General features: G+C 46.6%; 8 protein-coding genes and 1 pseudogene across 11 annotated transcripts in view; 4 read left to right on the forward strand and 5 right to left on the reverse strand.

Annotated features, from left to right (window-relative positions):
- PUSL1 (pseudouridine synthase like 1) overlaps positions 1-7446 on the forward strand; it is a gene marked incomplete at both ends in the record, with an annotated part of 22232 nt that extends 14786 nt beyond the window's left edge. Inside the window, 2 exons of the mRNA XM_079545560.1 lie at positions 4820-4874; positions 7165-7446. Of these exons, the coding sequence (XP_079401686.1) occupies positions 4820-4874; positions 7165-7446 (337 nt within the window). The remainder of the gene's footprint in view (positions 1-4819; positions 4875-7164) is intronic.
- Positions 7447-12397: 4951 nt separating this feature from the next.
- LOC306954295 (lysophosphatidic acid receptor 6 pseudogene) lies at positions 12398-13441 on the forward strand (annotated as a pseudogene). The gene has a single exon. The product of its transcript is annotated as a lysophosphatidic acid receptor 6 pseudogene (transcript).
- Positions 13442-15160: 1719 nt separating this feature from the next.
- On the reverse strand, positions 15161-22301 carry INTS11 (integrator complex subunit 11; the record flags this gene model as incomplete). 2 transcript variants are annotated; one of them, XM_079545482.1, is made up of 17 exons in its annotated part: positions 15161-15226; positions 15772-15901; positions 16163-16305; positions 16393-16454; positions 17052-17159; positions 17650-17812; positions 18456-18545; positions 18665-18748; positions 18916-19105; positions 19659-19723; positions 19846-19984; positions 20580-20614; positions 20713-20811; positions 20922-21150; positions 21327-21400; positions 22089-22186; positions 22274-22301. In XM_079545482.1, 17 exons carry the CDS (start codon positions 22299-22301, stop codon positions 15161-15163), a joined length of 1803 nt encoding a protein of 600 aa, XP_079401608.1. The 2 variants fall into 2 exon arrangements, with proteins under 2 accessions (XP_079401608.1, XP_079401609.1); XM_079545483.1 differs by lacking the exons at positions 20922-21150; positions 21327-21400.
- A 269-nt stretch (positions 22302-22570) lies between these two features.
- Positions 22571-23983, forward strand: CPTP (ceramide-1-phosphate transfer protein; the record flags this gene model as incomplete). Its single annotated transcript, XM_079545674.1, has 2 exons — positions 22571-22692; positions 23389-23983. 2 exons carry the CDS (start codon positions 22571-22573, stop codon positions 23909-23911), a joined length of 645 nt encoding a protein of 214 aa, XP_079401800.1. The 3' UTR covers positions 23912-23983.
- Positions 23984-26857: 2874 nt separating this feature from the next.
- Positions 26858-31095, forward strand: TAS1R3 (taste 1 receptor member 3; the record flags this gene model as incomplete). The annotated part of the gene is made up of 6 exons (XM_079545424.1): positions 26858-27036; positions 27189-27489; positions 27914-28693; positions 28968-29171; positions 29453-29573; positions 30170-31095. The coding sequence occupies 6 exons, from the start codon at positions 26858-26860 to the stop codon at positions 31093-31095; spliced, it is 2511 nt and encodes an 836-aa protein (XP_079401550.1).
- A 6078-nt stretch (positions 31096-37173) lies between these two features.
- On the reverse strand, positions 37174-90796 carry DVL1 (dishevelled segment polarity protein 1; the record flags this gene model as incomplete). Of its 2 annotated transcripts, none has more annotated exons than XM_079545445.1 (15): positions 37174-37589; positions 40177-40383; positions 40883-41050; positions 41131-41262; positions 44565-44642; positions 45464-45531; positions 46009-46085; positions 46360-46499; positions 47291-47360; positions 47576-47669; positions 51667-51805; positions 57279-57391; positions 61405-61526; positions 66642-66711; positions 90627-90796. In XM_079545445.1, the coding sequence occupies 15 exons, from the start codon at positions 90794-90796 to the stop codon at positions 37174-37176; spliced, it is 2064 nt and encodes a 687-aa protein (XP_079401571.1). The 2 variants fall into 2 exon arrangements, with proteins under 2 accessions (XP_079401571.1, XP_079401570.1); XM_079545444.1 differs by having other exon boundaries at positions 44493-44642.
- Positions 90797-100403: 9607 nt separating this feature from the next.
- On the reverse strand, positions 100404-123568 carry MXRA8 (matrix remodeling associated 8; the record flags this gene model as incomplete). Its single annotated transcript, XM_079545607.1, has 10 exons — positions 100404-100429; positions 101312-101389; positions 101951-102027; positions 103003-103033; positions 103238-103396; positions 107119-107577; positions 108827-108928; positions 109078-109386; positions 109810-109833; positions 123508-123568. 10 exons carry the CDS (start codon positions 123566-123568, stop codon positions 100404-100406), a joined length of 1326 nt encoding a protein of 441 aa, XP_079401733.1.
- A 4104-nt stretch (positions 123569-127672) lies between these two features.
- Positions 127673-129499, reverse strand: AURKAIP1 (aurora kinase A interacting protein 1; the record flags this gene model as incomplete). Its single annotated transcript, XM_079545561.1, has 3 exons — positions 127673-127780; positions 128580-129028; positions 129448-129499. 3 exons carry the CDS (start codon positions 129497-129499, stop codon positions 127673-127675), a joined length of 609 nt encoding a protein of 202 aa, XP_079401687.1.
- Positions 129500-131392: 1893 nt separating this feature from the next.
- LOC306954343 (C-signal-like) lies at positions 131393-138746 on the reverse strand (the record flags this gene model as incomplete). The annotated part of the gene is made up of 6 exons (XM_079545422.1): positions 131393-131506; positions 131699-131809; positions 132363-132518; positions 132914-133101; positions 133404-133455; positions 138606-138746. The coding sequence occupies 6 exons, from the start codon at positions 138744-138746 to the stop codon at positions 131393-131395; spliced, it is 762 nt and encodes a 253-aa protein (XP_079401548.1).
- Between the last annotated feature and the right edge of the window lie 3978 nt (positions 138747-142724).

Raw genomic sequence — 142724 nt, forward strand, 5'->3', positions numbered from 1 at the left:
GTTGATTGCCCCACAGAGATTCGATACAGATCAGCTTTTTTCTATCCTTAATTTTATTTAAAAAAAAAAAAAAAAGGAATTTACCATTCCTTGCATAACTTGCTGCATAAACCCATCCCACACAAGGCCAAAAACAGCTCACAGGAGAGAGCAAACCGAAAAATGGGATGAAAGGCATCAAGCTTGTTGCTGATAGCATGTTTTTGCTTGGTGACGCATGCAGCCCCAAGTTGTGTTTTGTAACAAGTCATTTTTTTAATGTGCCAATATCGATTGATTTCCAGAACATCTAGGTTGAAGGGGGTGGCATTGAGAAGCCTTGTTTTGATGCATTTAAACAGCACCTAACTCCCCTACAGTCCTTCCTTAGTTATTAAAGCCTTAACCGAAACCATGAGCTTTCTGATCTAAAGAAAAATAAAGTCCTGGAGTGAGTGTGTTTGTGACAGGCTGAGGGGGTGTTTTGCTTTGCCTGATTTTGGTTTGTTGCAGTGTCCTAGTTCTAATCTGCAATACACCCTATGGGGACAGCTGCAGTCATGGAGCTTGGTGTTTGCTTTTGCCCGTACTGCAAGTAAGACAGCAAGTGCCTGAAATGCATGTGTGTTTCTTCCCTGCAGTGGCAGGATTAACTGTCCTGCAATGAAAGGGCTGTGATAGCAAGAAAAAAAAATAATCTATTTATAAGCTTGTAATAAGTCTAAGGAGCTTTATTTTCTGCTTCAGAGGGAGGAATCTGCAGAATGATAAACCAAGGTTTCTTAGTGAAATAATGCAGCTTTTCATTCGCGTGCTTCCCTTCCTTTCTGAACTTAAACCAATCTTCTGAATTGACTGCTTGTCTTTTGAAATGATTCCTTCCGTCAAACTCCAGTGTTGCTCAGCAACACTGGAAGTGGAGTTAGTGTCCTATCCATCCAAAATGCTTTTTAATGCCAAGGATGTGCTTAGAGCCTCAGCCCCATTCCCAGGGAGTGATTGCTCTGTCACCTGTTTTCTAGCTGAATATGTATTATTCATTGCAATTGCACTGCCTGCTGCTGCTAAGTGGAAAAGACAGACAGAGTTTGTGCTGGTAAGCAGAATTCCTTGTGAGATTGACAAGAAAAAGAAAGTTTCCCACTCTAAGAAAAATATTTTGTTCTCTACAAGATATTTTCCTGAAGTATCTCAAGCTATCTTTTGTAGCTTAGTGTGTCTGCTTGAGACACCCAAGGCAGGAGGACCCTGGCTAGAGATAACACATGCAAACCATCTCTTACCATTGCTGAAGAGCTGAGCAGACTCCTGGCTGTAATGTGGTGGTATTTGTGCACGTGCCCAGCACTGCACATGTCTATGTGCCACATCCTCCTTGCTGTAGGGAGAGCAAACCGTATGTAAGTGATGGAAGGAGTGTCATTGCTTGACACAAAGAGGAATCTGGGGGCAGGAGCTGCCTTTGCATTTACCAACATTCACAACAGGGAGAACTAAAAGCAGTAACTTATCTGTGAATCCTGTGAGAAAACAGCTTGCAGCTGCTCCCCGGGGTGATAATTTCACAGTCTCTCTTCCTGCTCACCCTGCCCTGACGCCCCATGCAGGCTGTGAATCATGTTGTCCCTGCTTCATCTTTTTCTACCACTTACAAGAGCTTTCTTCTAGGCCCCCCCCTTTATGCTCAGGTGCTTCCAGCAAACCCAGCCTGTCCTGATTCCCCCAAATATGTTGCAGCTGTGCTTTTCCCACCGCTGATTCAAGTCTTCAGAGCCCCACACGACTGGGCTCATGGCAAGAGAAAGGAAAAGAGGTTTTGTGTGTGGGTATCTATAGATTTTTAGTACTGTTTGACAGTCTTGTCCTTGTAGGGAACACTGCTTATCACCATAAAACTTTCTGAATAATGGTATCTGTGTCAGCAGATTTGGAGAGGGGGAAAAAGATGTGTTTTCATGCAGTGGTATCTATCCATCCGTCCCCAAATATTGCTGTGCTTCTTCCTGCTCTGCTTACTCTTAGCCTCCAGCTACCCCAGAACTGCTGCCCAGAGCAGGCTGTGGGGTGGTTTACATTCTGAATTCTTTGCAAGGCAGCTGGCTTCCTCAAAAGTCTGGATTTGAGTTCCTGAGCCTGCTGTGGGCAGTGGTGAAGGAAGGGGCAGTGTGGGAAGAGAGGTGGAAAAGGAGACCGACCTGTTGTGAAATGCAGATCAGAGGCAATCAATGCAGCCTTTTTGCAGGCATCCCTGATGTGGAATGATGGACGTTGCTGCAGTTGGTTACAAGAGCCTTGTTTTGTCTGCACTATTTCCCCCTGCCACAAGATACCCGCTGCTCAGTCTCAATCCTAATGGTTTTGAATTCTCTTCTCTTTGTTGCCTTCATCCGAGCAACGCACAAAATTCAGTCTTTTCTCACTATGAACCCTTAATGTAACATCCCCAAAGCACTCCCCACAACCCCTGTTGTTCCATGCTTGCTCCCCATCCTGGCTCTGAATTACACATCCTGCAGACCTTGCTTTTGCAGCCCTCTGTGTGTCTGCTGCTAGAAGAGCTGCAGGGTGGAGAGATGCTCATAGCAGTGCTGAGCACTTCCTGTGCCTCAGTGCTCTCCTCTTCTCTCCTTGAAGGATGCTGTTCTCAGCGTGCAAAGGTTTTGGTCTGAACAAGTGCTATGGGAAAAGGCTGAGGGTCTTTGTTAGGCTGTGCACATGGTGGAATTAGAGCTTCTATAAGTGTTGTTTGTGATTTGACAAGTGAAAAGCTTTTATCAGAGCTAGAAATGTTCAGTCACGTCCAGAATGATTTATGGGATGGCAGAAATGCTGTTGAGGGCGAATCATTTAGTTCAGCCTGACACGACGTAAGCGCTTCTCTTGGGTGAGATGCAGTGCTGACATTGCAGAGCTCCACTTTGGCAGCAGGTTTTTAAACGTTTGCTGCTCTGCTGTCTGCATCAGGATTTGATCTTTCCTGGAATTCTACCAACTGTTGTTCTGGGGAAAACATCTGGCAGAGGAGAGTTTGTTGCAAAGAAAAGGAGAAAGCGGTTTTCAGGTTGGAATTTGCCAACTTACCAGAACTTTGAGTGCCTGTTTTGCCCCTGACACGGGTCAGATTTACCCAGCACTCATCAGAAGGCCCTCTGCCATCCTTCCCTCACCATGCCTTCATCTCTTTCCTTTTGGTTCGTTCCATCCTCTCCTCCTGGAGAGCAGCAGAGCGCATGGATGTCGGTGCAGCTGTCACCTTGCTTTCTGTTTGCTAAGTAAAACCATCTCCTGACCAGAACAGAGACTGGTGTTTGAGCTCTGGGAGCTGGCCTGGCTTTGTGGTAGCATTCTCAGCCACAATAAGTGTTTTCATTTCACTTCCTTCTTAAAAATGTCTAGAGAAAGACCATTCTTAAGCACTGAAACCTCTGCTGTTAAAAAATAATGCTGCCATTAAGGGCTATTTTGTCTCGTAAGGAATCTTGCAGTTTGTACCTCCTCCTTGGAGCTACCTCCTCCGATCAGGTCAGACAGGCTGCAGGTATTTCAAGTCTTTGCTTTCCTTTAGCACAGCAGGCATGTCCTCTGCCTAAACAGAGGTGGTGTTTGGAGCACTTCAGTGGTGCCCAGGAAAAAGGCTAATTCTCTGTGTTCTCTCTGCAGTTTGCACTTCTAAAAGAGCAGCTTGTTGGCTTTGAGGCAGTCAGTGACTCAAAGTAGCTTACATCTCAGCAAGCATCTGCCCCTGCTGTTGAACCAGCAGCCCTCATATAGGCTCTAACTGCAGGGTGGTGTTTTGCAACAGCCCGAAGATCCATCTGGCAGGCTGGGCCTTGAAGCGGTGAAGCAGAACTTGTGCTTACCAACGTCTTCTTCATCCAAAGGCTTCAGAAGATTTGTAGCTGAATTGTTGCTCCTTAATCTCCTTTAGCTGTCCTGGAGGTGTTCTTACTGATAACTCTTTTTTTGTTCCAAATCCTGTTAGTTTAAACTGATTATTTTTTATCACAGGGAGGTTTAGGGGAAGGCTGATGCTCCAGCACTGCTTAGCGGTGGCACTAAGCCACCAGATACTGCTGTAAAATTTCCCTTCAAAACGCTTGAAATTTGGGTGAAGAAAACGTTATTTGTGCCCAGAATGAATGGCAAAGCAACTGAGAGCCCAAATCTGTTGCCATGCTTCTGTCAGAGCTTTTCTTCCCATGTAGAACAGCATTTACCCAAAGCTCACCTACACAGTCTCTGCCACAGCGTTGGTGTTTTCACAGCCAGCTGCCCTGCCACCCTGCCTCAGAGCAAAGATGCACCCCTGTTTTATGCAGGACTCTGTGGGAATTGAAGCTTTGGGGCATTATGGTGTGGGCCATGGTGTCCTCTTGCCTGCCTTGGGACACACTTGTCCTCAGACAGCTCTGCTTCCAGCAGCTCACTCCAGTGCCATCCCAGCAGTAAATAAATGATTGCCTCTGGCTTTGTGCACTGTGTGCTTCATGTGGCTCTGTTCACTCTTAAGACAACAAATCTGCTTTTCTCATACACTTGCATTGTTCCCTTTCTGACAAAGGTTTCTTTATTTCTCATTCATGTTGATTCTCCCTTATAGATGTATGAATTACTTCAATGTAGCCATAACTGACCTGTGCAGTTGTTCCCAACAAAGGTAAAGAGCAGCATTTGAGCTAAAATTGTTGGCTATTTATGGTTCTAATTAGTGATCTTTAGTGCAGACGTAGATCTCAGCTACTTGTTCATTCTGCTCGTGTTCACCTGTGGCTTTTGCTGTTCTTGTAAGAAGTTCTCATGTTTGAGATGTGATTTTGAAACACTTTTTTTTTGTTTGTAGGGGACTGCAGTTTTGGGAGCTGAAGTTCAAGAGCAGATCGTTTCTTTACCGACAGGTACTGCTCTGCTCTGTGCACCCTTTGTCTCCAAGAACCCAGATATCACTCTCACTGTAACACGATTGATTTGGCAGTGTTGCATCCATGTGTAGTGCCATCTCTGTTGCAGAGCTGGTGCTACAGCTTCATGATACACACAAGAACCCTGTCAAGCGAGGCTCCATGTTCACTGTTTGATCCACTAGAACCAGACCATCTTTGGTTTGTGTCTGAAATCAATGACCAAAGTCACAGAATCATGTGGGAGGATGGAAAGTTTTGTTTTCCTCAGTCTTTGTCCTTGCAGTCCGACTGGTGAAAACCAAGAGACATATGTTCTTGCTCTGCTGAATGGCACTGGGCCCAGTGAAGGCTGCCTGGAATTTTACTTTCTGGCTTTGGAGCGTGAGGTAATTCTCAGTGTTGCATGAAGGAGAGATGGGAAGACCTGATTCAGCTATGCAGGCACGACTGCAGGATCGTTCCCGCTGTCGTGCTGCTGGGTTTTCTTTGAAATAACTCCAGTGAGGTTTTTGCTGCTGTCCTCAAGGGAGACGGCTCTCTCCACAACTTAATGGATCACCTCATTAGGAAACAATTGGCTGTTCTGTCTGCCTACTCCGGGCACAGTCACACTCTGGAGACAGAATAGGCATGGGAAGGCTTGTTTTGGAAGAGAGAGGGGGTGTTTTGTGGGAACAGTTATTTTTTGTTCTGTTTTGACAAACTAGATTTGTTTTTATCCTGTGCCAAGCAATGCTCCGTAAGCTCTCTGACAGTGGGTGTCTGGATGTGAGCAGGGGAAGGACGATAGCATGCTTGAGAAGGCTTGATACATAGCAGGGATCTGCTTCACAAGATGCTCTTGTGACAAGGAGAAAATGCTGGTAACCCATTTAACACTTTAGTCTGGATGTGACTTAGTGACATTGGTAGCTCTCTCTTTCTGCACAGTGATGCTGAGCCCGGTGCCCTCTGTGAGTGGGGCTTTCAGCAGCAGCCTCAGAGCTAGCTAGCAAGCCAGGGGAGCAGGAACAGACTGTACATGGTGAACCTGCACTCTCAGACCTGAGCATCTGCTTCTGCACTCTGTAACAGAGAGCTTACTGTGCTAGATGGACCTTTGATTTCATCTCGTATGGCTGCTATGTTAAGTTTCACCATCTGGATGTTTTTTATTAGAGAATAGGGTTAAACAGCCTCAGAAACCGTATGTGTATCTTCTCCCTGAAGGAGGTGGAGCAGCGGGGAGGCACCGAGCACGAGGCTGTTTCAGATGCCTCCCATCCAGCTAACTCCAAGTGTGGAGACATCAAAGCTAAAGTCACAGCATGCAATGACCCCTAGCGAGGGACACATAACATAACATACACTGATCTGTGCTGCTTCTCCACGACACCAGAATGGCTACAAAGCAGGCTCTGGGCACCATGTAGTGCAGCTTAGGCTCCAAGCAAGTAGGTGAAAATAGTGCCTACCTTTGGATAAATATATCTTTGCTCTTTAACGGGGATAAACTTGATGAGGTTGTTTAGTTTAGGCTTTGGTTTAATCTTTTGTAAATGTTATTTTAAGCACTGTACTTGGTTTAAGTTTCCCATCTCTGCTTGCCATGACTCCTCCACAAGGATCTGCTTGTGCACTTGAGACTGGGGGACAGTTTGGTGGGCATGGAAAGGCCACAAGGATGTGGTGAGAGCACCATGGCTTGAGGGCAGCCCAGGGAAGGGTGGCTTTGAGCCAGGAGGATGCTGCAGTGCGAGGGTGTGATAGTAGGTGAGCACCGGGAGTGAAATCTGTGCCAACCCAGTAGGTTTGGAATTGCTTAGTGTGGAGGGGAGGGGAGCTGTGAGGTGCGGGGGTGTTCAAAATGCCAATTTGACAAGTTGGTTAGCTGGTGGGCTTTCTCACTTGGGTGTGTTGTTGCTTTTTCTCCTATTGCTTTTGGCCCCCACATAGCCCCCACCTGGAAATTGTTGCTTGTGCATTGAGGTTGTGTGAGCCCAGCTCGCCCAGCAGCAAGTGAGCTTCCTGCCACAGGCAGCGTGTGGCTGCTGCTGCTTCAGAAATAGAAACCATGTCTGCTCAGCTCTCTTCTGTGATGAGAACAAGCCTGCTCCAAGCCAGCGGAACTGGAGATTGTTGTGTTACATTGTGTTACAGGTCTCCATTTTCATAGTGCCCACAGTTGTAGGGAGGGAAGGGGCTGTTCCACCACACAGAACACTGCTGATACAAAGAAGTGCAGGACTCTTAACCTCTTACATGTTACAGGGGGCAGTTCCTAAGCTGTATGCTGTCCTTGCAGGTCCGAAGAATGGTTGGGGCTTTAGTTGCAGTTGGCCAGGGAAAGTTGGCACCTCATCATATAAAGGAGCTGCTGGAGATGAAGGATGCAAGGGCTCTTCCACCATTTGCCATGGCTCCATCGTCCGGACTCTTCCTAAAATCAGTGGAATATAATGAAGCAGGTAAGGGAATGCCAGGCAGTGACTTTATGTCTGTGGGAGTCAGGCCTCATACCGAAAGGAACAGAAGCCCCCACAGTCCTCCTTTTTGTGCCATTTACAGCAGTTGCTATGGAAAATGAGTGTTAGTTTTTTCCTGGTAGATTTCTTCCTCTTACTTGCAAGGTAGTGAAAGAGAAATCATGCTCACATATTAGCTTTCTTAATTTAACAGTGTCTAAATCATAAGCGGTGAAGATTTTTAGCTTAGAAAATAAGAATAAAAAGGCAAACTTGCAGAAGATATCGGCAAAGTTTGGTATTCTTGTTAGGGATGGAAGGTATTAAATATTGCAAGGAATTTAATGCAGGCAGAATTTGGTAAAACGATGTTGAGAGCAAAGATATCTTTGATTGTAAATCAAACTCTGTGTTACTGTCTTACTAAAAATGAAAATTATAGCAATAAACATGTTCACTTGCTTTTGATGAGATCACTGAGAATCTCCAGAAGGCAGAGGCATCGAGTTATTTCCTGGCTCCCTTATTGCTACAGGAGGTGCTAATATTAAAACCACGGTCCCTTCTCTTGTTGCTGAGATGAATGTGCTGCCCACCATGGGGCTAACACCACATTTCTCCTGCTGCAGTGCTGAGGGAGAGGTGCTCTCAGCTTTCAGTTGTGCTCTTGCTGCCTGCTTTGTTTCAGCAGTAAACCTTCCCGCAGCCACAAATGCTTCTTCTCCCTTTTAGTCCTCAGTTACTCCAGTGCATAAAAAGGACTTCCCAGCACACTGCAGGCCTCTTCCAGGCTGCCTCGTCCCAGGCAGAGCACAGCCCTCCTGCAGTGGGATTTGGGAATGCTGTCTCCTGCTGCAGCTGTGCACACACTGGGGCTTAAAGACCGAAGGGAAAGGGAAGCGACAGTGAGCGGAGCAGGGAGCTTGAGCATAACACTTGGCCTGGCCATGGAGAGGCAGCTGCTGCTTGTGGCTTTGGGCCTTTCTCCCTGGTGGTGCATTTCCTATTCATGCTGGCTGTGGAGCTGCCTGTGCCAGTGGGGAGGGAGCCCAGGCAGGAAATGAAGACCACAGACTTTAAGAGCTTTCAGTGGCATCTTTTTCCCTAAATCAATGTTTTCTTTTTTTTTCCCCCTCTCAGATTTGCAAACAACAGCGGCCCCGGGAGAATAGCAGCTCTGTCAGCCATGTCTGAAAGGACTGTTGTTGTGGATATGGGATGGAGGTTTGCAGAGCTCTTTATGCAATACGTGGTCTTGTCTCAATAAACATCACTGACTGTAGGCATCTTCCCATCGTTTGTTTGCTAAGGGGAAATGAAGAATCATGCTGCTTTCAGATTACTGTTTTTTTTTCCTTTTTCCCTGATGTGTTTTCTCATGTTTTTGTTTTGTTTCAATCTTGCCTGCTTGCCCAAGCAACAGCACATGCGTTGGGTAATGCGTGTGGGTTGCTGTATTGTTTTTTCTTTAATCACGAATGACACCAGAATCACTGGGTTATAAAACGGTTCTTGGAATGCTGAGTTACAGGAAAGTGGATGAAAGTTGTGACTTCTGAAGAAACAGCGCCCAATTTAAACACTTTCCTGTAGTGGAAGCCACGTGCAGCTCAAATGCCTGGTACCATCATTATTAGTCTCTCCTTTGTCTGTGGGAGGAGAAGAATTAGAGAGCTGAGAATTCATCGTAGCTCATCTGGTGAGGGGATGTCCTTTGTTACGTGGCAATTCAAAGCATGCAGGTAATGAAGGAGGAATATTAATAACCCTGAAGGATTAAGGAGCTTCCACGCACTGGGTGGGTGGTGAAGGTGCAGGTGGGACACAGCACCTCCCTGATCTCTCTCAAGGCCCTCAGCAGGGAGACTGAGCTTAGTGGTTGGTGCTGCAGAGGACAGGCCAGCCCATCTCTGAGTGCTCCCCAACGTGAAGTGATGCATATCCCCTCACTCTGCTTCCAGAGACCAACATATGACAGCATGAGAAGGAGAGGGAGGAAACTTCTGCTTACTCTTACTTGCTTGGGGACCAATTTCCAAAGACAGAACTTTGGAGGAGTTTTAACAGAAGAGAACTGAAGCCACTGTGGTGCCAGTATGGTACGTGTTTGTGTTTCTCCTGGCAGGGCCTTGCTGCCTAAGTACCTGGAGGTATGGATGCTGTGCTTTCAGGGCAAGCAATGGCACTTGTCCATTTGTGATCCAAACCTGAACGCGTGCCCATGTTTCAGACAGGGAACAGCAGTTAAGTCTTGCTTTTCCTTCCCTTGAAGGGAAGGGAAGTGAGAGCGTTGGGCTAGAACACTGGCACAGAGGTGGGCTGTGCTCTCCTGGGGCTGACAAGCAGGCTGAAGGTGGCTGTGTGTGGGAGCAGGGCACCTGCAAATACGTGCAGGGAAGCACAGCACGCACTGCTGCTGGTCACAGGCTGCATCCTCACCTTGGTCCTGTAAGGGAAAGTCTTGCTGGTGGGGCAAACGCTGCGCCTGCATGGCAGTGACAGCTTTTCTTTCTTCTTTATTTCCTGTGGTTTCTCTGCAGTGCAGTGTGGGTGAGCTCAGCTGTGGGTCTATCAGCACAGCTTGTTCTGGTGTTCACAGCGTGCAGTGACCTTGTAGCTGAGTGGAGACCCCGAGAAGGCAGCTTTTGTGTGAGGCAATGGCCTGAGGTCTGGTAAGTCACCTTTCTGATTGATTTGCTACGCAGCTTTATTGGGCAGAAAGCTGAACCAAAGAGAAACGCTCCTCAGACAAGCTAGCTCCTACTGCAGGCTCAGGTATTGCAGCAGGTTTTTAATGAACGCAGTACAAAAATACCTGCTTTCTGCAAATGCTTCCTAAGTTCTGGTTACAGTCAAAAAACCAATTGTGCTTATGGGCTTGCTAGCTGAGCAACCCAAATTCAGCTATCCACAGTGCGCTGGAGGTGGCTGGCTCTGCGCTTAGCAGAGAGAACTGTACTTTTTGTCACTAATACTTGAGTGTTAGCTTTCAGCAGGAGGGGGCTTGGTTTTCTTTTCCTTCTGTTGTTGCATTACCAGTTCCTTTCAATTGGAGCAGTTTGGGCATCCAACACAGGCCTGTTCTGTTGTTCTGAGTGCTTGACAGCGACGCTGTGAAGCCAAAACCAGAAAAACCTCATGCTTGACTTAGGATTCAAAGAAAAAACTTGGTTTTATATGAAGATAATCCTATTAATTTAATGAATTCAAAGTCTGGTGTAAACTTTGATGTATGATTTGCTGTAGTTTTGTACATCAAGTAATTTGCACAGTACAATGGTGTTTTCCAGTTGTTCATAGGAAATATTTGAAGGTAAATAGGGATATCCCCTGCCCTTCCCCACTCCTCCTTGGAGAAAATTACCTCTGGGGAAGCAAAGCTGGATGTGGAATTTGGTCAGACTCCTTGCTTTAAAGTGGTAGGTAAGGAAATCATACATTATTGTAAGAGATGAATTTGGCTACATGCCTAGCCTGCATCACTTCTATTACCTCTCTCATTGAGAATGAAAACATTTTCAAGCAGATCAATACATGGTGGAGTCACACACAGCATATCTAACTGTTTTGAAATGGCTGAAAGACCAACATGTGAAATATTGGATGTCTGATTTTTTTAAGGTTTTTTCCCCCTCTCTTTTCCTTCCTTTGCTTCCTCTGCTGTAGTTCAGCTTCAGTGGGTTTGAATACATGACAGGCTGCACCAAGGTACAGTCAGTGTTTTTACACAAGCTTCACCTGTTACTGCCTGGCTGAGGCCTCAAGAGTTGCCCAGTTTCCACTCTCAGCACACAAGACGTAATGTGAGCTCCTACTCCAGATGAGGACGGATTTAAGGGATCAAGTGAGCCTACAGCTAACAATATTAGCGTAGTGTCATGGTGCAGACAACTTCTGTGCCTTTGTAAGGCCATGTAGCCATCCTGCAGGGAGCTGAGGGGCATCGGTTTTAGGCAGTCTGTCAGCAGTCTGATCGAGCTTGAAGCACACAAACGTTTTGGTGCAGCTCTTGGAGAACCTTGGGATGCTTTTCTCCATAACATAAGCAAGTGCTATTTGGAAAAAAATGCTGTTGTTTTGAAGCTGTTGCCTGGTAATATCTAGAGATGTCTTGATTGTGCTTGTGAGAAGCAGAAGCTAATCTCTCCCCTCTCTGCTTTGCTCCTTCAGTGATTTTACCTTTTTTTCCCTTATCTTTCCCCAGCTGCAACACGTTGAACTGTAGAACAGAGATGTTCAGTGGCAAAACTGAGATAAAGGCTGTTTCAAATTCAGTGAGCCTGACGTAGCACACACCTGGCTTTGTTCTAATTAATTTTCCTCTGTTTGTGTGCATGCAAATACTGTGCTGTTTGGTGAAAGACCTGTGTGAGCAGATACGTACCTCTGCCTACCTAAAGTGAAACTGTTTTGTTCCCTACAACTTCCAGTTGTAATCTTCAGTGCTTTTGACTGCAGTAGGTAAATAACTATTGGGAGGAAGTGCAGTTTCAGCATTTCCTTTGGAAAGTACCGAACAACCTTTGTGTTTTCGTGCTTTCAATGGCTTGAGACACTTCATTAAAATGAGGATTCATTTTTTCCACTCTGTTTAAGGACTTCTTCAGTTAAGGCGTCTCTCTTTTGATCAGTTACTCAGATTCATGTAAGCAGTGTTCTCTTCTCCAGCAGGTTTATGTGAGTGAGTGACCTAGATGAGGGGCATCCTACTTGTGTAGTGCCTCTTTCTCCCTATTTCAAACACAAACTCCTCTAAAAGCTCTAAGAGCTCCCTTCTGTTAACTCAGTACTGCTATCTTGTGTTGAAACGCCAGCAAATAATTGGGCTGTTGTGTAACCTCCAAATGCTCATGTTTTAAATGATTTATCCTCTTATAGCAACACCACTTTCCACCTAACTTGACCAAGCACAGCTGCCTGAAACGTGCCATCAGATCTAACATCACTGATAAGCACAGCTTTAGTTCTTAACCACGTGAGAAGGAATCACACTTCAAACTCAAGAACCTCATGAGGTAAGGAATGGCTTATAACTTCTATCCTGCTGGATATCCCTACACCTCAACAGAAATCATGGCAAACGTTTCCTGGACTGAAGGTGTCTCCAACAGGACAGCTGTCAGGTTGGAAGCAGACTTCCAGTATTCCTTGTTTACCGTTATTTACAGCATTGTGTTCGTGCTGGGACTGATAGAAAACGTCTCAGCTCTGTACCTCCTGTCTAACAAAGCAAGGCATACTTCTCCTTCCTACATCTACATGATAAATCTAGCTCTGGCAGACACCTTGTTTGTTTGCATGTTGCCTTTTAAAATTCATTACCACCTGAATCGCAACAACTGGATCTTTGGTGACATGGCTTGTAGGATAACTGGGACTCTGTACTACATCAACATCTATCTAAGCATTGTCTTTTTCACCTGTATCTGTGTCGATCGTTACGTTGCAGTGCTGCACCCCTTCACGTACATCCAGATCAGAGTCACTCACTACGTGGTGGTGGCCACACTCCTTTGGGTGGTTGCCCTGAGCATCATGGTTGCGCTCATTCTTGGTGGTCCCCTCCACAACAGAGGGCCCAGGAACAACACCATGTGTTTTGAGAACTTTGCAAGGAGCAGCTGGATTTCTCGCATGGCCCTTTACAACGTCCTGGCTTTGGTTTTTGGTTTTGTCATCCCGTTTGCCATCATTCTGATCTGCTACCCTCTCATTGCGAGGAGGATCTCCCAGATCAAACACAGCATTCGCAAGAGGAAAGCTCTGACGACCATCTACATCATCTTGCTCATTTGTACTTTCTGCTTTCTCCCATACCACCTCACCCATTTCCTCCACTTCTTAATGAGAATCCAGGTCATCCAGAACGAGTCGTTTACTAACCTGATCTACAAAATGCGACGGGTCACCTTAGCCCTGGTGAGTTTCAACTGTTGCCTCAACCCTTTCCTGTACTACTTCACCTCTTCTAGCAGGATGTGGCACTTCAACTTCAGGTTCAGATTCAGGTCTAAAATGGTGTACACCATCTGTGATCAGAAACTCGGAGAGCACTCCTATATTTATAAACTACACCAGAGATGTGAAAATAAAAAACAGAGAGATGGAATCAACTGACCTCCTCCAAGTAAGTACACTAGCCATCTTTCTAACTGTTGCTTGAAATCAAACCTGTGATACCTATCATTCTTGCATACAGTGGTTATTACATCCAGGCAGCTCTGGACAAAAGTGTCTGATGGTTATATATTTTTGTTAGCCAACTACAACAGCACTTGAGGGAGCCTGTAGTCCAGATCAAATATGCTGAGACACCATATTCATGTACATTGATGTTCTTGCCTGCTTGGGACTTAAGGCTTGGTTCTGGAATGCAGCACAGGAAAGGGTTACTTAAAACAAACCAGCCTCTTTATTGATGCTAACCCTGAAAGCTGAGTGGATCCCTACAGTCCTGCTTGGCTTTGCCCTTTTTTGGAGGGATCCTGTGTTTTCTCCCTGGGTGTACGCCGTAGTCAGCTGTGTTCTCAAACTGCCTACATTCCACAGCCAAATAAGGGCTGCTTCTTCCCTTCTTATGAATCAGTTAATTGGCTTCCTGAGGAGTACTTGGGCACAGGCACTGTAGAATCACATGCCTGTAGAGTCAAGCTGGCCATCTCTTAAAAACAATATTAGAAGATAACAGATGACAGCATTTATCAGTTAACCCTGTGCAGTGGTAAACAAGCTCCAATCCATAAAGTCACTGGGGAAAGTCACTGTTCCTACACAACTTGCACAACTTACACTGTGCTGTACTGCTCAAACGTCAAAGCTTTTTAATGACTGATGAAGTGATGGTGATGTGTCTGACCCGTTTCACCCTTTCTCCTGTATTAACAGAATCACACAGCTTCAGGGAACTGCTGAGTTTTCTACCCACAGAGTGGGACCACTCCATCATGAGAGGAAAGAATTTATCATTCATGAGTTACCAAACACCAGAAAGCCACGACTGACTCAACCTGCTTAAAAGCCAGCAACTTTACAGGATGAGATTTTGGTAACAGCTGAACATCTTGCCATCTTCCTATGCCATCTCCCTTAACAAACAGTGGAAGGACTTCCATCACTGCAGGGACTTCTCTGCAACCAACCACAAATGTTATGCTGTGGACAAAAGAGGATTTTTTTTTAAAATATATTTTACTAGAACCTACATCAAGAAGGTGCAGGTTTCTTTAAGGCTTGTCAGCTGTTATTCATGCTTCCCTCAATGAAAGTGAAGCTGCTGGGTAAACAACGTGTTTAAAGCTTCTTACTTGTGCCTACGTTATATTTCTGCTTTGCATTTTAATTTTGAAGCTTTGAAAGCTTCTTGTTTTGGCCCTTCAGCAAGAAGACTCCCTGATAATAACTTTTCATGACACCCTTAATGGCTAAAGCCCAGAAAGCTGTTCTGCCCCATGCACAGAACGCAGGCCTTCAGGTCAGTGCAGGGCTCACTGCGTGGCTGTTGCTTCTAGTTACATTTGTGAACAAAAAGCTGGAATGGCATTGCTGAGGCTTTAAAGAAAATGAGCTGTGGGAGTAAAAGAATGCTGAATCTCTCTTACCTTACTGTGTAAGTGATGGGAAGTTTGTTCTTCAGGACTTCTTAAAAACAGGCTGCAGTGCCAACCTAGCCCTGTTTCCAAATAGAGGAAGACTGGTACTGCTGAACACTCTCACTGTGGCTAATGAACAGACACTGAAGTTCCTTTTTCAAATGTTTCTCTAGTTCTGTTTTAATAACGTAAACAAAATAAGATCTGTACTTTTCTGAAGCCCCAACTGTGCCTGCTGCTCTGTGGCTCAAGATGTGCTCTGGGGCAGTCCCTTTTTCAGCAGGGATGTGAGATAGCTGCCTAATTCTTCATCCTATAGAAAAGAAAATCAGGTTGAGAGCGATTGTCCACTTGACTCCCATTTCTGCTATCTAGAATTAGGCTAAAATAACTCTTGGATGCAACAGCAGCAGTGTTCAAATATGGGAATGAATGCAGTTAGCACAAATGTATTCCTAGGTGTTCTTTCAAAATACCAACCTAAAACTTGTGGTTGTCAAATGAGGTGTCTGGATCTCCAAGTTCTCTCTTTTAGAATAAATGATTATTTTTCTTGAAAGCAAAGAATGAAGATCTGTTGAATTTACTTTTTTTTTTTGCTCTGCTCTCAAGAAGGCACTTCCTCTCTATTAAAAAAAAGCACTCAAAATGCAGCTATAAGGAATATATTCTTGAGGAAAACAGCTATCTAATCTGAGCACAACTTTGTCTTAATGAACTTTCTGGTTCCAGGGTGAAGTTTTATTCCTACTTCATAAAATGCCCACCCTCTGTTGCTACCCTGCAGGCCTGTTTTGGACTGAAAGATGTTAAGACCAATTAGAATTGGTTGAAATGTATGTTTTCAAGTATTCCTACCTGGTAAGTCCAGGATACGAGCAGAACTTTGGTTCCTTGATCCTCTGAGTGTGCTGTGGCTTGGATAAGAATGGATTCAACTGTTATAGAACCATCAGGGAGATGCTGCACTGAGTAATCCTTCAGGACCCTGGTGAGACACAGAAGGTATTAAATTTATTTTGGAGGGGACTGCATTAGCTTGGCCAAGACCATGAGTGCATCTGCTGATTAGCAGCCCCTGCTACTGAAGTGTAACTGCTCCTCTGGTTACAGTAGCTAAACAGATTGAGGTCTGGAGCAGTTACTGTCTTTGGGGATGCAGGAAATTTTCTTCCATCAGTCTGGAAGGGCTGCCCCTATGAAGAATGATGCAATCATTCAGCCCAAGGGGAAAAACCAGCCAAGTTACCCTTTGAGGTGGTTGTACACACGGAGCACGGTCTCGTGTTCTTTCCGCGGGTCCTGAATGTGAACGCGGCAGGTGAAGCGCAGCTGGTGCTCTGCAAGGCCCAGCTCCTTCAGGGCCTGCTCAGGAGAAACCAGGCGGAAGCTCTGCAGAGGAAGAGTGCAAACTCATTCCAAACTATTTCCTTGTGCATGCTTTTATTTCCCCCTCTGCAGCCCCCAAGCGTTACTTACGTTATCCTTCATAATCAGCGTGCCATGCATAAGCTTTGGCTTCTTGGCATCTGGTAAGAGACCTAAGCCAAGGGAAGAGAAAGACAACAGGGTTAATGATACCATGTTTAACACATCTAAGACAACTGCTCTGGACTCCATGGATTTCCAAGTCTCAGCTGAGGCCTGCAGACTATGACATCTTTGTTCATCTATGCCTTAAAACAAAGCTCACGGCGTTTAAGTCATTGCTGGGGCTCAGACATGTAAGAAACAATGTCCAGAACTACACCTCAGCTGCCTCTCTCTTCCCATATCATTTCCTGATATGAGAAGCTTTAAGATTACATTGAATTTATTAAAGTAATTGCAGTCCTCAGCAGCAAAAGCACACAAGCTTCATTTTCATAGCAAATGGGCAATGAGAAGCAAGCAAGGTAACTTTGGGCCTATTTGGTTGTTGTTTTTAAGCACTGTTGAACACCCATCCCCAGCACAGCAGCTACCTCACTTCACAGAAGCCCCTCTCACCCACTCAAACACTGTACAACCTGCTCTGACACAGGAAGGACTGCTACAAATAGCCCTGCAATGCTCTTTCCACCTAATTCACGTGCCAGAATTGCATTCGAGGGGCAGGACCCCAAATATCTGATTCTTGGTTGAAAAAAATGTGTCACCTATTGCTGTTTCTCTCTTCAGGAGTCCCAGGGAGATGTCCACTGGAATGCTGGGGTTGGTAAATATAGTCGTGGTCTCTCCATTTGCAGGCATGTAACAGCTGACATCTGCAGTGTAAAGAAACAATGTTAGGATGGTGCAGCACAAACAAAGTACTGAAAAGTAAACAGCCACCCAGCGTGCATTCTCTGCTTTTTCTGCTCATCTTTTAAGTCAGGAATTATTTTTTCCCACCCCATCTGGACTTCATTCCCCATAATTAATGTTGCTAAATTAACATTTCTGATACATGCCTGCCTCTGCTGTTTTTAAGTCTGAAGAAATACAAATGCAGTAAATGCTGAACCATAGCAATGCAAACAGAACATCACAGTGTAACACCACAATCACAACGTTCCACCACTTGAAGCCTAATGGCCATCAAAATTGAATGGTCTTCATGTGTCAGTATACACTACAGATAGTGATTTCTTGAGGCTGACAGGTCCTGTAAATCACGCTATTCCTAACTCTAAGCTGATTACCAGTAAATTAATTATGTAAACATAAAGCTTTCCTTCTTCTTTCTACTGTTTTCAGTACCAAAAGTCTACGTACGAAATTCCTGCTCTATTTTCTGCTTCAGAAACTCCATTTTCTTTGCTTCCCCGTGGACCAGCAGGACATTGCGTGGCTCAGCCTGGCGAATCAGCTGCATGATTCCCTTGGCATCAGCGTGGGCACTGAAGGACATGTACTCCACCTGCATCTTTACTTCCAGCTGCAAGAGGAGGGGTGGGAAGCAGAGGTGCAGTGAATCAGGAGCCACTTTGCCTTGTATACCATGGGCAAACTGACTGAGACCTCTCCACGTTTCCTTTAAAGAAGAACATTTAGATTGGGAACATCTCTCCAACCTAATTTCCCAATCCAAGTGTTCCATGCCCTTGGACTGGGAAATTCAGGTGAGGAAGAAAGCTGCTCGACAGCAGAAGTGAAACACATCGATATTCAGAAAAGCTCCCAGTAACTCAGAGTCAAATTGCATTTTCAGAGCACAGTTCCTTCCACACATCTGCCAAAACACATCAACACTCCACTAGGCTCAGGATCAGCTTCAATAGCCCCTTCAGTGTGAAACTGTATCACTGCTACCAGACTGACAGGGTCTGCTTACCAAACAAAGTCATTAATACTCCTCTAATAAAGACCATGGGCAACAGAATGGCTGAGAAGGCACACTATTGCCAAAGCAATGACAAAACAGCCCAGTTCCATTCTGATTGAAATGTTACTCAGTTATTTCCCATGTTACATGCAGCATATTCCCCTATAGATATATATCTATAACACATGGTGTCTAACTGCCACCTAAAGTCCCAAAAAGCTTCCCCAAAACAATCCTCATTGAAAATAAAACTTACTATTTGCCTTCCCTCCATTTCCAGCTTGCGTTGTCCACTCAGAATCTTATGGCCCACCGTTCCCTGCACACAATAGCCTGGCATGATGACCTGAGAAAGAAACCAGGATCGTTTAGCCCCACACCTTAGGAAAACCTTTGTTCTTACAATGCTATCTGCAACAGTATCACATTAATACAAAACACCACTTAGAAAACAGAATTTCTTACCATATTCTTTTCATTCCCTGCCCATTTCCTGAAGATCTGCAGGGACTGCCCTGCATGGAGCATACCAGGTGTTGCAAACACAACCTAGAATCCAAAGACGTGTCAAAAACAAGCAGAAAAAATACGTGTTTATCTAAAATATCATTACATATAAATTTCCTAAAACTGTGGAGAGGATCTACTAAGTACACATTACAGCACACTTACTACAACAAGGCTGTAATGGGCCTCAATTGTTAATGCCAACCTACCATTGGTCCTGGATTATCTGCAAAGGCTCTATCAAATGCTTTGATGTGTTTGAACTCAAACATGTTTCTCTGCACAAATGTCTTCCGGATTTTCTGATTAGTCCATGTGATGAAGAGCTTGTAATAGTGATTAGCCTTCTCTGTCAGTCCAGTGGAAAAATAAATTGGAGCTTTCAAGTTCATTCTTTCCCTGGAGAAAGAAGAGATCCAGACACAGGTGAGGACCAAATTAGTATCTTAGCTCTCTGTGCTCAAAGTCCACGAACCTCTGTAGTCTCCAAAGATTTCTGGGCACAACACACTCTCAGGAAACCACCAGTCAATATTTTGGCAATCCTGGATCGTTATGCATTTACTTTGGTACTACCAGAAACATTTCCATATGATGCTTATAAGAAAGTTGAATGCTTTTTTTTTTTATCCTTCTTTCTTCCCTTCCACGTAAAAACAGTTTCACAATGTGGCAAAGATGCCATCAAACTATTTAATGGTCCCAAGTGCTTGGGGAAGGAGGAGAGAGTGATCCTGGAGAGGAACACGTTCAGTTTACTGCTTAGAGTCAGAAACACTGATAAAGAAGTGACACATGGAAAGAAGCACTTCTCACATGGCACTATGGGCCAACGTGCAGAGAAAAACTAAGGAGGGTATTTTACCAAACAGAAAAGAATCATAGAAACCTTGAGGACATCAACGTGAAGAGGACAAGGAGGAAGAATGTGCACCGAAGAGACTGCACTCACCAGAACGTTTCCAATAAAATACAAAGTTCCTGGGCACGACCGAGGGCAAAAACTGGGATAAGAACCTGCAACAGAGACGTGATTTAGTCTATGAATCCTGAAGAGCACACAGATAGCACTGCAGCATTACCAGTGCTGAACAAGAGCTTCACAGGGAGCAGAAAACACATCACTCAGAGCGCTCTACCTTTCCCCCTCGTTCCACAGTCTCATGAACTTTCTTCAGGAAGTCTCTTTCTCTGCAGCGTTTGGAGTCTCTGATAGTTGTGGCATAGGTGGATTCTGTTATTAATAAATCGGGGCGACACTTATCAATCCAGGCAGCACTGAAACAAAAGGGTTTTTTAATGAGTCATCAAATTAAGAGCCAGCATCCATCACTTCTGTGCAGGTCTCGGCTGCAGAACATCACTATCTCCATGCGGAGGTAGAATTTAACCCAGCTCAGAATAGAGACCAACTCCATGGATTTTGAAAAGCAATTCTTCAGTCTGTTATTTGTTTAATTTTTTTTATGCTTCCTAAGCTTTGTGAATGTTAAAAAACCCTCACAGCCAGTAAAAAGAAAAGCAGTGTTAAAGGTGGTGACTGGCACTCTCTTAAAAAGCAAATGCTTGTGGAAGATACCACAACAATAAAGCATTTCAAACATTAAATCCAATTACCACACAGCCTTAAAAATGGATTAATATGAGTACAGAGAAAAAGATTATATTAAGGTCTGTCCTGGGGACTCAATTTAACTCTGATCCTCGTAATTCACACTTGCATTTATCTTTGCTGGAAAGACATCATTAAGCATCCCAGTCTCCCAAAGACAAAGAATCAATGCTGGTAAGCCCCCATGTATTAACAGAAGCTGTGGTAAAATTGCCCTGCTTGAAATACATACAATTCACAGAAACTCAGCTTCCTACTTACCCTAGATGCCTGTCTGGTGTCATGTTATAATCACCCTAAGAGAGGAAAGGAAATCCATTTATTTTCTCAAGCTAATGGAACAGCCTATTAAAAGGAAACGTAGGCATCTGTAACTCCTGCTGTGCATACTTACAGTGTACACAACCGACTCACATCCGACCTTGATCTGGAACATGGCTGCTCCCAGCACGTGGCCTGCATAGTACGCCTTGATCTCCAGCTCCTCATCCACCTGCAACACGTGCAAACACCGTGGTAAGCACTTCACAAACAGAAAACTGCTCTGCCTTCCACAGCAGTTCAGTAGGTCCAATCCAAGCCTATGCAGAAATAACCGTTTACCTGAACTGTCTGATGAAGATGCACAGCGACCACTTTTTTCATGCAGTCCTTAATCATCTGGGACGTAAAGAAGTTGGTTTCCCCTTTCTTATCTACAGTTATTTTCCTGTAGTCCTCCAGGAGGATAGGACAGATGGCCTTGGTAGGATGTGTCATATAAATGGGCCCATCGTAGCCAACCATCTCACTGAAATAGGGGAGAGCTCCACAATGGTCCAAGTGGAAGTGGCTGCAAAAGAGACAGAAAGGATAAGGACATCACATAGCAACTTAGATTGGTTCTCACGGCTTGCTTCACCTCTTCAAAGCGCTCCACGAAATAAAAGAACTTTTCTTTTTTTCCCTTTAGAAACAAAACTTGCCTACTTCCCATTTCAGCTGTGATCAGGAAGGAAGCTTTCTCACCTGATGATCACGCAGTCTAGAAAGTCAGTCAGCCTCCCGTTCTGAGTAATGTAGGAAAAGTCAGGAAAGCGCCTCTGCAAAGAGGTGAAGAGCAGGTTACCAACCCAAAACAAAGCCTCAGTGCTACATCATTAACTGCAGGGACCACCAGCAGGAACCACCTGCTACACTGGATGCTGTAACCCATCTCAAGGCAAGACTGAGCTGCTCTCAGCAACACAGTAAGAGCTGCAGGCAACGCCACGGATACTCACTCACATGCAGGAAGAGTCAGAAGGAAAAAGGATGAGCTCCTCTACAGGCTGAGGGAGCAGGGCTTGTTCAGCCTGGAGAAGAGAAAGCTGCACGGAGACCCTATTGAGCCTTTCAGTGTTTAGAAGGGGATTATAAAAAGGAGAAGAATCAACTTTATACAATGGCAGATAACAATAAGACAGGAGAAATGATTTTAAGCTCAAGGAGGGAAGGTTTAGATTGGATGTCAGGGGGAAGTTCTTCACAGAGAGAGTGCTGAGGTGCTGGAACAGGCTGCCCAGAGAGGCAGGGGATGCTCTGGAGGTGTTAAGACCAGGCTGGATGGGGCTCTGGGCAACCTGGTCTAGTATTAAATGTGGAGGTTGGTGGCCCTGTCTGTGGCAGGGGGTTGGAACGAGATGATCCTTAGGGTCCCTTCCAATCCAAGCCGTGCTACGATCCTACAAGAGTGACAACCAGCGCCGCCTACAAACAGATAAACCGTGCGCTCCTCCCTGCCGTACTCACGTCATCGTTGTAGCCCATGTGCATCCCGCAGTCCAGCATCACGTTCTTCCCCGCGATGGACACCAGGATGCAGCTGCGCCCCACGTCCTGCCCGGCGCCTGCAGCGAATCAAGGGGGCGCCATAACGCGGCTGCTCCGCAACGCTCGGCGCGGATCCACGGCGGCGGCCCGAAGGCGGCACTTACCGAGCGGCGTCACCTTGATTTCGGGCATTTTAACCCCCCTCAAAGCGCGGCCGGGTTCTTCTGGAAACGGCCTACGAGGCGGCGCGGCCCGGAGGCGCGGTTTCTTTTACGGCCACATTTCAAGGGCTGCTCAAATAGAAGGGGGTTTAGCTTCGATCTGGATAGAAAGCGTTCCGAAAGCAGCGCTCAAAACACCGAGGCCCGCAGCCGCAGGCAGACGCCGCTCCGTCGGTGCCGCCCCGCTCCCGCCCTTCTCCTCAACGTCCCGCGCACGCGCGGTTCCTCCCGCCCGGCAAGATGGCGGCGGCGCCGGGCGCCTTCAGCCTGCGGGAGGTGCTGGCCGCCTTCCAGGCGTGCGTGACGGAGCAGCGCGAGGTGCTGCTGGGCCCGTACCTCCAAGGCTGGCGGGGACTCGTGCGGTGAGTGCGGGGCCGGGCGGGGAGGACGTTGCGAACGTGAGGCAGATGACCAAGAGGGCCAACGGCGTCCTGGGCTGCGTTACAAAGAGCGCGGGCAGCAGGAGCGGGGAGGCGATCGTCCCGCTGTACTCGGCAGTGGTGAGGACGCGCCTCAAGTATTGCCTTCAGTTTTGGGCCCCTCGCTACAAAAAAGACATTGAGGAGCGTGTCCAGAGAAGGGCAACGAAAGTGGTGAGGGGTCTGGAGCACAAATCTTATAGGGAGAGGCTGAGGGAGCTGGGATTGTTGGGTCTGGAGAAGAGGCGGCTCAGGGCAGACCTCACTGCGTTCTATGATTACCTGAAGGGAGGCCGTGGTGAGGAGGGGTTTGGCCTCTTCTCCCAGGCAACAAACAGGACCTGAGGAAATGGCCGCACGTTGTGCCAGACGTTTAGGTTAGACATGAGGAAGAATGTTTTCTCTCAGAGTGGTCAGGCGCTGGAATGGCTGCACAGGGAGGCGGTGGAGTCGCCGTCCTTGGCAGTGTTCAAGAGGAGCCCGGATGAGGAGCTGCGAGATGTGGTTTAGTGCTTGTGGTCGCAATGGTGATGGGAGGATGGTTGGACTAGATGATCTTGCAGTTCATTTCCAACCTTGTGATTCTATGATACACGCTTGGCAGCTGCTGCTTTCTATACACTCCATTTATCCTTTCAGCTTCCTGAACGGCTTGGGCGCCATCTTCTCCTTCATCTCCAAGGACGCGGTGACCAAAATTCAGATCATGGAGAGCTACTGCGGCGGGGAGCAGCGGGAGGAGTACCGCACTCTGCAGTCCATGGTGAGCTACGAGCTGAGCAGAGGGCTGGTCGACCTGCAACGGCGATCGTCCCACCCTGACTCAGGTTGCAGGACCATTCTGCGGCTGCACCGCGCCCTGCGTTGGCTGCAGCTGTTCCTCGAGGGGCTGCGCACTGCCCGGCAGGATGCCAGCACGTCAGCCATCTGCACGGACAGTTACAACGCCTCGCTGGCTGCCTATCACCCCTGGGTCGTCCGCAAGGCCGCCGTCGTGGCATTCTGTGCGCTGCCGTCACGCGACGCCTTCCTGGAGGTGATGAACGTGGGAGGCCCCGAGGAGGCTGTGGAGATGCTGGGCGATGCTCTGCCCCACATCCGTGATGTGTACGGCATCACGCAGGAGCTGTATGAGCAGCACCGCCTGCTGAACCTGCCCTGAGCACATCCCCATCCCCTTTTTGTACCCACACAGAGCTGATGGTGCTCAGCTGTGGTCTGATGACAAAAAGGAAATGCACTAAAATACATACAGTTCTATATATATACATATATATACATACATATATATATACATATATATATATGTATCATCACCTCAGCTCTACAGGGAGGAAAAGTGTCCACAAGCACAGTCAAGGGAATGCTTCTCTCCCCCAGGCTCCAATGCGAGGCTTTGGGGTCTTGCTAAGCCAAACTGCACCTTCAGCACTTGTACCACTAAATGGTGACAGCACCAAAGGCTGTAGGTAACTCCCTTACACCGGATATCTCAACACCTGCACCTTAAGCTCACTTGGCCACTTTGTTTACAAGCTGTTCCCTTGGAACTGCTGCTTTCCTCCCCACACTCTGCTTTAGCACTCAAAATAGAATTCTGGGTAACATGTCTGAAAAGAACCTGCTTTAGCACTCAGAATAGAATCCTTCTCCAGTCTGAAAAGAACTGCCTTCCCTTGTGGTCACCAACAGACTGTTCCTTTCCATATGGATCCATCCTGCAGGGCTTTGCTCATTGTTTCTTCTGTCCTTTGTGTGTCTTGGGGCGTGGACCAGTTCTTCCCGTGTCCTACATAGCACTACATACCCAGCTAAGGCAGCTGACTGTATTTCTTCCCTTAGCCTTGCTTCTAAATGGTCATTTGTTATTTATTTTTAATGAATGTGTCAAATGCCTACAAAAGTAACTTCTCTAACTACAATCACTGCATATAATAGCCAGTATCTATATATGAAGTATGTAAAATTGAGTTTACTTAGCTACTTCAGAGCTGAAAAAGCACAACTCTTTTACTTCAGGAAGACATGAGTGGCTGGGGGAGAATCCCACAGACCATCAGGTTTTGGTTTCCTTTCAACTAAGAGCCACTTTGGCTTGAAGTAACACTGCATGATTCAGGAAATCACTATTACCTCACTGGGGTCAGCTGGGCACTACATTACATGATTAACAAGCTGCTAGAGAGTATCCCTTACAGGAATGCTTTCCTTTCTTGAGGTGTTGGAAGAAAGATGAGTTACAGTGTTATCTGTTCATCTCTGTCTTTCACCAGCAGTCTCATTCACTGATCAGGTGTGAAACCAACATCAGAAGTAACCCAGATGGGAGTACTGAGAACTTGCCTGTCCATCCTAAATGGGGGAATGGCTGCTATGCTGTAAAGACAAATACTCTCTTTCTGCCAAAGCCACTTCAAAAATAACACAGTTCAATAGAATAAGTCCACAGATTAAAATGGAGCAGTTCCACCATACACAAAATACTTCCTGCTGCGCTCTGTGATTACAGATGGTGCTGGTATTTCAGCTGGTAAAGTGTATTAAATGCCTTAAATTATATCACATAATCTGTGTCAAATGAAGGTATATCTGATCTCTTGTAGATTTAATGCAGGAATGGCATTGTCACATTTAGTCTCAGCCGTTCCTTGTAGGAGGCAAGCATTACTGTTGAAAATGAAGTTCTGCAATTAAAGAATCAAAGTTTCTCTGCAGGGAAAAGCTCTGATGTGCATTCATTACCAAAAATTCTGTGCAATGTGTGCTTCAAGTGAAAGGCAGTTTTCTATCAGCCTGCATTTTCTCATTTGAACAAGGTAGCCCCTAATGCAAACGGCGTTTTCTTGGGGTCCCTAGGAAATGTCCCTGCTTCTAAATGACAGGAGCCTTTTGAGCAGCCCCAGCTCACTGACACACAGTATAACTCAGGTCCCGAGCTCTGACCCGCTTCAGAGGTTCTGCTGTCACTGATACAGCTGCATCCAGAAGCAAAAGAACCCTTCATCTACAGCGAGTTCTATCCTTGAAAGCTGCAACGACACGCAGGTTCACTAGAGGGAGCCTGAATGTTTTGCACAAAGTCCGTCACACAAACCATCTCCCACCCTGAAGCGAGCCGCCTGGATTTCACCTGGAAGAACAACTGCTTACCAGCACCTCCCATCCTATTCAGAGCTCCGTGCAGCTACGTTTCCATTAAAGGCATTTAAAGTGACATCTGATAATTAAAACTTAATTTTAAGGCTTAAACACTCCACTAAAAGGTTAGGGAAATCTGTAAGGCTATCTTCAAGGAGATGTTGATGTATTATCTGTACAATGGGACCGACTTTCTAAGATGCAGAACAGAGATCAGCCTTGTGTCACTTTGGAGGTATAGGAGCAATGTCTGTGATATGGTACAAATGTGAGTCAGAGAAATACAGTGAAATGAATTTTTTCAGTTCAGAGCCATCCTGCTTTCCCTTAGACTTGACAGAAAGGCACACAAACCATGAAGGAACTTAAACCACTGTCTTGGGCAACTGGTACCTATGTCATTAAGCTGAAGTTAACGTCAAAGCTCAGTGGGAGAAATAATTAGATTGGCTAATAAGGACTTGGAGGAAATCTTGGTACAGTTACAATTAACAGCTCACCAACCTCCAGCCCGGATGGGGTCTGCACTGCTGCATCCTTATGATGTCCTGAGGAGGATTTGGGAATCTCTGTGACGAGGTGACCTTCAATTAAAATAAAACAATAAATGACATCAAGCACCCCCAGCTGTTCTGGGATAACTCAATAACTCACAGCCCCAGCAAGGAGGGGGGCAGAGGGAAGCAATACAGCCCTTAAGTCACTGCCTGCGTGCAGCACAGCAGGATGAGGCAGTGGTTTGCAAACAAGCACACCCAGAGTCCTGCTGCCTATTTGACTGTTGCCACTCAACATCGAGTTACACATTCAGTGCAGTTTGCTAAACAAATTCCTCTGTGTTATTTCCATCTCCCTGGGTTCTATTTAAACTGATTTCACGGAAACTGTTGACACTGCATCCCCTGCCCCCATTTGCTCTCCTGCATTTTAATGCTTTCATGAAATGTTTTTACCCCCAAATAGGGAGATTATGATCCCTGAGCTGCTGCTGTGCATGAGCTTTGGTTGCGCAGCAGCCCTCAAGCCCAGCTGCCTCTCGGCTCAATTTAGGAGGCCTGGTGACTACATCATTGGAGGCCTGTTCCCTTTTGGGATGGACACCATCAACCTGACAGCACGATCAGAGCCCACCTTAATTGTGTGTGAAAGGTAAGATGGCTGTTTGTTTCATTAGCACGTGTTACATTTGGTCACTTGGGCGCAGCTGAAGGCAGCAGACGGGATGCTGAGATGTCAAACAACACGCACTGAGCACCACAGCACCCGTGGATCACGTCATTCCCTGCCCCCTCTTCCTGCAGGCTATTTGTAGATGGGCTGATATGGGCCCTTGGGATGAAGTTTGCTATTGATGAGATCAACAACTCCACGTCACTTCTCCCAGGAGTGGAGCTGGGCTATGACATCTGCGACACCTGCTTCGAGCCACTGGCAGCCCTACAGCCCAGCTTGCTGTTCGTGACCCAAAATGGCACAACAGACATTGGCATAGCATGCAACTACACCGACTACCAGCCTCGTGTCACTGCTGTGATTGGACCACATCAGTCAGATCTCTGCCTGCTGACAGCCAAACTATTCAGCTTCTTCCTGATTCCACAGGTAAAGAGATTCCCAGGAAAAGTGAGAATTGTCCTTTTTGGTGGGGGGGGGGGAGGGTTTGAATGGCTTAGTTCAGTTGGAAGGGACCTCTAATCCAGCAACCGTGTGCGCTCCATGTCTTTGCAATGCTGTTATTTAATTGCTGTTGTTTAATGGCACCATTAGAAGCATAGCTTTCAATCCTTGCCATGGATGTCCTGTGTGATCCTGAGTAGGTGGTTAAATTCCCTGGAACACACATCAGTGTTTAACTTCCCAGAGAGGAGAGGGCTAACGCACACCGCCCTGCAACCCACGTGAAATGGGAATTCACAGTGGAAACTGGGAGAGAATTTCAATTGTGACTGTAAGCACTCAGTTATCTCAACAAAGAGAGCTGTCACAGTCAGGTGAACGTAGCTCTAAGGTATTTCTGAATCTGCAGGTCAGCTACGGGGCCAGCAGTGAGAAGCTCAGCAACAAGGAGCTGTACCCATCCTTTTACCGAACTGTTCCCAGTGACAAGAACTTGGTGGAAGCTGTGGTCCTTCTGCTGAACGAGTTTGGATGGAACTGGATCGCCACCATTGGAAGCGATGATGAATACGGCCGAGGAGCCCAGGAGCTGTTCTTAAGCACAATTGGAAATGGTAGCATCTGCATTGCTTACGAAGGCCTAATTCCTTCAGACCTCACAGACCCCAAGGCTGAGAAACAACTGGAAGAGACCATTCAGAACATTAACAAGACCAACGTCAACATTATTATCCTTTTTGCCTTTCAACAGCCAGCCCAGGCCCTGCTGGAACAGAGCATCAAGATGGGACTAAGCAAGAAGGTCTGGATTGGCACTGAAGCTTGGTTGCTGTCTGACATAGCTGCCTCCATCCCCAACATTCAGAGCATCGGGACAGTCTTAGGCTTCATTATGAAAGCAAGCAGCGTCCCTGGCTTCCAGAAATACGTTGCCAAGTTACTCAGCTCTGTTCAGCAGGATGAATTTTGCCAGAAGTCCAGAGAATCCTACCGCCACGTGAGCTCTGACATGCTGGGCACACAGTGCAAACAGTGCGACCACATCTCCCTGCACGACATCTCCTCCACCCTAAGCTACTCCCAAGTACAACCGGTGTACATCGCAGTCTACAGCGTGGCTTACGCGCTGCACAGAGCGCTGGGCTGCACCCACCAAGGGTGTCCCAAAGCATCCATCAGATCTTGGCAGGTAAGGAAAGGTCTGAGGGACCAACAGCCATTTTCCATTCATCCCCTATGCCAGCATGCCAAATTCCCCTCTCCAGGGCTGCATTCAGGCTCCCACCACCTGGGCCTGGAACAACAAACAGAGCAGCTGATAATACAGCAAGGAGGCTGATAGCTGCAACCTTAGCCCACATCAGGGGGATCTGATTTCATCAGTCAGCTTACTGCATTAGCAACCTCCAAGGAAGAACATGAGCTGCACTGATACCTACTGTTAATTCTCATTCTCTCCTCAGCTGCTGCACTTCATGAATACCGCTCCATTCATGGTGAATGGCCAAAGTTTCAGGTTTGATGAATCCCATGGCACAAACACTGGCTACAAGCTTATATTCTGGCACTGGGAAAATGGCAGCCTCACATATCTGCCTGTGGGAGACTACCAAGAGTCCTTGTACCTCAATAAGTCCCTGATTCAATTTCACACTACACACCAAAAGGTAAAGAGGGTGGGCAATCTCACATTGCTTTTAAGTACCTGTTTTGCCACTTCATCATCAGAACTGTCCATGAAGAGCTGCCAGCCTACATGCTGCTCCTACAGGATTTGTGTGAGACCCAGCTTGTGCTCTCCTCCAAACAAGTAATCCATCTCCACTGTACAAAACCAGAATTAAGTAAAATTAGGTATTCTCAGCACTGACACGGATGTGATGCCAGCAAAGCACAGCCAGTCTTTTTGTTGGGTACCCAGCTGACACTTCTTTCCCCTTTTGTTCAGGAGCCCACATCAGAATGCTTCAGAGAGTGTGAACCAGGGCAAATCAGACAGAACAAAGGGTTCCACTTCTGCTGCTACGACTGCACAGACTGCCCAGAAAACACCTTCTGCAGTTCTAAAGGTGAGGTTTGAGAAAGGCAATGGCTTTACCTGCTTGTACTGTGTCTATCTACCCCTTAAAGTCACACAGGTTCACAGAGCTGATAAGGATCTGCTGCAGGTCCTCCTCTAGGAAGCACTGAGAGGGCGGGAAGTTTCTCTCCATTCTGTTCTGCTGCAAAACGCCCAGTCTTGCTGTACAGATATTCAGTGCTGGACCTTCCTCTGATGATCCCTCATAGAATGTGCAAGGACAAGGTGTATGCTCTATCTCTGAGGCAGGAGAGAGGAGAACTGATGGAAGTCTGAGGTCTTAGCTAGAAGAGAAGCCTATGATGGAGTTCTGGGATTTGGTGGATGCTGGTGATCCTTCCTGGGATGAGAAATAAAACCAAGAAACAACGTGGCAACTTTTGAAAGGAAGGTAGTGAAGTAGAGAGGAAAAAAAAAAAAATTAAAAAAATCCAAAGCTATGGAGGTCCAATATGCTTGGGAAGGGGGGGGAAGGCAGCCAAACCAGCACCCAGACAAGTTCACAACTGATCCTTCCCCACAGGCTGCACGAAGCAGGGCAGCAGCACGCTCCTGCAACGTGCTTTTCTCACTGGTACTTTGCAGACTGCTCCACCTGCACTCCCTGCATGGAGCACCAGTGGTCCCCTGCCCAGAGCACGCAGTGCTACGACCGCAGCGAGAGATTCCTCCGCTGGGACGAGCCGCTCACGGTTGGCTTGCTGATATCCATGTCCATCATCGCATCCCTGATCTGCCTGACAGCCGTGCTCTTCGTTAAGAACCTCAACACCCCCCTCGTGCAGGCTTCTGGAGGCAGCCTGAACCTCTTTGCCTTGTTTGCACTCGTGCTGATGTGCCTCAGCTCCTGTCTCTTCATAGGGAAGCCCAGTAACAACCTCTGCGTGATGCAGCAGGTTCTCTATGCCCTGTGCCTCAACGCCTGCTTCTCCACCTTCCTCACCAAGTCCCTGGAGATCGCCCTGCTGACAGAATTCCCCCGCTGTGCCCGCGCTGCCCTGCGCTGGGTGACGCCGAGCAGAGCCTGGCTCCTTGTAGCCCTGTGCCTCCTCACCGAGTGCCTCTTCTGTTTCTGCTGCCTGCACCTGGGCCCTGACTACGTGCTGCCTGACTACAGCTCGCTGCCCACGGAGGTTCTGCTCACGTGTAGCACCGCGTCCTGGCTTGCCTTCGCCTTGATGCATGGCTACAACGGGTGCTTGGCCTTCGTCTGCTTCCTGTGCACGTTCATGGTGCAGACCTCTGGGAAGAAGTACAACATGGCCAGGGGCATCACATTCGCCACCCTCATCTACTTCATCATCTGGATCTTCTTCGTTGCCGTCTTTGCCACTCTGAGGACAGTCCTTAGGCCTGTGATTCAGATTGGTGCCATTCTGATGGTCAGCCTGGGTATTGTGGGGACCTACTACATCCCCAAATGCTACATCCTCTTGCTGAAGCCTGATTTGAACAGAGAGGATTATTTCCAGTACTCCACCAAAGAGGAGCCAGAAGGAGACCCTCAATAAACAGGCAACAAACCAGATCTATTGAAGCCTCATTAGAAGCTGGCTGTATCTTATATCATATCATAGAATGGCCTGGGATGAAAAGGATCACAATGATCATCCTGTTTCAACCCCCCTGCTACGTGCAGGGTCGCCAACCACCAGACCAGGCTGCCTAGAGCCACATTTTAGCAAGAATACTCTGTTCAGAATGACTCTATAAGGTATGATGCAGACTCGATCACCAATTTAATGTAACTGATGTGAAACAAAAAGCTAAGCCTTCCAAAGCCAATGTTTAAATTTGTATTTTACATGGGGGGAAAAAATAAATAAGTAAATTCTTGATTTGGACACAAAACTACAGAAAGCATTTTGAGGCATAAGGGCAGCTGTATGTGTGACATGAGAAGTGCACGACCCATTCAAATATCAACTCACTCATTTGTATTTCATCAACGTGTGAGCAAACATGGAAATGAGGACAAGGCACCCAGAAACAAAGTGCAAATCACCCCATCGCAGTCGCTCCAAGAAATCCCTTCCATCTCAAATCACATGCAAAGATCAATGGGGAGGAACGCCTCTTACCCACAGGGACATTCTGCAAAGGGGACAGAATGAATCAAACACTGTAAGCACCAGGAAGCATCCTTCATCTCTGCAGCACACCCGTTGTTCACTGCACAGGAGGAGAATTCTCAGCTCCAAGAAGGGCAGTGCTTTGCTCCATTCAATATCAGTTACAAAATGGGTAACTGATAGTTTCAGAAGGCATGACAGATCCTCGTAAAGGAAAAAAACACACTGACCCTGACAAAAGCTGCTTGCTAACCATCCCCAGTCAATATCTAGCTAATATTACGAATGTTCTACATCAGTTACTGAATAAATGATCATCTTTGAAAGCGCTGAGTGTGGGGTTCAATGGAAGAAGGTATGAGTGTAACCCTCTGCAAACCCCACAACTCTTTGCCACAAGGCAGCATTACCTATTACTGCATACCAACTTTCCCAAACCTATTTTTCTGTGTGTCAAAGCCACCTCTAATTACCAGCCTGCCTGCTTACAACACCCAAAAGACAGCAGAACTCTCACCTGAAGCCTGGAAGACCTCGTGACTGGAAATAGCAGCAAGTCTTCACGAGCACTCTGTGGTACCTGCAGGTCTAAGAAATATTCCTTGCTGCAGTGCTGTGTTTTCAAAGCAGAACAGCAGAAAGGGAAAAGCACCTGATTGTGTTGCTCAGCTCCTTCCAGCCACCTGCAGACAATTCAAACCAGCTCACGGGCAATTCAAACTGGTTCACAGCTGGAATCCATCAGGCCCCTGCACTAACAGGCTGCACAGTCCAAATTTTCGACCATTTTCACCTGACCAGAACTGGCCAGATAATTTTCTGCCCTGCATAAGCTAACGTGGTTTGAAAAGGCACATAGGGCAACTGTGCAGGACTGTCTCATAGGCTCCCACGTATCTCTGCTGTACAACTGTGCCGTTTGTAACGGGTGCTCCCACAATAACTGCTGCTTTGCCTTTTCCCCTTTCTGCTGCATCTCTACCAGCTGCAAAATCTGCCTCCTGAAGCCTCCAAGGTTGCTGCTTGTAGGTGAACCACTGAGCTTGCATCTGCTGCAGTTTGGATGCAGCATCTGGCAGAAAGGGAATGTCCACGTGAACCAGCTGGATACACAGACAGGTTCTACCAGCAGATCCATCTCCTGCGTTTGCAGGCAGGACAACTTGCTCCATCCCATGTCTTTATAACAGGACGCTTTTACTTCCAGAAATGTTCCAGCCTTTCCTTTATACTTACACCTGCCAAACCATGACAGGGGAAAGGCTGCTAATTAAGAGCTTGGGGGATTTATATTACCATCTTTGCACCAATTTATTCATCGCTAGCTCAAAGCTGCAGCACTTCTGGTGAGTGTCAGGGCCTCGTGTTTCCAATCAGACACCATTTACCTGCACAGCTTTTCAGCCACCTGTGACCCAGTTCAGCTGTGTACACATACAGGGCTCCTGTCTCACTCTGAGCTGTGATCATTTACAAGCACCATTAAAACAGGGCTCCTGGCTGCCTACCATCAGCTCCTGAACGTTTCTTCTGTTGCAGAGATGGCAGAGAGAAACAGAAGTAACTAAAAAAAAAAAAAAAAAGAGGCTAAGATTCTTTTTCATTCTTCTTGAATTATAGACAGTGCAGTAGTGCAAAGAACTGAAGACATACACTGCAGTTATCACATAAAATTAAAAGCTTTTTAGTGTTTAAAATAGCATTTACACATAAGCAGCTATATATTAACTATACAGACACTTGGGTTTTAATACAATATCTACAAAAAAGAATTCAATTATGCAATAGACATTTAACAGGAACAGTGCAGTCCATGCCATTAAGAGGTCACTCTTCGAGTAGAACCAAATCTAGAAGAGGTGATAGTCTGGGTTTTCATTATTTAAAATCATGTAACTTTGTTCCTCTACTGTACATAAAATTCTTTACAGGTATTTCTAATCACTGATTAGAATTAATAATTTTAAATCAATCTTATTACAATCCAGTTAAATGCAGAACAAAACAAAAGAAAACAATTACATCGACTCATGAGCTGTCAAGTCTCAGGATGGGACTGCCCACTTAGAACAAAAATTATATCAAAAGTCAACGTCTGTGCATCATTGCTCACCATCCAATAGACCTTTGGATAAAGTGTCCAGGGGACTGTTACCTTTGAAAAGTAAATTTATTAATGGGAGGTAAAAGACAATAGCAGTGCTTTTAAGACTATTTGCCAAACCACGGTACTCCTCAGAGTTAAAATATCGGGTGGGTTCACTGCCCACCCCCCAGATTCTGCCTCCTTTGGATAGGAGACGTCATCCCAAACTGTTCTCTCCAAGTTTCCAAACATACCTCTTAGTCCTCGTCCCAAGCTGCCGCCAGGTTTGTGTGAGCGCTAAGCCCAGCTGCAGGGCAGGCGATGAAGATCTCAATTCCAGAAATGAGAAAAAAAAACATCAACTATTTAAGGCTCCTGTTGTGGGGTTGTTTCAGTGCCCCGTACAGCAAAACCCACCGCTTCTCACTGTGGGCCATACATTCTACAGCTCGGCCAGTGCCAGGTATTTAACATCAATTTCGTGCCCTGATAAAAGACGGTTCTGCAGGACTCCAGCCTTCCAACTTCCCTCCGCCTGGCACAGCACCTCTATCACAAGTAGCTTCGCTGGCATCAGCAGCACTTCCTTCTGCGCCTTGCGCTGCACCCAACAGGAGAAACTTGCACAGTTAGGCCCCAGCCCCCTCTATTGCAAAGATAAATGCACATGCATTGAAAGCCAAGGGTTTGGGAAATCTTCTGTCTTCAATCACTTCTGAAAATCAAGCGCTGGCAATGTTTCAGGCCAACCCTCCCCTCATCTCCAAGCAGCCGTATGCTACAAGGGGAGGAACGTCAGCTGTTGTTTCCACATGCAGTGGCCATTATGTATTGCACTGCTGACAAAATGGTCAGTGACATTTCCCAGCTGCTCTCGCAGGCTCTGCGTGCTGCCAACCAGCCAGCAAACCCATCGGTGCGCTCAGAGCCATTCCGATCCACGGGTGAAGCTTTCAGGCCAGGTTCCTCAGCAGAGAAATGCTCTCCCACACCTCTGCATGCACTGCCAGCCTCGTTCCAGAGCGACCCACAGACACAGAAGTATAAAACACAGTCATTTCAACACTGCAGCAAAGACCAGCATGACACAGAACAGCTTCTGCCAACAGCACAACGACGAGACGAAAAAAGAAACCGAAAGCCAGCAAAGTGTGTAAGCTGCAGCTCCTGAAAAAACGTGAGGAAATTAAATACAATTCTTCCATCGGCGAAAGCTCAGCCCCCGGGCTCTGTCCATTTTGGCAGTATTACAATGACAGTCTCTTCCTCCAGCCCTGCATGTTCTGCCTTTAAACAAAGTGGGCCAGAAAAATCCTAGGATGTAAGAGCCCAGAAAAGTTGCACTCGATTTAAAAGCAGAACCACCAGTGATTGTCAGGAAAGTCGCAGACTCCTTAACAGTGTTCTCCTGGAGACACAGGACAAGTATTCTTTTGTTGTTTTTTTAAACCCTGATTTATCTCATTGCTTTCAATGTCAATCTCTCACAATGGTTTACTTGGTTTAATTAGTGCCTTTGCTGCGTTTGTGGGAGGAGAAAAGGGAAAAAAAGTGTTAGCAAGTGCCATTCTTCTGAATGAGCCACCAGCAAGTCTGCCACCAAGAGCAGCCCATCAGATGGATTATGAAGAAAGCACAACTGCGAAGATGCTGTCCACCTTTAGGGAGATTTTCTGAAAGAAGCAGTCCAAAACCACTCAGCTGGTTCCAATGTAATCTGGGTTCCTAGCCTGAGTGATTGCTTCCTAAAAACCTCGCTTCCTTTGAAGTGAGACTTCATCATCTGCTTCACACAGACGTTTGAAATCTGGACTTGGCTCCTTGGATAAAGGATGGATGTTTGCACACAACTCTGCCATAAGAAGTAATAAAAGTCCATCAGGACGAACATGTACAAAATGGAAAGCTTGAGGAGCAGTTTTCCAGGGTGACAAAGGAACACAAACTGCATGTTTTAGTGAGAAAGACGTGTTCGCTTTTGATGCTCGTACTGGATAGTCACACCACCCATAAAGCATGGAAGATACCAAAAAGAAGCTTCTCATCAGTTAAAAAAATAAACAAAAACAGGCTTATATACAGCAAAGACTGATTTTAAAGCTCCTGTCCTAAAACCTGCTGGAAACAGCTGCTTAAGTGAAAGCTCCCAGCAGAGTTTTAGCACAGGCTGTGCTCAGTGTCCGGCACAAGGTCTCACTCACTGTACCACTCATGGACTGCTCTCACCTCTCTGCTAACAGCTAGTTCCCACTGGTGTTCAGGACATGCTCCTGTGGGTAACTCAGCAATTGGGGTTAGGTATCTCCAGGTTTCTATTTCAGGGGAGGAAAAAAAGGGGAAGATACTGCTCAGAAGCCAAGAACAGAAGGAGAGGTGGTCAAAATGAAAAGCCACGTGCCAGTGGGAGCCAGGATTTCTCTGTCTCTGCTTGAATGGGGAATATGTCCCTTCCAGAGGGAAAAGCTGCAGCTACGCCAACAGAATCACGCTGCAGCAATCATTCTATTTCCGTGGAGACAACCTTTAAAACTAGTAAGCAAGTGCAAATCATAGCCAGAAAAAAAATAGACATCTGTCAGCAGCGATGTGACCGAAATGCCCAGGAAAAGACTGCAGCTACAAAGTCCCTATCATGAAACTGAATGAACTAACATCACAAGTTCTGCACAAGGAGCACATACAGCAGCAAGGTTCCACCATTTCCTTCACAGAATAATGGACATCTGAAGAAAAAGGAAGATGGATTTACACTCTCTAGGCAGTAGAAGGCAGTCACAACTTGGCTTTCTGCTGGGAACTGGTCTGTGCCTGCTCCTTTCCAAGCATGTATGGTCTGTACTCACAGGTGCTGCATCTGCTTAGTGCTGACTGATGCATCCAAGCACCAGCATTACGAGGCAGTATCACAGATACCAGCCAACAATCCTTTGTTTTTCCTTGCAGGAGAAAAAGCACAGGAAAATAAAAGTGCCGTTATGCATTACTGGAAATTCAGAAGTCACGTGAAATAATAAGTCCTCGGATCAGCCCAAAAGATACACTAATTGCACTGAAAGTAGGTGCCACAATTACCAAAGCTCATTAAGATGTGAATATACACCAGCCAACCACAATCAAAAACAAGAGGGGAAGAAAGAAAAACGGGAGGATAAAGAGAAGACGCCATCGACTTGCTGATATTTAACAATCCTAGGCGTTGCTGGGGGTTTTTTTGTGTTTGTTTTGTGGGGGGGTTTTGTGTTTTTTGTTGTTGTTGTTGTTGCTTTGTGTTGTTGGTTTTTCTGCAACACACCATTGCAAACCGGGAAGGCGTGACATGCAAAACAGACAAACTTCTTCCCTTCAGCATCCGACAACGACCACATTTCCCACCCGGCCCCAAAACAATCCGCCCCGGCCCTCCCCAAAGCAGAGTCTGAAGGCACTTCCTCTCACATGATGTCGACAAAGAATTCACAAGGGTTGCCCATGGCCTTCTGGAAGGACTGCCGGCTCCCCGTCAGCTCCGGAGGAACGGAGCTCAGTTCTCTCACCGGAGGCCCTCCAGGGGGTCCGCTCGTCCCGTAGACTTTCGAGCCCAGTTTGGGGAGGTTGTAGAGGGGTGGGACACCCGGCGGCCCGTAAGAATGATGGCTGTGGTGGCTCCTCTCGCTGTGGGTGGCAGAGACGTGGCTGCGGTGGCTGAGCTGGCTGACGGGCCTCTCGCGGCGCGCCGTGCCGGTGCCACCACTGCAGGCAGTGTGCTCAGATTCACTGCCACTGCCCGCCGACTTGCGGTCCTTCTCTCTGCCAAGAGCCCTCCTGCTGTTCTCGCTGTTGCTTCGGTTCGAGCCGCTGCTTTTGCTTCCTAAAGCCCGCGGGGAAAAAAAAAAAGGGACATGCAGAAAAGCTGGGTTAGCTCGGTTCCGTTGCTGGCTCCAACACCAGCACCTACCAAACCCACAGATCCACCTGTGACTTGGTGTGATGGCAATCGTGATGACAAGGCCTGAGCGTGCTGATGGGATTGAGCGGTGACAGATGGCAGAATGAAGCGGACGAGGCTGTGCCATGCACAGGCACACGGAGACACCTACAGAGCTCGCACAGTGAAAGCAGCAGCTAGCTCATAAGCAGGGCTGGAGGCCTTCAGCTCCTCCGCCGCCTCGCTGCCTAGATGGGAGCAGCAGAAACCAAAGGAAGAAGCAGGCGTTTGGCTTTTAACCCACAAGCAAATGAGGTTCAACTGAATCCTGAGCGTGCCTTTGGCCAACGTTGTTCAAAAGGAAACTCATTTGACTTCTGTATCAACTGGGCAGATTGCTGCTCGAGGCTGAACCTCCTGAGGTTCACTGAAGTCCTTCTGTTGCATTCGCTATGTAGGCTCTTCTAAAATTCATCACTGCAGCGTTTTGTTGTTGGAGTTATTTATTGAGCTGCTCTATAAGGAATCAGGAACACGAAGGATGTTCCCAGCAGAGGCCACTAAACCAGCTCAGGAAAGCAAGGGCTGCTGCTAGGATGTAAGCTGAGCTGTTGCTACATACAAGCTTTGCTAAGCTTTGGAGCTCATTCAAAAGGGAAGCTGAAGGTTGTGCTCTATTACCATCAGAGATGGGATAGATGTCAGGAGACATTTCTAAATTAATTAGCCTTAAAAAAAAACAACAAAAGCAAACAAACAATAACAAGAAACCCACATGGCATTTCATTGAGTTCCTGCAGTTTAGAGAGTGTTATGACTTAAGCCAAAGCCCTGAGTGCAAGACTGTCTTCCTGCTAGGAAGGATCCCAACCAGCAGAATAAGGACCAGCTTGTCATTCTGAATGATATCTCCTTTGGTCTCCTGATGCAAAGCAACATTTACCAGCTATGAACTAACAGGATACATAACTAGAAAACACAGAAAACCCAATTTTTAATCTGTATATAGAGAGTGACCGGCACAACCCTGTGGCCCAACACTCTCAGTACCTTCCCAAAACTTCTGCTCAAATGTTTTTCAGCCAGTCAGCTCCTGAAGGGCACTGGTAGATATATAAAATCCTGATGGACAACATCAGGCTCGTGAATTAAAAGCTGGGATTTCTTTATTTTTACGAAGGGTGGTGAAGAGACTGGTGGCAGGGTTTTCCCATTTGAGCTGGCAGCAAGCTACCTGATGCCTTTCTCTCGTGGCTGCTGCAGCACAATCACGTGGGGGGCAAACAGCTTGGTATGCTCATGTCACACTGTTGGACTGTCGTGCGTTGAGACAAAAAAGGAAGAACACAGCTAAACATTTGGGTCACAGGAGTCTAAATGATCATGCTGTGAAGTCATTATTATCATGGAGGCATTTGAAGCTTACCAATCCCCTAGAGTCAGCCATTCCTCTATGAATCCTTCAGTCTAATGCTTGCTCAGAACAAAACAAGGGAATAACAGTTATAAAGTAAGAAACAACACAGCAGTGTAGTTTCCAAATGAAGAACAAGGAAAGAGTACAAACTCTTAATTTAAACACTCTTGGTGCCTTCCACAGGGCTCTCTTAGCCACTAACACAGGTGCATGGATGAAATACCATACCTTTCCTGTTCCAGCAGCAGAGATCTAACCAGCTGCCAAAAAAAAAACCAAAACCCAATTTGGAAGTGATTTATAAAGCATCCCAACAGTGGGACCCTGTTGGTACAGCCACAAAATGCAACTTTCACTTACTAAGATTGAAAAATGAATGGCAAAACGATCCTACAGCAGAAAAGGAAGAGGTCAGGTTTTTAATCCATGCAGCACTATCCTTTTTTCCCCTGTCTCATATCACCATACAGACTCTCCTCCCTGTGAGCAGTATTTCAGCCCTGTAACCTCTTTGCTGCTCACCTCACACTTGTCTCACCCAAGCAAAAAGAGTGATTGCACTCTCAGTTCCCTTGGTCCTAATCCCTGTTCCACCAGCAACCAGCAACCCTCATTTCCAGCAATATCAAGAGACTGCAGCCCCCACTGTTGGTAATGGCTCTGACCTCTGAAAAGGGTCAATACTTTAAATCTGTTTTAACAGGGGGGGACAACTGATGTTAACGTTGGCCTGATTCACATTATTCAAGCAGCAGTTTACTGTGTGGTGCTGTTTGGTAGGTAAAGTACAGATGCCCATGCCACAGACAGCTTGGCTCTAGTTTCCCACTGGCGTTCTGCATTTGGAACAGAACTGCAGCACAACCAGAAACAGTCCATAGCACTGATAGCACTGACTCAGATCAAACATTGCTGGCAGTTTCAATACAGAGCTGAAAGGCTAACCCACTCCATCACACACAAGAACAGTTTTGATTGCATGCAGTCACACCAAATCCATGCAAGTAAGCACAGGAAACCACGAGACAGGAGCACAAACAGTACTAAGGAACTCAAGCAAATGGTCAGGGGTAATGGTAGCTGTAGGAATACATACCAGATTAACCAGCTTACCTTCGCTTTGCTGGCTCCCTGCACTGCCACTGCCATAGCTAAAGCCTGGGTCTTGGTATGCTGGTGGAAAACACGGAGGGGGCAGAGGATACTGATAGGGGTATCCTTGGCCTAAAGGCCAGGGAGCAGCAGGATGTGGAAGTGGAGCAAGGGTATCTTGATCAGAGGCTCCGCTAGAACCATTGTTGAGGTTCAGTGCAGCCATATCTGGAAAAGAAAGAAAAGATGAGGATTGTACTCTTCCCTTGTAGAGCTGACTCTTGAGTACCAGTAATGGCTTACAAAGCACTTGGTGTGCCTGTGAGGGACTCAGTCTTGACAGCTTACTCTAAATATCACACACGGCAGGGCAGATAGGAATATTCACCACTGGGCACCAAGGTACCTTTGCAGCGTTTCTCCAAGTCAAGGGGAAATAATTCTCATTTTACAGACTAGAAACAGCTTGACTGACAAGCAGGAAGTTTTTGGCATCTCCAGACATTAATCCTGCTTCCTTGAGCCCCAGTGCCACGAGTCCATTCTTTTTCAAAGGGTCTAATTGCTGCTCTAACAGGAAATGTTAACCACTTGTCATGCAACTTCAGCCTAACGATCTGTTCTGAAATGCTCACTTGTCAAACTCTGCAGGGCTCTCCTCTGTGCACCCTGTGAGCACAGCAGAGAACACACGTGCAGCTCTGCCCTTCACAGATGTGGAACTTACTGCCACAGAGGTCTCCAAAGACATAATAGCACTGCTCTGAGAAGGTGATTTTGTTCACAGTGTGCCTGAGGTAGCCGTGTTTTAACATGCTGCTGGCATACTTCCTAGCCTCCCGTCGGTCTTTGAAGCCTTCCACGTGTGTGTAAAGCCAGTCAACAACATCTGCTCCTAAAACGAGAACAGGAATGGGAGACTTAGGAACATCCAAATCAATTTACAGGCAGTGGTTAAGGACCAGTTGTGCTCACCTATTACTGCATTGGAGATGGTAATTTTTAACCACATCCTGTCCCGGATTTCAAGGCCTGAGTCTGGCAGCTGCATGACCTTGACAATAGTAGCCATGTCGCTCTTCACAGTTAAGGGAGATTCTTCTAATTCTAAAAGCAAAAGAAGGTTACATGCTTCTTTGGAATGAACACAGTCTGAAAAGGATTGGATGAAACATTTCAAGATACAGCTCCACCAACAGATGCAAAACCAGACAGAAAAGTTCCCCTTTTCACCCCAGCAGTGGCATAAATTACAGCCTTCAGGGCAGTTATGGAGAGATTGTGCTCAGTGCAACCAGTTCAGCCACTGAGATGCCAAGTCCCCACGTCTTCAGTTCACCCATCAGCTACAGATCAGCACTGCACTGTTTCAATCCACATCTCAGTGAGATTTGTCCAAGATAAAACACGAGGAGTTCTACGGTCACAGTTTTCATTTCGACTTGCCACAAACAGCACCCACCCAACAGCTCAGTGCAAACCTCTGTAGAGGTTTTCCAGCTTACTCTTTGACTTTTGCCTTGCCCTAACTGCACAGAACTCAGTCAACCTATCCATATACAACAGGACTATTTTCTTAGGACACGGCACCCAATTCTACTTTCTGCCCCTGTCTTCTCAGTCCTAGAAAACTCACTTCCAGCACATTTGTTCTGTGCTTGCAGTTCAAACCCTCCTCCAAGAGGAATTCAGAACACTCCTCCCCTCCCATCTCCCAGCCCCCACATCACCCACCTTTCCAAAGCACATGGGAACCAAGTTTCCTCTTTTCCAGCAACTCAAAATGTTGATATAAGGTACAACGAGCATGAAACAATGAAAACTGAGAATGCTTCTTTCAGTGCACTGCTAATACTCATGAAAATATCCAAGGCCATCCATGCATGCAATTCCAATACTTATCGAGCGAACAAACACTAACATTTGCTTTTGCTTGAAGTTAGTTTGGTTAGTGGCAAAAAGCAACATCTTCACTTGGAAAAAAACAAAAGCATATAAAAATCAATATTCAATATCAATGAGGGGAGCAACAAATCATTTCTTCTTGGAGGCCTGCAACCTGCCTGCAAAGAACAACACTAGCCAAACCATCAGCAGTATTTCCTGCTATGCAGACATGCACATTTCTCAGGTGCATCTTAAAATGCACCCACACTGGTCTGAACTTTGTCAGCTGTGGGCATGACCTCCTCCACAGCAATGGGAAAACCTGAGGCACAGCACAGTGTAACCCCATGGGGGGCCCACAAAACTCTGCCTCAGGACTTTGGTGTTGTGTCTCTAAGTGGCATTTTTTCCCTTTGGCAAATCCTGGTAAGAAAAAAAAAGGTGTGCGCCCTGGGGCAATGAAGTCCTGTCACATACAAATACCCAGCCCTGGTTGTGTTGCATTGCCTCCTACATGGTCCTACTTGAGTGAGGAAGTACATTTGCCCAAACAAAAAGGTTGCCTTCAGCCAGCTTTGGCTTGGATACTCTTGTTTTGGAAGGAATCTGCCTGAAAAAGTAAGACAGCTGATGGAACAATCCCTGCTGTGTTGTAATTTGCAAGGCCCCAGAATCTCTGATACTTTAACCACTAACACTGATATGGCAGTGGCTGTGAAACTATTTCAGATACACAAATTCCATTTTGATCCAGAGGTCAGAGAACAAAGGAAAGCTAACCAGAAGAAAATCTGAATTACTCAATTCACTTAGAATTATTTCATCCTGGTCTTGCTGTATGAACACAGCAAAACATACATCCACAATGCTCAAAACAAGGAAGCATGAAACAGACTTGTTTTACGTGACTCCATTAATTCACTGCTTCCCCTTTTACAGCCAGATTCTGTAGAACAGGTACCACATGCACTTCAAATACTGGCAGTTGTGTCCTCAGGGGGACTGAAATAAAGCATCTTGGACTGGGACATGAAAAGTGAGGAAGCCCCATCGTGTGCGAGTCTGTTTCAGATATAAATGCACTGTTTCTCTCCTGTTTTGCCTCTCATCTTCCCTTCCTCCCCAGCTTTGTCTCTCCTGGCATGGAGGCCCACAGGACAGGTGCTCTCTGCCCTTGGGACCCTGCAGTGCTGCCTGCTGCGCTCAGTGAGGTTCACAGGACTGACCTGAGGGAAGCAGTGCTAAACAGAAGGTCACAGGGAAGCCCTTCTTGCATCCAGGAAAGCACAGAAATGAGAAGCTGTCTCCTGAAACGTGGTTCTGCTCCCAAATAACCTTTATTTTAAAAGTAGGATTGAAAGGATGTCTGCATTCCACATTTCCCAGTCACATTACTGTACGTCAAGGCACGATACACGAGTATTTCAAGAGGAAAAAAAGAAGAGTAACAGACTCTCATCGGACAGCAATCAGATACATTGATTCCAGCAATCTTTAGCACCTGGAAGGCTGAAAACACATCTCAAGATTAAGCATCATGTAAATGATCCACTTGCTTTCTACTGCAGATGTCCCTTCAGTGCTGCTGCCCACTGTCTAAAGAGGCACTGAGCTACACCTACAAAAAAAACAACCTCCTTTTCAATACAAGGTGAGGTGTAACTCTGGGAACAACCCACTTGTAAAACCAGAGAAAGGGAATGAGAAAGAGAGGCAGACATCTATGCAGTCTGATAGAACTGAGCTGGGCCCTGTAAAAGCAACTTCTGTGCTTCAGCCTTTGCCCAGGAAAGTCTGTCACTAATCACTGATCTCACGTTGATCTTTTAACTCCTCAAAGGGTTGGTTTGTATGTTTGGGCTTTTTTCCTTTTAAATATGACAACTTGTTGGTTACACGGATGAGATGAGATTGGAGACTGCCCAGGACAGACAAACCAGGAAAGAAGACTGAACTCTAACAAGAACTTCACATGGGACATCTGCTCTGTTTTTTTTTCCCAGTTCAATAAATTCTAAGAGGATAAAAAGGTATAAAAGAAGGCTATGTAACCATCGGTGAAGACTTTCCAAATGATTCTTTGGTACCCAGTGACATTCATTTGAAGGTAATGATTGCAGTTTCTAAAGAAAGCCAGCAGAATTCAAGGAGGAAGCCTCACATTCACCTGCAGGGATAAAGCTGGGGGCCTGCCTTGTGACTTTAGAAGGGAAGCCACTTCTTCCTTCTTGCACGCGAACCCTGGCAGAACAGGGCTGCATTAACTTCTGACCTTAAGAAAGAGGCTTTATGCTCCCCTTAGGAATTACAAACTTCAGAAAACACTCAAGAGCTCTGTGATGGCTGTCGTTTTCATGGTGCTTGTGGCTGGGGTCGGCTTTGCACACAGCTCTGCACTGCTGGCCCCGAGCAGAAGATGCCTGCCCTGTGCTGGCCGCAGTGTGACTTACTTTCCGAATCGGGAATTGAGCTTGTTAGTGAGGAGCTGGTAGATGTGGTGATGCTCATGGAGGGGCTCATACCGTAACGGGGGTACGCTCCCGTCATGGCTGTGGTATGAGAGATCCACGCTGCAGGGTCAATTGGCCTCACTGGTTCAGCTGCAAAGCAACCAGAAAGGGAAAAAAATACACATGAGTCAATGGAATCCAATTTGCAGTGAACAGCAGGATCTAATTAAGTCCTTCCGTTCTGTTGTCACAACTGAGACAGCCCCAACAGAAGGGAACAGAAAGCACCTGGCCAGCAGTATTTGCTTTAATCTAGGAGCTGCTACATCAGTCTCACAGGCCATAACCATGCCAGGACATAGCCCTGCTCCTGCAGCTGTGGTATTTTTCCATCTGGGAAACGTTCTCATTTGTTGGGAAGAAGTTATCAAGCTTAGGACGACTGGTAACACGCTGGCTTCTTAAGCACAGCTCTCACCAGCAGGAGGCAGCTGTGCTTGTCAGATGAACACAGACCCTTTATAGCCACTGAACTATTTATTAAATCAAAACTCTTAAACTGCATCATTTTCAACAGTGTTTGTGTATATTTTACTATGTGGCTTGCCTCAAATTTTAAAAACAATCCATTTAAATTCTTTCTAAACACATAAGTGGTAAAAAATATGTGGTAAAATATGTGGTAGGCTTTTCAATACTTAAGCCTATTTTTCCCCCAGACCTTCTATCAATTAAAAGGTTAAGCTCAGAGGATGTAGCCAGCAAAAGGCCCAAATCACGTAAATGAAAAGAAAAACTCCCATGAATTCAGTGGGCACTGCAGTCTCAAAAAAAGCATCTTAAACCTATAAAACAATACATCCAAACTTGAAATTAGAACTTGCAGGGAAAGGAAATCAGAAGATAGCTGAAAATGTTCTGGACCTTGATGGCTCCAAAGGAACTCAGCAAGGAGCACCAACTGTACTCACCCCTGGGGATGGTGAAATAACTCCTGGGAGTGGGGTCCCAGCACTTGGCTACCGTTAGGCTAATAGGTCTAGGAAGAGAGAAAACAGGTAAGGGAGACTCTCAGCTTCCCCCACAGAAGTCATAACTACCACAGTCAACTCTCTGAAACAAGCTTATCAAGTACGTTCTGAGAAGGTTCCTGAGATGCTTGTCAAACCATTTTCAGCACAGACAGCATCAGCTGAGTTTCTGTTTCCCATTTATCGTAGCGCTACTGGTGAAATCTGTGGAGTGATCAGATTCTGAGACATTCAAACTCACTTTCCATAAACAAACACTGCTACTGAAACCAGGCAACTCCCAGTTTGTGTTGGCTTTGGCTGGTGCACTGAAACCAGTCTCATCACTCACACTGAGAAGCTCCGAGTTGAAATCAGCAGTCATGCCAGCTGCTTATTCAGATCAAAATGCTGATTTCTGTTTGTGCTGTTTCTGTTGATTTGAGGTTTGCTCAACACCAATAAGGAGTGCAGAGGATAAGCAGCAGATTTGGTAAGATGCTTACCCTGGCTTGGAGACTATTTCCCTTAACACCCGTACTGCATCATCATTGCTCATGTTCTCAAAATTGACATCATTCACCTGAAATGATACAAAGAGCTGCCATCAGGCTTAGCAATGGGAACAATAAAGACATTTTAGTTACTCAGAGAGAAATACTGTTTCTCAGAGCACGCTGACTATCCATCCAGCAGAGCTCACAAAGATTTAAGCGACAACAGTTTTTGTGCCATATTTCTCTGAGCATGGATGAGTTCTGCTGATTATTCACTACCTCCATGGGATCTGCTGGGATGGCTGAGCTGAAACCATCGATGTGAAAGAGAGCAGTGCATCTTTCTGCACGCGGACCAACCTGCAGAAGCATGTCTCCTGGTTCAATTCGTCCATCTGCTGCCACAGCCCCTCCTTTCATAATAGAGCCAATGTATATGCCACCATCACCCCGGTCATTGCTTTGTCCTACAATGCTGATTCCCAGGAAGTTATACTTTTCTATACAGGGACAAAGTGGAGGGTAGGGAGGGAAAAAAACAAAAAAGAAAGCAAACAAAGTGATTGAAATGATAGTGAAGAGCTAAGAGCTGGTCACTCCAGCCCTGAAAGTTCAGTTCACTGCTTACTTACACAGCTGGGATGCATTTGATTCACAACTACCCCAATATCTCAGTTTACCCTGCTGGGGTAAGTTTGCCTGGCATGTTCAGAGACAGACAGCAGGGAAAAGCTGCTAAATGCATCACTGCTTCATACAAGACACTAAAAAAGTTACGTTAAAAAATCATCAAGGGAAATAACATAGAAAAGACATGTCTATACCTAGAAAACAGGCAGCTGATCAGCACTAGGCAATGCTTTTCCACACCACTTAAAGAGGAAAAACAGGCTGCTGCTGAAAGGCACTGAAGTGACAGTTCTGCCCATTTCCATCTGGCTAAACAATGAAACACGTGAACTCCAGAAATGCAAACTTTCAGTGTTAGGAACAAGAACAGGACAACCTCTGGCTCCTTACCACTCCTAGAAATATGAGCACAACTCCATCCTCTGGATTCAGAGCTCCAGCTCCTTCCCCAGGCTTCTCAGGAAGAACACTGAGCTGCTGCTGCAAATGGCTCCAATTATCCAGTGCTGGACTAGGAACCCAGGCACTGTCAGAGCTGCCTCCCAGCTGCCTTCCCTTCAGTCCAAAAGGAGTTCTTTCAAACCAAGGAACTTCCTATTGACTCCAAAGGCCTCTATGCCATAACAAAGCACATCATAACAAACATTGCTCATCCTCTTACCCATGTTGAGTGTGACAGTGATGATATTTAGGGACATGGTGGAATCTGTGATGCTGCTGAACGAGGATGACTGCAAAACATAACAGAAAATTCTCAAGCTTGTCAGTGGCTCCAAATAAGACATGACAAATAACTAATGAGCACTAATTCATCAGTAACTCATTAATAGGTTTCTGTTTGGGAGGCATCCATGAACCTCTTATAGCCTCCAAATCCCTTTCTGATTTGCATGCTACACTCAGAATCACAGTTCACCTTCTTGGGAAATGATGATGCCAGCCTTACCCTGTCAATCTGCCGCATCCTCTGTTTCCTCCTCCTGCGCTTATGCTTCCGTATGAGCCGTGAGGAAGTGCTTTGCTCAGTGGAACTGCTCAACCTGAGGGAAATCCAGAGCAAATGTCAGCTCCATTAAGCTGAGCCATTCGCAGTTCTCTGCACCCTGCCAAAATCAAGGCTGAGTCCCACAAACACCAAGGAGTCGCCATTCAGACACCAGCAGCGAGCTGACAAAGCACTGCTCTCAAGTGCTGCTCAATCCCAGCACTTGCTGCATCTTCACCTCCCCCTGTGAGCACAGAGAAGTTACCAGCTCCTCTACAGCATGGATTAGAGAGTACATTTTACCAGCTTGCTTCGTTCTTGGAGCAACACTGAAAGCAACATGCCTTGCAACAGGCGTGTATCAGCCTGCTTTAAGCACCCCAAGGTTGCAGGCAGCTGCTTTCTGCTCCCTGAGCAGTGGGCCTGACTCCATGCCCAAGGAAAAATGCATGCTGTAAGAACAGCTGCATGTTAAACAATGACTTCATATCATTTTATGTGGGCCTTGCCATGGTGCTCTCACTTTCTTCTGCTGCTTAGCACTCTGTAAACAGAGACTGCAACTCACTGAAATAAAGCAGCTCTTGATAATAGCTACTACCAACTGGCGGCGGAGGAATGGTGAACATCATTTACTTCTGCATGTTCTGTTCTTTTTCTTAAGGTCTTTCAAACTTGTACACCCTAAATGCATCACATCCTACACATCTATCCTTTAGGCTCTCCTACATTAGGAAAGTTAATTATTCCCATTTTACAGAGAGTGGACTGAGGCACAGCAAAAGATACGTGGATTGGCCCAAATTCGTTTCAGAAGCCTGGAACAAAGTCTGGATTTCAGAGATACCACTGCAACACCACAGGGATCTCTCTCTTCTCTATTTATGATGTTCAGAACGGCAAAAGAGACAAAGTAATGCTTCACTATTAACTAAGATCAAAACTAATCCAACCCAATACAACACAAGTAACTGGACTGGCACTGGCACAAAGAAAACTGTGCCAGTTTTTTTTCCCCCTCATTGCCACGTCCCTATCTTCAAAGTCCTTGCTGCACACAGGCATGCCAGTATACCTCATGCAAAATCTGATAGCGGCAATCCCAAAACAGAGCTTGCTGCCATGAGGTTACAACCCACCACACTGGGAAACCCAGGTTTGTTTGAGTCAAGGACGCCCAGCTGAGCATTACCAATGCTGGGGCTGCTCCGAGGGCGTGAAGCTCTTCGTGTTCTCTTTAAGCTCACATAACTATTTCAGGTATGTTAACACTCCTTTTTCCCCTCCCAACAAAGCATATTAATTTAAAGAGCCAAGAGGTGGTGTTTTCTAAGGAGATCAAAGATCTGATAGCTCTCCATCTGTGGAAGCAGCTCACAGCACCTGGTTTTCTGAGCTTGTTCCCTTTTCCACAGGGAAAATAAAGAGGTCTTTCAAAAGCTGGGCTCCCCAAAATTGAGCCCGTTCAACATTTACTGCTGTTTTTGCAAGTACTGGCAAAGACTGACACAAAACCCCCTTGCATTTTACATCAGTGTTCTCATCCTTTCTATCCCCTCTCTGATTTCATTCTGCTCCTCTTCTCCCCCACGTTGCCTCATTCGCAGGATTCAGCTCAAACCTTCCAGCATGCAGCAGTAAGGGAGAACCTGCAGAAAGGCAAGGCACGCTGCTCCCATCACAGTGAACCTGCCTGCTCTCCCCAAAAGGCACCAAAAAGAACAGAAGAGACTGGGGGAGCTCTACTGCCTGAACATGAGCTGAGTAACAAGATGCCTTCACATGCTGTAAGAGAGCGGTGAGCTGCCCTCCACCAATTACAGCATAAATTCAGCGTTCCAATCTGCACACAAATGCTCTGCCTTCAGACTCTGCTCCCAGTCAGAGTCACAGTGAATTGTATCAGTTACATTAAATCAAGAACAGCATTTGCAAGTTGCTGACAATAACCTTCCTGCTGCATACTTCACATTTGCTAGATATTTATTTGCTTAAGAAAAGACAGAAACAGAACAGAAACGTCTACCACAAGCTCCCTACATCAGTGTGTATCCAAAATACCACCTACTGCCTGCAAACAAGACTAGCATTCAATTGTATCACATACTGAAAACAAAGGAAACAAACACCCTCAAGCTCTCCACTGGGAAGCCAGCTGTAAGGGATGCTGCTGCCTTACTTGTTGACCTCCCCTACAAAGAGCCCCCCCATAAGGCAAGCTCTGACCCTACAGCTGTAATTAACCAACTTACCCCCTTCAACCTCGTCTTCCCCAGGCCTCCATCCACAGCAGATCTGCAGCATGCTCCATTTGCTATTTGGCTGTTTTTGCCTCTAAAGGAAACTTCTCCCTGCCAGCACGATCTCTCATCCGCTTGAGAGCATCATCGCTGTAACACAACAGCATACCTCAGAGCATTCCATTTAGTTGTTCTTCCTGACTAGCTGGCCTGGCAGCTATCTTGTGTGCCAACAGCTTCTGCCCCAGCCTAGAAAGGAAAAGGCCTCGGCTGCAGCTTCGAAGAGTCACTTTCTTTGCAGGTCAGACACAGGAAGCTTTACGTTATTAATATATACAGAAAGACTGAGCTGGGTTGAGAATGATGTGCTTCAGAGGCCACCCTGACTGTGCTAATCCTGCCCTACTGCATTTCTTCCTGCCCCGGAAATGATTAAGTTATGTCCAAGAAACACAATCAGCTGCAGGGTTGTTGATGTTTGTGGGTTTTTGGTGTCGGTTTCCTCTCATTGTTGGTTTTGGTTTTTGATTTTGAAATGGGGGAAGGAAGGGTTGGAAGCCCTACAGACTTCGGGAAGGCTCTGATCTGCCAGCCCTGATGCATATGAATACCAATGTGAAACACAAAAGCATGCAGGTAATTTTCTGGGTCTTCAAGTGTCGGCAACTTCACTGTAACTGCAAAAGAAGCTCTCCAACCTAATTCAGAACCCAGCCTGAAACATTCATTTAGCCACCCTTCCAGCCCTTTGGGAACACCCAGCCTTGAAACAGAATTTGAAGCTATTGCTCTTCAACATGTATACAAGCTGTGATCAACTCTCCGATCAACACAGTTCAATCAACTAAGATCTCCAATAGCAGAGGATCTTTGCTGCTCCTCTTCTACCTAAGATTTAAGAACACCACGCTGCCATCACCTTTCCTTCTTCACAGACATCTGCAGTTACAATCACAGGATCTGTAATTTGTTCTCTGCCAGCTCTCACAGATCTCTAATGGGTTTTCATGGCCCATTTGGCTGAATGCTTTAAACAGCTCTAGGGACGGTGTTTAGAGAACGCTGGCACTGAAGGCAGGAAAATGAACCACACAGGCTTTGATTGATTTTGCCTATTTAAAAATGGATATTTTAAATCCGAGAAGTGTATTGGCTTGCAAACATTTTAAGAACACAAGTATCCTCTAGGGATGAAGAAGGATGCCTTGAAATGATTTTTGGAAAAAGCAAGGAATAATTCATCACATTCCTTCTGTCCACGTATAAAGAAAAAAAAATAATTAAGAAGTCATAAATACGTGGCACCACAGCCTGCCTGTGCAATAATACTCACCCTGATGAGTTCTCCTGCTGCCCACAGGCCTCAGACCATGCAATTACATAGGAATTCTTTCACTGTTCTCTTTAGTTAGGTGCATGCTCCATAGGAATGGACCGTGGCTGTATTTTGTTCCAATAACCACACGACTGCTTCACCAATAAGGAGACAGTTGCACACTGCCTGGATTTTAAAATGTAACCATTCCTGCCATTAAAAGGACGGAGCAGGAACAGAACCTTCTCTTAACTGGAGCTGTGCCTGATGGCACTTTGGGTAGGGATCCCATTAAGCTGGCTCTTCTCTCAGAGCAGCGATTTTATACGTTACTGATGGATTACCTGCCCTCAAATCATATCAAGCAGGGAAAAGAGGAAAAAGTACATAATAAACCTTTTTGTCAGCACGTTTCAGGACAGCTCAGATACACGGACCAGCAGCTGGGAAACACAGAAATGGGATTTAACAGCTCAGTCACTACAGCAGTGCCCGACCTGCTGGTGTTGTCATCGTCATCCGAGTCGATGAAGCTGCTGGATTCCAGCTCGCTGCTCATCATGGTAGAAGAGCTGTCGTAGCCAGGAGGGTGCTCACGATGTCTGTCCAGTTTGGGATGGCCATTGATTCGAGGGACTACAAAAAGAAAAGAAATGGGGTATTACTACTGGGCAAAGAGGAAAAGGAAGGAAGAAATGGCGACACTGAGCAGCACTGCTTCCACACCGTGACATGCAGCCAACTTTGCAGGAGGATCCACATGCAGAAACCAAGCTCTTTGCACAACCTGGCTTCATCCAACAGCTGGAAATCCCAGCGCCCTGGCCTGCCCACTTATCTTTTCCCTAACATTCCCACTTGCCTACGTATCAGTTCACAGGCAGGCTGTAAAGGAGATAAAGCCAGAAGCAGCAGGCATAAATGAGTACCCTAATGGTGTTAGAAAAATGAATGCTGCCTCTCCTGCTGCAGTTGGCTCCTGTCAAAACACTTCAGAACCGTGGCAGTGACCCTGTTCCCACCCACACTGTGCCCACAGAGGGAAATCCCCAGCGTGCTCTGGGACTATTGCTCCATCCAAGTCCCACAAACACAACCAGAGGTACAAGAGCTTCCCACAAGTTGTTCTTTGGCACGTGCTGTAAGAAATGAAAGAAGTCAGTTCAGGGCTCCTGCTGGGACGCTGAAAAATTCCAGTCCTGAAGACTCAAGGATTATGAAAAACATATATGTACATATTTGCATCTTCCTCCATGCTATGATCCCAAAGAAGCCTGTACCCAAGAGGCAGCCCATCTGCTGAGCAATGTATTTTGAAGGACTGGGGAGACAGAACAAAAACTATTTGCACTGACTTTGCTGCTTTTATCACACTGCTATCTCTCTGTAACACACACTGCAATCACACCTGATAGATGAGCCACTCTCACATGAAATCTTGTTTCACGTGTCTCAAACTCTCTCAAACCACCCTTATCACCAACGTTCTCCAACGGAGCAGCACTGCTTGTTGAATTATTAATATTATTAATAAATTAATAAATGGATAACCAGAGTAAATTAGAGCCTGCTTTCAGTGTCATTAACAGCAGTGAGCTTTAGCACTGCAACAGTCTCAGCATCCTCGTGTGGAGTTCCCATTCAGCACCTGGGATAATAAATTTAGAACAGTTACAGTATTATCCCAAGATTTTGACCTGAGACCCTCAGAAAGCACAGGTTGACACGGCCTGGGCCCTGTGCCCCACCACCAGACCCTCCCACATCACTTCCACACTTGAGGAAGAAGGAAGCAGTGCTTCTCAACAACTCTCAGTGAAGTTTAAGCACCTCACAGCAAAAGCCACCTGCAAAGCATACCTCCACTCCTGGGAAAAACCACTGCTTCATGTTGAAGTCATCTTCCTTCTGTGCTTTTCCTGCAGCCCGTGAGCAGCTCCAAAGGCCCCCATCTCCCCTGCCATCGTCCTGGCAGCAGCAGCCCCGCTTTGCCCCGCAGCACCCACACTTCTCCGCCCCATCACAGCCCGGGGCAGGAACTGAGGCAGCTCCTCTCTTTCCTAAGATTTTTCCAATTAAGCCACGATGGTAATGCCATTCACAAAGCACAGACAGGTATTCCACCCTCAGTGTAACCCAGACTCTGCTCTGGTTCAATGCCTGTCCCACTAATAACCAGGGACTTCCTGCCCCATTGACCCTTTGCTCCTGTTTCTTCATTAGGGGATGATAGAGCCCATTGAGACTGTCTGACAAAGGCTTTTCAATGTGTCACAGAGATTGGAATAAAGTATAGCCTCAGAGGTTAAAGTATGTCTTCCTTGGCTTTTATCAACAGCAGAGCTGGTCCTGCCTGAGGGACAAAGGCACATCAAAGTGCAAAATCAAACAGGCCTTGAAAGCAGAAAGCAGCATCTGCTCGAAGAGGATGTAAAGAGTACTCCGTAACCCTGCAAAGAATAAAGGTGAGAGTGGTGTGGGAAGAAGGCATAGCTGAGCTTCCATCCTCAGAAAGTCCTGACCAATTATTGACATGAAATTGTTACCTCCTTATTAACAAAGACTTGCAACTCCATCTGTGCAGCTCACAGCTGCATGCAGAGGCTACAGTCGGTGCTGTACTGTCCCACTGCAATCATTTTGTAGTTGCAGTCCTTCACCACGCTATGGTAAAGCACACAGATGCTTGTAGGGATGACTGGACATCTGGAACTGCTCTTTGCAAACATTTGGGGATCACAGTTACGTTCACCGCACCGCCAACTCCGTGCTGAAGCCCCAGCATCCACACATGGCATCTGCAGATGTGCCAAGAAAGCAAGCAGTAGCTACAAAAACTCCTCCAGCGCCAAAGAAAACTTGTCTCTTAATTACCTCCCTAATTAGAACTTGCACAGTCCTGTTTCCCAAAAGGGACATGGAGTTTTGTTCCAGTCACCAGAGGGGTCCGGAGAACATGTGCCAAGCAGACCTCCCACCCTCCTAATTAAGATCCTCGCTCTACTTTCACTTAATAGGACTTTGTCAACTTTCCAAAGCAACGTGAACTTTTGTTGCATGAAGAGAGAAAGTGGAGCCCTGACATCTTGACAGCTCAGCCCTTTTGCACTAATTTTATTTGAAGCTAATGCCAATAATTGTTTTCCTACTAATTGATGTGAAAGGTGTTCAGGAAGAGACATATTCCCAACTTGGACAAAAGCCCCTTTGGATAAAAAGCCTCTCCAAAATAAAAATCACTTCACTGCATGTGTAGCCTCCACAGTTTTACCACCATGATGTCTTAAAACATATACATCTATAAATGCACACACATACACAGGTAACCTGGGGAGCTGAGCAGTGAGCAGCTGGGGAGAACTCAGTGCAATCCAGTGGCAAACTCAAAAGGAAGCTCTTGCCACGCACTGAAAACTGGTTCCTAAACATCAGGCTGACAGGATGGATTATTCTGCACAGCACACAACAGAATTCTGCTGCCCTGCTTGCATTGCTTTCAGGTGATTTTTATTTTGCTACATCTGCAGCAGGTCTTCGTTATGCTTCCCTTTTCTCTTCCCTGCCCCGTGGGTTCTCCAAGTCTGAACAGGAATCTCATCCTCTTGAACTCGACTGCACTGTGGTCAGGGATCAGTGCAGCAAGTTCCCCTGACCTGCACAGGTTCTAGTTCAAAGTGCCCACGCCTAAGCAGATCCCAAAAGGCTCAGCAGCACCTTTTCTCACCTTCTTCACCTTTGAAATGAAGTCTATAATGAACTACTGAATTCTTCCTGTGAAACAGGTACTTCTTTGTGCAATAGCCAGGTTTAGCCTCGTGGTTAGGGTGGGTAACTCTCTGCCATTCACTTCACACCAGTGATGAGCTCCACCAGTTGCAAACACTGCGTGGTATGTGTTACTGTATGCCTCAGTGAGCTGACAGTACTGCACACACATCTTGGCTGCTTGCATGACTAATACCTGCGAAACAACCTGTGGGCAACGCAGGGCTCCAGTGAGGAACGCACATCCTGCCTCTCTATGAATTACTAGAGCTGTAATTTTGGTATTCAACAAGCCTCTGCAGGACAAGATGAAACAGAGCAGCAGCGTTTCCTTCTTTCTGTAAGGAGAAGAGGATTTACCACTCCTTTCCAATGCCCCCAGAACTGACTGTGAACCAGGAGTCACGACCCTGCTGCCCCCTCCCCATCCCATCCCTCTTCTTCTACGGCTCTTCCCCCATTTAATATCCATTTAACTAATACTTCTCAGCTTGCCCTCCTCAAGCTGAAGCCAGTTTCAGCTGAAATGATACAGACCCATTTACTGAAGCCAAAGGCAGCCTGCAACATGTGCTCTGGCCACATTAAGCAAGCCAGGAAGGGAGGGACACATACAAAGGATAACACGCACTTAAGACAGGCAGGCAAATGTGAAGATGGTATTTTTAGCTCTTTGGTGCATTAACCCTGAGGGCTTAATGTTGCCATACAGTAAACGAGCAAAGAGGAGACACAGCAGGAATGAAGGGCACTCAGCAATGTCAAGTGTAACTCAGCACCTTAAAGCATTAAGCCTCTAACGAAAAGAAAACCCATTCAGAGAGCTTGTAATGCACAAGAAATTATCTGGCAGCCTAAGTAAAAGCAGCCAATACCCCTCAGGTAAACTGGCACAATCTGATTCTACAAGGGAACTGCATTTCGTGGAAGCTTTGACATATTTTGCCTGTGAAGATTCCAGGCTTGAACTGAGTGCGACACGAAGGAATCATAATGTGCTAGAGGTCAAGACAACAACATCTCTGCACAGGGACACTTTGCTGAGCAGCTTTCTTTACAACCTAATGAGTTACAGGAGGAGCCCCGAGAGATCAGAGTGTAAAAGAACATAACCAGAAATCATACAAAGGACCTGGCATTTCCAGCCAGTAGGGGGACAAAAAAGGAGGCAGACAACTTAGGGAGAATCCCAGCACTTCTCTTCTTCTTGAATGCAACACGAAGCAGAGCAAAAGCAGGGGCAGAGGGAATTAAAAATGAGACCAAGAAGTCTGCCTGCCTATGCTTCCCTTTCATCAGGCTCACTAAGCTTCTAAGGAGAGGAGGACGAAGCAACAAAGGAGGCAGGCAATAAACTAACGTGAAAAACAAATCACCTTTCAACATTCTTCCAGCACCAAGATTTTTTCACAACACTTCTTAAAAGATTCTCCCTGTTTCTGTGATTTCCCACAGGGATCTGCAATATCATGCAAAGACAGCTCTCTGCTCCACCCACTGAGTAATTTTCATTCACTCTGAGTCACTGACAAATTGGAAAGGTAAAATGAACAGAAGACACCTGCTTTTAACACACAGTGTATGTGACTTCTGCTTTTCTAATACTTCACTGGGTGGAGCTGTGAATAAAGCCTGTGATGGCACCTCTTGGGTCCAACTATTCCATATTCTGCACCATTTTAGACTCAATGGGTGGCATCTATTAATTCTTAATTAGGCCTGGAAATTCTTGTCTGGCAACAAATGAAAAAACAAGCTCACTTTGATGTACAGACTAGAGGCAAGAGATTATGTTCTGTAGCTTATATGTGTGCTGCAGTTATACCAGCATGCAAGACTACTGCTGGTCCAAGCCAGGAGAAATCAGCAGAAATCATTTCAGAAGATCCTGGCTCAGACCTTGCAATGCTAAAATACTAAAGCTTTCCAACTGTCTGCATTGCAAACTCCCAACACTTCATACAGATAATGTGCTCTACCTTGAAGCGAGCACAGTTGAACAAGGCAGTCTAGCTGTGATGGTATGGAGCTCAGTGCTGGCTACATCCTTATCCTCTGCCAGGCTGTCTCCTAATACTACAGAAATCCTGTATATCATCCACAAGTATCTCCCTGCCACTTTGCTGTAGGTTACCCAGAACTCTTCAAAAACACTGAGCTTCAAAGTGTCTCAAAGCAATTACCAAATTCCTCTATTAAAGTAATAACAGCCCCTCAAAGCACGCAGGAATGCAGACACACTCCTCTCCAGCGCTCGTGCAAAACTAGTTGCTGCTGTGAAATAACAAGAATCTTTTATTTTCTAGATGAAAAAGGGGAAAGATGATCCATATCATCCACTCACCATCCTCGTGCCCTTCTCTATTCCTCCGCCGATGTCTGTCTCGACGGTGGCTGATAACTGACTCTGTTCCTGTTTCATTGTCCAGTCCATCCCGACTGCTGGCAGCATTTGGGCTGTTAGAAAACACATAACAGTGAAACAGTGGAGTCAGTTTTTCTTCTTCTTTTTTTTTTTTTTTAATAAGAACCGTTGCATTTGTGAGGTATTTGGTTTAGAATCCAGCAAACCACTACACAGATTTGGCAGCTGCAGAGCTAGCTCCTCCAGGCTGCTCTGCTCACCTTAAAGCTACCTGAAGAGTGAAAAGACAATTCAACAGCCATGCCCTGAGACACAGGAAAGGGATTGTTTTAGATTATGATCCAAGATACAGACAGATGCATGCATGAGCTCCTCCTCTAAAACCAGCACAGCACACGCTCTACCAGGGGCTTATTCTCAAGGACGTACTCAGACAGGGAACCAAACTGCCTTTCCCACAATTTCTCCAAATATATATAAACCAAGCTGTGTTTTGGCATGCTTCCTCAAGTGCTTGTTCCTCTCCAGACAGGCTTGTTTCCCTGACAACAACCTGAGCTGCACACGCAGCATGCTGTCATCAGCCAAAGGGGCAGAAGCTGTAGTTCACTGCAGCCACTTGTAAAGCAAAGTGCTGACCTTAAAGGCTGAAGTCCTTCAAGTCACAGCAAAGCTTGAAATAATTAAGTGCACGTCTGCAAAACACTCAGGCAGACCCCAGGTCCTTTCCTCATCTTCTCAACCATCCAAAAGCTACGCAGCTATGCCAGTGCAGCACGGCACTTCATCTAATGAGTCCCTGTGAAGGGCCATTATGAGCCAGCAAGCTTTGGGCAAAAAGCAGAAAGATCCTGATGACCACCTCAGCGGCCACATTTCTTCCATTATGCTCTTGTGAAGGCTCTGCTGAGAGCCAGTTTCTTGTTCCTACAACTAATTAATCAGAACAAAAGGTTTCAAAGAGGCAGCAGAGAATTCCGCCCTGTGGCTTAGGGCCACTTTCTGGGACCAATCTAAACAAACAACTCCAGCTCCTTATTCTTGAACTTCAAGCACTGAGAAAGGGCCATTTCTCAATTCACATAAACCACACTGCTTTTTTTCCTTCTAATTCCAGCAGACATGTCTGCAAACCGAGAGCAGTAGCTGTAGTGCAGCACCCTGAATACATAAGAGCACCTCTTTGCAACCATGTGTTCCAAAAGCTCACTGCTGAGGAAAGACATCAGTCACTAAAGAAGGCTGGAGCAAGGGAGATGATGGAGAAGCTCTTTTCTCTACGACTGATGGTGAACCTGGGCATCTTCTCAGCTGCACAGTCCGATGGACAGGCACTCATTGCTGTGCATCAGTGGGACCTTGAGCAAACAGCTGGCACAAGCAAGCACATCTGTATGGCTCCATTTAAGAGGGCTGCTGAAAGCTTTCTACAACTGCACACCCACACACTTTCTCAGCACGAATGAAATGTACTGACATGCCCACCACACCAATTAGGAAACAGCCTCTTATTCAAGAAAATATCTGAATGCACTGGCCAAGCCCTAAGGAAGCTACCAGCATGTAAGCACGTATTTATGTGCTGACACAACTGTGTTTGCATTGCTCAGGTCAGCCCAATACAACTGAAAGGGGGGTAACACTTTTCTGAGGCAGCATCTTCTGCCTTCATCACACATGAAGAGCAGCACAGAGCTCTGCCTGCCCTGCAGGCACCCAGACATCTCAGCAGCACCATCTCGTGACTACTGCTATTACTACTCAGTCCTAAGCCTTTTCCAGGCTAAACTAGCTTATAAAAGGTGTTTGACAGCAGAATTCAATGCATGGGAGGAACCTCACAGCTGGCCTGTTTCCTCTCCCATTGCTGAGCAAATCCAGCTTCCAGCACACGCACCCAAGGGCTGTGAGCAAATGTCAGCAAGGAAGAGCAGAGGTCACTCATGCACTGACCCAGGAGCAGCCTCACCCATTCAGGTGGACGTGGATTTGGCAACCAGTGAGCTGAAGCAGTAGAGCATGAAATGCAGGCTGAGCTTCAGCACCTTCAGCAGGGAGGGAGGAAGGAAATTTTCTTTGGATTGAAATCAGTGACGGAGCAAAATATCAATACTGTCAGACAGCTCAGTTGAGATTATCACCTCTCTGCTGATAATTATCTCATTCTCTTGGAAGGTATTGCTTGCCTGTCTGCTCCATCCATTTCTTGTATTCTCTGTAGACCAGGAAACATTTCTGTTTGCATAATTACACAACGCCCAGCTTGGCTGGGGCTTCTTGGATAAATAAGGCCTCTATCAGCAGTGCAGAAAGAAGATGACAGATCTCTGTTAGTTTTAATAGCATGCATATAGCATCAGGGATTTAGGAGTCGAGAAGACAAGACAAGGCCACAGAAAGGGACATGATAGATGAGCACACAGAGGTAGTGAAGTTAGGTCTGTGCAAGTCACAGGATTGCAGTAATCATCTCTTAGAAGGAAACACCATTAAAGACACAGTGTGCAGAAACAGCACCAAGCACACTACTGCAAATCATCACACCAAAATCTGAAGATCTGTCCTTACAAAGAAGGATAAGAACTACAGCTCACAATTCAAGCTCTGGAAGCCATGCTTTATAATTAGAGATTGGGCAACTCAACTTATTTCGTTTATCCAAGAGAAACAAACTATTCCAAAATACAGTAAACTATCACCTGGAATCTTCAAACCTAGAATGGATGTTGTTGTTTTCTTAAGCGAAATGCAAACAGCTAAACAGAAGGGCTTCATGCCAAGTAACCAAGTGAGACATTCTGACACAGGCAGGATTTTTGGGACACCAGAGTGCAGCAGGTGCACGAGCAGATCAAAGATTTAATCTGAATGCATACAGTTACCAGCAACACTGTTCCACAAACACAGCGCTGTGCCTAACTTGCCATGGAATTACTTCTTGGAAAAGAATCTTGCAGTTATTACAATTAGCTATAAGGCAGGGAGACAAAGAACTACTTATGCTTGCAAGCCGTGTGACTGTATTCATGCTAACCTTCCCTGGTCAACACAAAGCAATTCACGGACACACGAGGGCAGTAAAATCCTTGCAAAAAATCACAGTGTCAGGGAGGGTTCGTATTTCTTAAGATTTCTTGTCCCCTCTAGAACACATCTGCCTGTAAAAGGCTTATGCAGAACACCCGGGGCTCTTCCAGGCAACAGATATTGCAGACAACAGAGGAAACGTGACAACAGGCACATCAAGGCTGGGTTTCCCTTTCAAAACACACGAATCACTGCCTTCCTAGCCCATCCTTCTGGCTATTTGTTCATGTCAGCAATTCAGAGCACAACACAAGGTGCCAGTCAAGAGCAGAAAATGAAACAACTGTTAACCCCCTGCATCCAAGGGCTGCTTGACACTGCAGCAAAAAGGGCCTCAAATGAGAGCATCAACACTCACAGATGTGATGAGCAGGAGAAACTCTGCCAAACTGCAGACATGAGAGGCCCTGACAGTTCAGCTTCGTTAGCAAATGACACTTGTCACGCCTCAAGACAGATGGGGCAGATTTCCCACACATACAGAAAAAGGACTTCTGGACTTTAACACCAAATGTACAACAGATGCACGAAAGGCTTGGAGAATACCACCATCTGGTTACCCAGAGAGAAAAGAAAAAGCAGAGTATTCTGGCAGCTAGTGCAGGAGAAGGCAGGAACACAGGCTTCAGCTCAGTTGTGGGTGCTCCAGCACTGCTCTAGCCCTCGTGAAAGCTCATCTGCCAATTGCTCCTGTTCACCGTGCAGCAACTGGAGTGAATTCACTGCTTCTTGATTTACAGTGCACAGTTTCAATGCACAGACACCACATTTATAATAATGGAAAGTGATAAAATTCACCACTTCAACTCTCCAAAGTTTAGCATAGTTCAGGCTTAATGTAAGCAACATTCAAGAGCACAGCAGTACCAGCCTTCCTTAGCTCTAACAAGCATATTGCTTTTTAACAGTACCAACAAACAGCCAGCTTGCAGCACCAGCAGGGAGAAACGTGTGGAATAGACACCAAGGAACCACGTTTTTGGTTTAAAGAAGTAATATAAAGCCAACTTGCTCTTACTGGAATGACGGAGGCCGGGAGTCTCCAATGCCACCCGTCCTCTCGATGGGAGGTGGAAGGTCTGCGTGGCTCTCGGTGCACTGTGAGCCTGTGTCAGAATGGGAGCCTTCAGCCAGGACCAGCTGCCAAGAAAAAGAAGAGAATTACAGCATATCTGCACAGGTTCCTCCACCCTGACACGTGCTTGGTCGCTGCTCTGCTACACACTCTGTGAGTATCTATGAGAGACAAGAAGAGAAGAAGTGCTCAGTGTCCACTTGCACAAATTCCTGCCAACCCTTCATAAAATCATATTACATTCAACCTCAAAGTGAAAACATTATCACTAGGATGCACAAAGCTCCTGTGAGCCCCACAGAAGGCTCTAAATTCTCCCCATAAAGACCAGTGCTGGAAATATAGTTTTTATTTCCTACCAACATCCCCAATTACTACAAGGAAGGCTGTGGAATAATGAGTCACAGAGATGGACATGTCACACTAGACACTTTCTATACTCAACCTCGCTTGCAGTAAATTCAGGACAGAAAGACCATCTCCATCCAGCATGCCTGTTTGGTTCATCTATCAAAGATTAGTTCTAGAACAATCAGGTTCTTATTATTCTCCACTAACAAAGGGAATGCTCCTTAGATTGTTTAGGATCCTATGAGCTTCACGATAAACTTTCATTTGGGATGCTATGGAAGGAATAAAATGCTCCCATACTGTACTATTTAAAACAGAGAAGATGTGCTGTGGGACACATAGACTTCTCCCTGTGCTTCCACGAGAACTCAAACGATTCTATGACTCAATCAAACACATGTGGAAGCTCACCTGTAATTCTAGATGATGCTTTTTGATTTGACTTGCTCCCCACCATTTTGGAAGGTGCATTCTTCCTAAGCAGTGCATGGTGCAGTGGATGTGGTGGTGGGCTGATGGTTGGACTGGATGATCTTAAAGATCTTTTCCAGCCTTAACGACTCTATGATTCCATGATCATGAAATAAAGCAGTGCAAACCCCAGCCTCACAGCCAGGATCCAGCCCTGATAAATGGATTTCACCCTGCAGCTCTGACTGGCAGCAGCATTTTATTCCACTTCTTTGCTTACACTGTGCTGCTGCTGCTCAGGCTGTGCAACAGCTGCTGGGCTGCACCCCAAAGGGCTGCATTTCAATGGGAAACGTGGATGACTTCTGTGTGGTTCACATGGAGGAAGTTAATAAAGCAGTGTGGAACTAATTGCAACTGTTGATTCAGTTCATTCCATCACACTGAGTGCTGTTTGCTCTGCAGCCAATGCCATCCCACCACAGCACTTGCAGGAAGGCACCCGGACTCTGAAATGCAAACAAAGCTGACGCTCCCAAGCAGTGCCACCAAGCCAGGGAGCTCACAGTGTCAGGTTCCTCTCATCACTGCTACCACCGTGCTGCAGTGAGTCCTTGAACCCATTGCTTCACCTCTCTCCACTTCCCTTTTTCTCCTCCACACCGTATTTGCTTATGCTTTTAGCTTAATTATGGAGAAGGCTGCCTTTTATAGCAGCCTGCACTCCGCAGCCACCCAGCACAACAAACCTGCTCAGACACGAAGGCAGCTCAAGGAACCAGCCCAGCCAACACTCATGGCTGAATATGTCAAAAGAGAACCAGTCTGGGAAGGGGAAGGAGTGAACAGTGGTGAGCCCTGCTCTCACATCTCATCTGCCTAAACACCAAGCAGTACGTGAGCATGGAAATTACATTATTTGAACTGCCTCTGCTACTGGGAGCAGCAGCAGCTCTCAGTACCCCTCTTACCATAGAGGGGAGTGAGGGACTGAAAGCAGCTGCTGAATACACAAGAAGAGCCACTGGTATTTGCGACAGTAAGTTCACAGTGCTGTGCTCAGCTACAGGTTGAGAGCATTTCCTGTAAAATCACAGACACCTGCACCTAATTTCAGAGTTCCCATGCACAGCGGAGCAGAACCATCCAGCCTTACTTTTGCGAAGAGAAGACCCTCACATCCCAGAGATTTGCAGCCTCCCCTCATCTGCCACATTCTTTCCACTGTCCTTCAAGTTCCCCTCTCTTCCTGCCCAACTGTCTGCTCCTTTCCCACCTCCTCTTTCCCATAGAAGCCCTAGCACTCCATTCCAGTCCCTGAGCAGATGAATGTGGGCACGAACGACCTGTGAAGAAAAAGGCCCTGAAATCCCTTCATTTTAAACATCAGAAACCAACCAGAATCTGTTCACACTGATCTTCAATCATGGCCTCAATTACATGTCAAAAGGCAACAATGCACTTTGCTGAGCATCACTTAGTGCTTCTACTGCTCCTGAGTTCTTAGCATGGGAGAAGGCATAATGTTTCTATCCCCCAGCTCTAACTGCAAACACAGTGCCTAAAAGCTTACATACACACAGGACAAGCATTATCTGTTGGCACCTAGCTAATAGAGGGAAAAAAGAAGAGGAAGAAGGCTCTGACATCACTGCCAGCCAATAGATGGTGCACATCCCCAGCAGCCAGCCAGGGAACTGCTCCCAGATGTCACAAAGCCTTCCTAAAGAAGGGCTGGCAGGGGCAGGCAGCTGGCTCAGACCCGGCTGTGGCCACCAGCCAACTCCTTCCTCATTCCCAGCTTCCACCACGAGCTGGCCCTGCCCTCAGCAAGGAGAATGGAAAAACATTTTATGCTTGAATTTTACCTTCTCGCCTCTTTCTCCCCAAACCTGATTCCATCTCCAGCTATAAGTCACACAAGCCCACGCTGGTGCCAAGCAGCATCTGCACGCATGCCAGTAATTACAAAGAATGAGAGGAAGCAGCTCCTAATAGCCACAGACAATTCCAACACTTGTACTCCATCAAACACACAGTTTGGTTTTGGTTTCCATGTTCTTTCACTTTGCCTTGAATCTTCAAACACTCTTTACAGCCTTTCTGTAACATCTGATCAGATGCACTGAATGAAAAGCAATGTTGTTTGCAAGTCAGTTGCAATTGGAACTGAAAGTTTGGGATCATTCCTGCATCTCGTGTTCACAGAGTGCAGAACCCAAACCACACAGGCTGCACAGCAGCGCAGAGCTGAAACCCAATTTAGATCCATACTGTCAGACAGCGTTCATTTGCATGTGACAAATTATGTCGTGGTTCTTGCATGAACACTAATGAAAGGCAGAACACATACCCTGTCCCAGGGCTCCAGCAGAGCTCCAGAGAGCTGCTTAGTGAGGGCTCTGCAGCTCACATCTGTTGTCTCTGCAGAGCAGCCACATCTGAGCACACGCTGCCTGTCCAAAGAGGCCTGGAGCACCTGAGTGCACATCACACAGCCCTAAAATCACTGCATTTTGCTCAGGTGGCCTAAAGATGGACTGCTCACTGCCCTGTACAAAGTGAAATCTGCTTCTGTGGAAATACACAAACGTCTTGTTCAGTGCTTCTACGAAGCAAGGAGAACCACAGCCACTGTTAGAGCAGGAGTGCACTGAAAGGCTCTGGAGATAAAGTTCATCAGGAGGGCAGGCTGTGGCAAGGAAACGAGGAAAAGGGCAGGAGGGCAAAATGTCCAAAGCAAAACAGGCAGTGGAAAAAGCTGATGAGGGCCTGTGTTGCTGCTCAGCATCCTGAACAACTACACTGAAGGGCGCTGTGTGATTTAACACACTTGGCCAAAGGGAAAGGAAGCAGGGAGGGGAAGTTAGGGTGCTACGTCTAGAGCTGCATGCAGCAAAATTAAAGCACTATGCTAACGAGAAGGGAAGATCTGTATCAACAGCAAGCTTCATCCTTTGCTACTGCAACACTGAAAGCAAATTCATCAGGCCAGAGATTGATGGCAACCCCAGACACGAGCTGTTATTTTGGCACAGAAATACCTACTCTGCCCTAAGTCCAGAACAAACTGCATGAGATTTCTGACAACAAATGGCAAAGCACAACAACGAGACATCAATCACAACAGGGTGCAAGCCTGCCTTCTCTGAGACCAACTAATTACATCCAAGAAGCAATGCTTTGTGCATTTTCTTGGTTCTGCAATCTGGGACAAGGGAAATCTCAAATACAGCATTGTAAGGATGGTTACTTTTTCCATGCTACATGGAGTTCCAAACTCCTCCCTTTTGTCTTCACTGAACCTGGCAGGAAATAGGATATGTTTATGTTAACACTATTAAGTTCTAGATGAAGGACTCTGCCATATAACCAATGATAGTCTCTGTATCACTGAAAAAACAACAACAAAAAAGTCAACCAGGGAAAAGGCAATCTATAAATCTAGTAAGCAGCAACCCTCTGTCCCGTGTTATTTATTCAATTAAAATAACCCATTCCAAAATGAAAAGGATGAGATGCAGAGAAGAACAAGTGGGACACAGGTGGGATGTGGAAGAGGTCTAAATACCTAATGAGGAGCACTGACTCCAATTTAATGCTAATCTAACCGTGCACTGAGTTCCAGGGCAGCAAAAGTAAGCAGCAACTGAAGTCTTGCAGACCCTTCCTTGAATGCTTTCCTCCTATGGAAATCAGTCCTGCATATGACACTAAGATCAAAGTGCCCACCTATGACAAATAGAAGGATTCAAACGTTATTAAAAAAGATGAAACTCAAATTTCTCAACATCAGTCATCTTGAGAACTTCAAAGTAGTCACTGCATCAGTGAAGAGAGGAGCTGGGGGGAGGAGACAGCTAAGCTGTATTGGATGCACTTAATGTTTCAATTTTAAGTGTGTTGTCTGGATGAGAAATACACATCCATACATTGCAATAATTTACACTGAGGATGACAAATAGCACTGATGGCTTGTGAAAGAATCCCAAGCTATCTGCCACTAGCTGATGCACATATTCTGACAAGGAAGATTGGGATCCATCATGCTGGTAATTGAACAAGGAAACGACCCTGCCCCAAACGTGGACTTTCTAAAAGGTAAAAACCAACTTTGCTTGCCCTAAAATAGATGGATGCAATTAACTGCTCCATCCCAGGGAACAGGATATTAAAGTGCTCCAAACTGTGAACAATTAACTCACAGTAACATCTCCCCTACAATTAGCAGCAAACAGATGCAGACAAGCACTGCAATTTGATGGATGCGAGTATGGACAAAGTTATGTGGAATTGGTAACACAGGCCAGGCTTCAGCTGATGGTTCAGCAGAGGGAAGAGAAGCCCTTGCCACCATCACCCCCCTCTGCTGCTGTGCCCATTGCAGACAGCAGGCACGCAGACACAGGCTGACTTACCCAGGACACCACTCTTCCATTGAAGCAGGGCAGCTTTGCATTGTCATCCGAGATCTCCTCCTTCACCACCCTGCCAGAAAAACAACAGCAAGAGAAAGAAAGTCAAGAGGTTGAAATGACATCACACCAGAATGAGACGCTGGTATGGGCTACCAAGGCAATGGTAAGGAACCTCAGGGCTTGTCAGCCCACAGACAGCACTCTGCTGGGCTTTCCTGCCACACCAGCCGAGGCAAAAGGTGTACACACTCACTAATGAGGCATTAAGAGAATGCATTCGTTTGCTACACCACAGACTCCAGCTTGGCTTCTCCCCAGCACCGCAGAGCTCAGCTGTCTGCTCCCAACAGCCTCCCTCGGGTGGAAGGAAACTCCACAGAAAAGTTTATTTGCACGCCGTTTTATTGCCACTTTTATAGCTGCTTAGAAAAACAAAAGCAAATGTCTGACACGAGTCCTCCAGGAGGGTTAGTGGAGCTTTTTCTTTCTTGCACTCCCCAGCCCACCTCAGGGTAATGGAGACCATTTGCTTCTGACAATCTCTCAGCTTTAAAGAAGCCAACCCAAAGTCGCTCCGACTCAACGCAAGGCTGCGGTTCCCCAACCACATTTTCCTTTATTTATGTTTATGTCTTTCTTGTTGCTGCGTAGAGAAAACCACAACGGCCACGAAGTAACTGAGTATGCATGGAAGGGGGTCAGATAATGAGTAAGGAAAAAGGAACCTAAAAGGAAGGAGGAGAGAGGAGATCAGAGCAAACAGTTTCTTTTCAATGACTCCTCTTGGAAAATTAGGGATAAAGAACACCACTAATTCTTTCACTTTCTTCTCTCTCTCTGCAGGTATTTGCAGTGTTAATGGCTTGCAGTTCAATATTAGGCAGCCTTCACCCCGCTCCTATTATTGGGAAAAAATGCTTTAAAATATTCATTTAATCCCTAGAGCATCTGTCCTCCCTCCCTTCACCTTTTGGCAATAAGGAACAGATCATGAAATTTCAGCACCGATTTCAGTTGTTTATAACTCGACTCTATAGAGGCAATTAAGAGCAGCCCCACTGAAATCAACACTCAGTGCTTTAAGCAGCTCTGAGAATTCAGGGAAGCTCCCACACCTGTAATTCCAGAGCTGCAAGCTGTGTGCAGACAGAGGATTTCAGCTTGGCACAGATCTCCAGCCCCAGTCTGAAATTCAGACGTTACCTTTTGTGTTTCAGAGTCCTGCAGAGAGCGTTCAACAAAGATCCAATAATGGGACTGGAGAAAAAGATGCTGTAAATCATTTTATCTTGACAGCTGCGTGTTTGGAATGACAGCATTCTTTTTTTTTTTTTAAATATAAAGATAAGGACACACCAACCAAGTGCAAGTGACAACCAGAAGCAGAAGTTCTGCTGTAAGACGCAAGGAATAAGACTGAGAAGATGCTGGCTGTGAGGTGCTGGGGGCCCTTTTGCACCTGACCCATACAGCAGTGGGGATTCCCTGCAGTGCTGCACAGGCTGCTCCAGTTGTGCTCCTGATGGAGAACCAGCCACCCCCCCTCAGTGCGCCCTGCCACGGCATCAGCTTTCTGCTGCAGCTAAGGGGAACGACTTCAGATCTGTTGCAACTCCAGCTACTAAATATAGCCTGGAGCTATGAGGCAAGAGGAGGACAGACTGTAATCCCAGCTTGCTTTGGGTAGCAACGAGCAGTGCCAAGAACATCCAATGCAGCAGCAGCCACTGATTTCAAGTCTCACCGTTCTGCAAATGGTGACTTGCACTAAAGCAGCAGCCCCTTCCAGCTCTCAGGGAGGGGAGAAGGGAGCAAAGGGCTACGAACGGAGGCAGTCACATGCTTCAGTCTGAGCAGAACTTTGTAATCTGGAACCACTCAAACCAGCAGCACAAGGAAGATGAGGTGATGCACCTGATCTGTCAGCAAGAACCACCTGACAGCACGAAACACATCCCCTGCTCACACACAGCTGGAGATTCCCTGCAAAAAAGGGGATGCTTGTTTCCTCCATGCAGCTGCTGGCAAGATTGAGATGGGTGCATCCTTGTTCCAGCATATGCAATCTTCTGCTTAAATCAGGTTAGGAACTACTCAGAGTCAGAGCAAAGAGAGCAACAAACACTGCCCAGAGCTCCTTACCATCAAACCTGAGTGAACACAGCCTTGAGAAAGAGAACGTGCAAGAAAGGGTGTGGATGTGCAGGGAAGAGGAGGGGGGAGCTCTCAGAAGCTCACATCCTCTGCTTTATTTGCCTTAGAGGAGAATTCAGGACTAATTACTAAACGAAACAATCACTGCTGGTAACAGCCCCTCCTTCCTTTTGCTTCCTGGAATTGTGTCTGGATCTTCTGGCACTGCTCCCAGCCTCCTGCACTAAAAGGTGCTTTTGCCTTCACCAAATCCAGCTTTCACCACCTCCCAGCACCTCACCTGCTTTGGCAACAGGCTCGCAGCATCACCTCCCTGCACCCTGCTGCCTTCTTTCCTCCAAAGAGGATTTTAGCCCTAGGACCAAGGGTTGTTCAGGCTTACCCTTGCTCTCATCCCTCTGCCAAGCCGTTTGCTGCCACAGAAGATACACTGACTCCTTCCTAAGAACCCCAACTGGACCCCACAAACCTGCAATTCGTAACCCTGCAGACAATTAGCTATTAAACACTGGTTTGATAGCATTGCAGACACCTGCCCTGCTATCATGCACACCTATGGGAGACTTACTAAGACTCACTGAGCTAGCAGATTTCTTCCTGCCCACTCAGAAGAGTGAGGCTAACCAGGCAGCTGCCATCTGCTTATGCTCCACACAGGTTCTGAGCCTGGAAAGCACAACCAGCAGAGCAGTTTTTGCTTCTCTTCGCCAGAACCACTGCATGAAGCCGCAGTGTCGTTTATCACTCCAGGTTAATAAGTACCATGCCACAAAGAGCACATCTAATAGAACCTTAGCAGCAGATTAATCCCATTCTGTCACTGTGATCCTAATCAAGTCTTTCCTTAACTCTTTCTTACCGTCCTTTATTGATGGGAGATGGAGGAAAGCAGTTTCATTCACTACCTTTTATTACTTGCTAGGAGACCCTCAGAGAGCAGGTGAAGCAATTAAGCCATTTGTTCTGTCTGTTCACTGACTCCAATGACCACAGTGAAGGTAAGAGATTGTTCAGACATGAGCTCTGGTTTGTAGCATCATGGAATCATGTAGGTCAGAAGAGAAAACCAGAGGTCAGCCAGTGCCACCTCCTGCCCAGTGCAGGTCTCACTGCCCAGGGCCACATCTCTTCCAGTTCTGAGCACCTCCAGGTATGAAGATTCCATCTCTGGGCAACTTGAGCCTGTATTTATGAAGCAGCAGTTTTCCAGAGGAGGTGTTTAAATCAGTAAAACCATAAGTAATCCTAAGCCCACACCTGCAATGAGTTAATACTAAGGGAAGTCGTAACATTCTGCTACCTGCTTTGGCAGACGTGGAAGCTAAGCCCACTCAAAAGCAATCTCTCCTTCAGAAGCTTCTGGCTTCTCATGCAGTTTGACTGATATCTGCACGTGGACCAACAGCCAGAGCTACAGCAGGAGGTCTGCACTCCACCAGTGCCAGCTGGTGGCTTGGCAGAAGCTCTGCTGACTTCAGTAGCCATAAGGAAGTGTTGTTAAAGCTCTTTTGGAAGAAGCTCTTTCTGAAGATGTGTCAAATCAACCCCTCAATTCTGCCTGGCAGCAGTTCTATGTTGTAATACATCAGTTAATGTACGTAAAAAAACAAACCCTATTTGTTAGCCTCTGAGTGTATTAGCCATATATGGATATATCTGAAGGTATAGTAAGAAAGAAGAATGTGCATTGGCACCTAATGCAAAACTACATAAACTCAGTGACATAGTTAACTGGAAGAAGGGGATGATAAGTCAATCAGCAGAAAAAGCTTATAAATAAAAAGAGCAAGCAACCTCACAGTCCTTAAGCCAACTGTTTTGGCAGATCATAAATAGAAGATGATGTACTGCAACATCTTTTAAGCTTCATCAAACATGACTACATAATTTGTCTTTCAGGGCTCATTCCATACCAAAAGGGCTGATCTGAAGGCACGCAGTATAATGAGAAGTGATACAAATCATATTGACAGTCACCATCCTCACTGACACTGAGGCTCTCATGCATCCCAGGGCTGTGACCGGGCTGTGTTTGGCACAAGTGAAGGCAAAAAGTGCATCACAACTTGGATGAGAAGAAAAAGTCACATTATTTAGTAAGTTATCTGACTGTATTACTGTCTCACCAGTGTTAATGAATCAATCTATTCTTGCAGCTGTCCCAAATGACAGACACACGTCGTCAGCTCTGCCACGAAGACAAAAATCACAACACAAAGGGACAAGTCAGCAAAATCATGAAGCAAACCCACATTTCCAAGTCTCACTCCCCTGCCTTAGTTACAAATAATAAATAATCATTTAACCATCCCCCATAAAATTAAGCAGTTCTTGAAAACAACCTAGGAAAAACACTGTTAAAGAGAGCCTACAGCCAGCAGCAAGCTGGTTGTGGAATGCCCATTGGAAACAGTTGGCTTGGATGTTGCTTTCCCCAGGGTGCAATTATCTTTAAAACTCACTCTCCAAACAGTGCTGGCGGATGACACTCATGCAGTGCCCAGGCAGGGATGCAGCCTGCTGTGAAGCTCTGCAGCTGAAGCCAGGCCACCACCACCTTGCACACAGAGAGCTGCACCCCAATTCACTGCAGTGCTGCAGTTTCCAACCCAGGTGCCACCCTCCCAGCCAGCCCCGAGAGCTGAAAGATGAGGTTCATGAGGCTTTTCATGGCTTATCATCAACAGCTCTTAGCCCCACTGATGGGCAGCAAGAGACTGCATGGCATGTAAGGTTCTGGGCAGCTCCAGTATCAGATAAAACGGGTACAATATTCTTGTGTGAAAGAAACAGATTTTGGTAATGTTATATCAACTGCTTTTGGTAATGTGTTATATCAACTGCTGCGTGTAACCACGGGACAAGCCAGCAGCTCCAGACCTCTCATTACAAGTACTCCATTCATTTTCAATGAAAGTGCAATTGTGCTGTCAGCTATCAACCAACACAAGAACAAGAAATGCTAAACACACACCAGAGCAAGTCATGATAAGAATCAATTCTTATTCATCTGTGACATGCTCCTTTTGTGTGCTCTTGAAAGCGACTCATTATAATAATAAAGCTAAATCAAAAAATATCCACAAGTGCTAATCAATACCTCACAGAACAGTGACTTACAGGCAGGCTCACCCAACTGCTAACGAGGAGCTAAAGCCAATCAGGTTATCCATATGTGGCTCCAGTACTCCCAGGCTCCAGATACCTGGGAGAGAAAAGCAGCTATTCATGAGTTTATTTAGTATGGTCCCCATGCAGAAACCTCAAAGGCTCACTAGAGATAATATCTCTCTCCCCTAGGTTATTTGTCTAGACATGTTTTAATGAAATGGCATAATTCTGCTCACCCTTGTGGTGAAAATCATTGCGTTTATTCTCATCAGGTCTTTTGGTACATGCCAGGGATGTGTGGTGAGGAGCACAGGTCGTACACCTGCTGCACAGGGACAGCAAGGTGGAGGCTCCCAGCTCTGTGCTCACCTCCACACCACCTGCAAAGGGACAAATCTCCCACAGAGCTGCGCAGAAAGCTTTGCTGGTCCCTTGCAGCCTTAAAACGACACACAGATCAATCTGATGCACAGTTTCTCACTGAGTCCCCAAGGCAGCCCAGGAATGGTACAATGTAAATCCACCCTGTGGCTGCTGCAGCTATCCAGCATGGATAGCGTCCTGGATGGTCTCTGTGTTCTGGAATGCAGATCACAAGACAAAGTTGCCCTTGTTGGTACCCCTTCCAAGCCCTTTTCCCCTTAGGAACAAATACAGCCTCTAACATTTTGGTGGGACTGCAACGTAGCGAGATGAGCTGGTAGTGTAATGAGAAGCTGGATCAGGCCTTTTCCATTCAAGATTCCACCTACACCCCAACTTCAAAGTGGAACTGGGCCTACAAGTTTGGTCAGGAATCAAAAAAAGAGAGCTGCAATTTGTCACAAAATCCAGTCTTTAGAGGTGTGCCCATATGGGATGGCGATTGCTCACCATGATAAGCTAGCACTTTCTAAGTCAGGGTGGGACATGCAAGCACTCCAAAATGGGAATGGATGTCTGACACTGTGCCCATGTTAAGGAGTGCCCAGCAGTTGGCAGAGCATCCTGATGCAGGAGCTGCTTGTTCCTGGGCTGCCCAGCTCTGCCCCTTTGGTTCCCCACCTCCTTCAGGAGTCGTTTCAGAGACTGCTGAGAAAAGCGAGATAAAAGCTGCTCAGAGTTCATGCATCACAGGGAGGGAACTGAATCTCTTCCATATGCAGAAGGGACAGCAAGCAAAATGCAAAGCTTTCATTCCCAACCTGCCCAAGCCCCGGTACATTTGACTTCTAAATGAGTATTTGTAGGTTTAAACATAGAACGCAATGGAACCTTGCCTTAATTTACCAGTAAACAAAGCTCAGAGCATTAGTATGGAAGAGGGGGGGGGGGAAACACAGGGCCAATTACTTTATTTATTTAAAGCCCTGTGAAACAAAAAGTAGGCTCTCATTATCCTGGCACCATACAGTATGAGATAAGCCTTCTGCAGGGAAAACCATCGTCTAAAAGGTGAGATGAAAGGCTGATTGCAGCTGCAGGACGAGGCAGAGCACTGCAGGGCTGACAACACGGGGTCCTTCTGAGCTGGGTTAGCACTGCAGCTCCAGAGAGGAATTTCACCAGGAACTGAACGAGAGGGAAAAAGAAAAGCAACAAATAATCCAGCCACCATTTTAGTTTGTAACCAGAAGGCCCTCCTGCCTTTATTGTCTTAATTTCAATGGATGGAGCAGCTCGTTTCTCTAGACTGGAGGATGTGCCCAACCCTCAGACACAAAGCAGGACCAAAGATCTCTTTCCAAATCCTATCTGAGAAGCAAAAGCTGCTGCCGTATCAGGTTGAAACTAATGAGAAGAGCCCAAATTCCAATTGCACTGTGTGCAAGCACCAAAATCCCATTTGCCAGCTAAGCCACAACCCACAGCACACAGCAGTTTTTCACAGGTCAAACTTCCCATGGGCTCAACATGAACAGACACGGGAAAGCTGCAGCAGGTGAAGTGCTGAGTCTGATCTTGTTGCAGCTTTTGCTGCTAACCTACAAAAAGTGGCTGAACAGCTCCAACTCGCCAACCCACACCATAAAATCTGAAAAGCTTCTTGAGCTGTCCAGCTCCTGTTTCTGCAGAAGGATACAGGCAGCATCTCTCAGAGTAAAACTCTGCTCTGCCATTCTGCTTTCCCTCAGCACAGCACAAAGCTCGGCTGAGCCAGATAAGGGCAGCCCCAGCAGTGCTAGTGACCACTCTGCTGGGGCCAAGTCCTATCTCTGCTACACTTACCAGCAGCTACCAACTAACAGAGGATGATATCCTCATTAGTGATCCCTAGAGTCTATAGAGAAAAAGAAGCTTTAAAAAAAGAGATACTATGGGTGAGAAAGAAGTGAAAAAAGTTTATAACTGCATAACTGTTCCCACTACAGCAAACCCAGTCAGAATGGAGTCATTCATGCAATCTGCTCTTATAACTATCTTTAGGCTGGCAATTCTGTGCAAATAACTCATAATAAAATTCAATTAATCATGCAGAGCTTTACTTAAGTCAGTACACTCAAAACATCTTAATATCTCTCTTCTCTCCACAGTATTCTCCCCTTGCTGTCAGCCAGTACCAAAGCTGCGGCTCACAAGGGCAGCACCTTCAGCAGAGTGCCAGCAATGAACTTTCTACAGACCTTTCTCACTCCTCAGTTCTGCTGTTAGCTGTGTATTTATTAAACATTCATCCAGGGAAAAAAAGATCAGTAAAGTGGAAAACAAACCTCAAAGGACAGATGTCTGACAATGGTTTCATTAGGCAACACTGAGCTTATAGAGAAAAGAAGGACCCACTATCATTTACATTAATGTAATGCCATGAGTGTTTGCACATGTTCCAGTCGTGTGCCATTACAAAGCCAATTCCTGATCTATATAACATTAGTCCAAAGAAATCAAACATATACAGCTTCTAATTATGATGCTCAATCTGCTGCTGGGAGCTCACAGTGCCCCAGTTAGCAGTGGACATAGAGTGGGGAGCTTTGGCAGCAGCTTGGAACTCAGACAAATCCCTTCTGCCATCACTCCTAACAGCCATCAGGTAAAGGGAAAAAGGAACAATAGGAGCCACAAGTTTCTAACAGCTAAAAAAGATAGAAGTTCTGGTTTTGCTTAATTTGAAGCAACACATTTTATTGGAATGTGAGCGACAGACCCAAGGTTGTCAAAGCTAATCGTGTCCACAATCACTGGGAGCAGCCTACGGTCACTTTGCCAGGCTTGGCTAAATAATTATGCCACGAATTGCTTCTTGTATCCAGTATATTCCAGGCCACAGTCACTCTATCAGTAATTACATTTTCTACTCGCTCATTTCCCATTAATTCCTCTTCTCTTTCATTGGAGGACAAAAAGCAAGACCTCATCCTTAAAAGGAGAGGGGCTACGCCTTTGTGGATTTCTCCCCTTTGTCATTTTACCACCCTGTGCCAATGTATCCCCATCCATCACGATTTAGCCTCACCACTCCCAAGAGATCTCTGGCCTGCTCCCCAGTGCCAGCACAACACAATGATCCCTGCTCCCAAACACACTGAGCTGCACTTTGGTCTCAGTTCCCTAAACTGCCCTCACCCAGCTGAAAAGCTTTCCTACTGCTCAATGGTTACCAAAGCAAACAACAGCACAATGCAACTCCTTTCCCCCCAGCTGAAAAACCTGGCATGTTTACTCCAGCTTCATTACAGGCTCACACCTATCACATCAGTGTCACCACGGTAATTACAGCGGTCTGAAAAAGCTAGCAGCAAATAGGAGCCAATTAAGTGCCTAGCCCAGGGAACAGGTCCTTCCCAGCTTTTAGGTTGAGATGCAGAGCCTTAAGGAGCCAAGGCTCCACATGCACAGCCCAAACAAAGAGCACACGGCCGGACGAACCGCTGCGTGCAGGAATGGCAGCAGAACACAGCAGCAGTGATTCTCCTCAAGGGAGCTCACACTGCACCAGTAGGGGAGGGCAACACCAGGAGGATGAGAGTAATGTTCACCCCTTTGTTCTTTCCCCCTAAGACAGGAGCACTTGTGTACACCTGGGGGACTTGTAGGCCAAGGCCACGAGCAGCTGGGGATGCTCCCAACAACAACCTGCTGAGGAGTGGCCACTCTGCCCCTCCTTTCCTCCTGCCAGGGGAATGGCCCAGCTCTGTCAGCACTGCCTGGTTTCGGTAGCACAAACTGCAGTCAGCCTGGCACTAAAAATGCAAAGCTGCCCTGCAGCAAAGGATAATTCACAGTAGCATTATCTTCAATTCGCTGGCTTACTGTTAATTTGGACTGAGCGGGAAGGGAGGGGGGGGGGGGGAAAGTGTGTTAGCAAAGACAAAAATAAGCAGATGACAAATTTGCTTATTAACCACACTGAATAAGAGATGTATTAAAAAAAAAAATGTAAGGAGGGAGGGGGGATGAAAAGCGGGATGTGAAAGAAGCAGGAGCTGGAACAGCATGGCTAATGTCAACCATGAAACGCAACCCCTGCTGGGACAATTTGAAAGACAGAAGAGGCAGGCTTTCCAGCATTAACTGTTTGATTGCTCTCCTTCAGATGCATCTATCTAATATCGCACAGGGAACAGGACTCCCAGCTACATTACAGATCATTCTTACAAGCTCAAGGCCTGAAAAAGCACCGAGAACAACAAATATATTCACCTTGCTTTGGAAGCCATTGATTCAAAGCTGATGAGGACGCACCGCATGAGACACTGCAAAACAAATCCTACACCCAATGTCAGTCCAACACAAGCAATAGGTCCATTATTTACTTTACCTTTATTCCAAGCATCCAAAGCTCTTTGGGAGGCACACTGTACCACTGCAGGTTTATTTTCTAGTCCCACTGAAGCCAATGAGAGTTTTTGCATAGGCTGAGCGCAGGAACTTGTCAAGCACGCCTATAAGCATAGCACTTGCTTGATAATCTGTGATGACCACATACCCCCAGCTTTCCCCATGACATCAGGAATCCTGCCTCTCCCTCAGATGAGCAGCTCTTCATCTCCAGTTAAAGCAACACAGCTGGCCCACAGCCTCCTCCATATTCATGTTTTCTCTGCTTTCTGCAGCACCTGCATCCTGCCATCACCTGCTGCTGCTGTGCAGCTCCTTCTCCTGCTAAGAGCAAAATGTAATTAGTGTCAGACACTTCTTTGCATCTCCCTTTCCTAATAAGGACAAATGTTGTCACACATCCTTTCTGCCTCCTCAGCCCTGTACTCAGCAGTCTCCAGGCTCATTTAGTTTTGTTCCATTTGTCTTTTTTTCAGTTTTTGTCAGTTTGGGTCTATAACCAAAATAGGTCACGAGAAAAAAACACTTTGACAGCAGCCCCAAAAGTCTTTGCATTGGCAAATGATTATTTATTTTTTCCCTGCAATTTTAAGAACTCCACCACAACAGCAAATTCAACAGTGGGCATCACCCAGATGGAGGTGGAAGGATCAGGGAGCTGGTCCCTGCAAAGAGCTTCTGTTGAAACAACTGTAACAGAACAGCAATGGGTGGGGATGGGAGGGAGAGCCTCTGCCATCCAGCTAAACAAAAGGAAAGAAATCTGATAAGATACCATGAGTTGTACTGGTATGCTTCCGTGCATGCAAACTCAGTGCTTGGGTCAGTTGGCAGCAAGACTCAGCTTATTTAAAAGATCTTACAAATGGGAACTGAAACCCAAAAGAGAAAGCCTTGTATTTACAAGATGCCTGGGCATGTAATTGTAATGTGCTTACAGTCTCCTCCAAAGGTACAACACGTGCGTGTATTAAATGAGGCATGAGTTTAACTGGTTGCAACATCAGGGGTTGGATCATTTACTCAAGGTCAAATTCAAAGGAGATGGAAGAGAGAAAAACAGCAGTCAAACCTCAAATCCCAAACCAGTGCCTTTGTCCGTGCAGTCATTCTCTTCACATTGGAAAGGGAAGGAGAAAGAAAGGAGATGAGGAGGCTTGTCCATAGAAAGACTAGAAGAAAGTTCACTCCACAGAGCTTGTGAGACTTTCAGCTGCTGCCCCCAGGCTGGTGAGAGACCTCAGAGAGACAAGGGGCTCTTAACCTGACTGCTTAGGGTGCAGGCAGAGCATGGAGGAAGCAACACAAGCAAAAGAGCTCTCCTGAGTCATGGAAAGGGCTGCATAAGAACAGGTTGGTAAATTGCTGCCCTGGGAAAACTCCACAGCTCCACTGCAAAGACTCAAGGCAGTTTTTGAAGGCAGATTCCCAACTGTCCTAACAGGTTGACTACTGGTTAATGGTGATAAACAGGAAAAATAAAAGCATGACCTGCTTCCTGGTATGCACACAGTTTAGCCAAAGATGGATTCCTTCCTAGACTAGGATACTTGCAGTACATCTGTTCTGATACGAGAGCATTCCCAGTTTTGCCTTTTTCTCTTTAATCCTGTAGAGAGTGTAAAGAAATGGAATCACCTCCTCTGGCTAGAAATGCTTATGGAAGCAAGCACTTAAAGATGCCCTGGGCTCAGCAACTGGAGGCCCTGCAGCCCCAGCCTGGCACACCCAGAGATTTCCCACTCCACTGCCCACTGCTAACAGCACACCATGGTCTGCAGCAACGCTCATCACGTGCCATCTGCACTTGCAGGAACTTCCATGGAAGCCCACTGAAGCAGCACACAGTACTCACAACCAAGACATCTCCCAGTGCACCACCATCCGCAAAGGGAAATGTGATGAACATCTGCACTTTGCTGGTGAACGAGGGCTTCTGGAATACCAATTTCCATATGCTGTGGTGCAGTTGGCTTGCTCTGCTTACAGAGCAGATGGCAGCTCCCTGACACACAGCCCTGGCATCTGCACTGGAGTGCAAGGCCCAAAGACAGCAGCATCCGTGGGTCACACAACCCACACCCAAAGGGCTGGGACACCGACTGACAGCAGCAGAAGAGCAGGGACATGTCTGCTTTGTCTCTCTTTCTAATCATCTGTATCACTATTACCGAAATTAACAGGTAATATTCAGTTGACACAGAGTCAAAATATTTTTCCTATCGCTTTATGCTTTTAACTACAGCTACAAGGTTTCGTTGGAAGAAAGAAATAACAGCTCCATCCCTTTATGATCTCCTCCTGCAGTTGGCAGGAGGGGAAGCAGCAGTGAGAGGGCCTTTAGTGCTTTAAAAGCAAACCAAAGCTATCACTTCTGTTTTGCAGCAAGCCACAAGGCAAGCCATCAGTGATGATCAGTGCCCCTCTGCAGACATTCTGATAATTAATGGAGTATTTCAAGCATCTAGTTATGATCACACAGTAATGCTTCATTGTTTTGTGGGTAAGGACTGCCACAGGACGCTTGTTAGGATGGAAGACGATTGTCTATTTTGCTATCATGGGGAATGCTGTAATCTCAGTGAGGTATCTAACAGCAACCTGTGCTTTTGTTATGAGTAACATTCCCTCAGGTCCAAACAATACACCATCAGCAACAAAGCACACCCAGCGAGGACCACAGAACCAGCAACTGTGAAGAGACAAAGCAAATTGTGAGAGGAAAGAGAAAGAAATGTCACCTTTCCCCCCACCCCACCATTGAAAGAGGCTGGGTTGGACCAGCTATGCTAACTGCCCTACAGCATAAAATGAGCTGCAGACAAATGCTGTTTTCCTGGGTGGCCACGAGGCACATTGCAATGAATGACCCCACAGCCACGCTCTCCCCAGGCAGCTCACAGCAGCCTATGTGCAGAATCCTCAGAAGCCCCTCCTCACAGAAAGCTGAGGTTTGAGCCCCACGAGTGACTCAGCACAGTTTGCACTCACATCACAAACTTGAGCTCTTTCAGATCGATGGGTTTTCATCCCTGGCACATGTCTGGAATGAATGAATCTCTTCCCCCCATGAAATCCATCGATGTGCACAGACACTCTCAGCCAAGCAGCTGCTGGGGCTCATGCTCGCGAGTGCTGAAATGGCAGACATTGCAAACTGAAAGTTCTTGAGACAGTGAGAAAAGCAAAGATATTTTAGTTCAAAAGAGACAGAAATACAGTCAAAAGCACCTGTGGAAAGCACTTCTTATCACTCTGCAATACTTTAGGTATCTGCATGCTGGAATATCTTTGCAAAAGATTTCTATAACACATCATCTAACCAAGGCTAGAGAATGAACCAAAACCCATCATTATTTCCTAAAGTAACCCTCGTGTCAGTGGCTTACACTCAGCATGGAGATAACCCACAACACAACCATGGGGCAAATATTTAGGTCATTCCTTCCTGAAGCACTGTAAATTCCTCTGTGTTTGCTCAGCAACTTGTCTCAGTCAATTAAACTCCAGAGCAGAAAATGGGAGGACTGGGTTCCAGCAGCCTGCTCTGAGAGCTGGGACCCCAAAGCAGCATCAGCAAAATCACCACCAGTCACATCCTTCCCCAACATACTCATTAAACCACCAGTTGGTGCTTAATTAATTAAGAAAATGCCATTCTAGTGGCAGCCCGATCCAAATGCCCCTTGCTAAAAGGCAAGCAGTAACTAGGTAGAAAAAGCACAGCTACACATCAAAGGTTTTCTACATGATGTACACTTAAAATCTTCTCTCAGCTTTGACACTGAAGGGAGTTGAAGGCCACAGGAAAATCCAGAGCTGCATGCCCATATCATCTCTCCCTGCTCTCTACCTCAACAGTGATATTCCTGATACCCATTTGGCATTTTGCAGTTGAGAAAGGAGGATATTTTCACCACATTACGTCCAAAGACACGCACACAAAGGACAAAGCAATTGGAACAAAATATCCTGCAAAATAAAGACGGTTACAGATCGAAGCAGCATGGACAGCTAACAAATGGCTTATGTGCTTTCACACAGCACTGTACTTCCACTAGAAAAGCCACTTTCCATCCAGAAACTGATGAAAATTTCACCTGTACTTCCACTAGAAAAGCCACTTTCCATCCAGAAACTGATGAAAATTTCAGTGCAAATGGTTCAGTTCTACCTGAAGGTTATTCTCATGTTTGGGTAAGCAAGAAAACATTAATACCTAAAAGGGTCTCCTCAGGAGACAGCTGGATGCAGCTCTTGACTCGCTCAGGACAACAGACCTGACCTCTTCATATTTTGCTCTGGGAGAGGTTCACCCATCTGCCAATTTTTGGAGGGTGTGTAAGGAGAGGAATGTTTGTTCTTGTAAGATCTGCAAGTAAAAGGGGGTCAGGAAGCAGCTGGAGCTGCCATGAACTCGGAGAAATCGTGTTACTACCAACAGATGCTGCCTCCTTCGTGCTTTTTCAGTTCTGCTTTCTCACCAGGTCTGCTGCACTCAGGGAAGTGTGGTCTGTTAGCATGGTGTTCTTGTATGCATCTTTTATGCATCACCACCACTGCATGGGGAGCTGCTATCTGCACCCTGGGCAACACACAGACCTGTTTGGAGACCACAGATGGACACGGAGCTTCATTCCAGTGGGAAAGGGCATTCTTGCAACTTCCAAATATTTTATCATCAACAACATGCTTTTCAATGGGTATTTGATTCAATTACCGTTCAGTTTCCAATTGTCACACCAGCTTTGTGAGCCCAGCTAACAATGCAGGCCAATCTAAAGGCAGCACTGCCAGCATTCACCGCTCAATCTCTGAACAAAAGAAATGTGATGCAAAATAACCTGTCTTGGAACAGTCGAATAAGCAAACAAGACTGTGTTTCTGCACATTAATTGGTGATTGGGAATGGTTCTTCTAACATCACTGAAAGGAGAATCAGACCTACCCTGAACGGTTGTGAAAAAACAACACGTTTTGCTGCGACAGGAAAAACAGACAAGTTGAATCATCTGCCCAGAGCCAGAACCCCAGCCAAGTGAATGAAAGCAAACACTGATTAAACAAACACTAAAAGTGATATTAGACATTTTTGAGAATATTGGGCTCCCCCTTTCCGTTTTCTCCACCCACCTACTCAGTTCATCTTGCCTGAAAACAGTTGGTTCTTTGGGCCTGGGGTTGCACACACATACTGCAACTCTGCACAATTCAACACAAATATCTGTGCTTCAACTAGATCCAAGTGTGTTTTTCTCATTAGCTACACATAGAGATTTCAAAACGCTGGCAATGGCAAGCTACAGCACTCTGACATTTACTCCAGGCTGCCAGAGCAGAGGATTCATTTACAGATCAACACCAGCTTAATTACTCACCCCGGTGGTATTCTGTAATATCACAATCAAAGCACAGAAAGCAGACGTTTAGCAAAACACGAGGCTGCTTCCTTTACCTATAATATAACCAAAGAAAAGATAACAGTCCTTGATATGGCAAGTAATTACCTGATAAACTGTACCAGAAAAGACTGCTGCTAGGCACAGTGCAGCAGTTTACAGACATCAGCTTTAGTAAATAACAGAGGAGTCCCTATGTGAAAAGAATGCAAACAAAGGAGTAAATTGAGAGAGGCACAAGCAAGCTTTAAAACAAACACCACAACACAAGGACAGGACCAAGCAATACCAATCTGTTTCAATCTGTGCCATGTCCTCCATCACCAGAGGGCATCCACCTCTTCTCCATTACTCAGTACAGCCAAACTACCCCCAAACACAACAGGGCAACAAAGGACTGGCAACAGCACGGCGTGCTCCGTGCACAGCAGGCTGAGTCCTGCCAGAAGGGCCCTGCTGGATGTCCTGGAACCAAGCACAGATTGCACCTATCTGCAGCCATCGGTCACCAAAAGGACACTGCCACCTCGTTGAGCCTTCTCAAGTTCTCTTCGGGTCCCTGCAGCTCAAAGGTGGAGATGCTGAAGGAACGCTGACCTTGGGATCCCCGGGGCAGGGCTGAGCTCAGCAGGTGCTCCCCAAACAGCTTCCTCGCTCTTCTTTTCTTCCCAAACAAAACCCTGAAATCTTAGCATTTTAAGATTAAGCATTTTAACCAAAAGCTAGATGCTAAGCTGCAGCAATACATGTATAAGGCTAAACAGGGGATTCAGGGTTTCGTGGCTTTAAGATACTTGGAATTAAACCTGGCTTCACGCAGGACTGGATGTCAGAACCTCTTACACCACTCTGAATTTCCAGGATAACGCTGCTCCTTTCCAGCTTCCCATAAACACAGAGAGAAAAGACCCACCTCTGTGCTGCTGAAGTTCAAACCAAAACAAGCTTGCCCTTTTACAAACACAAAAGGAGGTGCCTCCTTCTCACTGCAAGCTGCAGTTTCCCCATTCACAAGGCAGGTGAGCAGGCTGTGAACACAACTCCCTGCTGTAATTGCAAACATTCATCCTACACACTTCCCCCAAAGATGTTAAAAATGGACCAAGCAGCTCTAAAGACTACAAGGTATGGTGAGTTACGTGAGCTCTGCCCCACCTCATCCACCAGGGAAATCTTTGCAGGCTGAAATACTGCATGTAAATGAATTCCTTAATGCAAAATTTGAATCTGTTCCATTGCTTTTTATGGCCGACTCCTCCATGCTGAACGTGGGTCTGCTTCTGGTGCTGGCTGCCCGCTCCTGCAGCAGACCACAGCAGTGATAATCATTAAACAATACTACTTAATAAGTCTCATTTAATTCAACCTGCTTCACAGACATATTTTCATTAGTAAGCTTGTAGATAAGGTGTCAAACTCGCATCCTATAGAGCTGGTTGATGCTTCCAATAGCTGTACAGCCTCTGTGCACATGCTGAAGGCTGAGCTCTGGAAAGAAGACCTGAGCTCTCGCTTTGGGGAGGTGTTCATTAAATGAACAGTAGTAAACTTGTTTTTCTAACTTGTCCTGCTGCTGATCACTAGCCACAGGAAGCAGACCAAACCTGATGTAACCCTTTTGCATGTTTTCATAGCATTAGCTTTAATAAATGTAACGTACTCCACCCTCAGAGCAGAGCAGTCCTCAGGTTCCAGCAGAAAGAGTGGTTGCTTTAAGTATTTAGATCACATTACAGCTGGGACTTTAAAATAAGCAATGGCTTGTACTGCAGACAGCTATCAGCATCAGTTTGATGAAATACACATAAGCTAACCTAGTGTGGTTAAAAGCTGTGGCCTTTGGGGTCTGTTAGCATGGTGTTCTTGTATGCATCTTTCTTATCTGTATTACAACAGTGCTTTCTGATGCCAGCAAACAGCAAAGCAGCAAACAGCAAACAGCCAGGTGCTGGATAAATACAAGCAGTAAGGAGCACGGTCTCTGTATAAACAAAAAGGTTTGTGAATTCCAGCAGAGAAAATGGGAAAACCCCAAAGAAGCAAAGACTATCCTCATTAAGCCAGCAGCTAACAGAGGCCTCAATTCAGCACTGCTCAGTGTGTCTGAGAGCTCGGCCGAGTCCAACCCCAACTCAGCTGGGGCTGAGTGCAATTATTTTGCAATTTCCCAGGTCTCAGCTCAGTGCTTCAGCTGTGCAACGTCCCGTTTTCTTCCACCACTAACAGCACTCCAACCTTCTGCAGGTACTGGTGAAACCTTCACTGACCACACAGCCCTGTGCTGGTTCTTTTTGCAGTCTCAAAGAACAAATTAAATTGCCTGCAATTCTGAACTCAACCTACTTCACCTAACAGCTTGGTTGGGGTTTGTCTTCTTTTTTTTGGAGGAGGAAATCCTGTACTAAAAGGCATGCTCCTACCACTGCAAGCTTCACTTTCAGACCAGCATTGCTCACGGGACAGAATAGCTCATGTGGAAGCTGGCTGAAACCCAGTGAGAAGCTCAGATTCGTGGTGAGCTCACCAGGGATCAGCACCTGCTACCCCACAACACAGAGGTCCCAGGGCTCAGCAACATGCTGTGCATTCGCCCCTTGCTCTGCCCTATCTCCATCACACAGAGCAGCTGCCCGAGCGTGACCTGAAGACAACTTGCACTATTATGCAACCGCTCCCTCCTCCTACAGACCTCCTCCTCCTCTAGCCTGCAGATCAGCAACCGTGGCCAAAAAGGGGGACGGGGGGGAAAAAAAATCATCTCACCAAGGATGCCATTTGCTGCTCCATCTGTTCAAACACACTTGCCATCCAAAAGATATTTTCAATAAATATGCCACAGGCATGTGCAAAGTCGTATTATGGTTAATTATGTGACTGCATTACTAGTGGAAGCCCCAGTCCTTAACTCCATGTCCCAGTAAACTGGTGTCTTCTCTCCAGTCTGACTGTGCCTCAGATGTTTCCCAGCATCTACAAACAAAGCAGTCTGAGATAAGGAATGGGGGAGAAAATGCAGAGGGTTAACCCTAAAAGGACACAAATCATCACAAAACCTGGCCTTGTTATCTCTACCTCCACAGAGCTCCTCCTTCCTAAGCCCTCCTCTTCCCTCAGTCACACCGAGGGTAAAAGAGACTCAGAAAGCAGAGATGCACGTGGGAAATCAAGCACACAGAGGGGCACTCTGCAAGGCTGCATTGTCAGGGATCCCTACTTGTAGCTCAAGGCTGAGTGTTCATGGCACAGCACCTCCTACCTGCTCATCCACCTGCCCATCACTCAGGTTGGTAACCTGGGCAGCATTGCTTCTGTCACTGAGCTGCAAAGATCACTTTCCCAACCTGTTAGTTTTAGCACATTAGTCCACCAGCTCCGTGTTTTCTAATGCAAATGTGCACCCCTTGCCTTCTTTTTATCCTGTTCCAAACAAGATAATCTCCTGCCTGCAACCAACCTAAAATACAGCCTGTCACCAGCATGCTCACTATCGCAGCAGAGGTATGCACCTCTTCATGCTGCTCTTCAGTCTTTGGAGGATCCCTCTGAAACACCAGCAAAAATTTCTCATTAAAGAGAGTGCACCTAAAAGGCAAATCCCCACCTGAAAGGCACTTCTGCCCTGAACCAGTGGGGAAAAACAGCTGTCCAAGCTCACAGCTGAGCCCCAAAGCCTTCAGGAGTGTGGCTCAGACTCGGCTTCCACACCTTTGCCCAATGTTTCTTTGCTGGCAGGATTTTTACAATGGCTTTCCTGGTTATATTCCATGAGTGCAGACTTCTGTGAATTTGACATGCAGATCAAAGCTGTTTTCTAGGTGACACATCCAGTGTATCTCCTTCAATATCTCGTCTCGAGAAGCTTTCCCAATGATTAAACTATTCCAGATCCCTACAATCAGACACTTCTCAATTGTGATTCCTGTCTCTTGGTCAGATCTCCCTTAAGGGCAAGGTAAAAACAGAGATTTTAATCCCATCCAGGCTGGATTCCCGCTGCTTCCAATCACTGGTTTTCAAGACGCTGAGTACCAAGAAAAGCAATTTCTGCACAAGAAACAGCTGCACCTAAAAGTACAGTTAGAAAGGAAGTTCTTTTGCTGATGCCAAAGGAATGCCTAAAAAGCCACTCCTCAAAGTGCTCCCAAAAGAAGCACAATGAAAAGTATATTAGTTCACACAATGGAAAGAATGAGGACTTGAACCTCACCCAGAAGGATGGCAGGACAGACTTCCCTTGGAATTTGATGGATGGAGATTGCAGAGCACAGGAGTGGCTCGCTCTGCTCCGGCAGCCCCTGCCCTGGTGACTGATTCCCCAAACAGAGAGGAGGAGACCAGAAGGTCCAAATTCAGCAGCACGTTGTACCCATGTGTGCAAAGGAGCTGCCCTTCCTTGTGCATCTCCTGCACAGCATCCTATACTGCCTACAGATAAAACCACAGAACGAAGCCTCCAAGGTGGGAACGCTCCAATAACATGCATTTATAATTTTGTGGTTTTGGAAGTGAACGATGGTGTAAAACAGAGCTATTAAGAAAAGCTCTGAAAATACCAAATATTTACAGCAGGCAGATCAGCGTTTCTATTATGGGATCTGTCACACGGATTCATCATGAATCACTTGGATCCTACACAGTTTATGCAGCTGTCAGAGCTGCAGTCATGACAGCCCCGGCGCCACAAACCACAGCCTTCCTCTAAGATGTATCCGTTATCTGTTATTTTTCAATCATCAAAGAATCAACAAAATTGCATTATACATCATTACAAGGACATGCAGCTGTAACCTCAGAATCAATAATTTCAGTGGTAGGAAGTGACCTCCCATCTCCTTCCCTGGAAGAAAGAGAGCACCAAAGGCAGCCGACAGCAGCGCTCCCTGCCCATAAAACACACATCACAAATAGCCCTTCTCTTACATTTCCCTCTTGGTAGATACCACCACATTAATGAATCCAATCCCGTGACGTTCCAGCTTAGCTTCCCACTCATGAGAACAGAAATAGAAACTACAAAGCACTTCCAAGGGTCAAGTCCAAGTGAGAACACAGCTAACCGCTCTGCATCTCAAATACAACATTATGGACAGAGTCCACAGGGAAGCCTGGGCTTGCAGAACACAGACAGATCCATCCCCTCAAGAGGGGGCACAGAAATCAGAACAGAAAATGAAACAGCATGGGAAGATGTTTTTCTATCAAGGAAACGCTGCCAGGAAAGCCAAAAAGTTACACATTAGATCTATTTTCTACAGCTTTACCAAGAGGGTAACATTAAGGCTGTAAGGCTAACTGAAGTCAGGAGCAAACCTGCCACTCCTGCAGCTTTCACAGAACCACAGAATTGTAGGGGTTGGAAGGGACCTCCAGAGATCATCGAGTCCAACCCCCCTGCCAAAGCAGGTTCCCTACACCTTCCAAGGAGGGCAGCTGGAAGCAGCCCAGCGCAGGTACTCACCTCTGCTCTGTTGTCACAGCACAGCCTGACATGGCTCCACGTCCACATCCAGCTCCGTCCCAATGGTAAGCAACTCTATCTTCCACCGCTGGAAACAATTCAACACATCCACTGTTTCTGAACACAATTATTTGTTGCGTTATTTCAGGATCCAGGAAAGGCCGGGCCTTAATTACAACAACATGTGCAGGGTTGCTGCGTTGGTTCCCAATCACTGGCTTCTCAAGGAGGCTCCACTTCTCCAAGAAAACATTTGCTTTCCTAACACAGGAATGACTTTTTGCTCCATACTGGGATTTACAAAGCACCCTGCCAAGCAGTGCTGCTTGTGCCAAATCACAGTTCTGCACAGCCAGCATGCAGTGACACCAGGGACAGACGAGGAGAGCTCTGAAAACCAAAATGTTACTGCAGCTGAAGAGCCATTTACAGAACACACTTCTCTGGAGGGCATCTGCAAGCAGGTAAGGCAGAAATTAGGTGTACAATGCTCTTACGGTTAGTGGTGACTGCAGCTGTAATTACCTATTTGCAACAGTAAGAAAGTCAGCTTGTAGATAAGATTAGGAGAAAAGCCCAAATTTACCATTAACGCTTGCTGAGACTGCAGAGACTGATAGTGGATTCCTCCTAATTCTCTAATTTTCACAGGTAATTGAGATTATCCCAGCAACAACAGTTTGGCTGACAAGAGAAACAGAGACCAAAATGTGACTGACAGCTTTCAGAGGTGTGGGTTATCTCCAGCTGTTTCAGATGATGGGCTCCTGCCTCAGCAGCAGCACCTGTGAGAGCCTTCACCTGGACTGTGGTGTACACTGAAGCTGGTTGGAATACTCTTGAAGATTGGATCATGGCAGCCTCGGTCATACCTTCATCCTGAGGGCAGAGCAGCCAGTCTTCATGGGAATTAGAGATGAACCCATGATAAGATGGTGCTCTATGGTACTGAAAAGGTGACAAATAGCAGGAAGAAGAAAAAGGGAGAAAGGAAAAGTGCTGCTTGCTCTTAGGATATCCTAAGCCCTGAATACATCCGACAGCCAGAAGGAGAAAGAGCTGTGATGTGGTTGTGCTGTTGTCAGCGCAATGAAATCGTGCATTAGCTTTTTTATTACAAATCCAATTCTATTTTGGATCATAACTCAGCTGTAAAAATTCTACTGGAAGTCAAAAGGCAGTTAGAGATGTCAGTGGGAACGCAAGTCAGGTTCACACACCATCCCGATCCTACAAGTGATCCGGCCCTGATGTGTGCCTTTACCACCACAAAGTCAGTGGCATTGCTCATGTACAACTGATTGGTACAGCTTAGAGAAATTCAGGAATTAATAATATAGGGTGACATAGGGGTTCACAGGAAGCCTGTGGTGAACCATGAGGTCCAGCACAAATCTCCCAAGCAAAGTCAGGGGCGTACTCCTCCGCATGCATTCAGCTGCCAGCATCCTATGGGGGTCCTCCGAGCCTTTTTAGCCCCAAAGTTACAAATCTCTATTTGCTGCTGAACTGATTCACATTCAGTTTCACACCTCTTGACTGCATCGCAGTCCGGCAGTCATCCTCCACCCCCAATGAAGTGCTGGAGTCACCATGAGTGGAGGTGTCCTGTGGCATTGAGGGACACAGTTCAGTGGGGCACAGTGGAGGTAGGGTTGGATTTTAATATCTTAGTAATCATTTCCAACCTTAATGTTGTATAATCCCTCACAAACAAGCCCCCGTCTTGGTCGGTTACATTTGAGACCATAGTTTAAATGGGAGAAGCAGAATTTACGGTGCTAAGCCTAACCACCTATTCACAGCCCTTCATCCTCCACCATTTCTAGGGCAAGACAAGGAGAACAGCCCGTCTCCCTTTAAGTTTTGAGACAAATCCACCACAGGATTTACTGCCCACACGTGCCAGAGATGCCACCAGCACACCCAACAGCATCAGCACCGCTTTCGCTCTCCCTCACACCCACCATCTGCAAGCAGTGGCAACGAACACAAACGCTGCCTGAACAAATCCATCATCCTTCATTGAGGCTGCAGCACAAAAACATCGAGCCAGGATTCCTAAACGTCCCCATCACTGGGGGGGGGGGGGGCAGAGGAGAGAAATTTACGAACAGGCATTTTCAAAAGCTGTATTTTGAAAACAAACATTTCGTGTAGCTGTTTCCCAAAGCGTGTTTTCACAATCCCGATCGACAACAAGTCAACGCACGAGCAATGCCAGCAATCCCTACAGCGGCGTGCCAACGCTAACAAATTGCCACATCAGAAATACGTGTCAACAAACAACGTCCACATTCCGCGGTGGATGGAGCAGAAAAGGGGTATCTTAGGGTCTCAGGGATAGGGTTCGTAACAGGGCGATGTGTTTCACCACCCAGCCCCTCCGTTACTCGGCTCTGGCGGTAGTATTCCACAGACCTGCTCTTTTCTGCTGGCGAGGCGTTGATACGTGAAATAAAAATCGCCTTGCCAGCGACAGACGCGAGTACAAAGAGAAGCGATTTGCTACAAAGGGATTAATGGGTTTTGAAAGTTACGAGCTGTCAGAACGGCTTTTTTTTTATCGCTTTTCTTTTATCGACCGTAGATAAGGCCGGTACGCGGGCAGGGAGGACGGCGGAACTCGGCCACAAACACCGCCCGAACGGCACCGGAGCTCTGACAGCAGCCGGTGGGTTGGGAGAGCCGCGAGGAGAAGCAGCACGAGCCGGCATCGAGCACAGCCCCAAAAGGAGACGCGTTTTGCAGGCCCCGACCTCAGCACGGAGCCTCGCTCGAGCCGAGGCCTCCGAACGGCCGGGCGGGGAGCTGTCAGAGCCGGGGCCGCCATATTAGCGGCCGCCGCTCCCCCCCCCCCCTTCCCCGCCAGCCGCCGGCGGGGCCTCCAGCCCAGCGGGTGCCGCAATGCGCGGCTCGGGGCGCTGAGCGGAGCTTCCAACCGCAGCCCCTCATCGCGGGAAGCGCCCGCCCGCCTCCATCCAGCCCAGCAGGTGCTCTCCCATCCGGGCTGTCAGAGGGAAAGGCGGAACGGAGCAACCGGGACCCCCCCCCCGACCCTCCCACCCCCCCGAAACGGCATCGCCACCTGGGCGGCCGGCTTACCCGAAATCCTGATCCATGGATTTAAAGAAGAATTTGTAGCTGTGCACGGGCCGGTTGCTGAGGACATTTTTAAAATCGGCTAAAGTGACTTTTTCCGGAGGGACGGGCAGCTTCACCAGATAAGGGGTTTCCTCTTCGTCGATGTGATAAATGATTTTAGTCTCCGCCATGGGAGAGGGCAGCGCGGCGGGCGAACAGCGCGCTGCGGGGAGGCGGCCCGGGGCTCCGCTCAGCGCCTCCAGCCCGCGGCCGCCCCGCACAGGAAGGCAGCTCGTAGCGCCCGGCCGCCGCCGCCGCCGCCACGCTCCTGGGCCGGGATTCCGCTCCCTGCACTGCTCTCTAGCTGCCCGACCCGGGAACGGCAGCCCTTCGCCGCCTCCGCCGCCGCCTCCCGCCCCGCGCGCATCCTCCCGCCGCCCCCCGCCGCGCTGGGCAGCGGGGCCGCCGCGGCACCCAGCCCCGGGGCCGGCGGGCAGCGGGGGGGCAGCGGGCGAGCCGCCCTCCTCCTTCTCTCCCCTTCTCCTCTCCTCCTCCTCCTCCTCCTGCTGCCTCTCGGCCCGCACACAGCCCGGCTCTCGCCCGCCGCCCCCCGCCGACACGGCAGCACTGCAGCGGGGCGGCCCGGGGAGGGGCTGCGAGCGGAGCGATGGTTCCAAAAGGGGGAAATAAAAGCATTTTTGCTTGTGATCTTTGGGTACTTAGGGGCAGGGAGCACAGGTGTCTCTAAGAGCGCTTCCTGATGCTGCCAGTCCCTTCTCCGCCCTCCCTTTCGCAGAATCACAGAATGGCCAGGGTTGGAAGGGACCCCAAGGATGATGAATCTCCAGCCCCCTGCCACACGCAGGGCCACCAACCTCCACATTTCACACCAGCCCAGGCTGCCCAGGGCCCCATCCAACCTGGCCTTGAACACCTCCAGGGATGGACGGGGCATCCACAGCCTCTCTGGGCAGCTGTTCCAGCACCTCACCACTCATAGTAAAGAATTTCCCCCTGACATCCAACCTCAATTTTCCCTCTTTCAACTTCAAACCATTTCCCCTCATCCTGCAGTTATTTACCCTTTCAAAGAGTTGGTTCTCCTCCTGTTTGTAGGCTCCCTTTAGGAAAGGCTGCAATGAGGTCAGCCCGCAGCCTTCTTTTCTCCAGGCTGAACCTTTCTGCCTCTAAGAAATACTGAACACTTTCCAGGTAAATCCACTGCACCATTCCATGCCAGGTAAGCCACTGTGCCAATGGGGTCAGCCCCACTGTAGCCCCATTGTAGCCATGGCAGCAGGAAAAGCTGCATATTTCACCCAGAGGGTGGTGAGGCACTGGCACAGGCTGCCCAAGGAGGCTGTGGATGCCCCATCCCTGCAGGCATTCAAGGCCAGGCTGGATGTGGCTCTGGGCAGCCTGGGCTGCTGGTTGGCGACCTGCACACAGCAGGGGGTTGGAACTGGATGAGCATTGTGGTCCTTTTCAATCCAGACCATTCTATGATTCTAGGATATGCTAGCACACACCTATTGTGCTACCATATATATATCTCTCTATATATATTCCGTTTCTAAGCTTTATCACCTAAATCAATACTCTTCACCAGATGTAACTTCCAACCAGAGGCTTCCTTCCAACAAGAGATGGGCAAGATGCCTATGAGACGTGATCTGTGAGTGACAGTTCCCACTGCATCACAGTGGCAGACAGACTCCTCTCCTTTGAGTACCTCAAGAATTTGGACTCCCTCTGCCCTTCGTATTTCATGAGAGCTGAGGTAGGTTCTCTGGGCTCTCTGCCAACCATGAGATTTTCTACAGTGCAGTTGGCTTCTCCAGAGCTTATGCTAATAAGAAAGAAGGGATATTTGTGGCTCTGAACAATTTGCTGTTAATAGCTGCTCTGGAGGAAGCTTGCTGGGACAGATTGCACTGCAGTGCTTAGCACTGACTGAGCTTCAGACCCTTCATCTCCTACATTTCACAGCGCTTCTCACTGCTGCCAGGTGAGACAGATGTGCAGCTGATAGATTTGGGATGGGTTCACCATTCTTTCTAGAAATCCCCCATGCTGACAGGCAGAAAGTGAAGATTTCAGAACAGCAATTCGGGTTTCAAGGAGTCTGCTCATTAAAAAAAAGCCTTTCCAGGAAAATCCCAAGCTAATTTCAACCTCTTTTCTATCCCACTTCCAAAGAAAGAGGACATTCTCGCCTCAGAACATTCATCTGCTTTCTCTGAAGGAGTAAATCACAGCTCAGTGACTGAATTACCTGTGGCACTGGGATGGTTCTTCTACCAGCAGAACATGTCGATGCTCTTAGAGGCTTGGAGATCAGCAAAGACACATCCCTATTTCCTGTGCTCCTATTTATGGTGTCATTTAAGTAGAATTACATTACAGTAATGGAAAATGAAGGTAGTGCTTGGATTCAGATAATCAGCACATCACTACTGCTATGTGTGCTGTCAACTCTCTGTTACCTGGACTAATGGGGGGTAGGGAAATGAGCTGGGGAGAGCAAAACCAGTTAACATAAAGCATTTGTAAATGAAGCTGTAAGAATATATAACGAGGATCATAAAGGAGGGGAGAAGGAAGAAACAGGTTGGAGACACTGTTGACTGTCAATACAAAAATCCCTGAAGAAATACTGACTGCAGCAGGAAGCTCCAGGCAAGAATGGGAAATGCTCTCTGGGATGACTACACGACAGTTGTGGTGCAAGCTATATGCTCTGATATACTGAGCCTTCTGGGGTATTTTCAGTGCAAAATCCAGGCAAAGTGTAACCATCCAGCCCTTTGGTCTCTTCAGTTCATACTTAATGACCTCCCAGATTCCTCAGAGGAGCAGGTGGTGTTTGCACAAAGATTAAACCTGGAAAAAAAAAATCTCTGCTCCTGCTCTATTGGCTTTGCTTTCTCTTTTGACAACTGAAAATATAATGAGTCGTATAATTGTCAGAATACTACCTTGGAACAGACATGATGAGGCTGAATCTATGACTCACAAAAAGCCTTCCACGTCCCCATAAAGCACAGAAGAGATAACCCACTTTCATGTCACAGTCAAACCACAAGCTAATCCAATTAAAGAGTGTACATGGGAATGCAGAATGTGCCACCTGAGCAAACCACTGGTCCATCAGGGCTAATATCTCGCTTCTTGCAGAGTTCAGTGCTTAACACTTCAGTGGAAAATAAATAGAAGGCATAAAATCTCTTGCTATTAGTGCCGTGCTCTCCGTGACAGAGCAAATAGTCTCACTGACCCCTGCAGGGAGCAGATAGCGTCCTGAGGCATGAAAGCTGCTCACCCTTTGCCTCATTTATACAGCAGTGCACTTCATTACCACACAGAGAAGAGCCAAGCCTTTTTAAAAGGGGTCCTTTGAATTAGAGCGATGGTGGCTGCTTGTCTCAGTGAATTCCAAAGGCTCATCATGCTCTGGGTGCTTAGCAAATACATATTTGTTTAAAGAGATACGAGAGAAAAGCTCTGAGCTCGCTGACACTCTGTGAGTTGAACCCACACTGAGATCTTGTATTTTTTAACCACCTGAACAAAATCATCTTTCACATGGAGGATTATTTCTTCTCAAGAGTCATCGCTGGCAGTTTTCCCACTGTTCTTCTGACTTTTGGTTTTCTTTGTTTCAGAGGCACAGCACAGTCAGTGGAGTGAGCATCAGTGCATGCTCCCCATCCCCTTGTAGGGGCTGATGGTCCAAGGAGGCCAGCAGGGTGGATTGTGTGGAATCAAAGTGCTGACACCTACGAGCTGGGGAAGATTCCTTCCAGACTGGAATCACAGTGACCTGCAGACATGCAGCTACCCTTCGTCTCACTGTATTCACATCAGCAAGATTAGCACCGACGCAGAATGAGAACTAAACATGGAAAGGATCCTTAAAGAGAAAGAGAAGTGGAACCAAACAGGTTTGATGCACATAAAATTAAGATGCTGCAGCAGGATGTACTGCAAGCCGTTTTGCTCGTGGATCTGTCCTATGCTTTGTTTCCTCTTATACTCCCTCCGTGCAGCTGAACTGGGGCAGTCAGCTCATCGCACAACGCGGTCCTGATGCAGTTCACGAGGAAATAAGGGCAAGCACCGCTAGAGGGAGGCAAGAGACCTGCAGTTCAGTAAGCTCCGCAGGCATTCATCACCTCCGGATTCAAACACAAAGCACTCAATCTTTCCTTGACCATTTTCTGGTTCTCCTACCTCTTTTTAGCAGCTGCAGCACTTTCTTTTTCTTTCCCCAAAGAAAAGAGCCGCGCTTGGAAAATTTCCCTGCAGCAATTGTCTTCAGAGCAGCTGATGTGCAGAGGGCCACATATGTTTAGAAACTTGACCTCTAGGGAACAATGGAGCTTTTTGCTTAGGAATGTCTCGTCAGACCACTATCCTGCTTCTCTCAGCTCCCCAGTATTTCTTCTTCCCCTAAGAAATCTGTTCCTAACGACAAACAAGCCCCTCTCCACTGGAATGGCTCTCCCCAGACTTTGAAAGCAGAAAGGAAATGGGGACAATCTGGACTTCATTTCAGACAGTTTGAAGACAATGAAAATATTTAATTTCAGTGGTCTGCAGAGCAGGCCCTGTGGTTGCTAAATTAGCTTTTGCTTGTACCCAGCTGCTTTCCTGGAACATCAGACCCACTGCCTACAGAGACACAGAGTGGGACTGGTGAGTGGGATTGCATACATGGAGCAGAAAAAAAACAGAGACCGGCTCCAGGATGATCTCACTCTGCCCAAAGTATCTTTTTTTCCTCAAGGGCCCTCATCTGTCTTCATCTAACAACAAATGATCCAACTTACAGGTTATAACCACGACCAGTGAAGTCCTAAAACAGTCCCAGGAAGAGTAGTTGGGATGAGACCTTTATTTTACGTGGTCCCTGGCTTCACCTGCTCAAGAACAGCTGTCATTTGCTCTCAGCAAGGTGCACCTGCACCCTGCTTTATCCACCCAAACTGCAATGCAAGCTGCCTCCATCAGTGTCCCTGAAAGAACTCTGTCACCAGCTGGGATACTACTCAGTGGGTGGCAGCCCTCCAAGAACAGAATGCACAGCAGGAACTTTGCAAGGTGTTAGTTCTGCAAGGAAGGAATTTGGGCTGGGAGAGAACTATAAAACTGTGCCATAAACTATTCCAGCAGGATATGTTATCTTCCCTTCTGGTCCTGCAAAATTATGTACTCTGAAGGAGCTGCCAGCCTTCATCTCTGTGATAAATGATTCCAACTCCATGTGCAGCCACAGAAATGTTCATCACACGATTCTGGAGAGCTAGAATTCGCCTGTGAGCCCCACATCTGAGACAAATGATGATGTCCCAAGTCAAAATCGCCGAATGTCCCACCCCGAAATCACTGCAATAACTCACTGCATCAGAACTGCACTTTGTCAAGCACTTTAGGATGCTCTGAAATTAAACACTGGGAAGAATTAGCTAATGCTGGCGATAGCCGAGGCAGGATCTCCAGAAAGCAAGAAATAAAATCAACCTGTAATTGAAACTCTATTACGTTCTCCTTTATTTCTTAAATGCTGGGAGAGTTACACAGCAAGGACAAATGGTAAAAGTTAAGTAACAATAATCATGAAAATTAATTCTGCAACAATGAAGAACGAAACAAGATGCACGGACCAGGTCTTCCCCACAGTCTTGAGAGGAAGCATTGCATGCATGGAGCAGAAAAGAAAGGGCTCTATTTCCAGCCTGTTATGCCAGTGGCCTTCTGCATCTTCTGGCAAACAAACATTACATTGTGTGACTGTTTCCTCACTTCAGTTCTTCCCTGTTTCTACGTCATCAAGTTGCAGAAATACAAAAGTGCATTGGAACTTCATTTGTATCAGCCAAATGAACTCAAAGGGTTCATTTGCTGCAGCACTTTGTATCAGAACTGTGTCTGAGAACAAATCCCAGTGTTCCCACATAGCACCCTTTGGTTTGCATTACGAAACAGCCTTAAAATGCACTAGCTGCATGTATTTCAAAGATAATTGAACTGAAAAAGCATGCTCCAGCTATCCAGTCCAAAGGATCAGACTGGCAGAAGTCACAACCAACCTTCCCCACCTGCAACACGCACTGTTTGCCTGTACAGCTGCATGAGCTTCCATTCAAATTAAGCTCTTTTACTCTTCAATTAAGACCTCATCTTATGGAAAGAAAATTTTTTCCCCAGCCTCTCTAAAATGGGCTCTTTCACTTTCTTCTCCTTTTTACAAGTCACTGACTCCATGCAGGTCCTTCACTCTTTCATCTGTACTTATTTTCCTTCCTCTCTATTTACGTCCAATTAAGATCATGATTATGTCATCTTCACTAATCTAAGCCTACAATTTGCACACATGTACTCTCTCCTGCAAATTATCATGTAATGATAAAATGAGGGAAAGCATATATTAAAGGTTACAGCATTCTTAGAGTGATTAACAAACACAGTTATTTGCTAATGAATGAGTTTACAGAAGACAGACTGAGTAACAAAGCCAAGACAAGCATGAACATCAGTGGAAAAAACCCACCTGCATTGCAGTTTTCCTATCAAGATAGATAAAGTCATAAGAAAACCATAAGTCTCAAGTAACTCAGACAAAATCATTTCTCAGAGAGAAAGGCTGAGATGAGAGATGGGAGAGAGAGAAAGCCAACCTGCCTAGAATCACATCAAGCCTCTGGCAGGGTGGGAACAGAACACAGTCCTGTCCCTGAGCTAGTGGTCACCTACAAATCCAGATTGTAGATCCACTCCTAATGTCCACGTGCAAGATCACAATCATTTAGGTTGGAGAAGACCTTCAGGGTCATCCAGTCCAACCATCAACCATCACCTACCAAGCCCCACCACAAAACAAGCAAAAGATGGCTTCTCACCAGGAGTGGAGGGCACACAGCCCTTGTTAACTCTCTGAACTAAGAAACAAAAATAAAAACCTCTTCAGCTTAGGGCTCAGTTTCCTGGTTTCTTTCAACAGTTTGAAAACACACCAGTCGATAGCCAGCAATCTTGCCTGGATCTCCTTCAGCCAGTATTTTAACTTAGTAAATTACACACTGGATGTGGCAGGCTGCTTTTAAAAACCACTGTTCTGATCCTCAGCCCAATCACACAACCTATGCCTCTGCTGATGAAAAAGGACCACGATCTCAACCTGGTCTCCCATTTTGATCAGTCAGAGTCATACTGCTTTGTCTGACCATTATCCAAATTCAAACTTGGGATCAAAGCGAGGATGAGGAACTCATCAAGTTCTTCCTAGCACTTGTTTCAGAGAACAAATACATTTCTTTCCCCTTAAGCTATTTTGCAGCCTAGAAGTCCAATAAAATATTTAAATGGAGTTTATGAGTAACCCCACTTTGAGCTGATGTCTGTATGAGCTGTGCTAAGCAATTTGAACTGGCAAGTAAAGATCTCCAACCTTTGACTCACAGACATGAAAGGGAGGGAGAAAGAGATTAATGGCAATTATTTGAGTCTGTGCCACCCTGATGGAATAACCAGAGCAGCCTTACACACCTGCAGGAATGCAGCCTGGGTTCCAATCAGATCCTGCCAAAGGCAACCTAGGAATGGCTGAACACCCTGGGAGAAGGGAAAGCAAATAAGGACCTGGGCCCAACCCCACGCCCTTCTTACCACCAGGCTTCAGTCTGCCTACTCTGAACTCTCTTGTACAAGCGTATCTTCAAGTGAAGAGAAAGGCAGAAATCACAGAAATTGTCTGGAGAACAGCAGGAGAACTGAGCAAATCATAAGATCAGGATTTGCTCAGCTGTAGCATGAGCATCAGTAAATCAGACATCCAGGTTGGTAGCAGTGGAAAGAAAGGGTCTGCACAAGACTTGATTCCTATGTCTGGGTGGCCCACAGTATTGAATAGCTCTCAAAAAAGCCCTGGACCTTTACAGTATGTGTGCCTGCAGTAGGTACTTTCACCCAACCATGACATCACTTTCCATTTTGGCCAAACCTGTAGCCCTATTACATAGCACTGACGTGTGCTAAGTGGTGAGAGTGGCTGTAACTGCCAGGACACACGCTGTAGAAGGCAGCAGATGATATTCTCAGTTGTTTAGGTGGTAAATGGAGATGCTTCCTTGGACAGCTACTTTATCACCAGCAAAGATCTCAGGATTCTCCACAACAGGAAGAAATCCACACTGAGGCAGCAGCTGCAAGCAGAGCACTGCTTCAAGCCTGAAACCACTCCTGACACTCACAGTAGTTCCACACAAGCTCCTCTTCACACTTCCACCACTCACAACATCCCAGAGACCTTGCTCCAGCTCCTGTCACCTCACCCATGCTCAATCCCTTCCTCTGCTCTTCTCTTCAGACACTCAAAGTAAGCTGGCAATCCCTGGCCAGCTACATGCTTCCATGAGAACACAAGCTGTTGCCAGCACACTCCCAACTGCAGGAAACCTTGTTTTCATCCATGCACAAAAGGACCACAGGTGTGCCATGGTTTGGGAATGGTGCCACAGCATATCTCAAGCAGTCAGAGAGACTGTATGGAGCTGTTAATATTTTCTGGCTTTCCTGACACTTTACTTTGCTTGTAGTGTAACACGTAATTACTGACTTCCCAATGTTTGGACACCCCCACCTGATATAGTAGAATTAGATGCAGAACTCCCCTTCAGCCCACGGCCTCACACTTTGCTCCCCAGAACAATGCCAAAACCTACAAGAGTAAACTCATATTCCTCCCTGGCTGCTTCTTTTGGGGACCATGATCCACAACAGTGCCTGACAGGCTATTTGGTGGAATGCATTGTTAGTTTTGCTCCTCATGGTTGGCTTGTGGAAGTTACTCCTTTCAACAGTTAGTCTAACTGTGCTGTAATCGTACCTTTTTCTGTGATGAGCTCACAAGAACTGTGTGGGGAGGATCCACTCAAGGACTGCAGGAAAATCATGCTCCAGATTCCACACAGGAGCTTAGCTCTGTCCATAATATTTCTGGATCTGATCTAACTGACACTGGCATTACAGCACTGTACCTCCAACTGCAGCTGGAAGTGTCTGCTCCTGACAAATTTGGTTTGGTTTGCACTGAAACAAAAACAAATCAACAGACAAGCTTAGAGTGAGAAATACAAATTTAGACTCCCAGAGCTCTTTGGAGCTGATCCCAACACTATATTGGTGGCAACTAGATTTGTCTGCCTCCCTTCCCCTTGTAAAATGAGGATGTTGACATTTCCCTGTTTGTATGATGAGGTATTTATATTGTTATTTGTGCAGGGCTGAATAAGCAATTCTTTGTACCTGGAATATATAAAGTGCTAAGTGACAGTACTCTTCCTCTCAATGTACACCAGCATATGAGAGACCACAATCAGGCTTTGCTATTACTTTTCTAATGAGTACATTGCATGAAAAAAATGCCTGATATAATGATAGCTAAGATTGGTGTTGCAGGTTGGTTTATTTAAAGCAGTAACATCAAAGCAAAAGGTCTGCTGATTCAGCTCATAAAAATCATTGATGCATAAAAACAACAATAATATCAGAAAGAAAATGGGAGGGAGGACTGGGAGAACAATAGAAGAAAAGTAAACCCAAACCCATCGTAAATGCACGCAAGACAGATGGCCTAACTCTTTCAGAAAGCATTTGCAAATACCCTCATGCTTACTGGGGAGAAACTCTACATGAAAAATGTATGGTAACTGGAGGGACGTGGTATTATGAAAGGCATCTCTTTTCCATCTATCTTGGATTGAAGCTTCTGGTCCAGCCAGCAGCTTGGGAATGTCTTCATTTACAATATTCCTTCCTGAAATCTGAAAGCAATTGAAACGGAGATGAGACCTGGAATGAAATATTAAACCATCCAAAGAAACACACGGCGATATGGAATTAGTTATACAGTTACAAGTGACCGTTTGCAGTCAGCCACGTTCCCAGTATCTTCTTCATAAACCTCACAGTGAGATTTATGGCATACAAATTATTACACAGATCTTCTGTGCAGAATGTACGTAAAGTATCATGAGAGCTGCATCAGGAACTGCAAATACAAGGCAACTCATGGACTGTCGGGATCATTCTCTTCTTGATGCCACTTCAGACACATTTAATATGTTCTAAAATCGTATGAAAGGAGTCACAGGACCTAACCTTCTTAAAAGCACAGCTTGTCATAAGTGCAACTCTGCAAACTGACTGATAGTATCCAGAATTTAGACTGGGTGAACAAAAGGCAATCCAGCTCCTAGAGGGAAGGAGCTGTTTTGTTGGATAAAGTCAGCGATTGCCTATTGCCCTTAAATTAATTCAACTCAAAACACTCTTCTGCACAGCAGATTCTTCTCAAATACCATGCCAGTACATTTTTGAGATGCATCTCTCTCCGAGGTTGTAATCTAAAATGCACTATTCCAACCCTGCTAGGGATTCTTTTCCCAATAAAGAAAAATTCTATTTGTGTCATGCCAGAAGCTTTTAAAAGCCTAATCACTACTTGCATCTTGTGGCTCCATGATGAAAGGATAGGAAGAGAACTGGCTTCTCATTCCTGCTGCCATTTGTCATGATGTTTACCATTCTTCATTTGCTTGTGGCTTGGTCAGCTCACTGCTATACTGTGCTCTTCCCTCCTCCCCCCTCCAACCCATCAGAAGGTTCCTACAGCCACCAATTAGGGTGAAGCAGGTCATTATTACCTTTGTCTAAATCAATGTTCTTTGCTGGGAAACTTCTGGCTTGCTCAGCCTTCTCCTTCAGGATGTTGTTTTTGTAATCTGTATAAGGGAGGAATGTATGTAATTCAGACAGCCATTAGAGCATTAAGAGAAAACAAAGCTTTACAAGGAAGGGATCAGCCCTTCCTTGAAGCACCCTAGGTCTATCATTTCCAGATCTTTAGGGGTAACTCATAGAGTTAATCAACTGCTCAACAGAATAACAGGCTACATCTTAGGGTGGTTGTATTTTTTTCCTGGTACTAATCATGCTTTAACTCTCTGCTCCCCATAGGTACCACAGATTCTTCCATCCTGATAGCAATTTATGTTTGCTGCTACCCTGGTTTGCAGCTCACCCTCTGCTCCTCTTTTGTTCCTTGCTTCAGTTTTCACATCTGCCTTTTGCCCACTGGGGCCATCACTGCAGCAATTTTGATAGCCAAAGCACGTCAGCTTGCTCTTTAAAAGGCTGCACCTTTACTAGGGGTGAGCTTCCCCTAAGTGTGCATTTACAACCACAAAGATTACTACAAAATGAACATAGAGATGTCATTAAGAAGTCCTTAGCTCTAACAAGTTTTGAACAGGTCTGGAGAATGGCTGCTAGCTGATACATACCCAGCCTGATGTCTTCACTTTTGTACTGAGTCAGATCTGTTGTGTCGACTGTAAATTCTTTAAGATTTACATCCTTCCTGGAAAATCAACAAGAGTGAAAAATGGTTATTGGTACATCCTTTAATAACTGGCTCCTCTTACTTTTTTTTTTTTTCACAATAGCTTTCTCGAGAACTTTTAAATTGTTTTTATTAATTTAAATTGTTTATTGGCTATACATCTGGAGGACAGCTGAAAAAACTCATAGAGGATTTAATTCTTTGTTAAATGCTGGTGATTTTCACAGTAATCCCTGTAGAATCCTTTTCTGTTTCTACAAAGCTTCCCTGGAGAAAGTATGACAGAGAGATGACAGCTTTGGCAGCCACTGCACACGGATATTTTTCCTCTGTTTGCCCTTAACCTGTCAAACAGATTCCACAGGCTCATACTACTTATTAGGGAATCTGTTTCTCCTCTCTCTTGCTTTCACTGTCTTTTCTACTAACACCAAGAGATCTCTGGTTAATCCGTGTCTTCTTTTCCCTCTCAAATCTGACCAATGTCTAGAAAACTGGGGAACCAATCTGTTCTGGAACTTTCCCATTTCTTCCACTTTACTACAGGTAACAAAACACAAAGGCACCCAGATACACCATCTTGGCTTAGGTCCATTTCACAGCAGAGTCTACAGTAGATCTGTGCATTACCCCTTTACCACTGACTCCTAATGACATCTCACATAAACACCGTCTGTGAATCAGTTCCCAAGTTATAACCAGAGGTGCCAAACAATCCCTACAAGCCATTCTCTCCTTCCACACCTTGACAGCATGGAATTTGCTTCCTGATATTTGACCACGAAGCAAGCATGTATTTCCTGGAAACATCACCCTAAAAATGACTAGAGTGTTAAACAAAGAAATTCTATCAAACAGTCTGTGCTGTAGGTGGCTGCATTCTCATAAATAGATCTTCAGCTGTTTTAGGCTCTTAATGACAGAGGCAAGAGACCAATAAGTTTGTTCTTACGTATTCTACTCACAGACAGCAGATTCTATCATGATACTTACTCTCCGTATTTCTTCACATTGTATTCATAACCTAAATAAGGACAAGAAATAGAATGAGCATTTATATCCAATCCAAACAACACCTCCCACATACCACAGATAACAGCAACGCAGAGCAGCTATTTAGTCCTCTCTGTTCTGATGCTTCCAGTAAGCACTGTGCTGCACAGTAATTGCAGAATCACCTCTCCTGCCATGGAGCAGGACTCCAGAGGTGGTGATTTCCAGCACTCACCTCTCTGCCTGCGCTTGCGGGTGATGAAGACAACGATGATGAGCAGGACAACAAAGAGCAGCAGCGTTGCCAGGACATAGCCCAGCTGCTGGAAGAAGTGGATGCGGCTCTCAGGGATGATGACGTTTATCACATTGTGCCCCCTGACAACATTTGGATCTGAGAACAGAGAAAAAAGGAATACGAGGCAATAATTGTCGCTGGCATTCAAAGCGAAGCATGTTTGCAGGTGGGTCCAGACGTGGAACTGAAAAGCATGTTCAGTGGCCATTGCACGTTCCCATGCTGCTGCCTGCTTATCAGAGCGTTGCTTTTGTTTACAGCAGAGAGCAAGTCCAGCAAGAAGCCACAGCAGACAACCTAGGATTGCTCTGGGGTAGCACAGCCCTCTTCTGGGTCCCTTGCAACACGCACACACCACATCGCTTTGGCTCCAGACAGCTGAAGTATGAAGCAGCCACTCCTGGCCAAAGGTTGTAATTTACAGAGTGGGAGGAATTTTCAATGCCAAAGAATGAGTTCCCTTTGAAATCAAATAAAAATCAATCAATAAAATAAAAGCCCACAAAGAAAAGCCAAGATTCCATTCCACTTGTGGGTGCAGCAGCGCTGCAGTTCTTCAGCACAGGAAAGGGTAACTCTAAACTTTTACGTGGAACATTTTTGTAGCTCTCAAATAAATAGGTCAATGCGTTGCACATACAAAGAGGGCAACTTCTCTGCTTGCGACTCTCAGAGGAGTGGACAAATCCAGGCACAGACCACAAAGCCATAGGACACGCTGTGCTATGGAAGGCTTTTCTCTTCAGAATAGAGCTGAGCACACCAGCAAGGGGTTTTGACCACTGTTCTCCTGGGAGTTCAACCCCAGTCAGAGGGAATAAGGGGAAAGATTGGGAAAACATCCCCAAAGCCACGGTGCCATTCAGCAATGTCTTCTGAAGTGAGCCTGCCTCAAGCAAGCCAGCCAGTAATAAGCACTGATTTTAACATTGGGATTAAGTAGTCATAGGGATGAGAGTCAGACAGCTGGTCTCATTTGTTATCAGACATGGCTTTGTGTCCAGCTAATTGTATTCCATCACAAACAGCCTTCCCCAGCAGCGTTTTGGTATTCCTCTTTAAGCAAAGCCACATCTCCAGCACCAGTTAAGGTCAGAACTGATCAGCACGAACAAGAATGTCGCAGTCGAGCTAAGCCAGCAAGTTCATCATTATTTCAACAGCTGGTTTTCCTTTTGAGGCCATTTGGAAATGTTAGAAACTGCTCATTTCCATCAGCGCAGTACTGTAAATAGGCCGAGTCCTGAAACAAAATATTCCCCACAAAAAATACAGCACCAAGAGCCCTGATTTTGTCCAGCCTCACCCTACATGGCAGCAGAGCAGGCAAGCAGCTTGTTAAGCTAACCAACAAATCTCCAGATGCTGGATGCTTTGTGCTGGCTGTCCTACTCAAAGCTAGCATGTATTTTTCACCACTAAGAAATACCAAACCAAAAAAGCCACTTGTAAAGCTGCAAACAGTGTATGTGACAGTTCTACTTTAACAAACCTCTGCATCACGAAGGGTTTCTTCAGCAGCTGCCATAATGAGATGGTAGCCACTGGAGCAGCCATGGAGCCAGCAGACCTAAATGCATCCTATTCCTGGCCCTTTGCTTTCCCACAGTACTGCAGGGGAGGGTAGGATCTGAACTGAAACTTTATTCTGACACTAGAATGGCGAGGTGCAAAAGCAGAGATGCAGCTTTATTCTATCACTGGCATCCTTCAATATGTCTCAGCTTGGTTTTCCCTTCTGCCTCCACTCCGTTCACATGATCTAACTGCTGGAAAATAAGTCTTAATGGTGGGGAACAAAAAACTGGAAGAGATGCCTTCACGTTACTTTATCAAAATGTAGAAGGGTCAGAAAAGATGGAGAGGGGGAAAAAATGGAGAGAGCTGCACCATGAGAGCTCACAGCTGCTGGGTACGTGGCACGTTTTCTTTCCTAGGCTGGCAAGGACTGAGAGTAGTTCTGCAAGATAGGCTATTCTTCAATCACTTGCTCCAAAACAAATGCAGAGTAAAAATACACTAAATTAGTAGACATACAACATATTTCTTCTGCTGGGAGTTGGGAACAGAATTGAACTCATGTTTATAGTTCAAAACAGGATGAAATTTCCTGTCTGGAAACAGCTCTGAGCCTTGGAATTACGCCAGAAACGATTGCTGCTCGCTGAAAAAAAAAAAAACCTCATTGCTTTGCTTTTGTTATCTCCTGATGTTTCATTTTAGCTTTAACTTACAGCCCAGACAATTTCTGCCCAGCTCTTCACAGAGGAGCAGTATCTCAGCCTTTGCTGCTGTACACAAACAGGCTGCCCATCAGCGAGGGGCTTCAAAAAGGCACTCCAGAATCTCAGCTCCTTTCCCTGTTCCCATCGACTCAGCATATTTTTGTGCCTACTGCTCTCAGACCAGCTGATCCTTCCCTGCCCCCAGGGGACAAAGCTGGTTGTGAAAATGGCTTTTCTCAGGAAGGCAAATTCCTTCAGCAGTGGGGCGCTGCTTCCAAACCAAGAGAGCCCTGCAGGATCTGCCAGCTGGGCAGGGGGTAACCATTCAGCCACAGTCAGGACAGTGAGAGAAAGATTCCTGGGTGGGCAACGACGTAGTTTCCATCTGCACAGTGGATTTAGATAGGGCTCAAGGGTAGCAAAAGAGCCAGATGCAGGGAGACTGATACTTGTGTGTTCTGGTCCCTGTGTCAGCACAGCCCCAACGGCCAACCCCTCTTCAGTACAGCCAGGATTTCTGTCCACCAGCCTTAGTCCCAGTGGGGAGGTTTGGGCTTCTGTGACTTGAAGAAAAACTAATTGCTAGAGAAGAATAGACATATCTAAAAACGTGTGAATCATAGAATCACAAGGTTGGGAAGGAACTGCAACATCATCTACAACAACATCATCAACATCCAACCGTCCTCCTATCACCATTACTACGCAGTAATGTCCAAATTCTGTAGTAAGCAGCCAATAAACATTAAGCCACAATGATTATTTTAAAATGTTAATATGGATCTATACCTAAGGGACTTTCATATATGCATTTTTTTTTTAAACTTGGGATTTTATTTTTCTGCCTGAACGAAGCATGATGGTTTGGGGTTTGGACAGGCTGTCAAATGATAGCTCACTGCAGTGGAAAATGTGAAAATTGGCTTTAAAAGAAAAAAAAGCTGAAGGGTGGAGGAAAATTCCTGGTGGTTGATTCTGCAGAGTCTGGCACCTGGCACAGCCTGAACCCCTGAGCAGCAGGGTGGGAAGTGCTTATGCAAACAGGGGCATGTTGTAACAGCAACGGCAGCACAGAACAGACCCCCTACTCCACACCCTCTCCTGGTTCATAAAAGCAAGCAGAAAAGGGAGTCTGTTAGAAAAACAGTTTGCTTGCTTTAGCGAGTTTAAACTCTGCAGAGCAGAGCAAAGAGCAGCAGGACATGATGTTACTGAGGTACAGCAGGCAGGGTAGTCAGCCCTGGTGGGTGGCACACTCCACTCTGGGTGCAGCTCAGTGTTAAAGCAACACCAGAGAATCCTCACTAATGTTTTGTAGCTCCAGGTACACCACTGTAATGGAAACAGCTCAGTAAGAATGCAGCCTACACATTAGAGCTCTGCACTAGTAGTGAGGGAGGGAGGCAAGACCTCATCTAATTCTCTGATTTTAAGGGCAGGAGTTGCTCACAGCTCAAATAGGAGAAATCATACAGGAAAACCCCAGCACTGCTTCGAGTGGCGCCTTCAGTTCAGAGGTGTCTGTGGTACAGGTTTGCCTCGACCACACTCCCTCCCCTCCTGCAGTCAGAAGCACTGCCAGAAGCCACTCACCTACGGCCGGGGCAGTGTTGTGGGTTGTGAGGTTCACCACCTTCTTCTCTCTCACTGGCTCTGTCACAAAGACCTGGTAGATCCTGCGCTCGTGCAGGCCGCAGTAATGGTGGTGCAGGTGGCAGGAATAAGTGCCTTCGTCTGCATTTTCCAGCTCCGAAATTCGCAGGGAAAAGTCCCCCAGGGCAAAGGCTGTGTCAGTGATGTTCATCTTCTGCCGAATGAAGAGAGGCCCGTAAGAGCGGCGCTCACCAGAGGCGTAGAGGTCAATGAGGCGGTCAGCGCGGTCGTGGGGAACCCCTGGGGGCTGCCTGTCCCAATGCACCACTTGCTGCTCCTCTTCGCTGTGCCGTTCGGTCCAGATGTGGTTCCGGTTGACACAAGGGAGCATCACAGTACTGCCTTCCAAGGCAACAATCACAGCCTTCTCTCCATCCCAGTACTCTTTGGCTGCTTTGGCTGTGGAGATAACACGTGCATCTTTACCCATTTGCTTATAGGGACACCCATGCACACCTCGGGTTGCTCTCAGACCCTGCAATCCTATGACACATCCTCTCCAAAGATCCTGAAGTGCCACAGGGGTAACGTACCTCACTCACACTCAATTCAGCACTCAGTGAACAAAGGCACCCATATCTTCACATCCCAGGTGGGTGCATTGAGCACAGCCATTTCCTTTCCTTAAAAGTAAGAATTCATCTCTTGCTTCAGAACGAAGGAAGAACATTCTCTCAACAGACCATGAATGCAATAAGAATAACAGACTCCATCTTCAATATGCTGTGCCTCATTCTCCAAGCAGGAAATGCTTTCCTTCCCACATATACCCTAATTACTGAAGAAGTTCAAGGAACACTGTTCTGTGTTTTGTTGTTGAAGAAGGAATAACAGAGGAATCAAAACACAGATGAGCAGTCCAGGGCTCACAGGCCAGCCTGGGTGTTCTTACTGCATAGAAGCTGTGAGAACAGCAGCAGGGGTGCACTTCTGCACTTCTATCCCATCAGTTTTTTAGACAACTCAGCACTTTCAGCTGCTCCCCAGCACCATCAGCCCCAGCAACCTTACTTGTGCACTATGTGTAGGTTGATTTAAACAACTTATGTGCTTACGAGGTGCAGGTGGCACACACTGAGGTACCAACAGCCCTTAGAAACTTCCTTTCAGAGCTGGATTCAAGGTTTGTTTTGTTTTGTTTTTTTAACAACAGGCTTCTCAAGCTAAGCTCAGCAATCCACGTTACAAGGCAGATCTTTGTGGCTAACAACTCATGATGGATTGTTACTAGGAATGTTTTATTGCTGGAGCATTGACAGCCCAGTTAGCTAACTGGGCTGGCTAGTGTACAATTAAAAGGCTTTGCAGAGTTGGGCACAGGCCAAGAGAGGAAGGGCTTTCATAAAACCACACACTGATCAAAACTTCTGATATTCAGGGAACCTAATAGAAAACCACATAGTAAGCACTGCTGCCTCCTGATACACTGCAAGATTCTTGTTGCACCTGTGTCCTGAGCTGCAACAGAGCGGGCATGGGCAAAAAGCCTTCATCCACAGTGCTCTCTGATGCTAGCAGAATAGCATGCAATGCCTGCTGTGAATCAGCACACAAGTCCCACTGTGAATTCAGCTCAGACCTGGGGACCACTGGACTTCAGCTGCCAGACTTGCCCTTGCAGAAGGGGACACCATGCTGTCACACCTACCTTTCTTAGTGATATCTAGTTGAATTTTCACAGTTTCATACAAGTGGCAGTAGTGATGATGAAGATTACACGAATATATACCTGCATCACTCTCTGCAACATCTAGCATAAGAGAGAAGAGAGGACAAGTTGAACGTTTCATGCTGAGCCAACTACTTTTGTCATTTGTGCTATTCAGCAAATGCTTGCGCAGAAGCCGAAAGACCTTTGCAAAGCTTAGGGATAAAAGAGAAAAAGATCCTGTTTAGTACCTTTGATCACCAGTGAGAAGTTGCCATCTGTAAATGCGTTCTGGGGCATTAAGATCCTCCCTTGGTTGTAGGAGCTGTAGACACGCTGATCTCCTGCTGAGTACATGTCACACAGCCTCTCCATCTTGTTGTCTCCATAGTAGGTGCTGTACACATCCCAGTGCACCACACGCTGGCGGTCGTTCAGGCGGTCCTGAGTCCACACCATGCGGTAACTCTTGCATGGCAGGACAGCCTGCGAGCCCCGGGTTGCACTGATGTTTAACACTGACACTACAACGCTGTCTGGGTTTGAGGCATCAGCTGGCACTGAGGGCAAGGAGCAAAGAAAGAATAAAGTTATCACGTTAATGGCACGTAAAGGAGGGACTAGGGTGACATTAGGTCCTGTCCTAGAATCTCTGCACCCTAAAGAAACCCAGCCGAAGAAAAGTAACTTTCAAGACCAACACAGAGCTTTCTAATGGAGAAATACAATATTATTATTATTTTATTTTAAAATCACTGATTTCATTCAAGAAACATCTGTTATCAGGATCCTAAATCTGACTTGTCATACCTACCCTTTCCTAATCCTAATGCTCAGATAACCCAGTGTTTAGAGGCACTAGCTCATGGTGTGCATGGCAGAAGTTACCCATGAAATCCCCATCACACGGACTCTGATTTCATAACACCAAATTCCTTCTTATGGTGACAGAAAACCACGTAGATTACAAAGGTGTCACTCACCTGAATATAAATAAACAACAGAACCTGTTGAAGCAGAAAAAAAATAATGTCAAAGTTAAAGAAGCAAAACAAAACAAAACAAAACAAATGCACTCCTGGTCAGCCACCATCTCCTGTTGTTATTCCATCTGTTACTCCCTTTGTTGTTAGCACACTTATTTAACACAGGTGTTGTGGTTAAGCCCAGAGACTTCGACCTTGCTTGGTGCTTGGTGCTTGCTGCCTGCGAATAGTTCTCTAACACAAAGTGCTCTATCCTTCCACAAAGGACAGTCAACAGCAGGGATAAGAACCAACAACAGCCCTGGCTTGGGCTCACCATTCAAATCCAACTCCTATGTAACTGATAGGGGGTTAATTCCATCCAAGGAATCAAAATCCCTGAACGCTGCAGGATGCCTTGACAACCTGTCAAGCTGAGTGTGATGCAATGTGGCCGTTCTGCTTTGCACTTGTGACACACATTGCTGCCAGACACACACACACACACACACACACACGCTCATGTGTGCCTCCTGCTCACATTCCTGGTCTGCACAGTTGACCATCAATGCTCTGGAAGCAACCACAACTCTCTCCAAGCCGCGTGACTCAGATGTACGCAGGAAGAACTTCGTCAAAACAAACTGATGGCTTTGTTTCTGCATCCCCCTGGCCCCATCCCTCCTGCTTTTTGTGTAGGAGGGGTCTGAGAGGTCTCCTGGCATCACGCTTGGAGAGCACGAATCGGATTCCCAACACAATGACATCATTCATCTCTCTAACCAGTCAAGTCCAAGTGGGTTCTAGCAGAATAATTAGCTGTTTTGTCCTGCTAATGTCATAGGCACAATGTCCTCCTGACAAACGCTGCATTTTTTATTTATTTTTTTTTTTCAGCCCTGGAATTTATTCCTTTCAAAAGAAAAGAAATTCACTCCAGATCGGGGCTACTTTAACAACACCATCAGTGCACGGGCTGAGAACATACTCTGTTTCTTTTCCTATCACAAAATACTGGGCAGTGGCACCAGAGAACAAAAGTGAGCAGCGCTCTCTGTTGAACTGCCAGCTCAAAAGACACTCCAAATGTGAGGAATTCTTTCTACATCTGTAATCTCAGCATCATAAAGAAAACAAATTCTTTGGACAGAGCCTGTACAGCTCTGGATATAAGAAAAGAATCCTATTGAGACATCATGATCCCATTATTTGATGATGTCTGCTAATAGGCTGCAAAATACCTGATGGCAAAATACAACAAGCTGCCAGCCTCTGCCAGCACTGCCCACAGTTGGTGGCATCTGCAGAGTGACAAGGGAACAGCACAGCATCACAACACGCGTGGCAGCTTGCGTGCTAGGAAGTGAGCTGGCTGGCTGCACAGCCAGTGCTTCCAGAGCTTTGCTTTAATGCTCATTGACAGCAAGCTGATTCGGTGCTGCAGAAACATCCTCTTCTGGCTGAGCAACAGGAATGCATTTACTTCCCTCCTTTCCTCTTGCACGTTAATGTAAAAAACACTGAGCCCAAACGCAGCGCCATAAACATCTGACAGACATCCCTCTAAGCCTTCCAGTGTGCTCTGCTCAGCAGCCTGTCCTGCTTCTGCACCTTTGTGCATGCTGTGCTGGCCCTGCTGGCATGGCAAGGACCACCCAGCCCTCTCTGCCGCACCCAGGAGGGCCAGCTTGGCTGCTGGCAGAACACCAGCATCCTTCCAGGAGTGCCCCTTGGTGACCAGGGGACATTGCTTCTTTATAGGAAAAGGGAAGAGCATCTGTTGAAGCCTTGCCTGCCTCTTAGCATCCACCTAATTTGATTTGCTGGGTGCTGCCACACAAAGATGGCCCTGGGTGACTGTCACTAGAACAAAGCCCGTGCAAGATGCTGGCCTGATGAAGCACAGCAGCTGAAGCTCTAGAGGGGACAGAAGGGAAAAGGCATGTTGCAGGCTTTACAAGAGCCATGGGAACTCCACAGCACAAAGAAAGCAGAACCGATTGTGATGATTCCCTGTCAGTGTTGGAAATCTGAATGCATACACTGAGTTATTTGAGATGGCTGTAAGTGAAATAGCTTATAAATCAAAGGAATCTGGAATGCCTCTGATCTCTTATGTGCCTGGAGAAAAAGGAATTTAAAACAACTGGTTTTTAATAAACTGGACACAGAGCAGTAGTTAAATACAATATGAGATTTGCTCTGCTATGTGAGACTCAAAGTGCATTCCAGAGAGAGACATGCCCCCCCGGCCTGCTTTCAAAGTTATTGTTTGTGTACCACAGTTGCTACTGAAGATAATCAGCAATATATCCATAAACCAGCAAAATTAACAGCTTATGAGCTACAGGAGTGGGATAGACTGGAAGCAGTTATATTGGTGAGTCACTACCCAATCTGCAAGTATAAAATCGAGGGTTATTTATGCACCTAATGGAAGCTCAGTCTTTTGTGCTCATGGGGCTCCAGCAGCTTCGAAACCACCACATACCTTAAGAGTTGGTAACAGTGGCTTTCATTTTTAAATTTGCAGTTCTGTGTGGAGGATAATCACTTTGACCTCTCTCTGTGTGATATACTTCAGAAAAAAAGAGACAGACATCTATCTGCTATCTGACTTGTTCTCTCTGCAGCCTAGCATGCCTCTCTGTAGGATCCCCAAGGTATTCTGCTGCTCCCACAACATAGAAAGAGGAAAGCAGCCTGCGAGTTTCCTAATCCCTTGTAAAAGGCAGGGCCAGCTCTTACAGCTTGAATCCCTGCCACTTTCATAGTAAAGAATTAGGCCACAAAAAACTGCAAGCAAACGACAAGTAAAAGCCTCAGGCTCTGAAAGACATCTTACACGCTCGGGGATCTCGAGGCTCTGTCCTCAGAGCAGTTCAAACAGCAATCTGCCCTCTGAGTCTTGCCTGAACAAGAGCACAGCTCCTCTTCTCCCTGAGATAGCTGCTGGCAGAGGCAAAGCCTGTGCTAATGAAACCACCAAGTTCCTGTCTCACACTGAAGGAGCACAGAAAAAGGAACAGCAAACACCGTAGGCAGCAGCCTGAGCACCAAGTGGCACATGTGCTCCGTGGGGCACGGCAAGGGCTTTGCCACTGATGCCAAGATAAGCTGCCTGAACAGCATCTTCCTTTATTTTTCCCATAAACCCCACTGCTTCTGCAGGAGATTTAATGGTCTCCATTGAGTTATTACGTAATTACCTCAAAAACAGAAGCTTGTGCTAACAAGCTATTCTATTTCCAAATACTTTTGGAGAATGGCAGAGACTCCATCCTGACTCTTCAGGGAGCTGACACAGTGCTTCAGAAGCCATCATGGTTTATGACACAGTCACATCGAGGTGACATCTACACAAACGAGCTCAGCACTGTTGTTGCAGCCACTTTTTTAACACAGAGATCAGTAGCCAGAAGCACCACCTGGGCCCATCCCTAGGCAGAGATGGAAGATGGTGAGCAATAAAGTTCCTTGTCTAAACAAAGTTTTCCCTGCAAAGCCAACTGATGGCCAGGCCAGGCTTTGAACTGGACTTCTATCTAAGTCTCTGTACTTGTTTATTTTTAAAGCTTGCTGGGACAAGTTTCTCACCAGCTGAGCATGCTGCTTTCAAGGATGCCTGCACTGGAGCTGCTGGCCACCCACCCAGCCCCAACCATGCACCTCACTGCAGGTAGCAACGTGCTGCGAGTTGGCAAAAAGCAAGAATGTGCTGCCTCAGCAGAAAGGAAAAAGCCTCCTGTCTGGACAAGAAAGCAATCACACCTTGGCCACCACACAGCCAGGATCCCGCGCAGATCTGCCCTGACTTCCTTGCAGACAGCTCGGATATTAGCTCAGCTTTGTAAACCCTTTTCTGGTTCGTGTACTTGATGTTGGCCCTGGGCCCGTGGAATAGTTTGCAGAGCCATTCCAAACACAGCGCTGTTCCTCCTTGCAAGATATTAACACTTGAGGGTGTGGTTCTTCTCCAAGCAGGATCATCTCAGCAAACACAGAGACACAGATTTCCTCCCTTCTCTCATTACACTAACCTGACCTGGGTGGGTACAGCAGCACTCAGCATCACGGCTCCCTGGCAGATGGACAAGTTCTCTCTCCAAAATACACCCGAAGATGTCCGTGAGAATCGCCCATCCTGTGGTGGGATACTGCTGGCTCTGTGCTGTGCAGCAACCCAACCTGCTGCTCCTGCCCCAGGCACTGCTAGCGTGCTCAGCCACACTGGGGAGCAGCTGGACTGGTTGGTGCTTCTCCTCCTTCCCCCAGCTTAACCCACTCCCCCACATTACTTTTTTGAGTCACTATAACCCTTCTGTCCCTATGACTGATTCCACTTCTAACCCTTGCCTTTAGACATCACCACATCGGGGATGATTTGGTGACATAAGCACTACATTAAGCAGGGACCAAACTGAGAACTCAGCTCTGTATACTGAGGAATTTCAAGAGGCTCAGGTGGAAAGCCACAGCCTTTCACTAAGGGCTGTGAGAAGCAGAAGGGTCACTGCTCCCCAAAAAGCTCCTCACTTCCTACTATCAGCACCTGGAATGAGGTCTTTCCATACTGCGCTTTGAGCTGCAATTCCTCCTTGCTCACAGGTGCCTTCCTTAGACCCCAAGGTCTTGCAAAGGTAGATTTGCTTGGCTTTTACAATTTATCCTCATGTCTTCTCCTGCCTTCCAAGCATTACTGACTGAGGTCTCTCTGCTCAGTTTAGGATCAGGCTCTCGGGACACTGGATGTATTTTCAGCTCCTACAGAAAACTGTGGTACAGGAAAATGTACAAGTCACTCTGTTGCTGTGCATCCATCATACTTGCCCTCATCCCTCTCCTGTACCTTAATGTCTAAGTGAATTCCTATCTATCTTTATGCTGACAAGGAATAAAAACTTACATTTGCACCTCCATCCTGAATGCACAAACATATCAGCTGTTTCTGCCTCTTCAAAGGTATGAAATAGCCTTGGACCTGTAACTCAAACTATCCAAGATTTACAGTACTCTCCTTTAAGCTTACTGCTTTTGAATTCACAATTAAAGTAACTGAGAGGAGGAAATAAATTTCACAAACATGCTGAATGAAGCAGTATTTAACCTCAAGTATTTCTCCATTCTTTCCCTTCCTCTCAAAAAAGCCTGAGAACTCCATAAATCTTTCCCCTCGCAGACCCAAACCCAGCGAAACAAGGAACCTCAGCAAAATGTAACAAAGATAACAGTTCAAAATCCCTCTCATCTCCAGCCCCATCCTCTGCAGCTGAAACAGAAACAAGTAACATCACACCGACCAGCTAGGAGCTTACTTTGCTGAAGCAAAAGCTGCCACAGAAGGAGTTTTGCTAGTTGCTCCATTCCTTCAGCTTCTCCGTGTTTCCGTCTCTCTTGAAAAACAAGTTGAAGACTTTAAAAAAAAAAAACTTTTTTTTTTTTTTTTTGCTAACTGGAAAACACTATGACCTCATCAATTTACATCCAGAAAGCTGTGGACAGCGGCTCATATTCTGCAGTTACTCCACCTACAAGTCCTAACTCCCCACCTCCCCACTGCTCTCCCCCACGCTCACACTCCACCTCCTTCCTCTCCATAACTCCCTGCACAGTTACTACAAACACCCACTCCTCTCCTTCCCCTCCCTCTGGGACCTGTCTGACTTTGATGTAAAACTTTTATCGGCTATGGTTGGTCCCACACAGATCTGGGCTCTGGAAACAAATCTTTCTCCCTTCCCCGGAGGATGAAACTAATTTTCCTTGTGCTTTACTTGATCCAGCTGTTCCTTCCTTTGTTTGACACTCGTCCAGCTGTCTGCTCGAGACAATTTATTCTGTTGCCTTCAGTGGTTTTTTGATCTTTGTCTCTTCGTATGGTTTTACTTTAAGCTCAAGTCTCAGGAGACAACCTAGAAAACAACGTTTCCCCTGCCCTGCGATTTGTAATCAGGGACTTAACAGCAACTATCCAGCAAGAGAGTAATCATGGCAGAAGACTGGATAGGTGGGAGCTTAGGGCAGTGCAGGCAGAGAAGCCTAGCACACAAGCAAAGCCCCAGACCACTGCAACATGGGGAACAGCATTTCCTGTCAGACCAGAACACAGAGAACTTGGGTGAACAATTCCATCACTGAGGATGCAGTTTACTTTGCTGTAGTTGGTAAAATACATTGAGTTGGATTAGTCACCATCCAGCTCCGTGAGGCACCATGGCTCTGAGAGGCTCAGGCATTGCTTTAGGTCAAGCACATGGTTCCATCTCCATCTGCCCCTGAGCAATCCCAACAGCCTCACCTATGCAGGTGATCAAATGAACCTGAAAGAGTCTTTTCATGCAAGACTTGCAGGAAAATTACATGCCTAGACATTCAGGAGACAGTGCAGGTGCTGCTAACAGATGTCAAAATGCAGCAAACTTCTCTTATTACGATGCAAGATTGCTGTTGTTTGTGGTTAGCAGTGTTTAGCAGATTTAACTATACAATCAAATTAGTCATCAAGTGGAAAATTTGGGGGAAAGGGACACTTATGAGTGATGTTACAATTCCATCTGTAGAACAGAGCTAAATATACGTGGGATTCTCATATGAGAGTTTAAAAATAAAACCTAAACCTTCCCATGGCACTCAAGGAGAGAAACTTAATTGCCCCACTTGCATTTTTCCATGCTGACATTGGTCTGTTCCATCTATTTACCCTATCCCAGAGAGGACTGTGCTTAAGGGAAGAGGAGGGCATTATCCTTCCAACCAGAACCTAAACAAACATCTGAATGCTCTGCAACAAGAGTAGCACTGGGAGCAGCCAGACTAAAACAGACCAGAACTTCACCCAGTGTGGTGTCCTCTCCAGCAGCAAATGGAACCAGCTGCTTCCAAGACATTCCAAGAAACTGGAGCTATTATTATCATTATTAAATAATTTGACCATGAACAAAGCTTGCATTAACTCCAGCATGCCTTCATACTGTCCAAAACAGACCCAAATTACAATCGACTTGTTTCCAGAGAAACATTCTAAAATCATCTTCAGGTAAGAACCCCATGAAATTTCACTGCAAACTTCAACTCTTACATATTTCTGTTCAGTGGGAAGTTGTGGGTAATTAGACACAAATAGTCACAGTGCAAGTTCCCACGCTCCCCAGATGAGCTGTGTCAATAGCCTGGATGCTCACACGTCCAGCCCAACTGCAACCTAAACACACAGGCTTAGTCTTTGCAAGCCTCACATATTTGCACAGGAATTCCATAAGCACTTGCATGCAAAGACTCCTGTGCACCCCCAAAATTAAAACCTGCTGCCAATTGCCAGGCATCACAGCAAACACCTTACTGACCATCAGAAGCTGAGAGCAGCTTGGGGGCAGCAGCAGCCTTCCTGTAGCCTGTCAGGCAGGCAGCAGGGCTGAGGCTCAGATCCGACAGCTGCACCATCACAGCAGAGCCTGGGAAATGTTTGGCAGGAAGACAAGAAGCTGCTCCCATCATGCAGGTTGCAAGCACAGCACCCTGTCCTTTCCCTCCATCCCTCCCAGCACTGCAACCTCAGGTTGTTTTCCCATCTCTCTGCCCTCCACCCTTGGCACTGCAGAGGTTACTGGCTCTTCTTGCCCGCCTGCTGGGATGGATGCAGAGCTCTGTGGTTGCTGCTGTCACGAATTGGCTATTTCCTGGCTGAAGGAAGCCAAGTTCAGGCCAAACCCACTGCAGCCTCCCGAAGAAAACAGCCCAGTGGAAGGAAGGAGGAACAGCTTCCCTGGGGTTCAGGAGGGGAGTAAAAGGACACCGATTCCTGCCCTTTTCTCACTCATTCTGTGCAGTCTCCAGTCTGCCCTGTGTTCCTAGAGCCTCGCTGCACCAAAGAGATCCCCAGCATGCAGCTGCACCAACTGCCCCATCAGGTGCTGAGCATTTAATGTGATTCTCCTTGCAAGTCAGGCTAAGGCACTCTGGTCAGGCAGTGGTATTTTGGGTATTGATTCTCAAAACAAGAAGCATCCCTTCACTGCCCACTGCAGCACAGCCTACCATCTGCCCCACCACAAAGCCTGTCCAAAGCAAGCAGCTCATCCCTATGTGGGGAAGGTATAAAAGAGGCTTTGCTTCTGGGAGCTCTGCACCTGCCGTGCTCACTGCAGGTCAGAAAGGCTCTTCTGTTCCAGTCATCCCTATTTCACCTAGAAATGCTGGTGACTCAGGTGGAAAAAAGCCCTGCCCAAAGGCAGATTAATTGGCTTGTGGGAAGCAGTAATGAGCAAGCCACATCTGCCAGGCACTTTGCTGTTCCTGATCCCTTCCGTTTGAACATTTTTGTTTTCCGTGCCTGCAGGCTGCACTGAAAGACCTCCCAATACATCTGGCCTGAGCACCAGTCCAGAAAGCTGAGCAAATATCAGGTCTGATGCAAAGAGGTGCCCTTTATCCTTTCTTGTCATTTTCAGAATCATTAAACTTGGGAAGCAGGAGGAAAAGCAGTCACTTCTGCCCTACTTTCACAGCTATAAGTACACGTAATGCGCTGAAAAGGAATGCCAGGATTAAGGCTCTGTTGACACAAAGACACAAATTACAGCACAAGGATTTACATGCATGATCTATCAACGCTCCATGTTTGTATTACCAGCAACTTCCCTACATCTTCTCTAAATGTGAAACCTATTGTACCAGGCTACAACCAAAGGAAAAGGGAACAGCTCTTCCCAAAAGTAAAAAACAAGGATAATTTTTTAAAGGAGAAGTAGCAGGGAAAGCTACAGCTTGGGAAAGGAGTGTTGACAGGTACAAGGGCAAAACCAGCACGGATCCTGCCAAACCAAAAGCACAGAGTTCTGCATGGAAGCAGCAAAAGAGGGAGAGGCAGGGATACTGCAGCTGGGGGCTCCAGTTTGGGGGCAGAGGAATCTTCAGAGCTGCCTGCTGATGGAAAAGAGCAAAGTAACACAGAGCCACATGAATTACCAGAGGGTGTGCACTTCCCAGGGGGCTTCATTTGGTTACAAAGCTTTTCTTATTAAAATAAATCTTTCAGCTGCAATGAAACCCATAAACAAGGCTGAAATAATCCAACTTGCAGCAAGAGCTGTGAACTAAAAGGACAAAACTGAGAGCCAACCACAATGACAGGGCTGTCAAGTGAAGCCTATCATTATCCCAGCAATGTAACAAGCAGCATCTCTCTTACACACCCAGCAATACAATGTTTATTCTCTGTTCCCTAGCTGGGAAATGCTTGTGCCCCTGATTTGCATTCTCCTAAGACCGTGTTCAGGATGACAAGTTGAGAGTTTGGCCAGATGCTTTTCTGCTTTGTTTTACTTCACTGGAGACCACTTTACCCCCAGCCTGTGTCGTCCACCACCAAACCAACAGCTGAGGCAAATGCACAGTGCAGGAAAAGCAGATCTCTGCCACCCTCCTACTAAGTATATACAAAGCAGTTTTGTAACAGTCAATAGCTTCACTTGTAAGTATCCCTCAAACAACCAATTTCCAGCAAAGAGAAAGATGGAATCCACAAACCCACCACGTTGTAGCCTCTGCAATGCTCTGTGCAAGCATTTCTGAAGCAAAATGAGAGGGCTGCCCAGGAGCAGTACGTGTTACCCTGTCATTTGCAGGCAATTCCTCAGCTTCTGCCTGTCTCAGCTCTCCAACTGAAAGGCTCCATCTCCCTGTGTGCCAAACTCCTTGATGCGATGTGATGCAGCAATAATAGAGACCTTCCAGGTATGTAAGGTATTTAGGCAAATGGAATCTTAAGAGGATTTTGATCTTCTGCTTAATGCCCTGAGCTTTGCTCTTTGCCAAGCAAAGACCTTGATATGCACTAAGGAAGAGTTAAACTCCAGCATCCAAACAAACTGAACAAACTGCTCTTAGCAAACAGAAACGTGTGCCTATGCCTGTGTGTTCCTGAGCTGCTCGAAGTGTGAGTGCCCAGGTAAGAGGGTGAGAGCTCTGTGTGCACCCTTTCCTATCTCTGCAGCTCAGAGACTCCTGTCATCCCGCATCTTGGATGCCACTGTATTTAAACTCTCCTTTTTGTTGGAAAGCTGTCAGCTGCAGATTCCTGGGATTCATCTCAAAACCATTAATATGAACCAGTTACAAAAACAGAGAAATTGCCCAGGAAACCAATTGATTTTTTTTTTCTCTTTTCTTTCCAGACTGAAAACTGAAGATTATTTTTCCAAGATAAAAATGTGCTTTGGCGATTCTTCCAGAAGATGAAATCCAAAAGGCTGGGTTTGGTGCAGGGAAAAAAGACAAATGGATTTCTGTGCCCCAAAAGCCATCAGAGGCAGACAGCCAGCAGGTCCAAATCTGCAAGCTTCTACAAACTACCATGGGGCTCTGTTTACATCCACTCAGAGTCTCTCCCTCATCAAACCCCCAGTTGCACAAACACTTCAAGACCTATCAGATCATGAATCCTACTGCTAGTAAGCTTTAGGTAATAGGGACATTAATTTATCACTGCCATTAAAAGAAATGAATGTAGGGAGAGTCTCCCTGCCTTCACCTTTTCTTTCCTGTTCATCTCACACAGCTCTGATTCACCAGATGGTTTTTTTGGTGCTGAGCAGATTTGCCAACAGATACAGTGTTTCATGCCATTCACAGCCTGTGAAAAATCACTGTCAAAAACCTGTAAACAACAAATCCTTTTGACAGTGCTTTTGAATCAGTGTCAAGTTTCACAATCTTTCAAACAAGCACCTGAATCGGATGCAGTTATGCTAAATCTTAATTAAATCCCCATAGATTAATATATGTTTTCACTGAATTGTTTCGTTGTCTTTCTTCTTTTCTTTCTTTCAAGATATTGGAGTGCATCCCCCTCAACCACAGCAGGCCAAGGCTTTGTCTGAGGTACCTGATGAAGGGAGCACTTGAGCACTAGCCTCAATCAGAAAAAAAACCAAACAAGCAAGCAGGGAAATCAGAATAGAAACAGAGCAGCCTCTCATTCAATGTTTGCAAGGGTCTTTCTGTTGGTGGCCCCACACTTGTGCTCATTTGCTGACAGGGCAGGCTGGGTACACAGCACAGGCAGCTCCTCATAGGAAAAGTTTGCAGTCTAAACAGACAGGAGCAGCAGCGAGACGCACAGCACAAAAGGAAATGACTCACCCAAGCTTGCACAGCAGACCAGTGGCAGAATTAGGAATACAGCCCAGACCAGCTGCATTAGTACCTCTGTCTGTAGACTGTGCTGCCTCTGTCCTCACGGAGAGCCTAGAAAACTCTGGCACTATGTGAGGGCTCCCTGCACAGAAGACTGATGAGGATGCAGACCGAAGGGCAGAGTCGGACAAAATCTTCCCTGTCTTTCTGCTCTGGAAAGCTTCAGTGATACAAAGAGTTCTGAGACAGAATGCATTTGGGTAGGACTGTAATTTTTAACTTCAAAACAGCCCATGGCATCCCTCTTACCTCTCAGATTTTTGCAGCACTCTGATTCCCCAAGGAGAACCACACTCATTACTACCTGCTGCCTCTTTTCACATCACAGCAGGGAAAATAAATTGTTGTTGTTATTGGTTAGTTTTCTTTTTTTGAAGACACAAAGTACCTAACTATCTCTCAGCTTATGGAGAGCCAGTAGTGCCTTCAATACACTGATATTAGCTCAAAATCACATGAACCATGAAGTTCCTGAGGGGATGGAAAAACATGCAAATCTAAATTGGAGTTACCATCAATCATAACTTCAAGAGCTGGCTCTGTGCACGTATATGCATCTGTTCATCTTCCCCTAAGGTTCACAGCAGCAGCCAGCAACTGTGTGCAGCTGGGAATCAGGGGAAGGGTTTAGAGCCCCTGAGATGCTATCACTTGCGTCTCCGTGCCCTGAAACCTTTTAGATCTATGCAGAAAATCCACCTCCCCCAAAATTAACTTCTTGATATCAAGTGCCTGAGACAGAAGGGCATCCAACCTATGACATGGGACTGACTCAGCCCCGTGGGAGCTGTGGTTCTGTGGAGTCTTCACTTTTTCAAACCTGCCCTGAAACCACTAAGCCCCCTCGAGGGGACAGACACTTAGAATCGGTCCAATTTGGCAGATGGCAAACAGCATTGAGAATCAGGAGGAAATAACAGAGGGATCTCATCACTCCTTTGAACATTTATTTAGCCAGTGTGTTTGTCTTCAGAAAAGTGTGAGAGAAGGCAGCAGCTGAGATAAGCAGCATTCCATCAAGCTGTTACTCATCTCTATAGACAAAGCTCCAGAATTTTCCATATTTCAGAAAAAAGAGGCACCAGACAGGCAGACCTTGGGCCTCGTTTTTCAATTCAGTAGCACCCCTGTGTAAAAAGGCCACTACTTCATTTCAGATCTCAAGGCACTTCACAGGGAAGTTAAGTGTGTAGTTAAGCCTACACAAAAAGGAGGAGGAGCTGAGGGAGAGATGGGAGAAATAACTGGTCCATGGGACACAGAACATTCTGAAATCCCACGTCGCTGCCCATCCTCCTGCTCAGTCACAGCAGGCTCTGACAAGGAACCTACCAAGAACAAATTAAAAGCAATCACTCACAAGCAGTGCTGACTCAGTGCCACAGGAGATGACTGAATGGAGAACCTTTTCCAGAGCAGCTCTCCAGCAATCTCCTCCACGGGCAACGTGGAGGTTCCTCTAACATGAGAAAAACTTCAGCCACAAGCACACAGCACATATTTCTGTGAAGAACCAAGAAGTTCTCAAAGCATTCAGGGAAACAGGCACATTCAGCTATTTATGTCACTCTGTGTCCCCTTTCTTGAGGCATTGTGCCTCAACCACATCTCTTGGTCCCTCTCTACATGGGAACAGCATTCTGGCACTAGGAGCTTGGAAAGGAGAACTCCAGTCCCCACACTAATTGCAGCCCATCTGTTGCACCCGCCTAAAATAATTAAGCAGTGCAATTTCAGGCACAGCATCTTATTTTGAGATCAGAAATGACTGGGAAAGAGTAGAAAAATGAAGAGGTTGACTCTGGAAAGGGAGCTCAAAGGTTGCTTCCCAGAGAGCTGTGTTATCTGCCTCAGGTTCGCAGGCCATTTCACTTCAAATAAAAACACTTAGGCTGAAAGGAGGTTCCTTTGTGCAATACAATATAATTCTGGTGCCAAATTTAGATGCACAAGCATGGAGCTTGGCCAACTTGTAAGGGTAATCTATGCAAACTGTGCATTTACTCTAGATCAATCCAAGTGCCCAGAACCTTAACTAAACAAAACAGGGTGCTGCTTTAGAAACTAGCTGTCCTGAGAATGTTCCTGCATACAAACCTACCTGACTGAACCAGCACTGCTGCTTCTATCCAGACACCTGAGTCGTGTACTGCAGCACCCATTTCAGAGCTCCCCTTAACATAAGCACAAGGTAGAAACAGGTGTTCCAGTCACTTAAAACTTGCAGCTCTACTCCAGAAGCAGCTGTCCCTACTCTGAAAACTAGAAACACGTTTTTATTTGCTCTCCTTTCTACGCCCCAGCCTCACTCTGTAATCAGAAATCACAGAGATAGTACTGCACCCAAGGCAGAAATAATGATATGGGGCTTTTCTGCTTGCTTCCTTTTCACAGTCCCAGGTTTTTGCATAAAGTACTTGTGAGAGAAAGGTTTTCCTGCCTTCCCGAGGGCAACAACACTCTTCCTTTCCCCAAGGAACATGTGATGTTATCAGAAGTAGGACACATTTCTCTCTGCCCTACCTTCTGATGGGCCTACAGCACAATTTGTTACAGATGGCAGGATGCTGTTAATGCACGTCATTCTTCCACATCATAAGCCAGTAAAATTAAGCATGACAGTTCTCTGGAGGATGCTCATCCAGACCTAAGAAAAAACAACAGAAAAGATAGTACAGTAACTGAAACAATAAGAATGGTGAGGGAAGCCAAGCCAAGGCCTACCAGGTCCAGGTGACCAGTCATAGGTTTTGACTTCAGGCCATGCTTGGTGATTCTGCTGCTGGGCAGCCTCCAGCAGGCTGTTCCATGCAGAGAAGCCAGCTGCCTCAGAGCTGAGGGCTGCAAACCCTTTGGTCACAAGAGGAAACAGCTCTGACTCAAAAGCACCCAGGGGAAAGTGCTGGTGAGTAACACAGTGCCATTCACACGTGGTTACACTGCTGACTTTAACTGTTCTAACCACTTTTACTACCTTTTAGTTTGGCCCGTTCCTCCATCACGGCTTATCTTCGTATTTGACCATTTCCTGCTATGAATTGTCAGTTCTTTTCAAATAAACCTGACAATTTCCAAGCTATCAGTTGTTTTAGCTGATATGCCAACTCCTTATGTGGCACCCAACATCCTTGCCTGAACCAATCACTTGCAGCAGCTGTGGCACAGTGCTGGCAGCTGCCAAGAAGCTCCCAAAGCATCCAGTCTTCTCCAGACCTAAACACACCAAAGGCAATGAAACTCCTTCAGCACAGCACCTCCCTGACCTGCACCCAGTCCTGCCTATTGGACAAGTGTAAAAACAACAATCAGTTATTTCTGACCAGTATTTAATGCTATGCTTTTACTGTAAACAAGATTTTAACACATTTCCTAAGAAAACAAGGCACATATGGATACACGATCCCAATTGTCCATTCAACCTCCTCCCTGTTACCTTGCACCCCCTGTTCTGGCTATATTTCAGAGCAGTCAAGGAGTTTTATAGCTCTTACCAGTTTTGTGGGATTTAGAAACACATCACAATGAAGATGTCCAGGGAAGTGATGGAGTCCCAGACCCTGGAGGGGTTCAAGAAAGGGCAGCTTTGGCAGTGAGGGGCATGGTGGGGAAGGATTTACATTTGGACTTCATTATGATAGAGTTCTTTTCCAACCTTCTATGACTCTCTGCATTGGTGACCACGCAGTGATCACGACTACAGAACTCCATCTTATTTCAGGGAATTGAAAGAAGTGGAATATCAGATGTTCTTAAGTTCTATGACTCACAGAACTCCTTGTTTCAGTTCTGTTCCCCCGTCTTACAGGAAAAGGCAAGCAAGAATAGATGCCTCCACAGTTAAGCCAGCACACTGCTTAAAACTAGCTCAGATGTCTGCAAGAGCTACAGTTATTGAATTCTTCTTTTCCTACACCAGCAGAGACAGCAAAACCTACTCTTCAGAACCATTTGAGCTCTGCAGAGTGAAAGGCTCCAGGTAAAGCACAGAATGCTGTTATTTTTGGAGAGTAACTGGCCAGACTCAGCCCCAGCAAACCCAAACCAGGATGTTTTCACAGTCTGAACAGAAATGCCAGCAGCAGAACAGCATGAATGATGTAAAGATGTGATTTCAGTTATCCACAGGTGCTGCCTGCAAGATCAGTAAGATCACTTCAGCCAGATTCTGAGCGACTGTAGACAAGGGTAATATATTACCTTTGGAAGACAGGGACTGGGGTTCACATCCACCAGAGCAGAGCTGGCTTTGTACTTCGAAAAGAACAGGGTCAGTTAAAGAGGCCAAAATACATACATCAATTCACGCTGGGTAACGTTGTAACAGTGCCCCTTTAATGCTTTAGCTCACCAGAGTAAAGGTTCCTTGTTTCTGCTCAGGAATTCCCAAGCCATCTCAGTCGGTTAGGTAACAGCAGGAGCAAAGTCCAATCGCTCTCTGAAAGGTGTTTTGTACCCCACGTACCCAGAAACATTGGGCTAGCAGCTCCTCCTGCTCATAGGCCACTCCTGAGACTGCAAACGGAAGAAAGAAAAACAACACCTGCAATACAGATACAAAAAGAACCTGAGCTTCCCAGAGTCGTGGCATATTCAAAAATCCTCCTACGTCCAGAAACAACTAAAAAACTTCAGGAATTCATACAGATACAACTGAGCAATGCACATTTTTCCAGAGCATACGCCTCAAAATGCATCTAATTCCTACCCTAGTGAGAATCATCACTACTGAGGTCACGGAGACGACTAAAATCTCAAGTTTGCCAGCAATCATTATTTTCTTGTACTACAAGGAGATGGTATTTCTGTCACACATTCACTGGAAGCCTGCAGTCATCATGTTACTGGGTCCTGACCTTTCCAAAAGGGAAAACATCACTGCTTCCATCTTCAACGTGATGCTTTGGTTTGGAGAAACCAGTTTCAGAACTTTCAGCCCTTCTGAAGTCAGTTGCTTTGGAGCCAGCTCATGTCAGCACAAACTGATTGCTGTGACAAAACTACCAAACTGGGTTTTCTCCTCTGCTAACGGAGTTTGCTGCCTGTACTCAAGTCTACACAATCCAAGATTTAGGGGGTGTGAGCATAATTGTTTTCATATTCCAATTTTGAAGGATCTTTCCAGCCAAAGAGCTGTCATGCAGTCTCAAACATGACATGTCCATCCCCACTGGATATCTCCAATCTCTGCAACACACAGCAGGAATTCCCTGAGCAATCACCTGCTTACTTTCAACCACTTCCTCTCAGAGCAGCAGAGTAACAGGGAGATGGAGGAGCCTTAAAGCCAAACCTTTCTATTTCAGCCTTTTTTCTACTGCAGCCACACACACACACGTATGCACACACTTGGTAACTGTGCAGATACACTGGCACACACAAATTTTGGGGCAGAACAGCAACTCACAACAAAACTCTGTGAGTAGTATAGTATGCACTAGTGCTCCCCCTATAGCAAAATGATTCAGCTTCCCTCCATCTGAAGTGAGCTGAAAATTGCATCCTGTGGTCAAAAGAGTTCAAGCAACTTGATACAATCCTGGTGCACGTTACCTGACTCATGCCATGAAGATGGGGCCTTTGCAGCATCTGCCACATAAAGAAAGCACAAATCCTTAGATGTGCTTTGATACACTGCAGCAAAAAGGAATGCAGGTAGAAGTCACCATTTCGTAAATCACACAGTAGTCCCATCAACACCTGGTTGCTTAATTATGTCTAATAGATGTAGAAGTAATGACTGCACATCACAGACTGTCATTAGGAGGACGGGACGACTACTCACACAGCACAGCATTTAATAAGCTGCTTTGCTTAGTGGAGACTTGCAATTTAGCACAGGAGTCCCCTAATATAATCACTTTCATAGCACAAAAGTTGACTTGCAATTATTACTATTTCAGTAATCTTCTTTTCTAATTACTATCCCAGTATTAAAATAAATAAGAGAAGGTAGCAGCAGTGAATGAGGAAGGCCATCTTACTCCAGCTGTGCTCACCCAGTCCTGCTGCTCTTGATAAAAAGCATCTGCAGCATATTTAAAGCACAAAGAAATGCCTTTTGAGTTAACTGATAAAAACTGCCTACTGTTAACATATGGCTTGGATCTATTAAACGTGCTAGCCACCTGTTTCCACAGGACTCCAATGTAGTTCTCAGCAAGTCGGTAGTTCTCCACCAAGAATAATCCATTTTTAACCACGTGTGACACCAGTGCCCCCCTTTCCTTACGGTACCGACATGCAGATCCAGCCAGTTGCCGACTTCTGCATTCGCTGCCATGTTTCAGAAGCTTTGTGTTGACTGCCATCTAGCGACACCAGCAGGCAGCCTCAGAAAGCCTTCCTACACGATGCCTGGAGCCACCTGTCCTTCCAGCACTGAAATTCAATACCTTGTACCTTCATTCACACAACATTTTTTCTTCTGTTTCGATTTAGTCAAGCTTCCTGCAGCCAGTCAGTAAAAGCAAACGCATTTTCAGGTTAGCTTTTCTGTACACTGCAGGATCAAGAGCCCATGAGAGCTCACTTTCCCCTTCCTCAGAAACCAGTCCACCCCACCAGAGCTCACTGAGACTGAACGCAACTTCCAAATCTTATCACACATGGAAAAAAGGTTGAGAGAAAACTGCATACTTAAATATTTCCTTTAATTACAATTACATGTGAAAACTGGTTACAAGTATTTCTAATGCTTGGAACTTTTCAGAAATATCTTGGGTGTCTGCCATCCTGCAGGAGGATTTTTCAAACCAGCTCTTTTCCAGATGCGCTCCAAATCTTTCTCAAATTTTACCTAAAACAGAGGAAAAAGAAAGAGAGAGAAATGGCAACACCTGAGAAGCAACACTCAAGTATTCAGACACTGCCCAAGTGCCCCAAGAGGATCTACATACATGCTGTGATAGCAAAACTGAGAGGATAGGGAGTGAAACTGAAAGAGAATTTCTCATCACAGAGCTTCCCACAGGCGTGCAGAAACTGAACAGAGAATCCCATTTAAAGAGGCATCTAGGCAAGGTGAAAAGTAACCAAGAATTATCTGAACTATATCATAGCAGACTGCCAAAAGGCAGCACTGAATGAGAATAGCCACAACTTGAGTGAAGGCCAACATCTTCATGCATCCTTTCTATTAAAGGAAGAAAAAGGTTCTAAATAAAAACAATGAAGTCAATATTGTGGTCTCTTTCTACAGCAGCTCTGTAAAAGCACGCGAGGATACGAGCAAGATGGGTAGGAAATTAAGATTAAACTGATCTTCCTGATGTAACATAGGTATGTGAATTAATCTTCCACACAAACTCAAGTTCTTCCCCACTAGTCACACATCTTTACTGAGTTACTCACACCTGGTAACTGTCACACACACCTGGTTACAAGCACAGAAATGTAAGCTTCTGAGGAGGTAAAATACAGATCAAATCAGCCAACACTACTGAGCCAGTAAATCCTGAATTGGCTTAGACTGAATTTCTCCGAGCTGCTGCCATTTTTCCCTACGTTAACCCCACCTAAAATCCAACACCTGAACAAAGGGCAGTTGAATAAGGGTGTGCACCTACATCAAGATGTTCCCTTTAAGCTGAGCTCACCTGCCGTTTCTTCTTGCGCCCTTCCTTTATCCTCCTTCTCACAAACTTCCTTCTCTTCAGCAGCTTTTTGTATTTGTGTCGATTCATTTTCCGTCTGCGGATCTCCAACACGTTCTTACACTGCAGTGTGTTGGTTGGTGTTCCTTCCCCTTCTTCCACATCAGCTCCTTCATCAGATGGAGGACAGACATACCTCTGGAGAGGCCCAGAGCCCACTTCTTCCTGAGTACTATTGACCTCTGCTTTAGGAAGGGAGTATGTGACTGTCAGCCAGCTTTCTAAGGGGCTGATGGAAAGCTTTCTGGGGACCAACATCTCTTCCAGTTCAGGCTCCAGCACGTGCCACCGCTGAGGCTGAGCTCCATTCTTATTAGGTGGCTGCGTGCAATAGTTCACAGATGTAGAATGACAGCAAAGAAAGGAAGACACCGACCTTGGCAGAAAGTGCCCTTTGAGAAGAAAAGAATTGCACTTAGCAGGCAGAATTCCCTAGAAATATCTTCACAATAGCTCAAGCAGCACTAAAAAAACTCAGTCATAACAACAAAGGAAACCGCATACAAGCAATTAAATTCCCATCATAAAAGCAAAGAAGGCTTATCTTTTATTTTAACCCCAACCATTTTACAACAATCCCATCTGCTAAAATTACATTCGATGGCATTTCACTGTGTGAGCTGTACAGCTAATCCGGGATAGCTGTGAACTGTTCTCTGCTGCTAAGAAACCTCCTCTGCAGTTCCATAGTACTGACAGCACAGCCACAGATACATAGCACAACCAACAGCTCCCCCCACCCACACGGCTGGCTGGAGAAGAAATTCCTGGGAGCCCAATTACCCCAAAAGACAAACAGAAACCCACTCACCTGCAACTCGTGAAGCCTTCAGCAGCCGGGAAGTCAGCTGTGATAGTAACATTTTTTCCCCCACTTCATTCAGTCCACCAGACCTGGTATTGACTGTTAAAGTAAAAACTTTTATGCAGTGAGGCAAACCTGTTATTGCTAGTTGAAAAAGCACTTTGAAACGTAACCCCAACCCTCCAAGAATTCCCGTTTCACCAGTTCCACTCTGCTGGACGTGACAGGCCCACAAACACTGAGGCAGCTGAGTTTCAGAGATAACCAATGCAGCTTTTGTTATTTCAGATTTAAAAAGTAGGCACCTCCATCCCAAACCCCACTCGCATGTTCCCGCCCAGCTCAGCACTACGGCATCATTACCACAGCAGAAAGTGGAACGAGGAACGCTGCTGTGAGGAACCGCGCCGCTGCTCGACCTCACCAGGGGCCGGTACCGAGACCAAGCCTCTCTGCAACCCCCAAACAGCGAGACTGGCCGCTCCCGAGGCGCAGTTCTCACCACACCCGAACTGGGGCCCGAGCTCCAGCCCTAAGCCTTCTCCTCAGGCCGGCGGGCCGCCATCACTCACCATCACCGCCCGCTTCCGCCCCAACTTCCGGTGCCCGCCAGCACAGCGCCTCCTGCCGATGACCGCCAGCACAACGCCCTCTACCGGCGCCCTCCGGAACAACCGTGGTGCGGAGCGCGCCCCAGGGAAATGGCGGCCGTGGGAGCCGTGCTGCAAAGCGCCCATGAAAAACATTTGTAATGCCTCTGAACGAAGGCTGTTGCACACAGACCCCATTCTTCCTTCAGCCTCTCTTTCTCCACTGCTCGCGCCCAGGTTCCTCCTCGGATCCACAGCAGCAGCCTGTGTCAGTGAGCTGTTCGTGCGCTCATAGGGAGAGCCAGCAGGGAAGGGAAGCGCAGCCCTTTGCTCAGCTGCCCGGGCGCGGCAGCGCCTCCCAAAACAGAGGTCAGACACGGCGTGCTCGCACAGCCGCAGCAGGGAAACACGTCCCGGTTACTGCAGCAGCAAGGAAAGGCTGCCGGGCACCCCTCCCTGTGCACCCTGAGATGCATCTGCGGGTGGCTGCTGTCCAGAAACAGCCACGCCTGCTTCTCCTGCTTCAACCTTTTGTCTTTCTGGGTACGAGAACCGCCGTCTTGGCACAGCATGAAAGGTCTCATCAGCTGGCATGGGGAGCCGCGCCGAGGCCGGCCCAGCACTTCAAAGATCGCCTTGCTTTTTATCCTTCCCTCAGCCAGAACACCGGCTGCTTTTGGTATTTCAAACCAGTTCAACCATTGCCGTCTCCTTCAGGTTTAGACTTTCTGCCTGAGCGCACGGCTCTGTGGTCGCAAAATAGAGACCTGCACTCAGAGGAACGAACTGAAGCGGCTCATTACACAATTTGTTGAAACGAGACTTTATTGAAGACGCTTCAGAAATCTATGTACAAAACCACGTTCCCACCCCAAGATCAGGATGCTAATCACCCACTGGGAACAAAAGCAAAGCTGTGAACCTGAGAACACTCAGAAGTACCAAATCCACAAAGTTTGTCAGGTCTGGAAGAAACTGGAGGACCAAGACGTGTCTCCAGCACACCCACCATAGCAGGCTCTAAGAGCCCGTGCTGTCAGAGCAGGTCTGAGGGCAGGCTGCTTCTACAACCAAATCCGCAAAGTGAAACCAGCCCCAGATATAACCTGTAGTTTTTAATCAGTGTTAACTGGTTCTGGGAGAGACCCATCACTAAGAGCACAGTGGTACTGTCAGAAGTGTTAGAGCAGAGCAGTAGTGATATCAAGGAAGAATAAACCTTTCTGAATATACCTGGAGAGGGGGTGGATATCAGACTGGCTATTTCTATGAGAATCTAAGAATACCCTGAAGACGGAGACAGTAGTTGATGCAGGTTGAATAGTGACCAACATGCTGTTTCTGTACTATACTATGCACATCTACCACGGTAGAGTTTCCCCTTGCCAGTCCAGGAAGGAACCGTTTTCTTTTTCACCAAGACGATCCAGAACAGAGAGAATACCAGGGATGGCCTCTTGCACCTGCAAAGGAGCCTGGAGAGCAAATAGAGGTTGAGTTATTTCTAAGTATAACTGGGAATACAATCAAGGAGTCAATAGGATCAAATGGGACCTTTTTCACGTTGCATAGTGTGCCTATGCAGAGCATGGAAGTGTACTCGCAGCAGGGTCAAGGGTAGGAACAAGGGAGTTATGCTTTCCTATTCATGTCGAGATGTCACTAACCATGTTTCCGCCCATGTCTGTCTGAACCCAGCCTGGATGCAGAGAAATGCAGAGAATTCCATCTGATTTCAAGTCTGCAGCGAGACATCTGGTGATCATGTTCAGTGCAGTCTAGAAGAGGGGAAACCATCTATTAGTATGCTGCTTTTTACAACCACCCTTTCAGCAAGACCTTAAGCCAAGCTAACTGGCTATTCCTTTCCAAGATGCCTTCTGACAAATCAAGTAGCAATAGCAGCGTGATGGTAACTTATCCAGGCTTTGTGGGGCCTTCATTCTCAGAAATACCGCTAAGGGAAGCACTGTGAAAGCTCCACCTCGTAAACTTATTGCCCAAAGATGAAACTAAGTTACGAAGGAAGATAAATAACATTTGAAACTCCTAAGGACTCGTGAAAAATAATCTTGACGTAAGGACTCTGTTCTTCTGCAGCAATCACAACACAAACATTCAGGCTTTTTACTTCTGATCAGGGAAAACAAGCATGTTAACAGCTTACGAGTAGGTGGTGCAGAAGAAACTGCATGTCTAATCCTGACAACTCATTCAAACTCAGACTCTGGATGTGACAGAACTAACGCTGCGATCATCTTAAGCTCAGAGTGGCCTTTAACTCACAGATCTGTTCTCTCCCAATGAGCACAGCCCAGGAATCATCCAAACCTTTGCTATCCTGTAGGGGTAGACCTTGAGGAACATCTCATTCGCCTGGACGAGTTGCATGGAGGCAGCAAGAGAGGACATATTAATAATAGCAGCTCTATGGCAGCCCATTCCTGTGCTCAGCTGAGCTGCCTTCCTCAGAAGGGGTAGAAAAGCCTGTAAAAACAAAGTTGGTTTTAATTTGGTCACCTCGCTCTTGGTCCATTTAAGGCATGATGTAATCTTGAATTCTGCTCTGTGAAAAACTGCAGTACAACTCTATTCCATCAGCACTGGATGGTGATGGCTATCAAGACAAGCTGACCGTAGGAAACCTTTCCATAACATCCAAATGTAAGCAGCAGTCTGCTCACCTCCCAGCCCAAGCTGTCCACTGACGTGACCTCATACCAACTGGTTTTAAATAAAGACAAAGATACTGGTTGGAAAGCCATTGCTGCTCTCCTAGGGGCGCAGTTCCAAGGCAATAAACACTTGGGTTACGTGCCCAGCTCACAAGTGGCAAGGCCTCTGCAATGCCATCGGTTAAGCATGCTTCTCCCAGTTCTTACCTTAGTGACCATCAGCTGGGCGACTGTGTTGGTTTCGTAGATGGTGAGCATCGTCTCTGCTGTGACATCTTCCAAGGAGGCAAGCACGTTGATGCCAGCGTTGTTGATGAGGCAGTTCAGACCTTTGTCTCCCACAATTTCTTCCACTTCCTTGACTACTTTCTTGATGCTGTTTTCGCAGACCACATCTACACAGAGGAGCCAAGAACAGCCGCAGTGAGCAGCAACGTGGTTCAAATGCTGTCGCTACACAGCACGTGCTAAACCAAAGTTAAAACACGGCTGTGAATGGGGACAGTTAGGCAGCAAACAAGGATGGAGACCGTGCACAGAAGATTTGCACAGATTATATTCCCTGTTGGTATCTTAAAATGAAGTTAGGGATCTTTCCAGCTGCTGGAGGTCGTGCACGACTACTGACCATGCAGGAGACTTCAGATGCACTCACCTGACTCGGTTGAACATGCTCCTATTTAAGCCCTTTACTCACCCAGCTGGAGGAGCTTGATATTGCTGTATTGCTTGCTAAGCTGCTGGAGCTCCTAGGAAGAAGAAATTATTTCTATTACCTTCTTTGTACGTATGTTACATGAAGCAGTTTGAGACCTGCACCTCCAGAATTAGTGTTTGCTTTTGTAACTGGACTGAGAGCAGTGGCGCTACTTTGCCTTCCATCCTTGAGAGCAAGACTGATTGCTCCAAGAAACTGGGCTCTTCACCTGCTTAGCCAAGAAACCAGCACGGTAAATTCTCAGCATATTAATACAGAGGGTGCATTTACAGTCTAACCAAAGGTCTTTGCTCAGGTGGCTCTGGGTGATGGCTCCATTGTGCTCAGGCTGCATGCCAAGCTGGTAATTCCTCATTGCTGTTAAGCACTTCTCCTGATGCTTAGCTGGTACCAGACATCAGGTCAGAGCAACAGAAACTCTAAGAAAAGCCATTTGGCACTACTGGTTGCAGAAAAAGCATCCTAACAGTTTTCCCATCGAAATCCTGTTACCAAATACTTTTGTTAGCTTCAGTTCTTGCAACTGAAAGTAGAGCACACAAGAAATTGGTGACGTACACAACAACTGTCCGGGAGAACGGTGTTCTCTCTGCGATACAATTCAGCCATCTGCCTGCTAATGCTCAGTAGTAAAGTAAGAGAGGAATAAGAAGTGTTCCTGTAGGAAATCAGTGCTGGGCTGATATTGCTCCTGGATAAGGTGTGTGCATGCTGGATTTTACAGCCCCAGCTGCAGCACTTGGGTTTCTGCGCCATGCAGAAAGCGGGGACAAATGTTAATGGATGGAGTGCAGGCTGCCAGCCACGCTTAGGGGCTGAGCAGACACAGGCAAACATCCCAGCTCAAGCAAATCCTCCTCTTCAGGAGCCCATCTGGAGCAGGGGTGGAAGGAGCTGCTTTTGAAAGAGTATTCCTCTGCCACTTGGAGATGGCTGGGGACTCCATGTCCCCTCATCAGGTTGTAACACACCACATTTTTTATCTCAGTTGATGTTCTGCAAGATTCTCTCCAGGTTTGTTTAGTAAACTTGCTCTCCCACTGCAGCCAACCTACAGCTGCTGTGAGGCTTGGAAGGGGAAGAAGCCAGAAGCACAAAACCAGCAGACATTCCTTTCCCTGGACAGGAATAGTTCTGCCATGTCAAGGTCTGCAATAATTATGTGGCTTTGGACTGTCTGCTGTACTTCAGTTTGACAGCACCAATTACGATCAGCTCCAGAAGCGCTCTGGCTTCCACGATGTTTTCATTTATTTATGGACAGATTGCTTCCCTGTCAGACCGAAACAAACTACAACTGTGAGGCAGCAGCAGATAAACCTCCTCTGCTAAAAGGCCAGAGGTGTTCTGTGCAATGAGAACCAGTGAGAGGGTTCCAAAGTGAGCCAGCAAGATCTTCAGTTCAGAACTCCAAAGGCTGTGGCATTTCTCCTTCCCTGGAGCATAAACACTGCAATGGCTGCATGTAAACCAGAGTTAAAATTCAATAGTTTTTCCATTTAGTTAATTACTGTGTTTAATAATGACTCCCACTCGAGTGGCTTAAGGTTCACAAAAGCAGCTTCTGGGCGTAACTTTATCTTGGACAGCTTTGGGCTGCAAGAAGTACAGAGCTCTGCTGCACTCAATGAGAACAGGAGTGGAAAACCTAGATGGGAAACCCAAAAAGCACAGGAAAACACATTCTTCTCCCTTCTGTGCCTAAAGGGGAGGGCCAGGACAAGCCCATGGCAGCCCCAACAGATGAAGCCACTTATATTTAGTTATGGTGCTGCAAAAGCTGATTTAAAACAAACAAGCTAACGAAGCAAACAAGCAAAGCACTCAACACCAGCCCCACATGTTTAGTGCAGCAGCTCTAGGAGTGTTTGGTACCCAAACAGCTACTCATGAGAATCAGCTCTCAGGGATTCCAAGAGAAAAAAAAACTTAAGGTTGTGATTAACATCTGTTGTTTCCTGCTTGCTGATTTTAATTACGATTAACAAGGAGTCAGCCTGCTCCCATTTAAACAGGATCCTCTGGCGCTGAGACTCCAGCTACAGATCCATCAGTGCACGGGTTGTTAGGCTCCAATCAGGGTGTTGTGTTGCTTTTGTCATTTAACAGGATTTACTTTGCCGTCTTTATGAAAGCATTATTCACTCTGGTTACAAGTCTTGGAAGGAGCCTGGCTGTGCTGGACTGATTGGAAGCAATAGAGCAGCCTAAGGCAGCTGTGTCAGGCAAAGGGGACTCAGTGCCCCTTCCCACTGCCCTGCTGGCACTCCAGACGAAGCCAAAGCACTCCAAGATTTGCCCACGTATCCCTGAGATGGGCTGTCCAGTATCACAGCACTCAGCCAACTTGCTGTCAGATTATGGAAGAATTCACACCAAGCTGCTGCCAACTGCCCCACATCCACAGTAGGAAGTACAAACCGCTGCCGTAAGCCAAAATTAGAGAGATTGTGAGAACACCCTCTTCCTGATATAGCAGATTTGTTGCTGGAGGACTGCTCCAGAGATTGCTCAGCTGGTTTTGTCCATCTGGAGTGCAAAGATGGGACACGAGGGTTATTTTGGAAGAGATTTGTAGCTGCCTCCGCTCTCAGTGCCAGAGCAGCTCAAGGAAGGGCAGATCAGAAGCAAAGCTGGGCTGGAGGAGCCCAGCACGGGACTTTTCAGGGAGGAGCAGCGGTTATCTCCATGTGCCTGCAGGCCTGCTGCATGCTATCTTGTGATCTTAGCCCATTTGTTAGGCAAATGTTCTGCGGAGGCCACCTAGGAGGTATGCAGCACAAGAGCTGGAGTTGTTACAGCTGCCAGCAGCCTCGCATGCAAAAGCTTGCAGCTGTTCAGCCTTATCCCGGGGTTAGCAGGCTACAGGAGATGCTGCTCCCTGCAGCAAGCAGACGGGCTCCTGTCCAGCCCCTCATCCAAGGTCGGGTCCCTGGGGAGCTGCCTAGAGGATGCTCTTGGCATGCAGCTGTGAACAGCACACGCTCTGCTCAGAGCTCCTCTGGCTCACTCCCCTAGTGAGGATGTGCTGCTGGGTATCGTCCTTGAGTGCTGGATTGGCCAGTCATTAAGCACGCTTCATCACTTTTCCTCTAAAATCTGGCCAATTATTTTTAAAAGGCTGTTTTTCGTTTCTGCTTTTTCCATTTCAGGATTTCAAGATCTGGCAGCAGAGTGAAGGCAAAAGCCTCGTCTGGGAGAAAAAGGATAAGAACTACCCATCTTTTTTAACCATACCCGTTCAAGCAGCATTACCCAGCTGGCTGCAAGCTCAGAGCTGGGCAGCTGTACCCACTGCATGGCTCAGACACGTCACTGCTTGCCCCAGCAGCGGTCAGAGGCTTTGTGCCAGCATTAGCATTGCAGATGAGACAGATAGCAATAGGGAGACTACAATACCTTCAGTAAAGATTTCCCTTCCTTGTGGTGTTTCCAAACCCATCTGTTAGAAATATGCTTTCAGCCGGCTGCGCAGCTCTCCACTGATGTGCTGCCAAAGCACAGCACATGGCTTAGAGGTCCTGACAAAGAACAAAAACCCACCCTGAGCCCCCAAGGACAACTCCTGCTCCAGGAAAACCCAAAAACTAAAACAAACCAACCCAAATTAAGGATGCAGCCCTGTGGCCTGCTGGATCCCAACTCAGGGTTACAGGAATGCAGCCCTGCTCCAGCTTCCTGCCTCCAGCAGGCACAGCTGCCAGAAACTTTCCAGGTTTCTCCTGCTGCAAGCAAGCAGTTGCCCAGCCTTTTCCATGCACCACACTATGGGAAGGCTGTTTTGTCCTTTGTCTACCAGGCTTTTTGCTCGAGGTCTGCATAATGCTTCCTGGGAAGCTCTTCCTACTGAAAGAACCACCAAGACCATTACAATGGGAAACCACTGCTGGACATGAGGGCCAGTAGGTGAACCTCTCAGCAAAAGCAGCTTCAGAGCAAGCACCTGCACAAAAAGGCTTCTATCACTGACGGTCCCTGCAGTGTCAACCTTCAAGTGTGCAATTACCAGTAGGAAATCCATCTGGGACCTGAAGGAGGGCACAGCAAACACCATAACCACAGGTACAGGTTGGGAGCTCCTGCAGCATGAAGGTAACTTGCACCCACGCTGTGTCACAGCAGTTCCATTCAGAAACATACCCTCAGTGTGTTTGTTGCATCGCCTGCTCTGACACTGAGGAACAGAAGGAAGATGACTTCCTTCACTTTCCTAAGCACCTACAGAGCAACACAGAGCTGCTGCAGAGATGAGCAGCCAGGCTGCAGCCATTCCTGCCCTGTGCTATCCTGCAACAACAGGAGCCCCTGCCCCAGCTTTTGTGTAGCAAAGCAATAAAAGTTGCTCTGTGTTGTCTGGTAGCAGAGCAGTGAGATCACAGCTTGCACTGTAAGGAATTAAACTCACAGCAAAGCAGCAGCCATACAAGATCTCCTTCATTCTGTGTGCCAGGGGAATCCCTTCTCCCTGGGCAGCCCTGTCCCAATGTGAGGGAAAGAAGCAGAGCTCGTGGCACTGATTACAGGACAGCAGAGTCCTGACACAGAGCTGAGAGCTCAGAATCTCCCAGCTCTGCAGCACCGGATCTTTTCTGGGAAAGGCAGAGGATGATGCTTTGAGTGCAGAGCTGCCCTGGCAGCGTTCTGCTCACCACAGATTGCCAAGATCGGGCTGGAGCAGCACGGGGTGAAGCAGGCTGATAACCTGCTATCAGCTTGTCCCCGCAGGTTGGGTTATCTGGCGGTTACATACAACAGCCTGGGGACAGAGGAGGGGAGGAGGGGTGCGAATAAGCCGCTGCTATACTGCAGAGAAAAAGGCAGGTAAATGAAATCCCCAGTGACACGCAGCAGCAACGGGCAGAAGGCACTGATCCCTGCCTAAAGACAGTATTTAAGTTGGTTGTGGACTTGTTGCAAGTCCAGCATGGAACGGGGAAAGACGGGGAAAGACAGAACGGATGCACAGTGCAGAAGGCACGGGGGAGCCGTAAGGGATATCCGTGCGAAGGCTCCTGGGGCAGCACCCATCTCCAGCTGCGCCCGACGAGCCGCTCTGCCGCCTTCCTCCCTCCCAGGAGCGGACACCCAGCCGGCAGCAACTCATCGTCCCTCCGTTCTCGGAGCCCCCAGCAGCCCCGGCTCCATCCCGCATCCCCCCCCCACCCCCTCCAGCCCGCTTACCTGCGCCTTATCGGGATAGCGGCACGTAGCGAAGACGACCTCCGGGGGGGGATCGGAGGCAGCGAGCCCCTTCACCAACCCCAGCCCGATGCCGCGGCTGCAGCCGGTGATGAGCACGGAGCGGCAGCGCGGCTGGGCCATGCTGCTCGGCTCGGCTCGCTCTGTTCCCACCGCAGCCCCACGCGGTTCTTAAACCTGCACGGCGCACAGCCGGCACCGAGCCCCGGATCCGCCCCCCCTCCGCCCCGCCCGGCGGCACCGGGATCCCCTTCGCTCCCCGCCCCAGGACGGAGGTTTGCCCATCTGCTGCAGATGATGCGGTGAAATCTCTGCTCCAGCACTGAGGGAAAGGCAGAACAGGAGCACTTCTAACCGGCACCACCTCAACCTCCAGCTCCGGCCAGCCCAGCATGCTGCCATAGGTGCCTTTACAGCCCGCAGCGGCACGATCTGACTATTGATTCTGCATTATGGGAAAGCTCCTCCTGTGCTATAAACCCTCAGTGCTCAGGCAATGCTTTCCCCGCACACGTTTATCCACCCAGCTGTATACAAAGGCTTTCAGTTCCATCTGTTAGTATTACGCTGCTCCCATTTCTCCATCGAAAGGCTTTGTAAGTCACGCTTTAAAATCATTAAGTTCATTTTGATACGTGCCAGGAACATTGTCTCCCTTTATACTTGGAAAACTCAGTAACAAAGATGACTGAACAGTAAGCGGTTCAGCTTCCTTGCAAGAACCCAAAAGACCCATGAGTCAGCCCCATTTCCTCGAATGAGACAAAAATGCTGTTGCAAGAGATGTAGAAGAGCTCAAGAAAAGGGCATGGTACTCACATATCAGTCACTGCCTTCTACACAAAGATAAAAGCCCTGAGCAAGAAGCTTTGCTTGCAATCACCACCTTTTGCATCTTAATCACCACCTTTTGTGTCTAAGGGCTTGAGGGATAAGAAATCCCTTGCACGTAGCTTGTAATGTTACTGCAGAAAGCCATGGCTGATACTTACACCTGATGCACACACTCCTTACAGCCAGCACAGCCCATCTGCTCCCTGCCTGCAGCACAGCAGGAAACGGAGGCCAAGGTTTAACAGACTCACAGTTTGTCCACTGGAAAAGTTTTAAATACAAAGTATGTTGTGTTTAATTGTGGCTGTGCCTTTTTATGGCACCATAAACACGCAAAGCACTTGACAAACAAACCACGAGGGCAACATCCATCATAAATTGCTCTTTTTCCTGATAAGTCTGAGAATGCCCAACAAAAGCAGCAAGCAGAACGGGCTGCACCGAGCTGCCAGGGGGCAGAGGGGAAAGGACACAGCTTAAGGTCACTGAGCTACAGAGCAGGGCACAACAGCCACATGCTGCACTGCAGCTGACTCTCACCAAAAGGGCTACAGCCATGGGTTCCATGTAGCTTCTCACTCATTTGTATTCAGACATCAGAAAGGGTCAGACCTCGCTGAAGTCGATGGGGGTCGTCGCAGCTCTTTCTGCCGAGGTTTTTCACCAAACTCTGCTTGCTAACAGCTGGTTCCTTCAGGAGGAATCAGATTTGGAAGCTCTGGGAGATTTCAGCTCCGCCGCCCACAGTCTAACAGGGCACTATTTTGTTGTGCCATTTAGCTCAACCTGAGATGCATACACCAAATGCAGATCTGCTTCGCTTAGCAATTTCTCACCCGCATTTGAGGACAATAAAAACAAGGGTTGCCTGGCAACTCGAGGAGCAGTTGCATCACAGTACAATGGGGAGAACCTTTTTTTTTCTTCTGGTGAAGCAACACCGTTAAGTAATTGCTACCTGCAGTTTCTACATTTGAGTCAACTCCATTCATACAGCTCCTGTTGGTCACCGTGCAGGGTGCATTTTTGCAGGTCTCTGGCACTTTTTCCAGCTGATTATCAGGATAACCGCAGTGTTTGCAGAACTGTAAGTCATTATTAGAGCCATGATCTGTGGATCTGTAGACAAACAAGAAAAAAATAACGTTTAAAACCACCACTCCCTCTGTCTAAATGACTTTTAATCTCTAATCCGCTGCCTTTGGATCAGCAGAGTTCACTCTGAACAGCTTCTAGAATGCTGAACGCAAAGAACAGCCATCCTACCACAAACTGCTGCCATCATCTTCCAAAGCCAATGGAAGATCTGAAGCTGCCCACTGACTGCAGCACAGCTGGCCCTGCTCCTGAGGCCCATGCAGTGAGCTGGGTGGGCGAGGGGGAAGCTCCCAGCAGAAGAGGAGCCTCCCCCCCATCTTCTCACACTTCCCAAGATAGCTGTTCTCGTAACAAGTCTTCCTGAAGTGGTGACAAGCAGATCCTCATGAATCACAGCTCTGTAATCTCCTAGAGAGCAGCTATGCTTGTTACCCAGTTACTCATCACTGTACAACAGGACCAGAGCCACTGTTGATGAAATTGAGCTGTGTCAGCTGCACGTTAAGTCATGGGGACACCCAGGTTCTGATCCGTGGGTTTTTGTAGATCAGCATCAGTTATTTTGATATCAACTGCAGGGGCCTAACCTAAGATTGCTAACTTAAGAAACCTGGATTTAATTAAAACACTTGTTAAGCTGAGACAGCTGCAAAGAGCTCAAATCCCAGCTCTGGAACCAAGTTTTCAGCAGGTTATTAACACGTGGCATTGCTATCCAGGAATTGTGACACACAGCAGTTGTGAGCCCTCAGCACGGTCAAGGCAGTAAAACGACTTGCACGTAAGCTTCCCTAGAGCTATTAAACACACGTGGTGAAGTCTTTCACCGTGCTCTTGGAGCAAAGTAAAGCAGCACTGCTCGTCCTTAGGCTCAGCCATGTCACCAGGAGGTGAGACAGGCACACCTGGCTCAGGGAGGTGCACCTACTCCTGCCTGTGACTCAGCCTTCGCATTTCAACAGCTCTGTTTCACACTTCCTCTAGCTGCTCTGAGCATCTTCTCACAACCCCTGCCTCCCTGCCAAGACATTCTGTGTAGCTATCAGTTTCAGGCTTTCTGCTGGTGAAGACAGGTTGTTCTCTCCTAGAACAGGATGTCCTTTAATGCTGTGATATAATCCCTTTTGTTTTGGAACCAAACCACTTTAATGGACAAACATACACACACTTGCTCCCTTATTTTTTTTTCCTCTGCAGGCTAAGGGACACCATTTATTCAGCACTGCACACAAGCACAGCTCCTAAGGCACAGCTGCTGATTTTTATGCAAAGTGACACAGTGTTCAGATAGAAAGAAGTACATAGCCCAGCTCTTACCTTTATCCTTGGCTGTGCTGGATGGCAGCCACACTGATAGCCAGCAGACGTGACACTCAGCTCAGGTAATTCCTCCAAGAGTCATTCTGAAGGAAGCTGCAGCTGTGAACCTGCTTCTCCTCTCTGCTGCCTACCTCAGGAGCAGAGCAAGTGGTGTTTTGGGAAGCATCCAGAGCAGAAGGAAGTAATTGAGCAAGGAAACACTTCCTCCAAGTAATAAACACATAGGAAGGATTAAAAACACTTCTGTTTGTTTCTATTAGAGACATTTAAGGATAAATCTAAGTCACTTTTTGTACTGCAATAAGTCTTAACTACTTTAATACTTTGACTTCTACTCAATGAATCACTTGGCAAGCCAGGTATGAAAACATTAGTTTCCATCTGTGTGCAAAGGTCAAGATAAAGCATAGAGTTTGCTGATGCAGGAACAGATTAAACAGGGAGCGACTCTGGCTGGAACCAGCCAGCACAGCTTCTCACTCACATCCCTCTCCTACTCTGACTTCCTCATTACATTCCACAGCAGCATTCTGTTGGAACTCCAGAGCCCTTCCTGAATCAGCTGCCTGTCTCACTCTGCTGCCTTTTCTCAGCTGACATGTAATCAGAAACAAGGTGGAGACTCACAGAATGACAGTTACCACTGCAAGGTGTCCAGAGAATAATTAATCTTTCCCCAGAATAAGAAACAGGGTCGCCTACTGAAGCGAGTGATGATGCATTTAGGACAGGTAACAGTACTGTAGAAGTAGGAACTCCCATTAGGAGCACTGAAACCTCTCATGAATCCCATGTTCCTCCAGAAAAGATGATGAAAATAGCAGGCAAGGCTCCTAGGAAGAGCTACTG

Source organism: Tetrao urogallus, assembly GCF_951394365.1.
Source record: "Tetrao urogallus genome assembly, chromosome: 21".
Lineage (NCBI taxonomy): Eukaryota > Metazoa > Chordata > Aves > Galliformes > Phasianidae > Tetrao > Tetrao urogallus.